Source organism: Rhinolophus sinicus, linkage group LG03 (genome assembly GCF_036562045.2).
Source record: "Rhinolophus sinicus isolate RSC01 linkage group LG03, ASM3656204v1, whole genome shotgun sequence".
Classification (NCBI taxonomy): Eukaryota; Metazoa; Chordata; class Mammalia; order Chiroptera; family Rhinolophidae; genus Rhinolophus; species Rhinolophus sinicus.
The window spans coordinates 102,672,128-102,797,854 of record NC_133753.1 but is presented as its reverse complement, the minus strand read 5'-3'; the positions used below and the strand labels follow the sequence as shown (position 1 = coordinate 102,797,854).

The window sequence follows — 125,727 nt, the reverse complement described above, 5'->3', positions numbered from 1 at the left end:
GTTCCCGCCAGAAAGTGTGAGGGGGGCCTCTGCCAGGACAGCCCTCGGGAGAGGAAGCAGGAGGGAGGGCCCTACAGCCCGGCCAAAAATCCAGCCCCAGCCAAGGCCTGAGTGGCCAGGACCCCGCCCCTCCAGCTGGGCCCCGGGCCCAGTGTGGGGACACAGGCCAGCTGTCCCGAGCCTCTGCCCCCACCCTGGCCCTCCAGACTTCCCCAACACCCCCAGACCTGGCCAGAGACAAGCCCTGCCCAAAGCTGGGGAAGTGGGGTGTTGGGCAGGTCTGGGGGCTGGGGCCCAGGGCCAATCAAAGCCTGCAGAAGTTGAGGGGCTGCAGGCAGAATGGCCTAGAAGGTAAATTCATATTGCTGTTGTCCCCTGGGGCATCTGGGAGCTGGAAGGGGGACCCTGACACACTACATGGCTCCATTCTGCAGACGCTAAGGTTACAGCCTCTGGCTTGCAGCTGAGAGGGGGCTGTTGGGCAGGTCTGGGATCCATGTCTACAGAGGCCAAGGGGCTGCACCAGGGAGTTAAGACCATGTTGGTGTTGTTCCCTGGGGCATCTGGGGGACATGTGGGAGACCCTGACACACCACATGGGTTCTGTTTGCATGGACCAAGGTCAGTCTCACACTGGCGAGCAGGCCTGTGCATGCCACAGTGCCTGTTAAAGTTTAGGCTGGACCCCCCAGGTGCCCTGCAGGATAACAGGGGGCTGGGGAGCCCACTAAGACTATCAAGGTGGCCCAGTGCTTCTTTATCACTCAGCCCTCATCTGTGCCAACACTGAGCATTGCTGGCACCTAGACCAGACATGGGAGTCTCCCGACTGCTGGTTCTCTCCCTACCCCAGAACACCCAGGACCGACATTCCTCCAGTGGCCAGGAGGGGGCGGCTCTGCGCTGAAACAGCTGGGACCAACATTTCCAGAAGGACTCTGTCTGTTCCCGCCTAACTGGGCAGGATGAGGACCCTGGAGATTTTTGGGGGGTGGGGTGGGGGAGGAGAGTGTCATACCTCCCTGCTCAAGTGGGGAAGAAATTTGGGAGCCAGAGAGTAGGAGCGGGGAACTGGTACTTGCCCTCATCACAGCCTGGGAGGGGAGAAGTAGAGGCCATAAGTTCTGAGAGCTTTCCCCTGCAGTCAGATGGAAAACGAGGGGAGGATACAACCACAGCTCTGAGGGAAGGAGTTAAATGGCCTCTCCTCTAGCCAGGAGCTCCGTGGCAGTCCGAGGGGCTACCAGGGGCGGCCAGGAGTGGAGATGCCAAAGTCAGGAACTGGACTCTCTGAGGAATCAATTCTGGCTCTAAGACACTCTAAGGGGGTCACTGCTTCACACAGCTTCAGTCTCCTCATCTGTCAAATGGTGATAAACATTCTTGCCTAGGAGGGTTATTGCAAAGGTAAATAAAATGTGGTCATATATTTCTGTGCTGTGCCTGCCAGATCCAAAATGCTCTGTACTCATCTGGTGCTAGCACTAGTACCAGTGCTGCTGTTACTACCACTGCTTCTCCAGCACCACTCCTGTTTGTTGAGTAACTATTAGGTTTGGCTCTCTCCCGGGCTACCTTGGGACCCTGGACCATCCCTTCCTCTTCCTGCTCTCAGGTGGCAGGCGTTCCAGGAGTTTCGAAGGGGTGGACCTGCCAGGAGAATTGTAGGGCAGCTGTGCTTGCACAGCAAGTGTGCAGCTCTCACTTCTAGGGTGTGTTATTTGGGGGTGCGTTTGGCGTAGCTGATGGAGCTCATGAGCCCAAGCCGGCCCTTATTGAGGGGGTAGGAGCTGCTCAGGGCCACGGTCTGAAGCCCAGTGCTTAGGATGTGCCTGCTGCTAGGGAGGGGAGACCAGGGGCTGTATCTGTGTGTCTGCCCCCTCCAGGGAAGGGGGAAGGATGGGGTGCTGGGAGGACCTGGGCCCCACTCCTCTCAGGGCAATGACGTGGGCAGGAACCGGCTTTCAGACTTGCAAACCGCAGTCTGCTCAGAGTTTTTATTAATTCCAGGACAGAGAGAGAGGCTGGAGCCAGCAGGAGAGGGCTTGCTTCGGGGGGATCCAGGAGAGGTGTGGTGGGGTGCTTTCAGGGATAGACTTGAGGCTGCTGGGCCAGGCCTCTCTCTGCAGGAACTGGTTCCTGAGTCCCACCCCCGCCTATGCCCCCGCTTCTTCTTAGCATCCCATGCTCATTGCAGGAGCTCCACTAACTCATATATAGCAAGGCCTCAAAAGGGGGCCTGAGTCCAGAATCCAATGCATTAAACTGATTATCAAATGCAATATAACCCAACGCATTTAATACTTAATGTAAGGACTGGGTTAGAGTTACCAATCAACATTCATTCATTCATTCACTCATACATTCAAGAAACCCAACAGTGCTCAGCTGTTCTGTGTTACCTCTCTGCAGAGCTGTACAGATTAAATAAGGTCACAAATGTAGAACTTCCCACAGAGGGCTCACAGAATGCTGGGTGAGGCTGGCTTCACCATTATCATTGACAAGCCTCCCGCGCTGGGCATCCAGGGGAGTCACTGACAGGCCATCTCTGCCGTAAGCCCTCCCCCCACCCCCACCCCAAGCACACCTGTTGAGGAAGGACAGAGCCACCAGCCTCCACACAGCTCTAAGCATGTCATTGCTTTGCTCAGAAACCCTCAGTTGCCTTCTGGATAAAGTCCAGACTTCTGAAAATGGCCTTCAAGGCCTTGCTCTATCCAGCTTGACTGCTCTGTCATTCTCTCTTTCCTCCTGGCCGTCCTCCCTTCTGCCCAGGGCCGCTGCTCCCCGGGCCCCAGACTTGTCCTAGAGGGCTGTGCACTGGTCCTTTGCTGCTGAGGTGCCCTCGCCTCAGCTTCCATCCCTGCAGGTCTGTGGCTTCAGCAGGCTCCCCCCTAGATCTCTCTGATGCCAGCCCCCATAGGTTGAGCTTGGTGCTTCATCTTATCCTCCACTGCCCTGGGCATCGCTGGGGTCAGTTGGAGGATGGAACTATTTCTGTCTCTCTCATCGTCTAAGAGTATCAAATAAGCAGAGATGTGCTCTCATGGAGAAGGGTGCAGAGACTGCCGGCGTGGACAGATGTCCTGAATCCTGGGAGTGTGGTTTCTGTTTTCTCCCTTGACTCCACATGGTCGTTTTGTCCACTGAATGCAGGATGGAACCTTGGACCAGAGAGAGAGCACAGCGCGGGCTGCCTGGCTAGCCTGGGAAGAGCTTGACGTCAGCCAAACCTAGGGCCCTGCTGTGCTCCCTCCCAGTGCGGAAGTCTCTGCTGTCGGTCATTTATGCTTCTGTGTGAGTGGTGTGAGTGAGGGTCCCTCCAGCCAGTCCCACAAAGTCAAGATTACACTAATAGGAGGAACATGGATTTCTCATATGGACCCACGTAAGGTTTGGGACAGAAAAAATGCTGGCTGGATAGTGTAGCTTCAAGTGTCGACACCCCAGGAGAGAATCAGCAGCAAGGTAGAGTAAGGGACCCCTTTACGCCTCCCCCGACCCACCTGCCCTCATCTGTGAGACCCAGCTGCAGACATTAGAGCCAAAACCTTCTCCTCCGATTTAAAAATTCTTAGTAGCTATATAAAAGAAAAGAAAACATAAGTAAAAGTAATGTTAATAATAAGCTATGTTTAACCCAATACGTACTTCTAAAGTAGTATTATTTGAACATGTAATTGATGTGAAAATTATTAATGAGATACTTTGCATTCTTTTTTTGTACTAAGCCTTAAAACTGGTGTGTAAATTGCTCTTAGAGCATATCTCCATTTGGACTAGTTGTATTTCCAGCGTTCAGAAGCCACATGTGGCCAGGTGGTCACCGAAGTGGGCAGCACAGGTGGAGACCATGAAGGGACTGGTAAGGATGAGCCTGACTTAGGACAAGCGAGGAGCGAACATGAAATGGTGGCTTCTGCTGCTCCAAGTTTACAGGTAAGATCGGGCATGAGGATGAGGAAGAGGGCCAGGGAAGGAGGGACATCCTTGACGGCCAGAAGGGAAAGGCCTGGGTGCACCCATGACAGGCAGCCCCAGGGGAGAGGCCCTGCCCTCATGCTGGTGACCAAGCCAGAGAGGGTACCGCCTACTGAAGGGTACCAGGCAGCATCGGCCCAGAGCCAACACTTCAGCTGGAAAATGACAAAGGCCCTTTGCGGCTCGTCTCTCCCCAGAGGCAGCGGGGGACCCCTCTGACAGCAAGAAGCCAGGAAAGGAAGGGACCTGCCGTGGGGACAGATGTCAGACTTCATTAGAGGTAAAGGGTTTGCAGCTGAAAATAGATGGGACGCTGTTGGCCTGGGCCACTAGAGTCTCACTTCATCACACAGGATCAGCCCAGCCAGAGGGAAGAACAGGCTGTGCTCAGAGGGCGGTTGGGAAGTTGGGGAGGGGTCTGGAATTCCAGCACAGGCTGCCTCTGCATCCCTCAGGCTGGGGTGCCAGGAGCAGATTGGGGGTGCAGAGGGAGCCACTGGAGCCACGTGGTGACAGAGACGAACACTGATTAGCATGTGAGATTGCACAGATCACCTAATCATACCAGGTAATGGTGGCATCGACAGTAATTGACCCAGGGAAGCCCCGCTTTCCTTTTATGGAGACAGGGCTTTTCACAGCCTTCAAGATTGAAGGCTCATTTCTGTGAGTCTGGTATACAGCAAGTGCTCAAAGGTGGGATGGGGTGCATGACACCATCTCAGGCAACTGAAGCAGATGATTGAGGCTGGTGCAAGAGGGAAGGAAGCCCCTCCCACAAGTACCACCACCACTGCCATCCTGCGTCGCCCCAGCTCCTGAGCCACGCGTGTCTCTGATCCAGTGACCTCTGTACTGGATCTGCCCAGGCCCGGGTGTTTGCGTGTCTGAGTCATTTGTCAGTCTGGGTCCTTGGCAGTGAGAGCCTGGGGGGGTGGGGGCGGCGGGAGTGGAGGGTTGGGGTGGGGGGTGTCCCGGACGGGTCGTTCTGCCCCGTGCTGTTCCCCTGTCACCTCGCGGGCTGTCTGCTGTGGCCTAGGGGAACATTGTGAGCCGGGTGCTCTGTACACCCCTCCCAAGGGACTTGGGATGAGGAGTCCAGAACATGCCTCTCATTTGACACTTGACAGTTTACAAAGCACATCTCCATTTGCGATCGCAGATATTATTATCCCAGTTTATAAACACAGGGTTAGGAGCCCTGTCTACAAACTCTGGCTGCCAGAAAGAGCACTCTCGGTATCTCCTTTAGATCTATTTAATCTTAACTCTGAGCCCCTGTCACATGGGCAGGCAGCAGTAAATTCCATCCCAGTTACTGGGTCTCTGACTCTACCCTCCACCCAACCAAAATCTGTCTCGAGAGCATGGGGCCTGGAGACCGAAGGGCCCTGACGGCCTTGCTGGAACCTCTGTGCTTTTGTGTACCCTGAGACTGTGCTGAGGCTGGGGAGCCTGAACCCGGGCCGTCTCCGGGAATGCTTGCAAGGAGTGACTGGCTCATGGGACCCACAGGAGACTCTCGCATCCCCAGGGTGGGACATCTTCCCTCAGGGCCTCTTGCCCCTCTAGGGTAGTCACTCAAGGGAAAAAGACTTCAAATTGCTTTGGCTTGCAGCCTGGTGAGTTGCAGGAGGGCAGGATACAGGATGGACACACACAGGGATTCATTACTTAATAAACCATCCTGCTACCCAGGTGTGGAGATGGAGTCTTTTGGAAACACACAACTGGCCCAAGGTCACCCCAAGGCACTGTGATCTGGAGCTGAGGCTTCTGGGATATCTCACTCGGCCAGCCACACTGCTTTCTGACGGGGCGATGGCCCCAGCTTTGGGGTACACTCAACACCTGGAGACCAGGGCCTTGTGTTCCCTGGGCTGTGTATCCCAAGTGTTCCCTGGCTGGCTGTGGGAGCTGATGGGCAGAGCCGTGCATGCTCCACCCCCAGCCTCCGTGCTCCCTCTGCATGGCTCACAGCAGTGCTCCCTCCTGCCCTCCCTTATCGCCTTGCCTCCCCCAGCCTGCCGTGCCCAGGAGCCCTTCCAAGAGCCTGAACCAGGAACACTGTTGGGCGGGAGCCCTCTTCCTCCATGGTTCTGTCGGTCTCCATCCCTACACCACGTTTGGCCACTCCATGCCCTGAACAGACCCCCTCCACCCATGCCCGGAACCCTCAGCTGGCCTGATCCCTGTGGCGCCGGGCGGGTCCCGCAGGGCGGGCAGGGCAGCTGCCAGGATACAGGGTGGGAGGCAGTCCAGACTGGGCTGGGGGCTCTTACTAGACCTGGGTTATCTACTCCCTCATTCATTCTGCTCTCCACATTCCTGAACTGACTTTTCTGGCTGGGCAGCATGCCATGGGAGGGGCGACAGACAGGACACTAGCACCTGCAGTCCTGAGAAAAGGGGAGGCAATCAGGAAGGCTTCCTGGAGGAGATGATGCCAGAGCTGAATCCTGTTTTCTTCTCTCAAAGGAAGATGTGTACCGGATGGTGTTTGCAAAAGCAGGAAAGCTGCAGGCAGCCCTGACCAAAGCTGGCCTTTGCCCTTCTGCCCACCCACAGGCTGCCTGCCTGCTGGGGGAGCTCCCAAAAGCACAGATCCCAGCTATCCCCGCCCTGCTTAAAGCCTGCCAGTAACTGACTCTGGGAGGATGCTGGCCCTTCCTGCTCAGCCTTTCACGTGCTACCAGCACTTTTCAAATTGCAGGCTGTGACCCATTTGTGGGGTGTGAAATTGATTTAGTGGGTGAGGAACGGTATTTTAAAAGAAGGGAATAGAATAGCACAGAAAAGATGCAAGTGTGATACATGTGACCAAATCCACCTTGTATCTTGAACCTTTTGTCTGAGTTACATGTATTTGCATGTGAGTACTGGATTATGATGATTTTTTTTTTTTTTTTGCATGTCGCAATCAGCAAGTCTGAAAGACACTGCTGCAATGACTGTTTACAAATTGTTCTTGCCCTTTCCACTGGGGGCTGTCGTCCTGCTCACGGAAAGGAGGCTTGCTCTAGTGTTGGCACCCACAGTGTGGCTGAGTGAATGCATGAGTGAACAAATGGATGTGGAGGAGGGAGACCCCTTTGCTACACACCTCCCTGACCTCCTTCTTTCGCTTGGCCACACACTGTGCTCCTGCCAAGCTGATAAGAACTGGGGTGTTGGCACCCAAGCTTGGGTCAACATTGTTCTGGAGGGGAGTATATGCCTGCTCCTAGCCCTAAAACCCTCCAGATTCCCCCAGGGGTCCCCTGAGAGGACATCTTGGGGGAGCTCAGTGATTTCAGGATGTGCTCCTCAGAACCCCAAGGACGGAGGTGGGGCTGCTGGCTGGGCAGTGCTCCAGGCCCCACCCTGCTACTGCCAAAGCAGACCTGGTTCTGTGCCGTTTATATAGTGGGGCTCTGAGCAGCATTTCATTTGAAGAAAGTCTTCTGGGCCTTGAAAACTCATGAAAACCACCGTTCTGCTGGGATGTCAGACCTCAGTTCCTTGACCTGCCCAATCACTGTGTGACACTGGGTAACTTCTCTCCTCTCTGGGCTTGGAGCCCCCTCTGAACAGTGGGGGTACAGACTGGAGCAGTGGTTCTTACCCCCGGCTGTGCATTGGAACCCTGGGGGTTGCTCAGGCCCACTGTCAAGGCTGTGCCCCAGACTGGGGTCTCAGGGGCAGGGCCCAGGTGTTGGTATTTCTATAGTGCTCCAGGGGTTTCCAATGCATAGCAGAGTTTGGAAAACACGGCTAGATGGCCCATCTCTGCAAGGGACCCTCTCACAGGGGACTCAGGCTATCGGGACAGTGGTGCTCAGAGTTCAACTAGCATCATGCTCGTCATCAATGGTTCTCAACGTGTGGTCCCTGGACCAGCAGCATCCGCTCCATATGAGAACAGACTTGTTAGAAATGAAGATTCTCAGGCCCTACCCGGATCTTTTGACTCAGAAACTCTGAGGTGGGACCAGTGTGACCTAGGCTTTAACAAGCCTACAAGGTGATGCTGGTACACGTTTGTGGGGGCGGAGCCCCAGAGAGTAGTTTCCAGGCTCTCGGCCTCACATAGACAGGTGCTGGCTCAGGTAGTAAATGGCCAACTGTGATTGCATGGCCATCAGCTGTGGCTAGTTGGCCGTCAGCTGTAACCAGTGAGCCATTGGCCACAATATAACTGCTGTGGCTAAGGAAGAAAAAAAGAAGAGAAGAATGGGGCTAGCAAGAAGATGGCGGCTGGGCTGGCAAGTGTGGATGGCGGTTTGCGGACAGTGTGTATCCAGCCTCCAGTGAGAGTATAGTGCCGCCAGAGAGAATAAAGTGGTATGACTCCCCTACCTATGGCTCCGTGGGTGTTCCTTTTTGGCCTCACCATATCCTGCGTTCTTGTATGGGGAGCGGGAGCAGAGACCCAGCCCCCGACAAATGGCGCAGCGAGCAGGGTCTCCAGCACGACACATGGCGTAGTCGGCAGGATATGGTGCCAGCCAAAGCTCTCCAAAGGACGGTGGAGCAGTTTGTGCATGTGAACACCCAGTCTGAGGAAGACCAGGAGGAGCAGCTGGGAGAGCTGGACCCCGTGGAGGGTGGGAGGGCGTGGGGTTCTCCCACCAGCACAGGAAAAGCCATGCAGCTGCTGGAGATGGAGCCCGTGGAGAGGTGGAAAGATGTGGACGGTTCCCCAACCAGCACAGGGAGAAAGCGAAGGTCGTTGCAGCCCTGTGGGCCGGGAAGTTCCTGCTCAGGCAGCCCGGATGCAGGACTTATAGTCCCAGGAGGTAACGCTTGCTGAGTCCTCCGTGGGAGATGAGGGTGAGGTCAAGGTCATCCCTCACCCCAGGACAGCCCTGGTGAATGACTATGGACTATGGGGAATTGCCTTCCATCCCTAATTTAATTGACTACCATATTCCTCAGTGTGAAGGTCACCTGTGTCCCCCAACCACAGCGTCTTCTTCTGGAAAAAAGGCGGAGCCAGCAAAGGTTCCTGGTGGGTAGACTGGTTTTCTCAGGCTACCATAACAAAATTCTGCAGATGGGGTGACTTAAATAACGGGAATTTATTGTCTCACAGTTCTGGAAGCTGGAAGTCTGAGATCTAGGTTGGGCAGGGCTGGTTTCTCCTCTCTCCTTGGCTTGCTGATGGTACCTTCTCGCTGTGTCCTCACGTGGTCTTTCCTCCGTGTGTCTCTGTCCTAATGTCTTTCTAAAAGGACACCAATCATATTGGATTAGGCCCACCCTAAGGAGCTTTATTTTAATTTAATCACCTCTTTAAAGATCCTATCTCCAAATACATTCACATTCTGAGGAACTGAGGGTTACAGCCTCGTCATATGAATCAGCCCATAACAAAGGACTTGTGGGGGCCCGGGAGAGGGTTGCCTCCTTACTCCCAGGCCCCAAGTACGGTGAGGGAACATTCTGTAACTAAGCCCTCCAGCCACTCTGATTCTTTTCTTGGCTATCAACATGCTCATTGCAGCCTCTCCTGAAAGCAGACCCCCTATTCTTGCCTGAGCTCGAGGGGTGGGCCTGAGGAGGTGTGTGCATTTCCTGAAACAATATGCAAAATGTCCCGTATAGGAGAGAAGATCCCTCCTTTGCACCAACTTCTCTGAGGGGTCTTTCCTGGTCACATTGTGTTACCAGACGGTCTGAGCATCCAGGTGGGTATATGATTGTTCTCATCTACTTCTTTCAAAATATTCTTTTATTCACACTGAGCTGGCAACTCTTTACCCATCAGCCCAGACTAGTGAGACCACCGTCCCCCAGAACCATGTGTGTGAGAGTTCATGGGCATAGAAAAAAAAATCTGACAGTGCTAATCACAAACCAAGGGCATCAAACAGAAGTGCCAGGTGTGGTCAGTCCGGGAAGGCTTCTCGGAGGAGGTGAGATGTGGCTTTGGATTCCAGCCTGTATGGTCCTCCTACCACCTGCTCACCATGCTGGAAGCTTCCATGATAATAACTAGTTTAATCTCCAAACAAATGCAGAGGTACTGTTATTCCCCTGTATGAATCATATCTTTTTATTGTGTATTTTTGATGACTTAACATCTTGGGACCTTCTTGAAAGAGGAGGAGGCAGACCTGACCTAAGTTTGGCCCCCTCCCTTTGGACCGATGGAATCTCTATTTCCTCTTTCCAGGAGCTCTTTGGGGACTGGTGCTGTGTCTTGGCCCCTATGCAACCCCAACACCACCATAGCCTAGGACAGAACACATACCTGGGGGGTAGGAAAAAAGTGAATGAATGGATGTCCCCTGCTCTCTGCCCCCTTCTTTCCATCTCGCTCATTCCGCGTGCTCGTGTGTGTGTGTGTGTGTGTGTGTGTGTGTGTGTGTGTGTGTGTCTTTGTCTCTCTTTCTGGGTGTGTATCTCTTTTTCCCGTGTTCCTTCTGGCATCTTTCTCTGCCTCTCAGGGATCGACTCTTGCAAGGCCTGAGGCTCTCCAGCCCCCCAGGTTTGCATTAAGTTGTTTATCCTAAGCAGACCCAGCTGCCTGAACTCTTGTTCCAAGCCCCAGAGGAGGAAGTGCCACCAGCGCCCAGGAAGTCGGGCTGTTCCCAGAGAGAGTAGTAGAGCCCTGAAGGTACCCTAGCTGTGCCCGGGGAAACTAGTGGTACCCTAAGAAGTCCAGGAAGTCTGGCTGTGCCCAGGAGTACTGGTGGTGCCCTGAGAAACCCTGGCTGTGTCCGGGAAGACAGGTGGTACCCTAAGAAGTCCAGGAAGTCTGGCAGTGCCCAGGAGTACTGGTGGTGCCCTGAGAAACCCTGGCTGTGTCCGGGAAGACAGGTGGTACCCTAAGAAGTCCAGGAAGTCTGGCAGTGCCCAGGAGTACTGGTGGTGCCCTGAGAAACCCTGGCTGTGCCCAGAGAGCCTGGCTGTGTCCAGGATATTGCATTCACCCCCAGGCTCCTCGCACAGGTCCCCTCGCGGAAGACGCTTGTCGCGTAGATTGTGAGGCGAGAGCCTGTAGGGGTGGAGTGTGGGGGCGGAGCCCCAGAGAGTAGTTTCCAGGCTCTCGGCCTCACATAGACAGGTGCTGGCTCAGGTAGTAAATGGCCAACTGTGATTGCATGGCCATCAGCTGTGGCTAGTTGGCCGTCAGCTGTAACCAGTGAGCCATTGGCCACAATATAACTGCTGTGGCTACGACAAGGAGAGGGGAGAGAGAGAAGAATGGGGCTAGCAAGAAGATGGCGGCTGGGCTGGCAAGCGTGGATGGCGGTTTGCGGACAGTGTGTATCCAGCCTCCAGTGAGAGTATAGTGCCGCCAGAGAGAATAAAGTGGTATGACTCCCCTACCTATGGCTCCGTGGGTGTTCCTTTTTGGCCTCACCATATCCTGCGTTCTTGTATGGGGAGCGGGAGCAGAGACCCCGCAGGCCTCCCTGCATGACAGATGGCGCAGCGAGCAAGGTCTCCAGCACGACAACGTTCAAGCCTGAGAACCACTGGTTTAACCTTGACTACCATATTCCTCAGTGTGAAGGTCACCTGTGTCCCCCAACCACAGCGTCTTCTTCTGGAAAAAAGGCGGAGCCAGCAAAGGTTCCTGGTGGGTAGACTGGTTTTCTCAGGCTACCATAACAAAATTCTGCAGATGGGGTGACTTAAATAACGGGAATTTATTGTCTCACAGTTCTGGAAGCTGGAAGTCTGAGATCTAGGTTGGGCAGGGCTGGTTTCTCCTCTCTCCTTGGCTTGCTGATGGTACCTTCTCGCTGTGTCCTCACGTGGTCTTTCCTCCGTGTGTCTCTGTCCTAATGTCTTTCTAAAAGGACACCAATCATATTGGATTAGGCCCACCCTAAGGAGCTTTATTTTAATTTAATCACCTCTTTAAAGATCCTATCTCCAAATACATTCACATTCTGAGGAACTGAGGTTACAGCCTCGTCATATGAATCAGCCCATAACAAAGGACTTGTGGGGGCCCGGGAGAGGTTGCCTCCTTACTCCCAGGCCCCAAGTACGGTGAGGGAACATTCTGTAACTAAGCCCTCCAGCCACTCTGATTCTTTTCTTGGCTATCAACATGCTCATTGCAGCCTCTCCTGAAAGCAGACCCCCTATTCTTGCCTGAGCTCGAGGGGTGGGCCTGAGGAGGTGTGTGCATTTCCTGAAACAATATGCAAAATGTCCCGTATAGGAGAGAAGATCCCTCCTTTGCACCAACTTCTCTGAGGGGTCTTTCCTGGTCACATTGTGTTACCAGACGGTCTGAGCATCCAGGTGGGTATATGATTGTTCTCATCTACTTCTTTCAAAATATTCTTTTATTCACACTGAGCTGGCAACTCTTTACCCATCAGCCCAGACTAGTGAGACCACCGTCCCCAGAACCATGTGTGTGAGAGTTCATGGGCATAGAAAAAAAAATCTGACAGTGCTAATCACAAACCAAGGGCATCAAACAGAAGTGCCAGGTGTGGTCAGTCCGGGAAGGCTTCTCGGAGGAGGTGAGATGTGGCTTTGGATTCCAGCCTGTATGGTCCTCCTACCACCTGCTCACCATGCTGGAAGCTTCCATGATAATAACTAGTTTAATCTCCAAACAAATGCAGAGGTACTGTTATTCCCCTGTATGAATCATATCTTTTTATTGTGTATTTTTGATGACTTAACATCTTGGGACCTTCTTGAAAGAGGAGGAGGCAGACCTGACCTAAGTTTGGCCCCCTCCCTTTGGACCGATGGAATCTCTATTTCCTCTTTCCAGGAGCTCTTTGGGGACTGGTGCTGTGTCTTGGCCCCTATGCAACCCCAACACCACCATAGCCTAGGACAGAACACATACCTGGGGGGTAGGAAAAAAGTGAATGAATGGATGTCCCCTGCTCTCTGCCCCCTTCTTTCCATCTCGCTCATTCCGCGTGCTCGTGTGTGTGTGTGTGTGTGTGTGTGTGTGTGTGTGTGTGTGTCTTTGTCTCTCTTTCTGGGTGTGTATCTCTTTTTCCCGTGTTCCTTCTGGCATCTTTCTCTGCCTCTCAGGGATCGACTCTTGCAAGGCCTGAGGCTCTCCAGCCCCCCAGGTTTGCATTAAGTTGTTTATCCTAAGCAGACCCAGCTGCCTGAACTCTTGTTCCAAGCCCCAGAGGAGGAAGTGCCACCAGCGGGGTGGTCTCCATGTTCCCCAGCACGGGTTTTAGCTTTCAGCTCTGGGGGATATGCATCCCTCCTCTGCCTCATGCTCCACATTTGAAATCACCAGGGCAGGGAGGATGGCCCTCCTCCCACCCCCTGCTGATCACAGAGGAGGAGACTGAGGCCTGCCTGCGCTGGAGGTATCAGTGAGAGCTAGTGGGTCTGTGTGTGTCTCTGTGTCAGTCTGTCTCTGGTATGTGGCGTGTGTGTGTGCTGTCATACTGACTTCCATAATGATAACTGCTTACCCAACAGCTTACTCAACTCCATAAGAGCATTTTAAAGTGAGAACAACACACATGCTTTAAAGCGCCCAAACCTTAGGTGTGCAGCTTGAGGATATTTACAAGTCTATATGCCCATCTCCCCACTACCCACATCAGCACAAAGAACATTTCCAGCCCAGCAGGCTCCTCTGTGCCCCCTTCTCAGTCAGTGCACGCTAGGGAGAGCCACTCAGCTGACGTCTCCTACCACACATTAGTTTTGCTTGTTCTTGAACTCTGCTGTGGGTTAAATTGTGTCCTCCATAATACAGAGGGTGCCAAAAAACTGTATACACATTTTAAGAAAGGAAAACTGTATGAAAATTATAATACTCAATATATACCGATAACAAAAGATAAATACAAGTCACGTTTGACTTCTGCAATTACAAGAGGTGATCAAAGTAGTTACCATCAGCATCCAGACACTTCTGATTACAGCAAACCACTGCCTGAGCAATGTGACCAAAGTGTCCACTTGTATACATTTTTTTGGGACCCCCTAGTATATGTTCCAGTTCTAGTCCCTAGTACCTGTGAATATGGCCTTTTGGAAATACTATAGAGTTTTTGAAGCTATAATCAAATTAAGATGAGATTATATTGGATTAAAGTGGGTCCTAAAAACCATGACTGGTGTCCGTATAAAATGGCCATGGGAACACACAAGGACACAGAGACACCCAGAGAGAAGATGGTCATGTGAAGATGGAGGCAGAGATTAGAGTGAATCACCAATAAGCCAAGGAGCACCAAAGATGGTCAGCAACCACCAAAAGCTGAGAGGCAGAGAAAGATGCCAGAAGGAACACAGGGGGAGAAAGAGACACATACACACAGAAAGAGAGACAGACAGACAGACAGACACACACACACACACACACACACACACACACACACACAGACGCAGAATGAGAGAGATGGAAAGAAGGGGGCAGAGAGCAGGGGACATGGAAGAGGCATGGAAGGAGTCTTCTCTAGAGCTCTCAGAAGGAGCATAGCCCTTCCAGCACCTTGATTTTGGACTCTGGGTTCCAGAACTGTGAGAGAATACATTTCTTTTGTTTTAATACCAAGTTTCTGATGATTTGTTATGGCAGTGCCAGGAAACTAATGCAAACATCATATAAATGGAATCCCAATGTATATACTCTTTTGTGTCTGGTTTCTTTTGCTCATATTGTGTGTGTGGAATTTATTCATGTGTGTTATGTTTATTCTTTTTCATTACTGTGTGGTATTCCTTCTTAGAAATATACCACAATTTATTTACCTATTCTAATGTTAATGTACATTTGGGTTGTTTTCTTTTTTCCCCTTTTTTTGCTATTATGAATAATGGTGCTAGGAACATTTCTGCCTTTTTGTGAACAAATGTTCGCATTTATCATGGGTATAGAGCCAGGAATGGAATTGCTGGGTTTTATAGTAAGTGTTCATTTAACTTTTTGAGGAACTTCCAGGTAGTTTTTAAGGTGGTTGTACTATTTCACATTTCCACCAGCAGTGAATGAGAGCTCCAGTTACTCCACATCCTGTTAACACTTAGAATTGTCAGTCTTTAAATTTTAGCCACTCTGGTGGGTGTATTGGGGTATCTCATTGTGTTTTGACTTTTATTTCCCTGATGAGTAATGATGGTGACCACTTTTTCATACGCATTTTGGGCCTTTGGATATCTTTGTGTATGATGTATCTATTCGAGTCTTTTGTCCATTTTTGAAAATTGTGTTGATATTTTCCTATTGATTTGTAGCCATTCTTTATATATACTGATACAATTCTATGGTTGGTTTTATGCATTAGAAAAACCTTCTATTGCTTTGTGGCTTGCCTTTCTTTTAATGTTGTCTTTTGTTAAACAGAAATCCTTGATTCTAATGAAATAATGAAGTCAAATGTATCAATCTTTTCCTTAGTAGTTAGTGTTTTTTCCTGTCCTGTGGAAGACACCTTTGCCTACTAAAAGGTCATGAAGCTATTCTTCTAGAAGCTTTATAGTTTTACCTTTTACTTTTAGGTTTCTGATCTACTTTGATGCAAGAGAATTTAAAATCTCAGCAGAACCAGGCCTCAGCTTACCTGCCCAGCCCCTCCCCAAGCTTGCTGGGAACTCCTTCCCTCCAGAGTCACCAGCTGCACTGCCTTTTGTCACTGGTCTCAGCCCTTCTTCCCAGCCCTGGAATTAATAAAAGCTCTGAGCTGCCTGTGGTTTTCAGCCCGAGTGCTGGTTCCAATCTCTATCGTGTTTCAGGAAGCAAGTGGGGTCCTCTATCTCCTCTCCATGTGTGCTTCTTTTCACACCAAGTGTGGGACAAGCTCACCTATTCATACAACTCTGAGGGTCCCCAGACTGTGACAAGGAATCTCTAAGAAGCCCCCTCACCTGATTATTCCTACTCTTCCCTAAACCCACCCCACTGCCTGGGCCTCCCCAGTTTCTTCTCTGACTTATTCATAGATTTAAAGACTGGAGGAGCTCATCCCGTCCCAGGATGGCAAAAAGGTTCTATTACCAACGACGTTTGATTGGCAACAGCTGCCTAAAGTGGTGTTAGGAAGGATTCTGAGGCTACCCAGATTCAGCGGGCGCTGGGTAACATCTGCCTGGGAGCAACAGGTGGGCATCGTGCCCTACACGTTGTGCCTGTAATGCCTCTCATGTCTAAGTCCCTCATTAGGATTAATCCAAAGTAGAGTTTAACTGATGCACTCAAGGGGCTCAGCTATTAATTAATAGAGAAGGTTTGGAAGCTCAGGTAGCATCCATTTAACAGAGGGACTTATTAATTCAGCAAATATTGATTGAGCACCTACTGTATTTCAGTAGTGGTATATTTCAGCACTGGGCACAGAGGATACAATAGTGAATAAGACCTAGTCTAGTCTGTCCCTAGTTCTGCATGATTTCCTTGACTCCAATATTTAATATATAAAATCAATGAATCAGGGGCCTCATGTGATGGTCATTGCCATCTGCTGAGCCGGCTACTGCTGCCTCCTCCACCTCCAGCCCCCGTCCCTGGGGTGGGATTAGCATACAATTAAAACAAAACAGAACTTGGTGGGTAACTGGAGTTCCATAGTTGAAATGTTTCTCTCCAGATAACTTTCAGGAAAGGGGTTCACAAACGAGGTCAGTAAATAACAGGGTATGAAAAGCCGACCTGCTAATGAAGTAGACCAGGAAGCTCTGGAATTTCTGAAATGGGGCTGCTCGGGGGCTGCTCGGGCACCGTTCTGTGACACACCACTGTCCTGCCCTGCTGCCCACCTCTGAGCCAGCCTCTGGGCGCCCCACCCTTTCCCAGACATGTACAAACACAGAGACATGTACACAGACACACACTCTCACACACACACGGACACGCATACACATACACAGACAATACACACAGACACAGACATTTGCATAGTTTCTCTGTCTCTGTCTGCGTCCTCTCCCCCACAACAGAGTAGTGAAAAGCCAAGGTTCTGGACTCACATATCTCAGGTTCAAGTGCTCACTGTCCACTTTGAGCTATTTGACCTTGAGCAAGTTATCCTCCCTGAGACTTCGTTTTCCCTCTATTAGAGAGGGTTGTGGGGAGGCGTCAAGGAGCATGTTGCACATGTCAGTCACACGAGTAGAGTAGCTGCCTGACAGATGTCAGCTACGGCTCTTCGTGTAGCCCCACTCAGATCACTGCTCAGGGCAATGCCAACAACCTGGGGCACTTTGGAGGTGTGTGGCCGGCCTCGGGGCTCTGTACAGAATTCACCTCTGCACCCCCTATGCAGAGCTTGGCACTGAGCTGGGGGTATGGTACCGACGCAATTAAAGCCTGTTATGGAGGGAGGGTGGCAGGGAGGACCAGGTTTTGCTCTCAATCTTCTGGTTCTTTCCCCCTGGGAAAGCCCTAATTTGTTTCAGAGGCATAAAGGGGCAGCGCCTGAATGTTTGCTAGAACAGGTAAGCTGGGAGAAGGCCACTGTGGCCTCCACTGGACCAAAGGGGCCCAAGAGGTGAGTCCCAACCCTGCCACAAAGCCGCTGACCAGAGCTCAGCTGGGCCCCTGCTTCCTGCCCGGGCCCCATGTTCTGTGCTTTCATCATGTCCACCGCCCTGGCTGGGCCCCAGCCAAGCCTTCGCTCGCTGGCGAGGGCCAAGCCGGGGCCGTGCCAGGCTCAGTGGAGGCCCTTGGCCAAGAACAGCAGAGCTGTTCTCAGGAAAGCTGGGGGATTAAGCCGCAGGCCTGCGGGGACTCAGGTATCCACCTCCTGCCCCAGCCTGGGGATGAGCGGCGAGATAACCTCACAGTAGCCACAGGCTGTGAAACAAGAGGAGTGACATGAGCCACCCACCCGGGGACATGGGGACACAGTGCCACCTGGGCCAGCTCAATGGGGGGACCACCTCTGGGGAGGAGATGAAGCCGCATGCTTCCTGCTCCCTGCGCCGATTGGCCGAGGTCTCACAACCTGAAGCACCCTCTTCCCTAACCCAGGCCCAGCCCTGACCCCACCCCAGACTAAACCCTGGATGAAGCAGCCTAGCTCCGGTCCCTGATCCCAGGCTGAGCCCTGGGTCATGGTGTGACGGGTGGATTCCAGTTAGAGGGCCAGGACAGGAGCTGCCCTGGGCTCTCTGCATCTGTCCACCAAGGGGTGGGGGTACCCAGCTTTGCTCTTGTATGAGACCCGAGTGCCCTGGGCTCTGATTTCACTCCCCTGTCTGGAGTGTGTTTTCCCCATTCCTATCTTGTCTAGATCCAACCCGTCCTTCCAGACTTGCTTGCTTCTGGGAGCCTCCTCTGACCCTAGGGTGGGTTATGGGTTTCCCCCTGCTCCCCCCGCCCCTACTTCTCCCTCTGTTATGACACTGACCACACTGCAGTGCCACCATCTGCAGACACCTCTGTCTCCCTCAGGACCCCCAAGGCAGGGCCCCATCTTCCCTCTGCTCCCCAGCCTCCCTCTCTTGACCCTAATGGTCTTGCTGCCTTCTGGGCTGGGCCCAACACTAGAGCAGGTGGCTGCCTGACCTGGCCTGGTCCTCTGTCTGGGCTGCCTCTCGGCCCCTCCCTATGGGCCCAGGCTCGTGGGGGTGTCTGTAGGGACGCTGACTCAGATGTTATTTTGGGCTCCCCTTGGGCCCAGCAAGCTCTAGGCCCTCAGGCCTATTGAGACGGCTGGGCCGGATGTGACCGGCTCCAGGCGCTCGGCCTCCACAGGGCTGGGTGAGAGGCCGGCCAAGGCAAGCGCCGGCTGGGCAGGGGGCAGACAGGGAGGATGGGCCTGGCGGGTCAAGGGATTCAAGGGCTGACCAAGGCCCTGCCCATTCTGGCTTGGTTCTCAGCTCCAGGGGTCCCAGCTGAGGACCTGAGCTGGGGGCTGGTGCCCTCGGCACTGAGAGCTCGTTATCTGGTACATTTACAGTCCCGAATCCCTCAAATTAGAACACCAGTCAGAGGGCATAGCCTCAACATCCCCCACACAGACACACACCTGTGCTCCTATGGCAGGGGCCTGAGGCTGAGAGAGGGAGGGACAGGTTCAGATCACATGGAGAGGTCTTTTCCAGCCAGGGTCTGTGAGCCCCAGAAGATGGCCCTTCTTACAGCTGCCACCTCAGAAGCTGCTCAGCCAAAGGCCCAAGGCAGGTGTCCTGGGCTCCCTTCTGGGCTCTGTGCCCTGTGCCGTGTGGGTCCTGGGAAAGCGTGTCCCCTCAGTGGGCCTCAGTTTCCTTGCCTGTGAAAGGAGTTGTTTGGGTTCTACCACCCTTTGGACCTGGGGGCCGCAGAAGCCTGTGGGCCAGGACAACCGCAGGTCTGTTGCTCAGATGTGGGCTGCCGCACAGGGCAGGTGGTGCCTGACTCCTTGCCCTAAAATCATCCATCCTCACCCCCTGCCCCCGCTTCAGCCCAGAAATGTTTAAGGAAACATGAAAACCCTTAAGCCCTGTCTACCATGTCCAAATCAAAAGCAGAAAGGGCTGGAGTGTTGCTGTTAACTCCTGTAGAGCAGGCGATGGGCCTAGGTTGGGGGCTGCCCCCTCTGCAGGCTCCATCACCAGCAGGACTGGTTCAGGACTGGCTGGCAGGGTGCTTGGTGTCAGCCAATCTCATGCGTGAGCCCAGAGATACCAGACCCGCTGCCTAGGTGACACTCTCCTGCCACTCTGGTGGCCCCAGGGAAGTGTACCCATCCCAGCAATGTTTCAGAGCCACCTGAGGGCTGGGCTGGGTTCCCCACTTGAGAGGGAAGAATACAGACAGCATTCCCCACTGCCCCCCCTTGCTCTGTCACTCTCAGCACAAGGGCAGGAACAGGTAAGACTAGAGGGCCCTGGAGGAAGGAGAGGTTGGCAAAGTGATCAGAGGGGGCTTCTGTGGCTGGCTGCTGTGCTCAAAGCAGGAAGAAGAAGGGAAGCTTTTGGTGACAAGATGCCAGCAGGAATAAAGGCCGGGGTGTCCCTGCCATTGTGGGATGTAGGCATAGGGATACTGGTGGGTCTTTTTATCCTGTTGGTATGAGCTGCCTAGGCCAAGATCCAAAGTTTCTAACTGTGGACCTCTCAGAGTTGGGAAGGCCTTGGGGGAGCCCATTGTACGGAGGATAACACTGAGGCTCAGAGAGAAGGGTGGCTTGCCCAAAGCCACATGGGTGTGGCCAGTATGGGAACTGGCATCGATGTCTCTGTCTCCCAGACTCGAAGACAGTACTTGGCCAGCACGACCCAGGCCTCCGTGCTCTGCAAACTACCCCTCCCCCAACCCCCAAGATCCCAACTCCAGAGATATTCCCAGTAGGTCTCCCAGGCGGGTCGAAGGCAGGTGGTCGCTTCCCAGGGACCAGGCACCTCTGGACTGAGGACATGGTTGGCCTGAGCAGCTGAGTGTTCCAGCAGCTGCCCAAGTATGTGGACAGCAGTGTGGACAGCCGTTCTCACCACGTTCCCAGAGCACGCACCAAGGAAAACATGGAATGTTTCTTGGATGACACAGTCTCCATCCAAAGTCATGCATTCCTGTGGGAGGGCAGTGAGGAGGGGTCGCGGCTGTCTGCAGGGGCGGGGGCTCTGGGGCGGCACGCACAGTCGTTTGCAGACATGAGTCTGCACACAGCCAAGGGAGTCTGGGCTGGATGCACCAGTGGATGGCTGTGCCATGGGCATGCAGCTGTGTCCCTGCCCGTGCAGGCAGTTAGCAGACGCTGGCTTTGTGCACACAGCTGACGCCCTGCTTCTTCTGTCTCCTGCCTTGGGCACTCAGCAAGTACCAAACCCTGCCCTCCTAGTATGACTTTGCCCACATGGGTCCTTAGCCCTGAACACGCAGCCAGTGTAGCCCCTGCCCTTGCACACACCAACATTTCCCCTGTCCTGTGCCTTGCCCGGGCACCAGCTGGTATGTCCCCTGGCCTGTACTTAAATTGAGCATGTCTTCAATGTATTCTACACATAGGGTCATTTAAGTGAACCAACTTGGGCTCTACCACTGTTCGACTATGGCAGGATAGCTACGTCGCCCCAGCCCACAGCCTCAGTTTCCTCCCTTTAAGTGGGCCTGGTGATACCCTCCACATGACTGCTGTGATCCTGATGAAGGCCAATGGCCAGAACTTTGGTTCCTGGGCCCAGGGCTGGGTTTGGTTGGAATAACGCTGGAGGCCTGATCCTTTGGTGGGTGGAACCTCCGGCCTTGACTTGGGAGATTCTGCGTCTTCAACAGCCCAAGGTGGAAGTCAGGGACCCAGAGGCCACAGACGAGGCCTCTGCCCGAGAGAGCCCCCATCAAAGGGAAAGCAGGCTGGCAAGAGTGCTGAGTACTATGGCCGAGAAGCAGGTGTGGGGTGGGGGTTGTGGAGCTGAGGGCATCCCTTGTAGAGGCAGGAATGACTATGGAGGAGTGGATCTATGAGACGGATTTTAAAGGTTGAGTAGGAGTTTGCCAGGCATCATGTGTGCTAAGTCCCCAAAGTGGTAGGAAGTGTGGGACATACTCAGGGAAGTACAAGAGGTTGGGAAGGCTGAGCTTAAGCAGGGCCATGATGAGCCACTGACCTGGGGGCAGTGATGAAGGAGAGCCTGAGGAATTCAGGGAAAATTCTGGAGGAGGTTTGCCTTGGGAGAGGATGCCGAGTTGGGCAGGGTTCAGTGATGAAGTAGGCTCTCTGTGGGAGGTATGGACTGAGCAGTGGTGAGGGGTGGGAATGTGGGGAAGGATGAGGGGTGTAGACTGGCTGGTGGGGAGAGCCAGGCCAGGCCCTGGAAAGTCCTGATGCCTCTTTCCATCCAAGATGGCTGCCTTGTCCTGCCCGGTTCTTGGTGTCTCCGGCTGGTACGGGGGGAGCTGGGGTGTCCACCTCCCACTGTTTACATCGCTCACATACTTCTGGGCTTTTATCTCCAAGGGTCTGTCGTGAGTGCCCACCTTGCCAAGTGGTCCCATCACTGCTTGCCTCATAAATCAAGCCTGCCTCTCCCTATTGCCTCCCTGCTCCTGTCATACCTTCCCGGTACTGCCCACCCCTGAGTCCCACCCAGTTTGGGAGGCAGAGAGGGGCCCAGAGGCGAGTCTAGGGCCTACCCAGGAGCTTTTGGCTCTGCAGAGCAGATGTCCTGAGTGACCTGGTTCTCAGGAAGCACCCCCAAAGATCTCCAAATACTGTTCCAGTTGGCCTCTCTGCTTCCTGGCTCCTGGAGAGGTGGTAAAGCCTGCTGCTCCCTGCAAGGAGCTTACCTGGGGTGGGGTGAGGCACAGGCAGAGCCCAGAGGCCAGAAACTAGCCTACACCCTCTTAGAAACTCAAAGGCCTGTGTCTGCACTCCACAGTGGTTCACAACCACCATCACTTCTTGGCCTCGCTTCTCTTGTCTATACAATGGGTGCATTCACTCATTCATTCAACAAACACTTACAGTAGTCCCCCTTATCCTCGGTTTTGCTTTCTGTGGTTTCAGTTATTTGGGTCAACCATGGTCCAAAAATATTAAATGGAAAATTCCAGAATAAATAATCCATAAGTTTTAAAATGCACACCGTTTTGAGTAGTGTGATGAAATCTCAACCTGTCCTTCTCCATCCTGCCCAGGACATGAATCATTCCTTTATCCAGCGTCTCCACACTGTATATGCTCCCCATTCATTAGTCTTTTAGCAGCGGTCTCAGTTATTAGACCGGTTATCAGGGAAAGAGAGAGGCCACATTCATGTAACTTTTATTACAGTATACTACGATAATCGTTCTATTTTATTATTAGTTATTGTTGTTAATCTCTTACAGTGCCTAATTTATAAATTAAGCTTTATCATATGTATGCATAAGAAAAACCAGTATATGTAGGGTTTGGTACTATACATAGTTTTAGGCGTCTACTGAGAGTCTTGGAACGTACCCCATGGATAAGGGGGGACAACTGTACTGCATGCCAGGCCCCAGGCATGGAGATGCACCAAGCAGAACCTCAGCCCGAGTCCACAGTCTAGAGGGGATGATAGACGAGGACAGAGAAGTGTCCCAGAGTGTTTCATGGTCCAGGACAGATGGCGAGGGGTGCAGCAGGCGGAACGAGGTAGAGCAGTCAGTCCTCTCTGGAGAGAACGGGATTGTTTATAGCATACCTGGGGTCAGATGGGAGCATGGAGGGTGTGGTCCAGGCGGAGGTGAAGGCTCAGGGGTGAACATTTTGGGGACGTGACCATGGTTCACTCAGGTACGGAAGTACTGAGGATGAGGTATGGATGTTGAGTAATGAGGCTGGAGAAGTCAGTAGATCATGGGAATCAGGCCAGGAATCCAAGATGGATTGGATTCTTGCCCTGAGGCACTGGGGAGCCATGGAGGGTTTGAGACAGGGAGTGTCATCATCAGATCCCCATGTGAGCAGGTACCGTCTGACTGCCATGTGGAGAATGGGCTGGGGAAGGTGGAGAGCCTCGTTATGGGGCTGTGGGATCCTGGGGGCAGTTGGGGAAGTCAGAGGAAGTCCAAATCAGAGGTGCTGTCTAAGACTGGTTTCCGACTCAAAGGGTCGCACTGCCTGGCTGCCTGGCCAGCTTGGAGGACAGGCTGGCTCATCCCTGGGAAGAAGGTCTTCATTATAGCCCAAACAGCTTCCCATGACGGGACCCATCTAGGGTCCTGTACTAGCCCAGGCCACATGGGCTGATACTAGTGAGTCTCACAGCTGTCTGTTGTGCCACACTCGCTCGGCCACAGCCCTGATTCCATTGGTCTCCCCAGTGTGGAGGGATGCTCGGCCCCAGCCAGGTTTCTTTCCCAAGCCCCAGACCCACACGACCAGTAGGCTGCTGGATGCCTTGGCGGGGATTCTCTCAGGCACTCACTCACCGCATGTCTACTCTGTGCCCCTCGTCAGTGTCAGCCTCTCCTTCCGGGGCCCAAAGTCTAGTGAGGAGGGTATTGCAATGGAGGAATGGGGTGCTCCAAGGAGAGCATGAGGTTGTGGGACCCCAGAGTAGACACTGAGCCTGTCTTGGCAGTCAGAGAAGGCTTCCTGGAGTGTGTGTGGGGCAGCTTTCCAGCCGAGTCTTCGAGGACAAGAAGTTTCCTAGTTCAAAGGGTCACAGGGGGCATTGCAGTTAGGGTAACCACAGTTCAGAAAGCACAAAGCAAGAAACAGCAGGCTAGCCTTTGGGTGCGGTGCTTGAGAGCAGAGAGTAGCAAGAAACAAGGTGGGGAAGCCAATGGGGCCAGATGCAGGCATGAAGTGCCAGACGGAGGATTTTGAATGATTTCACGGAGACAAATAGGAGCCACAGGAGGTCCAAAACAGGAGGGCTGCTGCAGGATCAGATCTGCATCCTAGAATGACCCTTGAGGCACTGCCTCCTGTGTGCAGAGCACCACACCAGTAGTACTGAGGAAGGGACTGCCAGGGGCAGGAGGGGTCTGGACAGAGTCGAGGCAGCTTCACAGAGCAAATACCACTCAGTCTGGTTCACAGGAGAGAAGAGAAAGGATCTGTGGACAGTGGTGTCTGGTCCCATGAGCACACACTGGCTGAGTGGTCCACAAAGGCATTTGTTCTTGGAGAGCGACAGTGGACAGTTCGCATCCCCTGCTGTGCTTAGGCTGTGCCTCCATCCACATCCCACTCAGCTCTGCTTGCTCAAGGCCTCAGGGCCGTCTCCAAGAGGCCCTGCCCGAGGAGTCTCCCCTTCCCACCCGGAAGGTGGCTGTTTGCCCCTTAGCACCCGCTCAGGCCTTGTTTTCCCGCTGCGCCTTCTGGGAAGGCCTGGGCCCATTCCTCTGGTCTCTCACTTCCTGCTGCCCAGCATCAGGGGCATCGATCTGGGAGCTCAGCAGAACCCCCAGGCCACTCCCTCTCTGGGAGGACAGCAGGCCGGAGGTGTTTGTTCTCTTGAAAAGGCTCCCTCTAGAATCTTCCCCATGGTGGGCTCCTGAGAACTCAGGAGGGGGTGGGGCCAGAATGGAGGGGGCACAGGTGTTGCCTGCATCAAACAAACACACTGTCAACTGCATGCAACAGCTTTGAAGAATCTCAAACATAAAAGGTTACATACTCCAGGATTCTATTTACATCAAATTCAGAAACGGGCAGAACTAGTCCATGGTGAGAGAAGTCAGAAAAGTAGTCATCGTGGGTGGCAGAGCAGTGATGGGAAGGGGTGTCGGGGAACTTCTGGGGGACCTGGCTGAGTGCTACAGTTGATCTGGGTGCCGTCAGCACAAATGTGTTCAGTTTGTGAAAATACACATTTGATTTGATGAAAGTTCATATATGATTTGTGCATTTCTCTATATAAATATGTGATTAAAATTTCAAAACTTAGAGGTAGTATTTCCATATATGTATGCATATATGCAAATGTCTGTCTGTCTAGCTATCAGTGAATCATCATCATCCAGCTCTGTATATCTGTGTACTTGGGAGGGGCTGGCTAATGCTTTTTCTCGATGCACAGTTCGGTTCTCTGCTGGGGGGATGGGTGGAGGGAGGTATGGACTATGGAGTAGGGGCCCCTGCCCCCCACTCATCCTAGACAGAGACCCACAGACTTTCAGAGACCCAGGGAAAGGGAAGGGCTCTGAGGCCCCCTCCAGCTGCAAAGACAAATAGTGGTGCTGGCCCGAGGGGACGACTACATCCCCTTCTCAGTCCCTGTGAGCTGGCATATGGAGGCAGACCAGGCTGTAGGCCGTCAGGCCCAACCTGCACCCCTCTGAAGAAATATTTGTTGATCAACTGCTTGCTGAACTCATAGACTGCTGACCCCTCTGGTCAGGATGCGCAGAGGTAGGCTGGAGCACACACTATCTGGTCCTAGTTATCAAGGACCTTCTGGAAAAAGAGCAGTCAAGGTAGCCAGCATTGATTCAGGGACAAAGGAAGAGGGACAGACAGTTGGACATTTGCACACACATGGTCACAGATACATGTGGACGCCCCCCCCACACACACACCCACATACACCCCAGTCTTGGACCTGGGTGTCAGGCACCCAGAGGAACCATCAGGCCCCAGACATAAAGATGCACACTTATCCTGCTGTGGAGGGGGCTCTTCTCATCCTGGACTGGGAGTGCCTCGAGGGCAGGGCTGGTGCTTTGTGGGATGACCAAAGGGGTGAGACCCAGATACCCAGAGTGCTGCAGAAGACACCCAGGGGGGAGCTCAGACACACACGGGGAGAGGCAGACACACCCTCACTTGTTCTCTCCACAGCGTCTCAGTCTGGTGTGTCTTGGCTAGAAGGGGCTGGCTCCAAAGACCCACTGGAGAAACCGGAGAAGATTCTGGGAGGCAGGGGGTACAGATAGGGTCCCAGATATGAGATCCTAATCTGGGTCTCTCTGCTCCACTAGGCTGGCTCATGTGTCCCTGTTCACTTCACCCCAGCCACCCCTGAGGCTTTTACCACCCCCAACCCCTCAAGGGCCTGCTTTGCCTCCCACCCCCACCTTAAAAGGGCAGCAGCAACTTTGCCAGCAACCCCTGACCTCTCTCTGACCCCTCCACTGTCTTCCTCCTGCCTCCCACCCTCATCACATCCCCAGCCCTGACTTCATGTCTGCAGGGCCTGGGCGGCCTAGGCGAGGGAGAGATAAGGCTGGCATTGCACGCGGCTCCCTCCTGTGCACCGACGGGAAGGGTGGGCCAGGCTGCCAGCCTTGAGAGCGCCCATGAGTCACTAGGTGGGCAGGGCTGAGGCTGGTGTCCGGGAGGAAAAGCCATTTCCTGTGGATAAGGCCAGAGGCCCGCCGTTTTTGCATTACAGTTTGTGCATTTGGGGTTTTGTTTCGAGAGGTCCTTCCCCACTCCTATGTTACAAAGGTATTCTCCAAGTTTATTCGAGCACATTCAGTTTTTCTTTCACATTTAGGTCTGATTTTAATCCATCTGGAGTCATCTTTTTACGAGATATTAGGTAGGGATCCAGTTGTAATTTTTCTCCATAAAGCGAGCCCATTGCCTCAGCCTTATGAACAGCCCATCCTTCCCACGGACCTGTGATGTGTTAACTTGATCTGCTCCATGGCCCATTTGTCTGTTCTTGCCCTCCTACCATTTTGTTTCCCTTCCAGCGGCTTTGTAGGACATTAACATCGGGCAGGGCAAACTCTCCCTCTTGATTTTTTTTCACATTCACCTACCCATTCACGAATCTATATTCTTCTGTATATTTCAGAGGAAGTTTATCAAGTTCCTCAAAAATATCCAGCTGGAATTAGGGATTTAAGTTCAGTGAAGGACCCATGTTCACAGTGACAGACAAGAGGACAATATTTGTGATTTGTAAGCATCAGGAACTGCGATTTGGAATATATAAGGAATATCTGCAAAGCAAGGAGGAAAAGATAGCAGCCCCAGCAGAAAAACGGGTTCAGGGTATGAACTGACCATTTGCAGAGGAAACATACACAACTAGAGATCATAGGAAGAGAGACTCGAACTCACTTATAATCAGAGAAATGCAAATTAAAACAATAGTGAGATATTACTTACCATCCATCAGGCAGTCGGGCATTAGAGAGCTGGGTAATGCCAAATGCTGGCAGGCATGTGGGCAGAGGTGTCATCTACCAATGCTCCGTTAAATTAAGTGACATCTGCCTTAACACTCTGCTCTCCTAGCTTTCTCCTCAAAGCACTCCCACCCAGGCGCACAAGGGGACTTCCATGGCAGCATTGTTTGTGGTGGCAGGGAGAGGGGCCCCCTGGGTGGCCAGCACTAAGGTGTGGGTGCAAAATATGGCCATGCCCACCCTGGGACACCATGCAACCATTCCAAGAAACAAGCCTGGTAGAGATAAGTCTATGTTGTTAGACCTTAAAAGCAGAGCACTGAGGGGAAAAAGTATGAAAGAAATATGGTACCTATTCCAATTCTACTCATGTAAATAAAAAACCTCTATTTCCAAGACACGTCATCCTCCCAAGAGGAAACTCATACACAGTAAGCAGTCACCCATTGTCCATATTTTACAAGAACACACATGAATGAAAGGACATGCATTGGAACAGTTGCCTGTGGGGGGAGGAGAATGGGACCAAAAGGGACCACATAAGTAAAACGTCTGCACTCAAGGGTCAAAACAGATTTAAAAAATAAAATGTAAACTGGAGGTTCAGATTCCCTCTACTCCAGGCACTCAAGGAGCAGAGACCCTGGAAGAGAAAGACCCTGAGTCCCCAAGGGGAGCACCCCCCCCTTCACTCCTACCCCAGAACAGGGAAAGAGAACAGGCTGAAGGTGGTAAGGGGGCCTGGGAAGGCGATGGTAGGGAGGAAGCAGGCAGTGGGAGGTGGGAGCTGAGGGCATGGACGACAACACAAGTGGACCCCTTGTGGGGGAACAGTGTGGCAAGGTTGGGGGGGGGTCAGGTGGCAGAGGCAGGACCTGAGGGCTGTGTTAGGTCACACTCTCTGCTGGTCCCATCTCCAGGGCAGAGCACGGCCTCGTTTTCTGAGCCAGAAACCCAGACATGTGGTTTGCCAGAGGTCTTCTTTTTTTTTTTTTGGATTTGAGAATTTATTTATATGAAAAGTCTTACCAAAGTGTAAACATTCTGGGCCTTTGCACATGCTGCAGACTTAGTTGGAATGTTCCCTCCAAGCCCCCCTCCTGCTCCGTGTCCGTCTGATGAACTCCAGCCACTCTTCGAGGCACCTCCTTCAGGAAGATTTCATTGACTGATGTCCTTCCTCCCACCCAGGGGTGGTCATCCTTTCCTGGGGAGAGCCACAGCTCCTCACGGGGGCTTGACATACCCTCCATTCGTATGTCAACTTTCCCTCCACCCTACTTGGTGGTTGCCTTGCTCTTCTTTCCCAGTGCCCGGTACCCCATGGGGTTCAGCGAAAGTCAGGGGCATGCGTGACACGTGGATGTTTAGTTATACCTGCAGGGGCTCAGGCTGGGGCAGGGACTGTCTTCCCAGCACCAAATCATTGGGGTTTGAATTGAGGTGGTCTCCAGGCCCTTCCTCAGTTCTACTCAGCTATCCCAGGAGGCTGGAATAAGCTTATTCGTTGCTGCCAGAGATCTAGGGGTCTGGGCCTGTGCACTGGACATTCACTGTGTGTGGGCAGTCAAGACCTCAGACCACAGAAGGCAAAGAGGAGAGTGGGGGAATCAGGCTGCCATCTCAGGGGGCTTTGAGACAGGGCCCAGGTAGCTCTTTCTATCACAGCTGCCCTTCGTTGGCCAGAAAGATGGGGGCACCATGGGAAGCCTACCCGTCACCTCCCTGAGGCCAGATGGGGGTTGTTCATGGTGGGACTACTTTCAGACCCTCCACCGACCCAAGAAAACCCCTGGCAGCTTCACAGACCCTTTCTCTGAGCGGGGCATTCTTCCCAGACAAGGGGCCTGTCTGGGCCAGTCTGGAGGACCTGTTTGAGTCCCCAGTTGGGGAATGTGAGAGAGAAGGGAGAGAAGGGATTTTTTTAAAAAAAGCATGTACTTTAATTTTCTGTGCGACCAGCTTCCAAAGTCGCTGCTCCCCTCCTGGCTTGGCAGCACTGCCCGCCTCGTGCTGTTGACCTTGGCTGCGGGTTTGCGGGGGCTGGAGCTCTCACACCATAAATTCCTGTCTTCTAGGAATCCAGCCTGGGAAAGAAAGGAAACACGGAGGAGAATATTTGATTAACATTTTTCCAACGTGACCACATCACAGAGACGTGTGGCCGGAATTCTCACCCTCGACTGGGCGGGACGGGCTCGGCTCGTGCCCAGCTGTGGGGAGGGTGTGCTGGGCTGGGGGCCCTTCTGGCATGAAGGCAGACTGGTGTCTAGGCCGGCACTGGCCCTCAGGGTGGAGGGTTTTTGGCTGAGATCCAGGTTAGGTCAGACCCCTGGAATTCGAGTGCCTGGCAGAGCTCACCTTTGACATAAGTGACTCCAGGGGATACACCTTAAGCTTGGGGTGGACCCCAGGGGTCTGGGGCTCTGACCTTGTTTTAACCATCTGATCCCCACTCTGGGGACAAAGCCCTCTTTGACCCCAGATTGAATCTTGACCCTAACTCCAGACTCAGACCTCGCAGGAGTTCTGCAATGACCTCTGACCCAGCCCCAGGCCGATTCAAGGCTTTCCTTCATTACTGAGCTCTTACACAGAAATCCTTCATGACTCAGTCACTGTCCCCAAGCTCTGAGCCTTTATCGTGAGCCTGAGGCTAGTGCTATGTGACTGTCCCCAATCCTACATTGCCAAGCCTCTGGTGGTCTGCCCAGTCTCCTCTCCCCAACCCAACACAAGGAAGGCCACTTCAAGCAAGGTGCCCCCCCACACAACCAAGCCCCCCCCCCCCCCCACCGCCTGGCTTCCTTTCCCCTCCACCTGTTTAACATCTCAGTCCAGCCACCACCTTTGTTTCCAGGACTTCTCATTTTTTTTCTGTCCCCTCTCATTGGTATTTAAATATTGCATTGACAAACGGAAAAAAAAAGAAAACCCCTCCTTGAACCCCATTTCCACCTCTGGCTGCCCCCTGTCTCTCATCTCCCTGACACAGCCAAACTCTCCAAAAAGCTGTCTGCACCGTTGTTTCCACTCCTCACCTCCCTTTCGCTCCTCAACCCCATCCCGTCAGCCACTGCCTGCCCCCAACCACCCGAACGGCCCAAATGGCTCTCGCTGAGGTCAGTGACGACCCCATGGAGTCAGCCCAATGGGCATGTTGCAGTCTTTCACTTACCATCTCAGCAGCATTCAACAGGGGGCCACCCACTCCCAAGACCCAATCTTGCCAGGCTCCGAGGACCCTACTCTGTCCTCCTCAGTCCAGACTGGCAGTGTCATATCTGCCTAGCTCTGTCCCTTGGGCACCACAATCTCAGTAGTCTAAACCTAGACTCTTCCTTTTCCCCGCCAAACTGCTCACCCTGCAGTGCTCAAGGCCCAGTAAATCACACCATCCCTGTTGCTCAAACCTGGGTCACTTTCCATGCTGCCCTCTTCCTCCCCGTCCCAGATCCAGCCCATCACTGTGCTCCAGAGAGATTACCTCGTGAGTATCTCTCATCTTTGCCCACTTCTCTATTTCTGCCACATTGCCACCCCCATCACCACCCCAGCACTGTCTTGTTACCTCCGCCCAACCTCATGTACAGCCCCTCGCCACCTCACCGCGTCTCATCACCCCTAAAGCCACCATCACTCCACCCTCCTGCACACCATCCTACCCACCACCCATCACCACCACCCTCCCCAACCCTCCACCCCGCTGCACACCAGTCCAAGCTGCCATTACTTTTCATCCGGTTTAGTGGGCTAGTTTCCAAGTCGTCTAACCTCACCCACTCCTGCCCCCTTCTAATCCAGCTTGATCTTTAAAAAATGCCAATCTTATCACATCACTTGCCTAAAACCCACAATAACTTTCCACGACCTAGAGGACAACATAAGAAATCCTTTCCGTGCCCACAGGGCCCGTATTTTCTGGCTCCAGCCTCCTGCACTGATCTCGCAGTGGTCTTTCGTTCCAACTCCGCCCCAGCCATCCTGGATGCACCCGAGTGTACTGTGCTCCCCTCTCAGCCCGGGTTTGGCAACCCTCTTCCTGGAGCCCTCTCTGCCTTGTCTGTCTCCAGCCGGAACTCTCTCTGCCTGTCTCCCTGTAGTCATAACATCTACTCATCCACCGGCTTAGTGCAGACATCACCTTCCCCAGGAAGCCTTTTCTCACTCCCAGAGCAGGTCTGGGGTCCCCCACTGGGTTGCCATGGGACCTGAGGATCACAAATCACATGAGTCATGATTTCTTGGCTCTCTGATCTCAAGTCTGGAAGCCCCCCAGGAGCAGAGACCGTGGGGGTACCCACCACTGTTTTTCCTGTTTCAGGCACACCATAGTCACTCAAAACCATTTTTAGAATGAATGAGCATAGAGGGCCTGCTGTGAGCTCCAGGTGGGTGGGTCCCTGGCTTACTTCCCTTTGTGTTCCCAGGGACTAGGTGAGGACCAGGTACAGAGGACGGGAAGTGAGGGTTAGCTGAACTAATACATTGACAAAAAGCAGAAGTGGCAATGGGGATGGGGAGGAGGAGGGACTGCTCTCCCAAAGTGGCCTGATGGACGGAGTAGTGAGGGAGGGAGGGAGTCCAGACACCTGAGTATTTCCCTTTTGCAGAGACCAGAAGGTGAAATGGGAAAGTGAAACAGGCCTGGGGCTGTCTGGAGAGAGAAAGAGTGAGTTGGGGGGAGGCGCAGGGGCTGGGAACACCCAGTCAGGGAAGAGGTTTGCAACACCGTGGCGTGGAAAGGACCCTCATTTGACAAAGGGGCTCTGAGGTCCAGAGAGGGCTGGCGGCTTGTCCAGGGTCACACAGTGGCTAGTGGCAGAGCTGAACCCTGGTCCAGGATCCTGACTATGGGACCATGGTCAGCCCCCATATTGTACCTCCTCTGCCTTTGGCCTTCACTTCCTGTGCTCACATCATCATCTCTGAGAGCCCATCTGATTCTCTTGGAGCCTCTTTTCTCCTCCCCAACCTCCTCACACAACCCCCACCCCTCACCCCTCACCCCACCTTGGCCCTCCGGTGCTGGCGCTACCACTGGCCTCACAGTCTCCTGAACTCACTAACCTCTCAACCCACTCCGACCAGGCCTTGTCACCCTCGTCATGCACTTGGCCTTCAACCCCTCTGTAGCATTAGCTTCCGTTTCTCTTGGCGATCCTTCCCATCCCTGCTGCCACCGCTGTCCTGTACCAAGATTAATTCCACAATCATCCCTCTCATCATGTATAAGTTGATGTAGCACCTGTTAAAATGCAGGTAGGGAGGGCAGGGGTTGGAGGGTTTTTTTCTTAGAACAACACCAAATGATTCTATATTTCTTCTGGAAAAATATACAGGTGACAATAATTTTTTTAAAAATTCAGGGCAACAGGAGAAATGGAACAAGATCCTGCACATGTTGGTACTAAGAGCAGCATTTACTGTGCACCTACTGTGTGTCAGGCCCATGCTGAGTGCCTCACAGTCATTATCTCACCACATGCCTACTATACAGCCTTTTGTGAAGGTGTCACTGGGGAGTCTCTACCGCCACCTCCACCTCATATTTCTATGTGAAGGAACTTCAGCTAGAGGACATTCCTGTCCTCTCTCTACTGTTGTTTCTCTTCCCCCAGGACACCTGTATTTTCTGCTGTGCTGTTGTAACTTCAGGGATGGAGGAAAGACCTGAGGTGTCTGGTACTACCTGTGATTGGGGTCCAAGTCTATTTAAGTCAGGGATGAAAGGCAAGGATGCCCTTTGTTTCTTGGCTTGTTACTTTTTATTTCTTTTTCCTGCCTTATTGCAATGGTCAGGGCCCCTACTGCAATACTGAATACAGTGGAGGCAGTGGACAGAAATCCACAGTAATAAGGTTGATGTTTATCTCTGTCTGACTGATTCCTATAACTCTCTCTCAGTTTGTCCTGAACTTGCGAGTAAGATGTCTTTTATAGGTCTCCTAATACTCCATTTTATAGATGAGGAACTGTGAGGTAATTTGACCAAGGTCACACATTTATTAAATGGCAAAGTTCCCATATAAATCCCGGTCAGTTTGACTTCAAAGGCCATAATCTTAACTACTATGCTATAAAGCCTTCAATAAAACATGTTCTAAAGGAACAATAATTTAACAGTGTGGTACTGGAGTAAGATCAGAAATATGCACCATTGGAATAGATACAAAGGAGCAATTATGTATAAGAACCAATTATATGTAAAAGTGCAACACATGGTAAAGCAAGTATTATAAAATGAATTGAATAGTTAGCAATTTGGGGTGGGAGGAAATTGGCTAACACTTTATATTTAATGCTAAAATTATCTCCAGACAGATGACAGAGTTAAAACTTATATAAATAAGTAATAAAATTCTACAGTAGCTAGTAGGAAATACTGCAGTCTTTCTTACCCTCTGGAAAAGCATTTATAAGTTTTCCCTAACTTTCTTAACTTTTCTTAAACTTCCTGAGGTGTTTATAAGTTTCCAAACAATGGAAGAAACCACAAAGAAAAAGATGAATCTTTTTGCCTATAGGGTAGAGGGTGGAGGGGCAAGGGGCAAGAGGGGCATTTTCCTAGGAGTGTCTATGAGAGACGAAGCCGCAGTGACCAGCAGTGTAAATGATCTTTGAAGACTGAGAAAGAGATACCGACACACTGCTGCCACGTTGCCGTTGCCCAGAATGCCCTGGCAGCCCTTGGATGCTCACACAGGCCACACCCCCAGGACACATTCACATCCTTAGTTGTGCACTAGATCCCTGGTTTGCATGCACACACCCTTGCATTGCCACAGGTATATCTTCCCTTAGCTTCACTCACCACACTGGTCTCCCACAAAAGTGCTCCCTTGGAGAGTTGCTGCGATGTCTGCACATGTGTAGGCACGTGCACACCCACTGGGACGATGAAGCCAGTGGCTGGGCACAGGCCAGGGCCCTATCTGTCTGCATAGCCTGGGCCACTCTGGGTGAACCTTGCGTCCCAGGCATGGCAGCGGAGGGCCCTGCCAGGCCCCACCAGTTGGTGAGGCCTGAGACCCACCCAGACTGGCCCAGGAGGAGCCTGGGGCCCAGCCCATCCACTGCTCTGCTCCAGGTCCTGCTGCCCCCCCTATACTCCCACCCTGGACCCCTCTCCACTCCAAGAGGTACCACATATCTGCACCTGTTCTGAACCCTGTCTGCTGGCTCTGAAGGATGGGGCGCGGGGGTTCCAGGCAAGGACACAGGGTCCTGTCATCTTCTTCACCTGCAGATTCAGCTCTGTTCCCCAAACCCACCTGTGCAGGCTGAGGAGGCTCCACCACCTTCTCAGGGGTCTCCAGGTAGAGTGCTGACCTCCATCTCTGCTCTCTGGGTCTGCTCCTGCCCACCAAGTCCACGCTGCCCTCCACCCTCTGCAGCTGGTCCAGCTCCAACCCCCAATGTCTGCCCGAGTTTGCTCCCCACACCCAGAATGTCCCTCTAGAACTTGAGTTCTGACCCACGCTCTGTCTGGATCTTGGCTGAGCCCTCATCCCGTCTCCAGGCCAGACCCCTGCCTCCCGGCACAGGGCAGGCCAGCAGTCAGTTTTCGCCAAATGGGTCAATTCCTCCACAATCTCCTCAGACAGTCTAGTGAACTCATTGACCCATCCCCTCTGCCTCATCCTTAGCGGTGGGCTGCTTTGGGCCAGGAGCCTAGAACTTGCTCGATGCGTCGTTGTTCCTGGCCCCATCCCGCCATGCACATATGCACTCCATTTGCTTCTCCCTTCCTCAGGGAGGGTGTATCCGTTCTAATTCAGGGAACCTCCTGCTAGACACACAGATCAGGACCGGAGAACCACAAGTTACCCTGGACATCAATCACCCTTTCTGTTGTCTGGAGGTTTTCTAGGTTTTTCTAGGTGTTGGGCTGTAGCCACTCCGTTCCATTTGCCAGCCCAGGGCCTCCAACAGGAACCCTCCCATATGAGGCCACCTCGTGCCCTCTGAGTGTGTGTATTTCCCTCTCAGGACTTGACTTAGGGTTTTGGGCTGCTCCAAGCCCCCTGCACAGGTGGCCTCTCTGAGCAGAGGCAGGTATACCAATGCTTCAGGCACACTGAGTACCCCGCCCTCACCCCTGCTCAGTCAGTCCTCGCTTCCCTCGTCTGTCATCCTGCAACCTTGTTGTTCGAAACAAATGAAGCGATGAGGCAGAGGGGTAATCTTGTGGGTCAATGTTGCTGTGAAACTTACAAAGGGTGTTAAGGCCAGTGGGACCCCTTTCTCCAGATGACCCTCTGAGGGCCTCCCAGCCTCACTCTTTGATGACCCGGAAAGAAAGCCAGGCCTCCCTGCCTCTGGGCTTGAAGAGCAGCTGAGCCCTCAGTCCCAGCCCCTATCCAGCCGCACCCCCAATAGGACAGAGAGCTCTGGGGAGCAGCCCAATGTTGGGGTGACACCTCTACTCGCCAGTGGTATCCCTAACATCTGGCTGGGTTATGTGTCCCCAAACTGGATGGTTAGTGCACTTCCTCACCCACATGCCCCTCTGACCAAGGACAAGCCTACAAGTGGGGTTCAGGCTTTTTCTGGGCTTCAAATTACTGGCTTTTCCAGGAGCTTATCCCAAAACTGATTTCACGAGCCTTTGCTCTGGCACTCAACTGGACAAGTAGCCAACGCTTGGGCACCCAGCCTCCTTGCTGCTCAACTTGAAGTCTTTGTGGAGGGAAGAACATGTTTTTAAAACACACAAAAAACTCATCCTGTCTGAACTGAACACTTTCTCCTGCTTGTTCAACACCACCATTTACATTCCTGGGCCAGTCAGCGGCCAAGATATTTATAGCATTACCCTGGCACTCCATCTTGCCTAATTGGCGCGGCCTGACGGGGCCCCCATCCGTCATGGTAAGTGGGCCTTTCACCAGCCTCTGGCGGGCTCTCAGCCGACCCGGACGTTCCCAGGCCTGGGGGAGGCTGTCCCCCGCCTAGCCTACGCCCCATACCCCTCACTCAGACCGTCTGTACCGTCCAGCCTGAGGCGACTGAGGATTCCTGACAGCATCTCCCCAGACATTCCCAGGCCTCCACGCTGCCTTCAAGCTTCTTGTCGCCCGTCACTCTATCCTTCTAACTTACAAAGGTGGCCTTGTCACTCCATTGCCTAATAACTTCATGGGTTCCCTTCCCTGCAGGATGGAGCCTCAATTCTTTCATCAGCCCCCCAGATACCATCCCCACTGACCCCATGACATCTCTGTCCAGCTCTCTCTCTCCACTCTGCTCAGTGAGCCATACACCATTTCCCACAGCATCCTTCTCTCTCCCTGGCATACTTCCCACCTGCTGTCAGCCTGCTTACCTCTGCTCATCCCCTGGGATCTGCCTTAGCTGCCCTCTCCGCTGTGAAGCTTGTTCATGCCCTTTTCCCTCCCCAGCTCCCAGCAGGTCTGGGGTCTCCCCTCGACCACGCCCCCAGGAAGTCCTGAGGTCCCTCGCCTGCAGCGTCCAGCACACTCATCACATTCGATTGTCCTTGCTCCACCTTGAACTCTCCAGGGCCAAGAGCAGGGCTTCCTGCTCCCGGTGGCTACAGGACAATCCTCAGAACTGCTGAGAAATCCATCTATTACTTTGTCCCTTGGGTCCTAAAGACTCAATGGTTTTGTTCCCAAAATACCATATTTCATCAATTCCCCAAAAGCACTGGTTTCACATTTTCACATCTTTGAAATTGGGATGACATGTCATAGTTTAATTATCATGGTTTTAACCTTTCCTAATGGGCCATAAATCAACGGTGCATCTTTCGTTTCATGACCTCGAAGACTTGATAGAGCAGAGTAATAGCATTGATTACAGTGTGTCACTGAAACCACGTAGTGGCTGGAGGTCAGACCTCTGATTTGACTGACTTGGGTCCTGAACCTGGCTCGGCTATATTCTGGCTGTGACACTGGGTGACTAATCTTAGCTTCTGAACCTCGGTTTCCACAACTGGAAAATGGGGAGCACTGATACTACCTACCTCATTGGGTGGTTGAGATGATTATATGCAAAATGAGAGAGAATTGGAAATGCTCAATACACTATAATAGCTGCTGCTATTATTTCAGTGGTTACTTCATTCAACAGAGACTTGAGTGCCAATAGGGAGCAGAGTGGTGAGCAAGGCAGACATGGCTCTGCCCTCACAGGTCTTGCAGCTTGGTTACAGAGACAAGGAGTAAACATATAATTATAAATTAAGGTAAATTCCTATAAAGGAGATAAACAAGGGGCTTTAAGGGAATGGCCTGGAGGAAACCCAGTTTGGGGTGGCCAAGAAAGTGAGATACCAGCCGAAACCTGAAAGACAAGAATGCATCAACTAGGTGAAGAACTGCAGGGAAAAGATTCCAGGCAGATGGAACAGCATGTGCAAATGCACAGATGCAGAGAGAAGGATAGTGCTTGGACAGTGGAGGGAGGTGAGGTAGCCAGGTCAGGAGGGACCTCATAGCCATTGAGGGTTGTCAATTTTGCTCCAAATGCAATAGGAAACCGTTGGGGGGAGGGGCAGTTTAAGCAGGAGAAGGGAACCTGATTTCCATTTTAAGCCAGTTCCTCTAGCTCTGTGGGGGACTGGGCGGAGCGGGCAGAGGGGAGGCAGGGAGGAAGCTGCTGTCCAGGGGAGAGCGGGTGTTGACTTGGACACCGTGGTGGCAGCAGGAACAGAGGGAAGTGCATTTGGGATTTATTTTGGAGGTAGAATTGACAAGTCTTGGCAATGCATCGATGTGGGTGGTGAGGGGAGGGATGATCCAAGGATGCCTCCCAGTTTTCTGGCCTGAGCAACTGGGTGGACGATGGTGCCATTTCCTGAGACTGGGAAGACACAGGGAGGAGCAGGTTGGGGAGGAAATCAAGAGTTTACTCTTGGACATGTTAAGCTTGAGCTGTTATTTGTCTTGCCTGGCTAACTGCTGACAGAGCTCCACGGGCCTCAGAGCTGCAGGGAGACCAGAAACCACCCTGCCCATGTGTGGCCCTATTTGGTGTTTCAAAGCACTGAAATTGCTGAAGCATCCTTTATCCTGCCTTTGCAGTGCCAGAGGCCAAGGGATCTTCCCGGTCCTTAGCGGGGGAAGAACTGATTTGCCCCAACCTCTTCATTCTACAGCAAAGAAGGACTGCGACCTGGTCCATAGGCTCAGTGGGGAGGCATCCACGCCTCTGCTGGGATGGCCCCATCCACTGAGCTCCAGGATCTGACCTGACCTTTTTCTGTACCCCAGTCTAGTCCCTATCTGCACATCTTAGACCCTTTCTGCAAAATTCTTTAGAACCACACAGACTCTAGTTCAAATTCCACCTCTTTCATCCATATCTACTAGTTATGAGCTGGGTGGCCTGGGGTAAGTGTTCTGTATCTGTGAAATGGGGGTGATGACATCTACGTTCCCTCAGGAGCACTGTGAGCATTCACTGAGCTAATGCTTGTAGGAGCTTCACACCAAGGCTGCTGGAAGCAAGTGCACAAGTTGCTGTTCTTCTTTATTATTACCCGACACCTCTCTCAAGCCCACTGTAATGCCCCAAGTGTGAAATCCCTAAGCTGGGACCCCCAGGGCCTTCCCTTCTTTTCCTGCTTTCCCCTCTGTGGCACCTCAACAAAGCTTTGATGGTGTCAATCAATGGGAAGGGGGGCACTGAGTCACCCCCTGTTGGCACGTGGTGGCCTCTGGAGTCTGCAGGCAGAGTTGGCCTAGTCTGGTGACTGGGGCGGGAACTGGCAAGGGGCCGGGGAAGGGGAGACAATGGGCCCTTGTCTTTACTGAGCTTTCTCCTTCCAAGACACTCCAGCCCCTAGACAAATATGACCTCATTTCTCCTCAAGCCTCCAGGACCAGGGCAGAAACAGGCCTGGAGTTGGACCCACCCACCCCATTTCGCAGAGTGGAAAAACAAGTCACCAGGGGGAAAGAAGACAAGAGGGCACTGAGGCTCTGACCCTAGTACCAGGCCTGAATTCACGTCCTTCTGAGCACGATACTGGACAAACCTCTGGGTCAGACTGGCTGTGACTGGATCTCAGCCCTGCCACTCACAGCTGTCTACCCTGAGCAACTCAATTAGCTTATCTGAGCCTCAGTTTTCGCATCTGACCAGGGGACTGGCAGACCCTCCCTGGCAGGATGGTGGTGTCCTTGGACACCATTGACTAGACAAGGGCTCAGACCAGCTTGCTCAAAGCCCAAGTGCCCCCAACCCCGACCTGAGGGGGGCGATCTTCAAGGGCAGACAGGTTTGCTTGGTGATGGGGATTAAGACCTGCTTAACCCAAGCCCCCAGGGACCACAAACGCACCCACCCCCACCCCCAGCCAGGAGTCCTGCAACAGGAAGGTGTGGTAGGGACCTGGCATATCCTTCTGACCAGTTTCTAAAGGACATTTTCGGGCACTGGCCTTGTTGGCTCTCACACCCCTGCCATGGCAGCACTACTTCCTATGCTGCTATCCCCCCATCCCACCCAGAGAGTCTTCTCCCAGCCTCGTCTCTATCTCCAGGCCCACCTGGGAACACCCCTGTACCCCACCTAAAGGAGATCACGGTAATCCACGGAGACATGTGAGCCTCAGGTGAGAGCAGAGACCTCTGGGCCAGCATAGGGTAGGCTGGGGTTGATACTTAGGAAGGTAGCTTTGTTGTTAATGGCAATAAGCATTCTCAAAGTTCACTTAGAACGACCTCCAACTCACAGACAGAGAAAATAAGGCCCCAAGACAGACAGGCCAGGTCCAGAACCTGGCCTCTGGGCATCACGTCAGGGGTTCTCAGAGCCAACCTTACCTACACAGCTGGTGTCAATGGCTGGCCTTGGGCATGTTGAACCCAGGGACCCAGGTGAGAGAGGCGGATGAGTGGGGTTGGAACCCTCCTGGAGGTGGCCCAGGCTCTGGCCCTTCCCTTGGCCCCAGTTTCCACCACGGCTGCATTCCCAGTGAGATAAACAAGGGATCAGTGGGAGCAAAATGAATGAAGTAACGGGGAAGATATGAGTGACCGCGCCCAGCCCCCGACCCGCCCGCCCACTGCCCGACAAGGAGGGCTTTGGAAGAAGCCAGGCCCCCACCAGCCTCAGCCAGTGCCAGGCACCTAGGGAGCTCAGCTCAGGCCAGGCCTCAGCTGATCCCCAGGCTCAGGATGCAAGCCCCTCTCAGAGCCCCTGGACCTTCCCCGGGCTGTCCCTGAGCCCCCAATCCCCTTCCTGGCCTCCTCAGCCCCCAGCCCTCACTGAGCTGGGATTATTTCAAATCTGGAGCCTGGGTGATCTGGGGGAATGCCTCACTTCCATATGCAAACTCACTGAGCCTTCCCCTCCCTCCCCCAGCTGTCTGGAGCAGCAGGGGTTTAACACCCTGGCTCAGCTGGGTCTGGGGCTTGGCCCAACAGAGCCCATCCACATTTCTGGGTACCCACTGAGCCTCTGCCTGCGAATGGTAGAAAAGCTCTTTATTCCCAAGACCTCACCAACCGCCGTGCCAACTCCTTGCCCTTCAGCCTTTGGCCATCCTGACCTCTCTAGTGGAGCCCTGGAACTCTGGAGGCATCTCTGGGGCCAGATGGGAAGCTGGCGCTGCTGACTCAGCTTGGACACCAACAAAGCTGGACACCAACGCAGGCACCTTCCCTGCTGAGAGGGAGACAAAGAGCAAGTGTCAGCTGTCAGCTGGACAGGACTCCACCCTCCGGCTAAGGCCGGCTTCCTGCTGCAGGGATCCAGTGCCTGAGCCCTGACCAGGACCACCAAAGCGCAGGCCCTACCCCTCCTTGCCGTGGGAAGCAGAGGTAGAGGCAAACAAGCCTTCTGCCTTCTGGGAAACACGCAGAGTACCCACCTGTACCCTCAGCCAGAAGCCTGGCTCATTTGGGGTGGGGTCCCCCAGGGCCTGCCCACCTGGTTCACCCTGGGCATCAGCTGTCTTCTGCACATGGCCTCCAAACTGCCACAGGTCCTAAGCAGGTTGTCTCTCTCCTCCCTAAGACTTCTCTGCCACCAAGCCAGCCAGAGCCATGGCGCTACAGGCCTGGAATCTGCATTTTATTAACGACAACTCCTCAGGTGATCCAGACCACACCTGAAGAGAAGCTGCTCGGTCCCTCCCTCAGTTACCCATTCCTCCTAGTTTCCAGAACGCTCCCTGCTGCCTGCTGAGCTTTACCTACCCCCTGGCTCCCTGGTCCTCGGGCCCCCATTTTCCAGCGGCCTTCCTGCCACCTCACCCCACTCACCCTCTGCTCTGACCATTGAAAACCACCTCCCCTCAGTCTGGAATGTTTGTTCAATGGCCTCCTTTCTACCCAAGACATCTCTGCTCAGCTCATGGACCAGCTCCAATGTGACTCCGAGAGCCTTCCCTGATTCCTGCCTTGTCCATGCTTTCCCTTCGTTCTGACATTTCTTCTAGTTGCATTCATCACCCTGTACCCAACTCGCCTCCCCTCCTGGCTGCAGCTGTGTCTCACCCCTGAGCACAGCCCAGCCAAGGACTGCTGGGAAAGCAGGGCCCAGCAGTCTTGCGGAGACACACATGCCCAGTCTCAGATATCTTGGGGCTGCCGAAGTCCTGTTATCTATTCTGCTCTCTCCTCACCATTTTTCAAAGACAGCGGAGACCCAGGTAGGGAGTCAACTTGCCCAGGGTTACTCAGCTGAGGTGGTGGCGCTGGCCCAGGAACTGACTGACCTGTGATCACTCTGCCCCGGTGGCCTCACTGACCGGTACCATAGTCTTGGACAGAGGTTCGAACACAGGCTCGCCCAGTCCCCAGGCCCCAGATGGACCCTGGCGGGACACGCTGCAAGAAGAAAAAGAAAAATTCTGAAATCAAGGGTTTGCCCAGAACTGAGGCCCAGAGCCAGGAGTCTAACACCACCGGCCAGAATGAGAGGGTGGAACATAGGGAGCCCAGAACGGCCCTGAATATGGGCACACTGCGAACACGGTGGTGAGACTCCTCAGCTCTTGCTCAAACTGGGGCCCTGGGCCCCTCTAGCTAGGAGTCCATCTGCCCCAGGGGTCACTGGTTCCCAAAGCCGCTACCCTGAGAGTTGCCAGGCAGGGCCTGGATCTCAGAGTTGATGCTAAACACACCCGATCGTAGCAGACAGATGTGGGAGGCGCCCCAAAGAGGCCAGCACTGTTTGAGCAGAGCAGCGATGAGGTGACCCCTGACTCCCTGCCAGGAAGCCACTTAGCAGCAGCCTTTGGCGTACCGGAGACACCCAATCTGTCAGCACAGGCCACGTGATGGGCTAGTGTCCAGCCATGGCCTCGAGGGGAGACACCAGAGGGGGGCCAGATGCTGCTCAGGACCCTGGCTTAGAGGCAGGAGGGGCTGAGGTCACCATCCTGAAGGAGCCACCTCGCTTGATGGCAAGCTCCAGGTCATCAAAGCTGGCTTTAACCACGTTCCACCTGCAATCCCAGGCTGCCACCTCTTCTGCATCCTCTGTGTCCGGTAGGTTTGCCCTGAGCACCAATGTCAAGGTTCCAGTCCTGTGCTTCAGCCACTTACCAACTTCCCTCACTGCTGACCTTCATTTTCCTTCTGCATAAAATGGACTAAAAACAAACGATGATGACCGAGTAATGCATATGAGGTGCTCATGGGAGCAGGGCAGGAGGAGGGAGAAGTTGGGGTGTTTGTCCCCAACTCTCTTCAAGCCAGGTCACAGCTGTCCCTCATGGGTCCCAGCTCCTTGCGGGGGCGGGGGGCTGCAGTGAGAGGCCTTATTGCATGGTTCCAGCTCTTGCTACTCCCTGGTAACACCTTCCCTTCCTGTTACAGACCCCACCTCAGGATCTGCTGACCAGAGGCAAATGATGCTTGCCCCCAGCGCTCCCCACCCCCACAAAGCTGGGAAATGGGTCCTTTAGCCTGAGACCCTCCCCAAATCCACAGGTCTAGGCTCCTGCCTCAATTTACCCACCAGGACAAAAGTCCAGGCTGAACATCCAGTTCCTCAGCCCAGGCCTCCCCTCCCCAATGCCCCCCCCAGGAAGTCAGGTGTGTCTCCAGTGACTGGCCTGCCCCTGCCCCGCAGCAATGTGCATCACTGTGTGGGCCCAATGGACCACTCCCTGCAGCTACCCCACCTCCACTCCAAGCACTGCATCTAAGCCTTGTCTGATGTGTCTCACTCCCTAGATAGCACTCTAGGCCTTTCACAGCCTCACCCTGGCATGCCTCAAAGCGTGCCTGGTGAATGTGGGCTCAGCTCCACACCTCTTCAGTTTCCCAAAGGCTCCGTATGCTTATATCTGGTCCAACAGTCTGGGGAGGCAAATGGGTGGTCACAGAGGCCTTGAATGCCAAGCTGAGGGGCTCAAGTTTTAGCCTGAAAGGAGTAGCTCCACTTTATATATTCTAGATGTAGGTTCTTTATCATATTTATGTATTGCAAGTATCTTCTCCTGGCATATGGCTTGCCTTTTCACTTTCCTAATGGTGTCTTTTCCTTCTTTTCTATCTTTTTATATTGAAGACAATTAAATGCACAGTATACAGTGTAATCTTTGTTTTGAAAAAAATGCATACATTACAAACTTGTAACTGATAAACAAATATGTCCTGGAGATTTAATGCACAGTGTAGTAAATATAGACAACAATATTGTATTATAATCATGAATCTTGCTAAGAATCTAGACCTTAATTATTCCAACCACAAAAAAGAAATAATTATGATGTAATGGGGGTGCTAACTATTCATATAATAACAATCATATTACAATATATAAATGAATCAAATCAACATATACACCTTAAATTTACATAATGTTATAGTCATATATATTTTGGTGAAAAAAAGTTTGAAAAGAAAAGAAAACTGCATACACTAATGTAACCCTCATACCTCTCAGGACACAGAGCATTTCCATCTCTCCAGAAAGTTTGTTTCCTTTAGTGGCGTCTTGATGAGCAGAAGTTTAATTTTTATGAAATGATATAATTTTTCTTTCATGGTTAGTGCTTTTTGTGTCATGTTTTTTAATATAAATTTTTGCCTACCCCCAATCATAAAGATGTTCTTCTACAATTTCTTCACAGTTTTAGCTTTCGTATTTAAATTTCTGAATCGATCTTGGACTAATTTTTGTGTGTGGTGTGAGGTAGGGATCAAGGTTCATTTTTTTCCAACATACATATACCCAGGTGCTTCAGCAGCATTTATACAAGAGATCTTCCTTTTATCATGGAATTGCATCCATGCATTTGTCATAAATTGAGTGACCACATAGGCAATGTCTGTTTGTAGATGCTATTCTGTTCTATTTGGATTCCTTTCTAACAGCAATGCCCAAGTTTCTCCCTGCCTAAAAAACCCCAACCCTTCCTTAACTCCGCACACTCCCCTCCACTCTCCTCTACTTTAAAGCAAAGTTATTTTAAGAGTTCATTGTTTCCACTCCTTGTCTCCCATTTTCTCCACAATTCCCTCCAGTACGGTTTCTGTCACTCCTATTCCACAAAAACAGCTCCCTCCACGTTCCCAATGAACTTTTTGTGGTAAATCCAATGGTTCCTTTTTATTCTTCCCTTTATTCCAGGTTGCCACACCATTTGACATTAGTTTCAACTTCCCACTCCATGAATCCCTTTTCCCTTCTCTTCTGTGACCCATACTCTTCATTTTCTGCCTATCTCTCCAGCTACTCCCAATCTCTCACGAGTCTCCCTTTTCCATCACATAAAGTTGGAGTTCCTTGAGCCTCAGTCCCAAGTCTTCCTCTCTCTCACGCCCCACACCCTGCTCTGGGGAGCTCATCCTCTCCCACAACTTCAGTTACCATCCATGGTGAGGGTTATCAACTGAGCTGGGAGCTTTAGGAAATTCCAATGCCAAGCAGAATCCTCAGATTCTAATGGTCTAGGGGTGGGGCCCAGGCATCAGTATCTTTTTGGACTTTCCAGTTTTTGTTCTGATATGCATTGTTGAGAACCACTGGGAGACATGCTGGTGACTCCCAAATCCCTCACCCCAGTGTGTCTGTCCCCACACTCTGTCCCCCAGCACCACAAACTCAGCATCTCCAAGTTCACCTTCCTCTCCTTTCTAAACCCAGCAGCGTATACTTGACCTAGAATCATGGGGATTATTTTTGGTTCCTCAACCTCCCTCACCTCAGACATCTTCATGTCTGGTCAAATACCTTGTAAATTCCTTCTGAGACAATCCACTTTTCTCTGCCCTACTGTCCAGTACTACAAGCTGGGCATCAGGGACATGGGGGTGAGCAAGGCAGACTTCACTGCTGCCTTCATGGGACTTACAATTCAGCAAAAGCTGAGTGAGTGTGGGAGTGAGTGAACGAATGATCGTGTATTTACTCTCCTGGCCAGGGTCCTGGACATCACCCCGTGCCTTCCTAGTTGCGTGCTGTAATTTGTATGTTTGTTTGTTTTTTACTTTGTTGAGGTTCAATTGACGTACATTAACAACAATTCTCTAAAAGTACAATTTTACATGTTTTGACATATGTACAAATCATTTTGACTTTGAGGAAGAGCCAGAAGTCACACGTTGCCAGATCTGGTGAATAAGGTGGATGAGGACACACCGTAATGTTTTTATTGGACAGAAATTGCCGTACCAGAAGCGATGTGTGACACGAAGTGTTGTCATGATGGAGAATGACGTATAGCACACTTTAAAACACGCCTTCTCTCAACCGTAGCTCACACCTGACTGACTGCACTGAGCAAGTTGAAACTTGTCACACACCATTACTAAGGTTCAACAAGCTGCTTCCCATATTGAAGATCCCTGCCTTTCTGTCGGATGGCACTCGGCGGCAGCATTCACCATACTTTGTGATCACAACGGAAAGGCTCCGTGTCACACGTCACTTCTGGTACAGCAATTTCTGTCAAATAAAAACATTACGGTGTGTCCTCATCCATCTTATTCACTGCATCTGGCACCATGTGATTTTTGGCTCTTCCCCAAAGTCAAAATGACCATGAAAGGTACACGTTTTGAATCGATTCAGGACATCAAAGCCGCCATGACAGCGTAACTAAAGACATTCACGAAAGAGGACTTCCAGAACTGCTTCAGAAAGTGGCAAGAACGATGGGACAAGTGTGTTCAAAGAGAGGGGGAGTATTTTGAGGGGGATTAATGACAATGTGCCTTTTACTGTAAAAAATTTTTTTAAATTTAAACATTTAACATATTTTTTTATCATACCTCGTGTGTGTATGTATATGTGTGTGTGTGTAAACTCATCATCACTTTTAAGGTAATGAACACATCCATCCATCACCCCCCCAAAATTTCTTCCTATCACTAAGATCCCTTTCTCCAGCATCCTATGGTGTCCCCCAAACAAGTCACTATAGATTCATTTGCATTTTCTAGGATTTTATGTACTCTTTTTTTCTGGTGGGTAAGGGTCTGGCTTCTGTCATTCAAAATGGTTATTTTGAGATGCACCCATGTTGTAGCATGGATCAATAGATCATGCTTTTGTATCACTAAGTTGTACTCCAACTGTACAATATCCCCAAATTGCTTATCCATTCACCCACTGATGGACACTGGGTTGTTTTCAGTTTGGGGCTCTCACAAATAATGGTGCTATTAATATTCATGCATCATTTTTTGTATGGGTAGACACTTTCATTTCTCTTGGGAAAAACCTAGAAGCAGCATGCCTGTGCCATGTGGTCATGTATGTTTAGCATTTCAAGGAACTGCCACACTGTTTTCCAAAGTGGTTGCCCCATTTTCATACTCCACCAGCTGTGACCGAGAGTTCCAGTTTTTGATTGTTTTTAGTTCTAAAATTTCTTCATATTTTCTAGATACAAGTACTTTGTTGGACATGTGTTTTACAAAGATTCCAGTCTGTGACTTGCCTTTATCATTCTCTTAATAGTGTCTTACAAGAGCTAAAGTTTTTCATTTTAATGAAGTTCAGTTTGTTGATTTTTCTTTTGTTGTTTGTGCTTTTTGTATTGTATTTAGAAGTATTTGCCAAATCCAAGATAATTTAGATTCCCCCCCCCCATGTTTTATTTTAGAAGGTTCATAGTTTTAACTATTACAGGTAGGTCTGTTATCTGTTTTGAATTATTTGTGTGTGTGGTGTGAGGGAGGGTGACTTCCACCAGTCTTACTCCTCCAACCCACTGTCCTCACTAAAGGATGGTTTTTGCCAACATGTAAACCTTACCATGTCACTCCCGGGCTTAAACTGTCACCCTCAAGGCAAACCCCAACCTCCCTAGCTCAGCTTTGAAGACGCCTCAGCTCACAGCTGGCCCCAGTCAACCTCCAGCCTTCATTTCCCTGTTCCATGAACACAAGCCGTTTCTCAAACATGTTTCCCAAACATCTTTTCCGTCTGGTTTTTGCACATGCTGTTCCTTTTGCCTGGAATTACCATCCCCTCTGCCACCATAAGCTTCTAGTGTTTCTTGTGGGTCCTTCAGGAATTCACTAAGATATTGCTCCCTCTTCCAGGAGCCTTGGACAGAGGCAGATGGTGCCTCTGAGACCTCATGTTCTGCTGACCACTGGAATCATAATTATCTAGTTACTTTCCTGTTTTCCTCTCATTGAACTCCCTTGGGGCAAGGGCAGTTGTCTCTTCCTCCAGGACCTCAGTTAAAATACTTAACAACCTGTATCACCTCTCCAGGACATATCAGCTGAAAATCAGCCTGGCCTTTATCTGTGTCCTCAGTGGCACAGGGGAGGCTTGGCCTGGCTGTGCAGGGAACGGCCCTGGCCATTTACCCCTGCACATCTTTCCCTCCATGTGGACATTTTACATCCAGGACACACTGACCTCATGTCTGTTCCCTTCAAGGTGGAGGTGGCAGGGGTCATCCTTGGGAAAAGGAGGGGCTGGGCTGGAGAGGGAAGCGGAAGCTGAGGTTTTAGCAATGCAGATTCTGGAAGTTGAGAATAAATGGGCCTGGGACCACTGGATGGGGTGAAATCAGGGCACAGAGGGACAGCCCCCCAATCAAGGTCTGTGGTGCCCCCCAGGAGCTGCCGCGTGAGGCCACAGCCCCCTGGGCAGCTACAGGGCTTTTGCACGGTCCTCCCTGCTCTGGCCAAGTGAGGGGGTGAACCTCAGGTCACCCCGCGCCTCTCGCTGCTTTCTCAAACAGCCGCCTACCACAGGGGACCTGGGAAGCCAAGTCAATAACACGAAACCATAAAACATCGAAGGCGTTGAACGTTTGGACAGAGGAGCAGACGCGGCAAATGGGGCCTTTTCCCAGGCAGCTCGTGTGGAACAAGCAAAACAGATTTATGAGCGTCTGGTTGAAAAGGAGTTGTGGGGCGGGTGGGGTGAGTGGCGGTGGCTGGTCTGAGACGGAGACGTCTCCAGTGCACAGGAAAGATGATAAATGGAAATTAATTGCACAGTCCCCAGGACCGTGATTTAAAATGCGTGAAATGTTATCTCTTTCTTTAGTGTGGTTTGTTACGGTGTCCTTTGGAGAAACATAAATGCATTTCTCTGCACTTTTATGGGCTCTTCCAAGACCTTCAACCCCCCAATCCTCTGTTCTCCTAAAGGGGACAATCAGAGATGGATGTTGGCCTCTATGTTTGTATGGGGCTGGGTAGGCTGTGAGCCCATGCTTGGCTGGGGCAGTGGACTCCCAGATCTAGCCACATGGCCTGCCTTGGAGTCACGGGGCACGTCTAATTCTTGCTATAGACTCTGGACAGACCTTAAGGCTGCAAGCATGCATACATATAAACACGTGCACACTCGAGCTCTCCTGAGTGCCAGGCTTTGCAGTAGGGAGGAGCGAGGGGCTTGGCTCTCTAGAACCTTCCCCACTTCCACCCTCTCTTAGGGATCAGCTCATTCGTGGAAACAGGGTTTTCTGATCCACTGGGGACTTCCCACCCTCCCTGTACCTTTCAGCACAGTCCAGGAAGATGCTGTGGCAGCTCCTCAGATGCCTTTGCTGGTGTGGAATAAGTGGAAGCTTCTTAGGGTCTGAGGCAGCCTTGGGAGGTGGGAGGTGCCGAGATTGTCCAGGCCTGGTCAGCAGGCTCTGAGGGTCCCCAGGTGAGCCCCCTGACCACCCAGATCAGTGGAGATGGATTAGCCAGGGTCAGAAGGCTCAGGAGACAGCTGCTCCCTAAGGGGCTCTATGTCCTTGGAGTGACCCTTCTCCCTCCCCAGGACACCCCTGAGCCACCCCTGCCTCGGTCACAACCATGACACCCATCAGCTCCTCAGCCAGCCCCAGAGGGCCCAGGCTCCAGATTTCTGGGCCTGTTGTTAGGGGAAGCCCCAAGGCCTCAGGAGTACGAAGGCTGCAGCTCTCAGGAAGGGAGACCCTGGGAATTCAGCCCCGTGGGGGCAGGAATCCTAGGCAGGTGGTCCCTGGAATTGATGCCTCCAAGGAATTTACAAAACTTTTAGGCCTGCCTTTGGGAGCCCCAAGTGGTAGTCATCTGACAGCCAGTGTCAGCCTCTAGAGCTCCAGTCCCGAGGGACAGGGGTGTGCTTGGGAAGAGTTATACAGCATTGCCCAGCTGTCAGCACACCATAAAATGTGAGCAAAATCAACAAAACCCCTGCCATCTTGCACACTGCCTGGCTCCACAGCCCGGGTGCGTCTTCCCCTGTGCTGCTTCTCCCTGCCCCAGAAATCTTCAATCCCCTCCAGCCATGGTCTCCCACGGCCACCCCAGCCAGTGCCACACAGCTACATGAGCACTCCAGCCCCTAATTTCTAGAGATAAGGGGCACCAACCTTTGCCATCAAATAATTCAGGCCCTGAGTCTGCAGCCAGAACCCAGTACGGTCCTTCCAGATGCCCAAAGCATGAGACTGGTACCAACACAGCCTCCCTTTTACCCAAAAAGAAACTGAGACCCAGGAAGGTGAATGACTTAGCCAACCATGGTCACATCTATGAAGGAAAGAGCCAGCCTGGAAGCCTGGCCTGGAGGTCTGGAGGCATCCATGTGCTTAGGTCCCCAGCGTCTGTCTCTTCAGCAGAGACAAGGCAACAACTGGCAGGTTGTGATGTGTGCGTGTGTGTGTGTGCCCCCCAACCCCCAACATGCGCGCACACACACACACACACACGCACACAAAGTATGCCCACAGAGGTACACACAGGCACCCACAAGCATGTACACACAGGCATGGCACTCACACACACACGTATACATACACACATGCTCGTGCACACGTGCAGGTACACACACCTGTGCACACACATGCACATGAACACATGCAGCTACACACAAACACATACACATGCACACAAGCACACATGTATACACACGTCGGCACGTGTGCACACGGCACACACATGCATGCATGTAAACACACATGAGCACTCACACATGCGCACACATGCACACCAGGGACACACCCCCAGCATGCCTCAGGAAAAGCGCAGGTCCCACCCTGCTCCCAGCCGAGCCCTCACTCGCTCCCCGGTGGGTGATGAGCCCTCCCATCGCTGCCGGTCAATGAATGATGGATGAGGCTCCCAGGGGCCCAGGGCCCGGGGAAGGAGAGAGGTCTCAGCAGGATGGCATGCAGGCCTCCTCCAGACTGGGGCGTCACCCGGAATAAAATCATGAGGCAAACATGAGTGAGGCTGTAAACATAGGCAGACAATAGGGGAGACAAGCCCTGGGGCTCCATAATGAGCGTCCGGCCGGGCCAGAGCTTAGGGCCTACTTGGCTCAGGGCGGCTGAGGGGACGGCAGGCGGGGGCTGCTCTGGGCTTGGCTGGGACGGCCGTCTCGGGCCGCGGCTGGCCAGTCCAGCTCTGAGTTGGCTGGAAGGCCTGGCCTCCACACAATAAACAACAGAGAAAGATAAATCGCAAATGTGTCTGGAACTGGTGGGGAGTTGGGAGAGGTACGCAGGGGTCACCAGGGGACCTGTTTCCTTCCTTGGCTGCTCTGCTGCCCCCCTGAGAGGAGGGCCCGGCACTCCAGGGGGCTCAGTTCTGGAGCCCAGGACTGCTGGGGGTCAGGGGTGGTGGAACCAGAGACAAGATGTATTGAACATGCGAAGCCAAAGAGGGCCTTTGAGATGAATTTCCACCTGGAAAATTCCAAAGGCGGGCAAGGGCTCTGTGTTGAGTGGAAGGTCTGGGGAGGCGGGAGGCCTCAGGCCAGGCCAGTGAGCCATCAGGGAGCCTACAGAGCCATCGGGCATTCGCTGCTCTGGGCCCCCCAGTCAGGGATACAGGCCAAGCAGCACGTGTTTTCCCCTTTTCTAGAAGAGGAAACAAAGGCTTTCTCGTCCTGACTCCTCCCTGTGTCCTCCCACCCGATCTCAGAATCTCCCTCTCCCCAGGTGACCTCACACCCGGCAATGCCACTCTTCCCACCCTACATCTGATGCAAACATACTCCCCAGGCTGCATTCTGGACACCTCCACCTGCACGGCCCCTGGGCACCTTGCAGGTACAGGCCCTCATCATCGCTCACCTGCTGTGGACCCCACCTCAACTGCCCCAGCCAGAGACCAGGGAGCTGGGCCTGAGTCCCCAATCCTTCCCCTTTCACAAGCCTATCAATTTCTCCTTCCCAAGTGGCCCCAACTTGTCTCTCCCATCCACCCACCACCACAGGGCTGCTCAGGCTTTTGTTTCCTGTGACCCAGAGGGACTCATGAGAAACATGCATCTGACCTTCTTGCTCCCCTCCCTGGTTCTCCATAATCTTCAGGACAAAGCCCAGTCTTGGGGTGCCATAGGACCCACCAGGACCTCTCACTCTTCATCCATTATTTTCCCTCCTCTATCACTTGACACCTACCCGTAGGACCTTTGTTAGGGCCTTGAATTCACCATGCTTCCTCCACCAGCAAGTGTTTCTAGAATGTTCTTGCAACTAACTCCCTTCCCTAGTCTGAACAGAAGTCATACATGGTCCTACCCTGGGAAGCTGGTATGAAGGAGGAGACATGGACCTGCCCTAAAAAGTAAGTTAGTCTGAGGGGTAAGACATCACCATGTTCTGGAAAGGGTCTGAGGGGGGAGGCACAGCCCTGCCCCAGGAAGTCTAGTCTGAGGGGGGTACAAGGCCCTGCTCTGAGAATCCATAGTCAGAGGTGGGAAGTGTCAATTAGCTCTGGTTGCTGTGACCTGAATAGAGATGTGACCCTTCTCTTACAAGTCCCCATTCATCAATGCCTCCCCTGGGAAGGTCAATGGGTGTGGGCCTGGCCCCAAGGCACCTTCAGCTCTGGGGAGGGCCTGCCAGCACAGGACACAAGACGCATCCGCCTGCAGGAAGCTGGTGCCCAGGCAATGCCAGAGGGATGCCAGGCACAGGGCCAGTCCCAATGACAGGGCATACCCTGTACTGGCCCTGCTGGGCTGCCGAGGAGGACAGAGGGCAGGGGCCCGTGGAGGCTTCTGGGTAGGAAGGGTAGGTAGGCAGCCATGTGCAGCCCACTCAGGCAGCCCACCCCCCAGGGCAGAGACCACTCTGCTGCCCCCACATTCCCACACGGCCACATTGGCATGCTTCTAGGGACTGCAGAGCCCCAACTCTCTGGTTCTTTGAGGAAAGGTCCCAAGTGACCCACACCGAACCAGAAGCTCCCCAAAAAAGGAAGGGGTAAAGAATAACCATCTATGAAGCACCCACCTCATTGCTTATAAAACCCGAGGGGAAAATGTTGTCATAGGCTCAGAGAGGGTAAGTGGCTTACCCAGAATACACAGATAGGAAGTGGGAGAGCTTAAATTCAAACCCAAGCTGTCCCATGCAGCAGGCTGCCTTAAAACAGGCCTTTCCAGGGCCAGGGGCCAGGGCTCCCCCATCAGACACCAATAGCCCATACTTCTCCTTGCCTCCCAGGTCCTATCAGCTGCCCCCAAACCCTGTGGTTTTGAGCATGGCTGCCCATGTCTGTCCTGCTTGAGAATATTGTCCAATCTTCAAAGAACACCTCAACAGTATTGAATGAATGAATGAATGAATGAATGTATTCCTGTGCTTCTCTGAGCCAGACCCTGTGCTGGGCACCGAGACCACAGACAGAAGGAAGCAAGGTTGATGCCTGCCTTTAGATTTCATTTTAGAGGGGAAGATAGGCTAAGACCCCAATCAGTGCCCCGGGAATAACAATCAATGTGCCACCCAGGAGCCACCCAGGAGCCAGTGGTCTGTGCTCCAGACCAGACATGGGGAATCAGGGGGACGTTTCATGGACAGGGTGGTGTTTTAGCCAAATCTTGCAGGAAGGACTTTCCAAGCCTGGTGCTGAGGAGGTGCCGCTGAATAGCCCACTTTTCAAGGGCCACAAGTGTTTTACCTGGAGGGTGGGTGAGATGCACAGGGAGACCGAGGCCCAGAAAGCATGGATGACTTAGGACACCAGGGGTCTTGACTACCTGGCTAAGGAGGTGGAACTTTCTCTGCAGTCAACAGGGAGCCTGGGAAGGTATAAAGCTCAGGGTGACGCGGCCACCCTGACTACTGGTGGAGCTGGACAAGCAAGGGGGCCTGGGGAGCGGAGGGCTCTGGCAGGGCTGGTGCAATGATTCCAGTGAGGGATGGAGAGGTCTGTGTTAGAGCAACGACTACGTGGGCCTCATTAGAAGCTGTTAGGTCTCCCACAGGGAGTGAGGCTTGGGCCGTTTCGCTCACTGAGACAAGGCGCTCAGAGGAGGACCAAGGGAGGCAGGCTGAGGAAGGGTGCCGGGGACCATCCAGGGCACATGGCTGGTCTCAGCTTTCCTCCTTCTACCTGGAAATTCCATCCTAAAATGCTCAGTTGCTGTCTGGGCCCCGGTTCTCCTCTCCCACCGCAGATAGGTTTCCTATATAGGCGGGTGGTAGGTAGCTCCTTTGTCTGGGAAGCCCAGATGGCAGATTGGAGCCCAACCTTGACCAGAGGCAGACATGGAGGCCTCATGTCTCCTGTTCAATGGTCTATGTGTCCACAGACAGAGCCCAGCCTGCCTGCTCGGACCCCATGACTGGCCGTGGTGGGCCATAGGGCCAGGGCTTGCTTGTGGATGGTGCTGTGGGCATCCAGGCCCACTGGCATGAGGAGCTGTGCCAGGGCTACGCAGTGAGACGGTGGTGGCCCCAGGAGCTTGGGCGTTCTGGCCGCCCACAAGGCATTAGGCAGGAGGCCCTGGCAGGGAGCAGGCTGGGCTGTGGGTGGCAGGGAGCCCTGGCCCGCAGGCAGCTGGCTGTGACAGCAGCTGCTCATCTTGCTTTCCACTCCTCCCCAGATCATCGTCCAGCTCATCACTTTCCCCACAGGTCCTGGTCTAGTGGATGGAGACTGGGGGCTATAGTGTGTGCCTCCCAAGGGGTCATCAGGCAGGCTTGGCATCTAACCTCAGCTCTGCTCTAGCTAAGCACCTTGGGCAGGTTACTTAACCTCTCTGAGCCTCAGTTTCTCCACTGTGAAACAAAGATACTAACATGGTATGGTGTCTGGTGTCTAGTGGGGACTCATAAAGGGCAGCTCTAGTGAAGATGGGGTAGGCAGTGACCCCACATAAGTGCTGCACAGGAAAGAGGGTCTGCCGAGAGATCTGTGGCCAGAAATCCTAATATCGTTACGTCACTCTCTTGACTGTTGTTTCGTTGAGGCCTCCTCTGAAGTATGGCCCCTCATACTGAAACAAGAAGAACAAGCGGGGAGGAAAGTCCAGAACTCAAGACACCCTTGACCACCAGTCTTCATGATGTTGGACAGTTTTGCTAATCAGAAAGACACTGCCAGCCCAGGGCAGCAGGAGGAGGGAGCCCAGTCACAGCTCAGATTCTGCCCTTTCCTGCCCTTTCTCTGGCTTTGGTTGTCCTTTGAACGAGGTGGATGTGCTACTGGGCTCCAAGGACCCTTTCAGCACTTGGCTTTCAAGATCCAGATTCTTCGTACCCACAGGCCAGACATCTGCCCTCTTTGACCCCATGCCATGCCCCCTCCAGTCTGGGGCACTTCCTTACTCAGATACCCTTGACTGGGATGTTCGTCTTCCCTGGTGTTCCAAGCCCCCCTGGTTCCCTAACACCCACCCCAACCCAGCCTTTCCAGGGTCCTGCCCCTGAGCAACCCCAGTGCTTCCTGCCGAGTCTCACAGCCAGGCCTGTACTGTACACTTCTTCACAGCTCAGCTCTGCTGCCCAATCTTCTCCCTTCCCTGGCCCAGGCCATGGGCTCCAGGGCAGGAGCTGGGCCTCAATACCCCTGTGTGCCCCTCGCAGTCTGGCCACGTGCTCCCAAATCAGCAGGAACTTAGAAAAGAAAGCAGGAAGCTCATGGCTTGGCTCCCAATCCCTGCTCTGTCACTTCTGACTGGGTGATCTCAGGCAGTTGTCCCCGCTGACCCCCCCCCTGCCCGCTCTGCGTCCCCCTCTGTAAAGTGGGGCTTCACCATCCCTGCACGCCTAGTGCACAGGTAGGAATTTGAATTAAGTGCTGTCCGTGGATGATCTCAGTTAATCCTCACAGCAGTCTTAAGAGGCAGAGTCTACTGTTTACCTCGTTTGTAGATGAGGAAACAGATGCTGAGCAGAAACAGTAAGTGACTTCCTTAAGGTCCCGTAGCTGGTAAAACGTGGAGGCCAGAAATGTCCCTAGGCAGGCTGACAGGGGCACCCTGCTGTGCAGCTCGCCCTCTGAGGAGCGGAGGCTGTGGACACACTTTGCACTTTGTTTAGCTCTCCATGGAGAAAGGGCGGGTTACTCTTGCCATTTTAAAATGAGAAAGGAGGTCTAGAGAGAGGCAGTGACGTTTGGAGACCATACTGAGTCCATGGCACAGCCAGAGCTCTGACTCCCACTTCAGGCTCTTTCCCCGCCCCGGAATCTCCTGATTTCTTTGAGATCACATGTGATGACAGGCTCCTCAGCTTCAGAGCACATGAACGAGGTGGGCCTGAGCGTGGGCTGCCCACTGACTCTCAGGCATTGGTTGCATGGACGCCAAGTCAGTCAGCCCAGACCTCCACCACTGAGTCACCACCACCAGGCAAGGCAAGAGTTCCAGCACACAGGCAGACACAAGCCACGAGACAGCCAGAACCTGCCGTCTGGCCACACCCCACATCCAGGGGTGCCTCTCCAACCAGACACATGCCTGGTTAGTAAGAAATGTCTAGTGAAGTCAGGGGTTCAATCTGGGAGCTAAGGGGGTGGCAGTGGTGATGATGATAGAGATGGTGAAGTCGATGGAGGTGAGGCTGGCAATGAGGATGGAGGTGAAGGTGGTGGGAGGAGGTGAGGGTGGAGGGAAGAGGTGAGGTTGGAGGTGAGGATGGAGGAAGTTATAGGGACGACTGAGATGGCAGTGAGAGATGGTGGTAGTGATGCTAGAGCCACTGAAGATGGTAGGGATGGGAGTGCCGGTGCTGGTAGGAGTGGTAGGAAGGATGAAGGCGAGGACGGAGGAAATGATGGCGACAATGCAGATATTGGTGGCAGCAATGGTGGTGTTGATAGGGATGGTGCTGTGGCCGGTGCAACTGGAGGCTACAGTAACGATGAGAATAACAGTCAGAGGAGAGATGCTGAGGGTTACTCTTGACCCAGACCCCTCCAATGAACATTGAAACTCCTTCCGCCGTGACTTCATTTCAGTCTCAGAAGCCCCCTCTGGTCAGTCAGTGTCACTGATGAGCATTTAGCTTCAGAAAGGACACTGGACAGGAAGGGGACCCAGTTGCCTCCTGGCATTAACCAATGTTAGTGAAGCATCAGGCATGACTCAGGCAGCTAACAGTGTAGGGGTTTCCAACTCAGTGAGATGCCCAGTGTCTGGGGTGCCAGAGAGTCAGGATGCGGCCGGGGGACAGACCATCCTGTTCCCAGAAGGAAGCAAGGCCATGTTGGACAGCAATGGCTCTACTGGGTGGGCACTGAGCAGCGCTGAGCCCCTGGGGCCATCAAGGCATGGAGGCAGGGCACAGCAGGGTGTCTGCTGAGAATGACACTGAGAAGGTGCGAGTGACACTGGAAAGGTGGAAGGGGGACGTTGAGTGCCAGTGCTAGGCTAAGCTTTTAGCCTTGAGGGAGCTGTCAGAGTGGGAGTGGTGAGGTCAATGGAGGTGTCTAAGGCAGGGGGCTTGGTGGTCTTGCTAGCAGCAAGGGTGGGGCAATGGTGGCAAGAGGTTCCAGGAATTGTCCGAGCATGCATTCTGAGGCAGCCACCGGGAATCCTAGCATCTTTGGCAAAAGGTCACAAATTCCTCTTCTATTGTTGACATCAACACATGAACACTGCAGGCCCGCCATGACCAATGTTCAAGCTTTTCCATTACCCACAGGCCAACTGCCCGACCCCCACCCCACGCACAGTCCCCGGCGCACCCACTTCTGGCCTCTGCCAGGACCCCAGCAAGGGGCTGGCCTGGAAGAGCCTGGCCGGGGTGCGGGCCAGCCTCCCTAGCGTGCTGCCCAGGCAGTGGGTCTTGCCAGGTGTCAGACTCAATTTCCCGACCTTCTTGCTCAGAGAACTAAACATCTTGTCCATTCACCCAAGCCAGGTCCTCCCAGGCTGCCTCGTTGGCAGTAAAAAGACCTGGGGGGTTGGGGGGGACAGTCAGACTCACCAGGCAAGGCAGGGTGGGGGCAGACTGCAGAAATGTCATTCTTCCAATTTGTCACCCACTTCTCAGCAGGCCACTGGCCAAAGGGAAGGCAATGCTGCCAGAGGGAATGACCAGGAGGGGGCAACTGCAGGCAAAGTGTCTGGAGATGGTGGGGGGGCCACTGGACTAGGGAGTCCGGAGATCTAGGTTGAAGCCCCTGACTCACCCTGTCTTGTGCGCAAGACCAGGGCCCGGCTCTCCACTGGCAAATAAGGTGGGGTGAGTAACAGGCCTTTTGAAGTCCATCCCACCTTCCATTAGTCAGCAAACTTCCCTCCACAGCCAACTCGTATCCCTTGTACAACTTTGTACTCATTGCTTTTTAAAAAGATAATAGTTGTATTGTGATATAATTCACATACAATAAAATTCACCCTTTTAAAGTGTACAATTCAATACTTTTTAATATATTCACAGTCGTAGAATCATCTCCACAGTCGATTTTAGAACACTTCATCACCCCAAAAAGAAACTCCGTACCCATTAGCTATCATTCCTCCTCACAGCTCCCATCCTCTGGGCCCCACTCCCACCCCTACCAGCTCTAGGCAGCTGCTAATCTACCCACGGTCTCTACAGACTTGCCTATTCTGGACACTTCATGTAACTGTTGCTTCTTTGAGAGGGAGGGCACTGGGCAAACCAAATCTCTCTTTTGTCCCCAAACCAGTGCCTCTCTGCGGCCCCATCCTGCCCCAGGCCCCCGGCTCCAGGCTGCCAGGGCTTCGGGTCACAGACTCTTCCTCCCCTCCAACCAGCACCAAGTCCCCTCTCTCTCTCTTTCCCTCTCAGTGACTCCTGTCCTCTTCCTCCCCCAACATCTACCAGCAGATCCCCCTCTTGCACAGTCCACTGTGACAATGTCCACTTTTCACCGCCCCTTTGGACTGTTCTAAAGCAAAAACCTGAGTACGTCACCCTGACCCAGCACAACATCTTCCACGGGTCTCTGTTACCCTCAAGGGTAAGGCCAAACTTCTGCCCCAGGCATTTCAGTTTGGATCCCCTGAACACAGTGCCTCAGCAAAGGCATGCATTTGGGAGATGATTCCAAGAGGCAGGAGGGAGGAGCAGGGACGACATTAAGGCCACCTACGGATGCACTCAAGGTCTGCTGCCGGCAGCACGGAACAATTGCCCTGGAACCTCTGGGGACTATACAGAATGCCTGTCCAAGCATCAGGGGACCGGCTTCCCTCACTCATCAGTTGAGGTCACTGCCTGGAGAGTTAACCCACTCCACATCCTGGATGTGCTTGCTGTCAGGCTGAGAGGACCCCCGGCCTGAAGACTCTGAGACAGGGACAGGTGCTATCATTGATGCCGTTGCAGCCCCCCACTCAGATTCCCCCTGGTGGTCTGTGTACCCACACAACTGTGAGCCGTGGACGTCGGCTGCCCATGGCCCAGCTGCCCCTTCTCCAAAGAACAGCCCTCAGCTAATGAGAGATAGCAGCCTGAAAATTGAGCAGCCTACAGTCAATGGCCAACTGAAATGGAGGCCCCTTTGCCCCAAGGAGGGTCAACGCTGTGCTGCCATTTATGCTCTAAAACCTTCCTTGTGATCAGGAAAGAGCACACTTTTGCTGAGGCCACATCCTGCTTCCTTCCCTCAAAAAATAATGCTACCCAGTTCTTGACTCCAGCTGTACTTCTGGGGAACTCAAACGGAGAGCCAGGCACATGGTGGAGAGGCAGGGCTCTTGGTGTCGAAGGGCTGCCCACCAGCAGCAGTGACAATCTGAGGGGGGCACTACACCAGATTTGGAGCCCCAACCACAGAGGCCCAAAATACCTCTGTTGTCTCATCTCCCATCTCATTCCTCCCAAACTCCAACCAAATGCAGTAGTTGATTGGGGTTAAGAATGAAATGTGACCTTAGAGAAACACTGTGCCCACCCCATGCCATGATTGTCTGGACCACAAACCCCACAAGGTCCATGAGGACAAGAACTTGGCTGTGTGTAGGCCTGTGGGCTAGATTTAGAAGTGCTGCCTGGAGGACCAGCATCCCTGGGGGGAGTCTGGTTGGGGGTGACCGAGTGATGCTGGAAGATCTGATTTGAGGAGAGCAGAGCGTCCCAAATGCAGGTTTCAGCCTTGAGCATGGCCCATGAGAGATAGCAGTGTGCTCATACATGACATGCAGAGTCCAGCATGGGTGAGTGGGTGGCCCAGGGAACTCAGGGCCTGATGCAGAGGCCAGGGAAGGGTGACTGGCTGGGTGGACAGCTGAGATAGGGACTCTGTCATATAGGCCCTAAGTGCCACAATCAGGGTAAGTGGTGAAGCCTGCTCTGAGGGAATGAGCCCAGCACTCAGATATCAAAAATGCGGTCAGACCCAGAGCCAGGGTAACTTGAGGTGGATCTCCAGATGGACAGTCTGGAACTGCTTAAATCTCCCCTGCTTCAGGGAGGGCCCAGCTAACTCTAGAGCTTGGGGTAGAACTGAGCCTACTGGTGAGAGAGCAAGAGGCTTTAGATACAGTGAAAGAAGATTTCAGAGCAGGACGCAGGTGACCCAACTCTACATACTGAGCAGATCTGAATAAATGTTTACTAGACTGGTCAGCTCTCATGTAGTCATTTGGAAACTTCTGAGCAGCAGCTATGGGGAAAGCCCACGCTGGGTAATTTAGGGTCCTGGCCATGTGTCTGGCATCCCTTCTGGAATTGCCTGGACATTGGCTTCCTGCAGGTACATGCAGGCTTGTGCCACAGCAAAGCACCCCAGAGCTGAAGGTGACTTGGGACCCAGGATCATGCCCACTGACCCTCTTGGGGAGGCCTGGTGAATGGGGCTCTTTAGGGGGCAGACACATCTTCCCTTGGGTCATAGCTCCCAGGGAAGGGTCACAAGTCTCCCCTCTGACTGGAGCTTCTCAGGGCATGGCAGGGCCTCCTCAGACTAGACTTTCCAGAGTATGATTGTGTCTGCTTCATCAGACTAACTTACTTTTCAGAGAAGACTCATATCTCTCTCTCTTCAGCCCTTTTCTAAAGCATGGCTATGTCTTCCCTCTCAGGTCAAGGCCATGTGTCTTCGCTCATGCCAGTCTCCTACAAGTTCTACTCACTGTGTGCCCTTCTCTCTTTCCTCATCTGTAAAGTAGGGGAAGTCATATCAGCTTCACAAAGTTTCTATGAATGGAAGGATATGGAAGGAGAATAACATAACATTACAATATTCAATGTCCAGTCAAAAATTACTATATCCATACAATGGAACATTATTTGGCAACAAAGAGAAATAAAGTAATGATATGAGATACAACATGGATGAATCCTGAAAACATATTAAGTACCAAAGAATCACATATCACAACCATGATTCCATTTATATAAAATATCCAGAATAGACAAATCTATACAGACAGAAAGTAGATTAGTAGTTGCCTAGGTCTCGGAGCCATAAGTGGTGAGAATTAGGGAATAAGGGCTGACAGGATCAGGTCTTCCTTTGGGGGCAATAAAAATATTGTAAAATTAATTTTGGTGATGGGTACATAACTCTGTGAATATGCTGAAAATCATTAAAGTTTGTACTTAAATGGGTGAGTTATATGATATGAGAATTATATCTCAATAAAACTGTAAAGAAAAAAACTTAGTACACATGCAAAAAAGGAAAATATGGTCCATAACCAAGAAAAAAAATCAATGAAATAGATCAAGAAATGACAAAGATAATCAAATTAGCTGACAAGACTTAAAACAGCTATTACAAGTGTGTTCAAGATTGTAAAGAAAAAAGTAAACATAATGAGAAGAGAAATTGCATACATAAAAGAGAACCCAATGGAACTTTTAGAGCAGAAAATATGTTTGAAATGAAAGATTCATTGGATGAGCTTAACTGCAGATTAGAGGGGGGAAAAACAAGATAAAAAAATTTAGCAGAGCCCTGAAGACCTATAAATATAATTAGAGTACCAGAGGGTGAAGAAATAAGGGTTGAATTGTTTTCAAATTTCCAATTTGATGAAAACCATAAACCCAAAGATCCAAGAAGCTCAAAGATTCCCAAGAAGAGTAAATACAAAGAAAACTACATTAAAGCACATCATAATCAAGTTGTTGAAAACCAATGATAAAGAGAAAATCTTAAAAGCAGCCAGAGGGGAAAAATGACACATACAGAGGGTGCCAAAAAAATGTATACACATTTTAAGAAAGGAAAGAGCTGTATTAAAATTGTAATACTCAATATATACTGAGAACAAAAGATGAACACAAGTCATGTGTATACATTTTTTTCGGCACCCCAGTATATAGAAGGAATAAAGATAAGAATGACTGCTGACTTCTTGTCAGAAACAATGAAATCTGGAGGACAATAAAATTACATCTTTAGAGTGCTAACAGACTCAACCTAAAATTCTTTTTTTTTTTTTAGTTACAGAAATATTTATTTTAAAATTAGTACTTTATTTTTTTTAAAGGAGTTATTTAGATGAAAAGCTCCAAGGTGCACTACTTCAGGTAGGTGTTCTAGAATTCTTTATTCAATGAAAATAGGCTTCCAAAAATTTTCCAGAAAATTTTCAGGCTGAAGGAAGAAGATATGTACAAGACAATGAAGAGGAACAGAAATGGCAAATATGTCGACTAATATAAAACATATTTTATTTCATTTTAATACTTCAAAACAATAATTGACTTTTAAAGAAAAAATACCACTGCATGGTGAGGTTTATCACCTACATAGAAGTAAAATGTGGGACTGCACAAAGGATGGAAGGGAGGAAGTGGAAGGTACTATTTTAAGGTTCTTATATTATTCATGAAATGTTAAATATATTTTAAATGTAGATTGTGATAAGTTAAAGACTCAAAGAATAAATTCTAGGGCAATCACACAGAACAAGAGCGAGAACTAGCTGATATAACAAAAGTAATAAAAATGAATGATAAAACCAAAATAAAAAACCTCAATCCTAAGGAAGAAAGGGAAAGAGGCAAAAATGAAAAAAGCTAAGGGAACAAACAGAAAATAAATAGTAAGATGGTAGAATCAAACCCAAATATAAGCTGCATCTAGCCACATGGAGTAAATAGGGATAGGATTTGCCCTTCCACCTTAACAAGTAGAGAACCAAACAACAGATATGACAGCAGTTGTCCGACATGGGCGAGAGGCCATACTGAAATATCCCTAAGGGAAGACAAACAAGGTGAACTCTAAAATCTGGAAAATTTTCCAGATTTTAGGAAAATAACATATTTCTAAATAACCTATGGGTCAAAGGGAAAAAATACCTCGGAAATTAGAATGAAAATAAATGAAGAAAGCCTATGGGATTTACAGAACACCACAAAGAATATATGCATAATAAAAGTCCCAGAAGGAAAAGAGAGAAGGGGACAGAAAGAGTGTTTAAAGAAATAATAGCTGAAAACGTCTCAAATCTGGAGAGAGATTTGGACATCTAAGCACATGAAGCTCAAAAGTACCCAAACAGGCTCAATCCAAAAAGATTTCAATGAAACACATTATAATCAAACTATCATAAATCAAGTACCAAGAGAGAATTTTGACAGCTGCAAGAGAAAGATGACTCATCACGTACAAGAAACCCCTATAAGGCTATCACTGGATTTCTAAGCAGAAACCTCCCAGGCCAGGAGACAGTGGGATGATATATTGAAAATGCTGAAAGAAAAACACTGCCAACCAAGAACATTTTACTAAGCAAAGCTGTCCTTTAGAAATGGAAGAAAGATAAAGACTTTCCCAGATAAACAAAACCTGAAGGAGTTCATCATCACTAGACAAGACTTATAAGAAATTCTAAAAGGAATTATTCAAACTGAAACAGAAGGGTGTTTAATAACATGAAAACATATGAAAGTATAAAACCCAATGGTACAGATAAGTAGATAGCCATATTTAGAACACTCTAATGGTGATGTGTAAAATGCTTTTAAGTCTAGTATGAAGATTAAAAGACAAAAGATGTACAGATAACTATAGCTACAATAATTTGTTAATGGATACACATAAGATTTGGAAGGGAGAGTAAAAGGGTAGTTTTTTGTATGAAATAAAATTTAAGTTGCTGTCAACTTCAAATAGACTGTTATAACTATAAGATGTTTTTATGTAAGCCTCATAGTAACCACAAAGCAAAAACTTCTAGTAGATACACAATAGATAAAGAGAAAGGAATCAAAGAATACCACTACAGAAAATCACCAAATCACAAAGGAAGACAGCAAGAGAGAGAAAAAAGGAACAAATGAACTACAAAACAGCCAGAAAGCAATTACAAAATGGCAACAGTAAGTCCTTACTTATTACTAATTACTTTAAATGTAAATGGATTAATTTCTCCATTCAAAACACATAGAGTAGATGAATGGAGTTTTTTTCGTTTTTGTTTGTTTGTTTGTTTTTAAGAACCATCTATATAAGAGGCTTACTTCAGCTTTGAGAACACACATAGGCTGAAAGTGAAGGGATGGATAAAAATATTTCATACAAATGGAAACCAAAAGAGAGCAGGAGTAGCTATATTTATATCAGACAAAATAGACTTTAAGTCAAAAACTGTTATAAGAGGGCCGGCCCGGTGGCTCAGGTGGTTGGAACTCCATGCTCCTAACTCCAAAGGCTGCCAGTTCAATTCACATATGGGCCAGTGGGTTCTCAACCACAAGGTTGTCGGTTCAACTCCTCAAGTCCCGCAAGGGATGGTGGGCTCTGCCCCCTGCAACTAAGATTGAACATGGCACTTTGAGCTGAGCTGCCGCTGAGCTCCCAGATGACTCAGTTGGTTGGAGCGCGTCCTCTCAACCACAAGGTTGCTGGTTTGACTCCTGCAAAGGATGGTGGGCTGTGCCCCCTACAACTAGCAACAGCAACTGGACCTGGAGCTGAGCTGCGCCCTCCACAACTAAGACTGAAAGGACAACAACTTGAAGCCGAAAGGCACCCTCCACAGCTAAGATTGAAGGGACAAAAACTTGACTTGGAAAAAAGTCCTGGAAGTACACACTGTTCCTTAATACAGTCCTGTTTCCCGTCCCCAATAAAATCTAAAACAAAAAACAAACAAAAAAAAAACTCTAATAAGAGATAAAGGAAGGTCATTACATAGGGATAAAGGGATCAATTAAGAGGATATAATAATTGTAAATGTACATGCATTTAATATCAGAGCACCTAAGTATATAAAGCAAATATTAAGAGATTGGAAGGGAGAAATATATAGCGATACAATAATAGTAGGGGAATTCAATATCCCATTTTCAACAATGGACAGAACATCCATACAGAAAATCAATAAGGGAACATTGGACTTGAACTACAGTTTAGATGAAATGGCCCTAACAGACATATACAGAACATTTCATCCAACAGCAGTGAATATACATTCTTCTCAAGTACACAGGGAATATTTTCACAGATAGATCACAAAACAGGCCTTTACAAATTTAAGAAGATAGAAATCATAGCAAGTATCTTTTCTAACCACAATGATACAAGACTAGATCAATAAGAGGAGGTAAACTAGAAAATTCACAAATATGTAGAAATTTGACAACCAATGGGTTAAAAAGAAATTAAAAGAGAAATTTTTTAAATCTTGAGATAAACAAAAAAGGAAACGCAACATACCCAAACTTATGTGATGAAGCAAAAGCAGTTCTAAGAGGGAAGTTTATACCAATAAATGCCTACACTAAAACAAAACAAAGATCTCAAATAAACAACTAACTTTATACTTCAAGGACTACAAAAAGGAGAACAAACTAAGCCCAAAATAAACAGAAAGAAGGAAACAACAAAGATCAGAGCAGAAAGAAAAGAAATAGAGACTAGAGGAACAATAGAGAGATCAATGAAATTTGATATTTTTAAAAGATAAACAAAATTGACAAACCATTTGATAGATTAAGAAAGGAAAAGACTCAAATAAATTAAATCAGGAATGAAAGATGAAATATTACAACTGATACCACAGAAACACAAAGGATCTTAAGAGAACACAATGAACAATTATATGTAAACAAATAGTATAACCTAGTAGAAATGGATACATTTCTAGGAACATACAACTTACCAAAACTGAATCATAAATAAATAGAAAATCTGAACATACCAATAACAAGTAAGAAGGTTGAATGAGTAATAAAATATCTCCCAACAAAGTAAAGCCCAAGACCAGAGTGCTTCGCTGGTGAATTCTACCAACATCTAAAGAAGAATTAATACCAATCATTTTAAATTTGTTTCAAAAACTGAAGAGGAGAGAATGCTTCAAAACTCATTTTACAAGTCCAGCATTACCCTGATACAAAAGTCAGACAAGGAAACTACAAAAAAAGAAAATTACAGACCAATATCCTTGATGATGTAAAAATCCTCAACAAAATACGAGCAAACCAAATTCAACAGCACATCAAGAGGATCATACACTATGATCAAGTGGGGTTTATCCCTGAGATGCACGGATTGTTCAATGTATGCAAATCAATAAATGTGATATATAAACAGATTAAGGATAAAAATCATATAATCATCTTAATACACGCAGAGAAAGCATTTAACAAAATTCAACATCATTTCATGATTAAAAACTCAATAAATTATGCAGACAAGGAATGTACAGCCATATCATGCAGGCCATATATGAACAGCCCTCAGCTAACATAGTACTCAATGATGAAAACCTGAAAGTTTTCCCCCTAAGATCAGGAAAAAGACATGGATGCCCACTCTCACCATGTCTGTTCAACATGATACTAGAAGTCTGAGCCAGAGCCATTAAGTAAGAAAAAGGAATAAAAAGCATCCGAACCAGAAATGAAGAAGTAATACTGTCTCTGTTTACAGATGACATTATCAAATATATAGAAAAAATGTTAAAACTAATAAACAAATTCAATAAACTTTCAAGATACAAAATCAATATACAAAAATCAGTTGTGTTTCCACACACTAACATCATACTACCTGAAAAAGAATTTGAGAAAAACAAGCCCATTCATAATAGCATCAATAAAGAATAAAATACTTAGGAAAAAATGTAACCAAGGATGTGAAAGATCTGTACATTAAAAACTATAGAATACTGATGACAGAATTGGAAGAGACACAAATAAATGGAAAGATATCCCAGGTTCATGGACTGGGAAACTGAAATTGTTAAAATGTCCATTCTACCCAAAGCTATCTACAGATTTAATGCAATCCCAATCAAACTTCCAATGACATTTTTCACAGAAATAGAAAAAAATAGTCTACAATTTATATGGAACCACAAAAAAAGCCAAACAGATAATGTAATCTTGAGCAAGAAGAGCTGCAGGCATCATACTTTCTAATTTCAAATTATACTACAAAGCTGTAGTAATCAAAACAGTATGGTACTGCATAAAAACAAACACACAGACCAATGATATAAAATTGAAAAGCCAGAAATAAGTCCATGCAATATGGATAATTAATCTTTGACAAAGGTGCCAAGATAGTTTCTTTAATAAATAATGTTTTTAAAACTGGATATCCACATACAAAAGAATGTAATTGGACCTTTATCTTACACTGTACACAAAAATCAACTTCAAATGTTTTAAAGACTTAAAATCATAAATCTCCAAGAAGAAAATATATAGGAAAAGCTTCTTGACCTTGGTCTTGGCAATGTATTTTGGATTTGGTAACAAAAACAAAAATAAACAAGTGGAACCACATCAAACTAAAAAGTTTCCACACAGAAAAGGAAACAACAAAATGAAAAGGCAATCTACAGAATGGGAGAAAATCAACCTATGGAATGGGAGCAAACAATATATCTGATAAGGGATTAATATCCAAACTATGTAAGGAACTCAAATAGCTGAATAACAAAAACCAAATAACCCAATTTAAAAATGAGCAAAGGACCTGAATAAACATATTTCCAAAGAAGAAATACAAATAGTCAACAGGTATATGAAAAGATATTCAACATCACCAATCATCAGGGAAACGCAAATCAAAACTAAAATGTGATGTCAATTACACTTGTTAGGATGGCTATTATCAAAAATTCAAAAGATAACAATTGTTGGAACAAATTTGGAGCAAAAGGAACCCTATACAATGTTAATGGGAATGTAAATTGGTACAACCACTATGGAAAACAGTATAGAAGTTGCTAAAAACAAAAATTAAAAATAGAACTACCATATGACAAGCAATCTCACTTGTGGGTATATATCTGAAGGAAATAAAATCACTATCACAAAGAGATATCTGCACTCCCATGTTTATTGCAGCATTTTTCAAAGCCAACATGGAAACCATGGAAGTGTCTGTCAATGGACAAATAAAGAAAGAAAATGTGGCATATATCTAATAGAATATTATTCAACATTAAAGAGGATGGAAACCCTGCCATTTGCAACAACATGGATGAACCTAGAGGACATTATGCTAAGTGAAATAAGCCAGATACAGAAAGAAAAATATTGACATGTCTCATTTATATACGAATCTAAAAAAGTCAAACTCACAGTAACTGAGAGTAGATTGGCGGTTACCAGGGTCTGGGGGATTAGTGAATTGGGGAGATGTTGGTTATAAAATTTCAGTTATAAAATGAGTAAGGTATGAAGACATACACAGAATGGTAACTATAATGTATTGCATACTTGAAATTTGCTAAGAGTAGATCTCAAAAGCTCTCACCTCAGAAAAAATAGGTAACTATGATGTGATACACACACACACACGTGTGTGTGTGTGTGTGTGTGTGTGTGTTAATTAGCTTGATTGTGGTAAATATTTCACAAAGTATACATATACCAAAACATTACACTGTACACTTTGAATATATACAATTTTTAGTTGTCAATTATATCTCAATAAAGCTAGGGGAAAAATAAGCACTAATATCAATCTTTCAAAAACTCTTCAAAAAAAGAGGGAACATTTTCCAACTCATTCTCTGTGGCCCTGATACCAAAACCAGGCTAAGACAATGTAAGAAAGGAATACTAAAGACCAATAATCATTAGGAATAAAGGCACAAAAATTCTCAATAAAATACTAGAAAATGAATCCACTAACATATAAAAAGGATAATATAGTATGACCAGGCGGGATTTATCCTAGAAATGCAAGGTCAATTCAACATTCAAAAATCAAATAAGTTAATATACAATATTAATAGAACAAAGGGCAAAACAACATGATCATTATAACAAATTTAGAAAAAACATTTGACAAAATCTAATACCCTTTTAATAATAAACACACTCAATAAACTAGGGATAAAAGGAAGATTTTTCAATATGATAAAGGACATTTATGAAAAGCAAACTGCTAACATCACATGCAATGGTGAAAGACTAAAAGCTTTCCCTCTGAGATCCAGAGTAATACAAAGATATCCACTCACACCACTTATATTTAACATTGTATTGGACATTCTAGCCAGGGCAATTAGGCAAGAAAAAGAAATAAACGCATCCACATTGGAAAGGATGAAGTATAATGATCTCTATGTGCAAATGACAGCATCTTATACATAGAAAATCCTAAGAAACGCACACTCACACACAACTACTAGAACAAATAAACAAATTCAGCAAGATTGTAGAATACAAGAGAAATATATGAAAATCAATTGAGTTTATATACATTAGAAATAAACAGTTTAAAAATGAAATAAACAGAACAATTCCTCTCACCATATACAAAAATTAACTCTAAGGATCATAGACCTAAATGTAAGAGCTGAAGCAGTAAAATTCTTAGAAAAAAATACAGATGTAAATTTTTGTGACCTTGGACTAGGCAGTGGTTCCTTAGATAAGATGTTAAAAGCATAAGCAAAACAATAAAAAATAAGTAAATTGAATTCATAAAAATTTTAAACTTTTGTATTTCAAAGCACCATCAACAAAGTGAAAAGACAACCCACAGAATGGGAAAAGATATTTACAAATCATTTATCTGATAAGGGACTAATTTCCAAAGTATATAAAAAACTCTTACAACATAACAATAAAAAGATAAATAACCCACTTTTTAAATGTGAAAAGTATTTTAACAGACATTTCTCCAGAGAAGAGATGTATACAAATGGCCAATAAGCACATGAAAAGATGTTCAACATTATTAGTCACTAAGAAAATGAAAATCAAAACCACACTATGATGGCTATAATAAAAAGAAAGACAATAAAAGGAGTGTTGACAAGAATGTGGAGAAATTGAAACTTTCATACATTGTTGGCAGAAATATAAAATGGTGCAGCCACTTTGGAAAACAGTTTGGCAGTATCTCAAAATTTAAACATAGAGTTGCCAAAGGAGCAATTTCACTCTTATGTATATACCCAAGAGAAATGAAAAAGTATGTTCACACAAAAATTTGTACACAAATGTTTATAGCAACATTGGCTACTATGGAGTAGCCAAAAAATGGAAACAATCCTCATACCCATCACTGATGAGTGGATAAATATAGTATGGTATATCCATACAATGGAATAATATTCAACTATAAAATTTAATGAAGTACTTATAAATGCTACAACATGGAAGAACCTTTAAAACACTATGTTAAGTGAAAGAAGCCAGCCACAAAAGGTCACATATATGATTCCATTTATATGAAATGTCAGAATAAGCAAATCCATAGAGACAGCAAGTGGTTGCCAGCAGCTTGGGGCCGAGGTGGGGAGAATAAGGAATGTCTGCTAATGAGCATGGGAGTTTTTTTGGGGGGGGAGATGAAAATTTATGAAGTTATATGACAGTTTCACAACTTTGTGAATATACTAAAAATCATTAAATTGTTTACTTAAAAAATGAATTTTATGGTATGTGAATTATATAGCAATAAAAAAAGAAGTAGATAATCTGAGTGAATCTAAATCTACTAAAATTTATATTTTATAGTAAAAACTTTCCAACAAGGAAAAATTCCAGGCCCAGATGTCTTCACTAGTAAATTCTACCAAATAATTAAGGATGAGGTAATACCAATCCCCAAAAACTTTTAGAAGACATAGAAGGGAATACTTCCCAACTAATTTTATGAGCCCAGTGTTACTCTGATACCAAAACCAGACAAAGACATTACAAGGGGGAAAAAAATCCTAAGAAATATAGACAAGGGATCAGCACACCATGGCCTGTGAGCCAAAGCCAACCTGCAATCTGTTTATGTAAATAATGTTTTATTAAAACACAGCCACACCCATTTGTTTAAATATTGTCTATTGCCGCTTTCACGCCACAGTGGCAATGTTGAGTAGTTATGGCACAGATTATGTGGTCTGCAAAGCTTCAAAGATTTACTGCCTGACTCTTTACAGAAAAAGTTTGCTAATCCCTGCTATAGACTAATAGCTCTCAATAAGATGCAAAAATTATTTAGAAAGATTAGAAAATCAATCAAGATCATCAAAAACATCAAGATCAAGTGGAATTTATCCCAGAAATGCAATGTTCATTTACAAAAAAAAGTCAACATAATGTAACATATTAAAAGAATAAAGGTTAAAAATGACATAGTCATCTCAATAGTTGCACACACAAAAAAGCATTTTATAAAATTCAACATCCATTCATGATAAAAATACTTCTCAGCAAACTAAAAATAGAAGGGAAAGTTTCCCATCCAGGAAATGTAGGAAGTTTGAAAGTCACCACTCTGTCCTAACAACAAGTAACAGGCTGAACGAGCTGAAAAATCAACAACTCTTCTTAGATCCACCAGAGAAGTTAGGTCACAGGGAAAACTCCTGCACTCAAAGCTGCAGACACATCAACATCATTAGTCACAGAGAATTAGATAGAGAATTAGAACTTACCAGAATAGAAACTCATGAGCAGAAACCAGAAAGAACCAGTGCCAGGATAGGCAAACCTGAACTATAATTAACAATTGCTGGATGCTCAGTGTGGACAAGTGTAAGATAAAAACTGCAGACGGATCCAGTTAAAAGGTGACCCCCCCAACACACACACACACACACACACACACACACACACACACACACACTTTTGTGAGTTTTACCTCCTGGAGCTCTACCACGTCCTCACAGTGAATATCAGAAAAATGCCCTCATGCTTCCTGCAGTGAGGAGGATAAGACGAACCATTATGAAATATGCCAGAGCATTCTCTTCTTCTGAAAAAAGCCTTCCCTCAAGAGAAACTTTCTAACCAGAGCCTAACTTTGCTGGGATTTTATCAGAACCTAACTGATTTGGAGGAAGAAAAATACCCAATTCTAGCCCACTCTAGCCATCCTGTCCCACCTAAGGGGGAAAAATAACTGAAAAGCACTTGCAAAATTCACAGTCCAGAGGTATAGTTTCACTACAGACTGAGACCTAATCGTAGGACTATAGAATGCTTACACACACACACACACACACACACACACACACACACACACACACGCACGCATGCACTTTACCACTACATCACTAAAGATCTATTTACAGCCATTTTTTTCACTCAGTACATCATGTCCAGCTATCAAGAAGAAAATGGCAAGGCACATTAAAAGGCAAAAGAACACAATCTGAAGAGACAGAGGAAGCATCAGAACCAGACATGGCAGGGATATTGAAATTATCACACAACTATGGTTAATATGCTAAGGGCTCTATGGATAAAGTAGACAGCATGCAAGGACAGACAGGCAATGTGAGCAGAGAGATGGAAATTCTTACAAAGAAATGCTAGAGATTAAAAAGCATTGTAACAGAAACAAAGAATGCCTTTGTTGCGCTTATAGTAGACTGGACACAGCTGAGGAAAGAATTTTTGAGCTTGAGGATATCTCCATAGAAACCTTCAAAACTGAAAAGCAAAGAGAAATAGGACTGGGGAAAAAGAAAGAACAGAATATCCAAGGACTGTAGGACAGCTACAAAAGGTGTAATAAATACATAATAGTAATGCAAAAAGAAGAAGAGAGAGAAGGAAATAGAAGAAATATTTGAAACAATAATAACTGAGAATTTCACCAAATCAATGTCAGATACCAAACCACAGATCTAAGAAGATCAGAGAATACCATGCAGAATGCATGCCAAAAACCTACATTGTGGCATTTCATATTCAAACTATAGAAAATCAAAGATTTAAAAAAAAATCCTAAAAGAAGCCAGGGGTAAAAAAACACCTCACCTATAGAAGATCAAAGATGAGAATTCATCTGGCTTTTACTCAAAATCTATGTAAGCAAGAAGAGAGTGGAGGGGGAAAAATTAAAGTGTTAAGAGAAAAAGTGTAAAGTGAAAAAAACCATCTAACCTAGAATTCTGTACCATATGAGATTATCCTTAAAAAGTGTAGGAGAAATAAAGACTTTCTCAGACAAACAAAAATTGAGGGAATTTATTTCCAGTAGATCTGTTTAGCAATAAATCTTTTTAAAAAAGTTCCTTAGAGAGAAGGAAAACTATGTGGGTCAGAAACCCAGATCCATATAAAGAAAAGAAGAGCATTGGAGAAGGAACAGTAAATGTAAAATAAAAACTTTTATTTTTCTTCTTCTCAATTGAGCTAACAAATAATAGTTTGTTCAAATTAACAACAGCAACAATGTATTGGATAATGTATTCTTACGAGGACTGACAATTAAGTTCACGAACTCATCCTGGAAAAGGTGCTACATACTTCATTGCTGAATAGCACTATGGTCACCTTCGAAGTACTCTCCTTCAGAAGCTGTGCACCGATGCCAGCATCTAGTCCACCCTTCAAAGCAATTTTGGAATTCTTTTTCTGGAATGACCATCAGAGCCATCATTGGATTACCTTTAGTGTCCTGAATGTCATCAAAATGTCTTCCTTTCAATATTTCCTTTACCTTCAGATAAAGAAAGAAGTCATTGGGTGAGTATCAGGTGAGTAGGGAGGGTGTTCCAATACAGTTATTTGTTTACTGGCTAAAAACTCCCTCACAGACAGTGCTGTGTGAGCTGGTGCATTGTCGTGATGCAAGAGCCAGAATTGTTGGTGAAAAGTTCAGGTCATCTTTTTCACACAGTCTTTTCAGCACTTTCAAATAGTGAACTTGCTTAACTTGTTGTCCAGTTGGTACAACTTCGTAATGAATAAATCCTCTGATATCAAAAAAGGTTAGCAATATCATTGCAACAAACTTAATTGTCTGACCTCATATACATATACATATGCTCATATACATATGCTTATTTATAAGTGAAATGAATGATAACAAAATACAAAAGACAAGAGGAAGAAATTAAGATTATTTAGCTATTATAAGGTACTTGAACTACCTGTGAAGTGGTATATGGTAGTGTTATTTGAAAGTGGACTTGGATTAGTTTTAAATATATGTTGCAAACTCTAGGGAAACCGTAAAAAACAAGTAAAAATAAAAAAAAGATAGAGAGATCCAAGGTGGTAGAGTAGATAAACAGTGTGCCTGCTTCCTTCCATGAACACATTAAAATTACAACTAAATTATAGAACAATCAACAACCCAGAGAACCATATGAAGTCTAGCTGAACAGAAGTTTTATAACTAAGGATATAAAGAAGAAGCCATGTCAAGACTGATAGGAGGGGCAGAGACATGAAGCAGGCTGGCATCATACTTCAGTGTGGCAGTTGAGAATCAGGAGGGATATCTCAGCTGCGGAGTTCCCCCCTGGAGGAGCAAAAAAATACCAGCCCCACACCAGGCTCCCCAGCCCAGAGTCCTGGTGCCAGAAAGAGGAGCCCCTACTGGCTGTGAAAAACACTGGGGATTCTGACCGTCCAGGTGGGAAGGAAGGCTGTAGGAAATCCAGATATTCTCTTAAAAGGCCTGTACATAGACTCACTCACTCACAAGCACTCATCCTGGGCTCCAGCAGAGGGATGATGACTTGGGGGGTATCAGAGGCATACAGGGGGCAGACTGAGGTGTGTCATATAAGGCAAAGGCTAGAGGACAGTTGCCATTTTCCCAGTGTGGGATACTTCTCCCATGCAGCCAGCAGCCAGACGCCATCTTTCCTTTGTTAAACCCTCCCCCTACACAACCAAATCTGAATCTGAATTGGTCTGGTGAGCTCCACTGGGACCCTGCCATACCCAACTCCCCCAACACCAGAGGCACTTTCTTGGCAGCAAACAACCAACCCCATCCTCATTGCACTCTTTCTTAGAAAACTATCAGAGTCCATGTGCCCCAGGAGGGCGGCAGCTGGCCTCGGTGTGCTCTGAGATTTTTTGCTGAGTAGCTCCAGGCTCAGCACTGGCACCAAAACAGAATCTACATTAACCTAGTGAACATAACTTTTCCCACTCTAGTGACTCACTAAGACCCTGCCTTACCCAACTTGTGTACCACATGAGGTTTTATCAGTAGCTGACCTAAAGGAAGATGGCAGATGGCAGCAGGCCTCAGGGTGTCCTGGCTTTTTGCAGAGCTACCACAGGCCCAGTACTGGTGACAGCTGTCCTCAGTTCGCAGCACGGCCTCTCTCATATGCCTCCAAGTTTAGCACAAACAGCAAACAACCACAAATTGCTTTGTAGTTCTTACCAGGTAGTCCCTGGTCAGTGACAGGCAGTGGGTGACCTGGGCCTGCACCAGAACCCCTCCCAAGAGGCCTCAGAACTAACATACTTGGAGGTTGGCTTCAGACCACAGCAGAGCACCACTCAATTAGCCCCTCAAGTGGCACACATAAAGGATGGTCTCAACAGGCACCAAAACCTACTGGGGCAGATCCCACTTAGTGGGATAAGCCCCCCACACAGCATCCCATAGGCTGTGGATATATCCAAACCCCACAGTCAATCAGCATGAGACATGCCAATAGCAATTAAGGCTCAACTATAACAGGAGGGCATACACAACCCACACAAGGGACACTCCTGGAGCAGCTGGAGCAGGTGACCAGGGAGACTGTGCCAGGACCCCCACAGGGCACCTATTATAAACTGTCACCCAGCCAAGACTGGGAGACATAGCTGATCTATCTAATACATAAAAACAAACACAGAGAGACAGCCAAAATGAGGAAACAAAGACACGTGCCCCAAATGAAAGAACATGAGGAAAGTCCAGGAAAACAACGGAATGAAATGAAGGCAAGCAACCTACAAGATACAGAGTTCAAAACAATAACTATAAGGAGACTCAAGGGACTTAGTGAGAACTTCAACAAAGAGATAGCAAGCATGAAAAAGGACATAGAAACCATAGAAAAGAACCAGTCAGAAGTGAAGAATACAATAACTGAAATAAAGAATGCAGCAGAATAATCCCCAGCAGACTAGATGAAGCAGAGTATCAAATCAGAGATTTGGAAGACAAGGTAGCATTATATATGGAATATTGCTCGGTCATGGAAGGGAATGCCACCTCCTCTTTATCCATTCTTCCATTGACAGACACCCAGGCTGCCTCCACATCTTGGCCATTGTAAACAATGCTGCAATGAACATATAGATGCACATGTCCCCTCGAAGTAGTGTTTTGGGTTTCTTTGGATAAATACCCAGAAGTGGGATTACTGGGGCCTTCTTTGTCTCTTGTAATAGCCTTTGTTTTAAAGTCTATTTTGTCTGGTATAAATATTGCTACCTCAGCTCCTTTTTTTTTTCTTTTTTTCATTTCCATTTTCATGAAATTTCTTCTTCCATCATTTTACTTTCCATCTCCTTATGTCTTTTAATCAGAAGTTAGTCTCTTGAAGGCAGCCATATGTACAGGTTTTGTTCTATTATCCATTCAGCCCTCCTTTTGTCTTTTGATTGGAGCACTTAATCCATTTATGTTGAAAGTAATTGTTGATAGATATGTAGCTATTGCCATTTTATTATTCATAATTTTGATCTTTTTTTTTTTTTCATCTTAAAGAAGTTCCTCTAACATTCCTTGTAATACTGGTATTGTCTGGGAAGCTCTTTATCTGTCCTTTGATTTTAAATGATAGCCTTGCTATCATATCATTATATATGGAATATTGCTCGGTCATGGAAGGGAATGGGTTCTTGCCAGCAGCATGGATGGACCTGGAGGGTATTGTGCTGAGTATGTCAGACAGAGAAAGATAGACACAATGTGATTTCGCTTATATGTGGAATCTAAACAAAATAAACAAACAAAACAGAAACAAACTCATAGATGTAGAAAACATTTTGATGGTTGCCAGATGGGAGGGGGTGTTGGGGGTGTGGATGAAAAAACAGGAAGGCATTAAGAAGTACAAATTGGTTGTTACAAAGTAGTCATGGGGATGTAGGATATACCATAAGGAATATGGTCAATAATATTGTAATAACTATGTATGGTGTCAGATGGGTACTAGATTTGTTGGGGTGACAGATGGGAGGGAGTTGGGGGATAGAGTAAAAAAGGTAAAGGGATTAAGAAGTATAAATTGGTAGTTACAAAATAGTCATGGGTATATAAAGTAAAGCATAGGGAATACAGTCAATGAAATGGTAATAACTACGTATAATGCCAGGTGGGTACTAGACTAGTCAGGGGGAACACTTCTTAAATTACAAAAATGTCTAACCACTATGCTGTACACCTGAAATTAATATAAAATAATATTGAATGTCAAATGTAATTGAAAAATTTTAAAAGGGAGGGAAAGGTGAAGGGGAATAAGAGGTCCAAATTTCCAAATATAAAATAAATAAGTCACGGGAATGTAATCTACAGCATGGGGAATATAGTCAATAATATCATAATAGCATAGTATGATGGCAGATGGTTGCTGGACTTACCATGGTGATCACTTCTTTAGGTACATAAGTGTTGAATAACTATGGTGTACCCTGAAACTAATACAATATTGTACATTAGTTATATTTTAATTAAAATCTTTAAAAAAAGAAAAAAGTATATCTGATTTCTTAAGAAAGGAGAGAATATAGAATAATAGAAATGTTCTATTAAAATCATAGAAGACAGAAAAAGAGAGACAAAATAGGAAAAAAGAACAAAGGCAACAAGTGAAAAACAAATATCATAGATATTAACCCAATTATATCAATAATCACTTTGAACGTCAATGGTCTAAAGCAGCAATTAAAAGACAGAGATTGTCAGAGTAGATCAAAAAACAAGACCCAACTACTGTGCCTGTTGTCTACAAGAAACCCACTTTAAACATGAACACACACATAGATAAAATGTAAATGGATGAAGAAAGGTATATTATGCTAACACTAAGCAGAAGTAAGCAAGAGTAGTTACATGAATTTCAGAGAGAGCAGACTTCAAAGCAAGGAAAGTTATTAGAGATTAAAAAGGGCATTACATAATGATAAAGGGTTAAATCTCCAAGAAGACATAACAATCCTTAATGTGTATGTGCCTAACAACAGAGTGTCAAAATATGTGAAGTAAAATCTGATAGAACTGCAGGAAAAATATATGAATCCACTATTTGGAGATTCCAACATCCCTCTATCAGAAATAGACAGATCCAGCAGGCAAAAAATCAGAGAGGCCATAGCTGAACTCAACAACACCATCAATCAACTGGATATAATGGACTTTTATAGACCACTTCATCCAACAATGGCAGAATGCACAAATTCTTCTTAAGCTCATATGGAACATTCACCAAAATAGACTACATTCTTGGCCATAAACACACCTTAGCAAATTTAAAAGAATACAAATCATACAATGTCTGCTCTGAGATCACAGTGGAATTAAACTAGAAATTAATAACAGAAAGATGGCTGGAAAATCCCAAAATACCTGGACATTAAACAACACACTTCTAAATTACACGTGTCAAAGAAGAAATCTCAAGACAAATTTAAAAATATTTTAAACAAAATGAAATGAAAACATATCAAAATTTGTGGGATGCAGTGAAAGCAGTGCTTATAGGGAAATTTATAGCATTGAATACATTTTTAAAAAAGAAAGATCTGAAATCAACCAACTAAGCTTCCACCTTAGGACACTAGAAAGAAGAGCAAATTAAATCCAAAGTAAGCAGAAGAAAAGAAATAATAAAATTAAAAGTATAAATCAATGAAATTGAGAATAGGAAGTAGAGAAATTTAATGAAACCAAAAGATGGTTCTTTGAAAACATCAGTAAAATTGATAAGCCTGTAGCCAGGCTAACTAAGAAAAAGAGAGAGGACTCAAATTACTAGTATCAAAAAAGAAATAGAAGACAGTTGTATAGATCCTATACACATAAAAATGATAATAAATGAACATTATGAATAACTCTATGCCCACAAAAATTTGATAGCCTAGAGGAAATGGATCATTTCTTGAAAGACACAATCTGCCAAAATTCACACACTAAATTTTGTCTAAACAAATAGACAATCTGAATAGTCTTATACCTATTAAAGAAGTTGAATAAAAAGCTAATGACCAAAATCAAAATGGTGGCGTGAGGTGAGCCACTGTAAAGCTCCCCTGGAATTTACAACTAACCGAACAACAATAACTCCACAAAGGACTCCCTGCACAGCACACAGGCAAGACGAAGAAGCCACTACTGAATTCACCTAAAGGTGAGCGAACCGCGAGAGCGGTGGGAAGAGAGAAGGGAGAAGTGCAGAGACGGAGCCGAGCAGGCGCAGGACACAGACCTAGCTCAGTGCTCCTAGCTCGCTGCTTCCCGAAACTACCGCAGCTGCGGGAGAGGGAAGAACTCGGACTGCTAGGGCTCCGCCTGGGCTCCACAGGGCTGAGGGGGCAGCATGTAACACGGCTGAACCCAACGCTCATGGCAGAGACTTCAGAGCAAAGACTGAGGGAAGAAGGCTGAAAACGGTGGTTTAAGCCCTCACTGCCGAGCAGAGAACGGAGCCTTAGGCACTGAGACCAGCCGTCCCCTCCCTACCCTCCCAGAGCTCGCCCTGCCCCCACCTGCCTGGTACTAGAAGCAGAACAGTAGTAGTGTCAGAGCAAAAGAACATACTATTTGCTGTTCTGAGAACTGTGGACCGCAGACACAGATTCGCAGCCCAACTAGTTCTGGCAGAGGCGAGGGAGCTGTGGAAGCAGGACCGGCTGTGGTGGTGGTCGCCGCCATTGCTCTGGGCCACCTGTCACAACTCACCCCGCCCTTAACCCCACCTATCTGGGCGGATCCCTGCAGGAGTAAACAGAACTGCTGAAACATACCGGCTCTGAATCTGGTGCAGGAAGAGCTTTGGAACTTCAAAAGCTCTCCGCATACCCACATGGACACTGCGCCCTGTGACCCAGGTGAACTATTAACAGGAAAAGCCCGTCCCCCAGGGAATCCCCCCATTGTGTGAGAAGCTGGAATAGTGCAGGGAAATCATAGCACTACCATGTGAGAGAGAAAAAAAAGGCTGCAGTCGGAGACAAAATAAAACATTCTACCAACAAGTACTGGAAAACAAAAGAAAGACCTCTTCCTATCAACCTGTTGCAGAAGCCACGCCTGTAGATGTCTAGGAAGAGAAATAATAAATCAGTAATTGCCATGAATAACCAAGGCAACAAGACAGCTCAGAAAGAAAGTGAAAAGTCTCCAGAAAAGGAACTTAAAGATATGGAAATATGTGACTTAAATGACAGAGAATTCAAGATTGCAGTTCTGAAAAAAACTCAACGAGATGCAAGAAAACACAGAGAGGCAGTTTAATGAACTCAGAAACACAATCAAAGAACAACATGAGCATTATATGAAAGAGATTGAAATTTTAAAAAAGAACCAAATAGAATTTCTGGAGATTAAGAACTCAATAGAAGAAATTAAGAATGAAATAACCAGCTTAGGTAGCTCAGTGACATCAAAGATAGAAACCTGGAAATTACACGGATGGAAGAAGAAAGAGACTTGAGACTTAAAAGAAATGAAAGAACTCTACGAGAACTTTCTGACTCCATCAAAAAGAGCAATATAAGAATAATGGGCATACCAGAAGGAGAAGAAAGAGAGAAGGGAACAGAGAATATATTCAAACAAATTGTCGATGAGAACTTCCCAAACTTGTGGACAGAACTGGACCCTCGAATCCAAGAAGCAAATAGAACACCTAATTACCTCAATCCCAACAGGCCTTCTCCAAGGCACATTGTATTGAAGCTGTCTAAAATCAACGACAAAGAAAGAATCCTCAAGGCAGCCAGGGAAAAGAAGACGGTAACCTACAAAGGAAAGCCCATTAGATTATCATCAGATTTTTCAGCAGAAACTCTACAAGCCAGGAGGGAGTGGAACCAAATATTCAAACTATTGAAAGAGAGAAATTATGAGCCAAGAATAATATATCCAGCAAAGATATCCTTTAGATATGAAGGAGGAATAAAGACCTTTCCAGACATACAGAAGCTGAGGGAATTTTCTAATACACGACCTGCACTACAAGAAATACTAAAGGAGGCTATTCGACCACCATCAGGAGGGACAATTTGTGGCACCCAAAACATAAAAAGGGAGGAGTAAAGCCCTGAACCGGAATACGGGAATGGAGAAAGTAAGTGTGCTGAAGAAAATGGAATACTCTAAATATCATACTTTCTTTTACATAAACTTAAGGGTAACCACTCAAAAGAATACAGAACTGAAATACACACTGTAATAAAAAAAGAAACAGAGGGAAACATCATAGAATACCACCACACAGATATAATAGACAACAACAAAAAGGCAAAGAAACAATGGAGACACCGCCTTACCAGAAAACTAAAGATAGAATGACAGGAAATCCTCACATATCAATGATCACCCTAAATGTAAATGGACTGATCTCACCAATAAAAAGGCACAGAGTAGCAGATTGGATCAGAAAACTAAACCCAACCATATGCTGTCTCCAAGAGACACATCTCAGCTACAAGGACAAGCATAGACTCAAAGTGAAAGGGTGGAAATTGACACTCCAAGCAAATGGTACCCAGAGAAAATCAGGTGTAGCCATAATGATATCAGATGAAACAGACTTCAGGGTGAAAAAGATAACAAGAGACAAAGATGGACATTTCATAATGGTAAAGAGGACTATACAACAAGAAGACATAACAGTCATCAATATTTATGCCCCCAATCAGGGAGCACCAAAATATACCAAGCAACTACTAACAGAACTAAAGGGAGAAATTGACCAAAACACAATTATACTAGGGGACTTAAATACATCATTGACAGCTATGGGTAGATCATCCAAACAGAAAATAAATAGCGAAACAGCAGCTCTAAATGACACATTAGATTAAATGGAGATAACTGACATTTATAGAGCACTTCATCCTAAAACATCAGACTATACATTCTTTTCTAGTGTACATGGAACATTCTCAAGGATAGACCATATATTGGGACATAAAATCAGCCTCAGCAAATTTAAGAAGATTGAAATCATACCAAGCATATTCTCTGATCACAAGGCTTTGAAATTGGATATCAACTGCAAAAAAAAAGCAGGAAAAACACAAATACATGGAGATTAAACAACATACTTTTAAAGAACGACTGGGTCAAAGAAGAAATTAGAGGAGAGATGAAAAGATATGTAGAATCAAATGACAGTGAAAATACATCCTACCAAAATTTTTGGGATGCAGCGAAAGCAGTTTTAAGAGGAAATTTTATATCATTACAGGCCTATCTCAAGAAACAAGAAAAATCCCAAATAAATAACCTCATGTTATACCTTAAAGAACTAGACAAAGAAGAACAAGTGAAACCTAAGTTCAGCAGAAGAAAGGAAATAACAAAATCAGAGCAGAACTAAATGAAATAGAGAACAAAAAGACAATAGAAAAAATTAATGTGACAACTGGTTCTTTGAAAAGATTAACAAAATTGACAAACCCTTGGCTAGACTCACTAAGATAAAAAGAGAAGACACTAATTAACAAAATCAGAAACGTAAAAGGGGAAGTTATCACGGACACCACAGAAATACAAAGGATCATCCAAGAATACTATGAAGGACTATATGCCACCAAATTCAATAACCTAGAAGAAATGGACAAGTTCTTAGAAACATATAGCCTGCCAAGGTTGAACCATGAAGAACTGGAAAATCTAAACAGACCGATCACCAGTAACGAAATTGAATCAGTCATCCAAAACCTTCCCAAAAGCAAAAGTCCGGGACCAGATGGCTTCACTAGTGAATTCTACCAAACCTTCAAAGAGGACCTAATACCAATCCTGATCAAACTCTTTCAAAAAATTGAAGAAGAGACAGTACTCCCTAACTCATTTTATGAGGCCAAAACCTGGTACCAAAACCTGGTAAGGACAACACAAAAAAAGAAAGTACAAACCAATATCTCTGATGAATACAGATGCAAAAATCCTAAACAAAATTCTAGCAAATCGAGTACAACAATGCATTAAAAAGATTATTCATCACAACTGAGTGGGGTTCATCCCCAGGGCACAAGGATGGTTCAACATCTGCAAATCCATCAATGTGCTACATCACATAAACAAAATAAAGAACAAAAATCATATGATTATATCAATTGATGCAGAAAAAGCATTTGACAAGATACAACATCCATTTATGATTAAAACACTTAATAAAATAGGTATAGAAGGAAAATACCTTAACATAATAAAGGCCATATATGACAAACGCTCAGCTAATCTCATAATTAATGGTGAAAAACTGAAGCCCTTTGCTCTACGTTCAGGAACACGACAGGGCTGTCCCCTATCACCTCTGCTTTTCAACATAGTGTTGGAAGTCCTTGCCAGAGCAATCAGGCAAGAGAAAGAAATAAAAGGCATCCAAATTGGGAATGAAGAAGTTAAATTATCACTCTTTGCAGATGACATGATGCTATATATAGAAAACCCTAAAGACTCCACCAAAAAGTTATTAGAAACAATCAACGAATACGGTAAAGTTGCTAGCTACAAAAGCAACGTAAAAAGTCCATTGCCTTCCTATTTACTAACAATGAAATCTCAGAGAAAGAAATACAAAAAACAATTCGTTTTGCAATTGCAGCAAAAAGAATAAAATACTTAGCAATAAACTTAACCAAGGACGTGAAAGTCCAATATGCTGAAAATTATAAGACATGTTTGAAAGAAATTGAAGAAGACACAAAGAAATGGAAAGACATTCCGTGCTAATGGATTGGAAGATTTAACATAGTTAAAATGGCCATATTACCCAAAGCAATATACAGATTTAATGCAATCCCCATCAAAATCCCAATGGCATTTTTTAAAGAAATAGAACAAAAAATCATCTGATTTGTTTGGAACCACAAAAGACCCCGAATAGCCAAAGCAATCTTAAGAAAAAAGAACAGTAATGGATGTATCACACTTCCTGACTTTGGCTTGTACTACAGGGCTACAATAATCAAAACAGCATGGTATTGGCAGAAAAACAGACACATAGACCAATGGAATAGAATTGAGAACCCAGAGATAAAACCACCTAAATATGGACAGATAATTTTTGACATAGAAGCTAAAAACATACAATGGAGGAAAGACAGCCTCTTCAATAAATGGTGCTGGGATAACTGGATGGCCCCGTGCAAAAGAATGAAACTGGACTGCTATCTGTCACCATGTACCAAAATTAATTCAAAATGGATCAAAGACTTAAGCATAAGACCTGACACAATAAACTGCATAGAAGAAAACATAGGTACTAAACTTATGGACCTTGGGTTCAAAGAGCATTTTATGAATTTGACTCCAAAGGCAATGGAAGTAAAAGCTAAAATAAACGAATGGGACTATATGAAACTTAAAAGTTTCTGCACAGCAAAAGAAACCATCGACAAAATAAAGAGGCAACCAACTGAATGGGAGAAGATTTTTGCAAACAGTGCCTCCGATAAGGGTGTAATATCCAAAATATACAAGGAACTCATGCAACTCAACAACAAAGAAACAAACAACCCAATTGAAAAATGGGCAGAGGACTTGAAGAGACATTTCTTCAAAGAGGACGTACAAATGGCAAATAGACATATGAAAAATGCTCAACATCACTAATCATCAGAGAAATGCCAATAAAAACCACAATGAGATATCACCTCACCCCAGTTAGAATGGCTATTATCAACAAGACAAATAGTAACAAGTGTTGGAGAGGCTGTGGAGAAAAAGGAACCCTCATACACTGTTGGTGGGAATGCAGACTGGTGCAGCCGTTATGGAAGGCAGTATGGAGTTTCCTCAAAAAATTACAGATAGAATTACCATATGACCCAGCAATCCTTCTCATGGGTATCTACCCAAAAAATCTGAAAACATTTATATATAAAGACACATGTGCTCCAATGTTCATTGCAGCTTTGTTTACGGTGGCCAAGATATGGAAACAACCAAAATGTCCTTCGATAGATGAATGGATAAAGAAGTTGTGGTATATATACACAATGGAATACTATTCGGCAGTAAGAAAAGATGATATAGGAACATTTGTGACAACATGGATGGATCTTGAGAGTATAATGCTAAGCGAAATAAGTCAGACAGAAAAAGCAGAGAACCATATGATTTCACTGATATGTGGTATATAAACCAAAAACAACAAAAGAACAAGACAAACAAATGAGAAACAAAAACTCATAGACACAGACAATAGTTTAGTGGTTACCAGAGGATAAGGGGGGAGGGGGGTGGGAGATGAGGGTAAAGGGGATCAAATATATGGTGATGGAAAGAGAACTGACTCTGGGTGGTGAACACACAATGGGATTTATAGATGATGTAATACAGAATTGTACATCTGAAATCCATGTAATTTTACTAACAATTGTCTTCCCCATAAATTAAAAAAAAAAAAAAAAGAGCTAATGACCTTCCCAAACAGAAAGCATGAGACCCAGATGGGTTCACTGGAAATTTCCAGCTATGAATTCAATTTCTTCAACAGATATGGGACTATTCAGGTTATGTATTTAATCACTTTGGTATTTTGTGGTTATTGAGGAATTGATCCTGTGCTCCGTTAGAATGTCTCACATCACTATCACATAATTGCTTGGGACTGTGGCATGAGAGGTTACAGAGAAGAGAAGAGAAGAGAAGAGAAGAGAAGAGAAGAGAAGAGAAGAGAAGAGAAGAGAAGAGAAGAGAAGAGAAGAGAAGAGAAGAGAAGAGAAGAGAAGAAGAAAAAAGAAGGGAAGGGAAGGGAAGGGAAGGGAAGGGAAGGGAAGGGAAGGGAAGGGAAGGGAAGGGAAGGGAAGGGAAGGGAAGGGAAGGGGAGGGGAGGGGAGGGGAGGGAAGGGAAGAGAAAAGATTTCTGTTCTCTCTCTGAGCATTAGGAGGTCCCGTCCCTGTTCCTTGGGCCAGAACTAGATTTCTCCTGGACGTCTCACTGTCCATGCTAGTGTCACCTCTTGGTTTCAGGCTATATTGTGCTGAGACTGAAGGATACTGGAGGGAAAAAAATTAGTATACTCAGCACTGGATCAGTGGTACTCCAAATTTTTGTCTTCTTTTTCAATGTTCCTGCTAATATTGAGTTTTCAGTGTCCTCAGTTAGCTGTTCCATGTATTCTGTCCAGGTTTTACAACTATATTCAGCAAGAGAGATAGGGTGGGGTGCACTTACTCCATTTTATCCAGAAGCCGAACCTAAAGATTTCTTTGGGCATACGAATGCTGAAAGAATTAATCACCAGCATATCTTCACCTCAAAAAAGTTAAAGGAAGTCCTTCAGACCAAAAACAAACAAACAAACAAAAAAAAACAGAAAAGATACCAGAGGGAAATATGGATGTACATAAAGGAATGGAGAGTATCAGAAATGGTAAGTATGTGGGTAAACATAAAAGACTTTTTTCTTTTTAAATCTTTTCAAAAAATAATTGACTACTTAAAGCAAAAATAATGACAATGCACAGTGGCATTCATAACATGCAGAAGCAAAATATATGACAACAAAAGCACAAAGTCCTGGAAGGGAAAAATAGAAGTACAATGTTGTAAGGTTTTTATACTATGGTTTAAGTGATACAATGTTACTAGAAGGTAGACTAATAAGTTAAAGATGTATACTATAAGCCATAAAGCAATCACTAAATAGTAAAAAATTAAATTATGCCTAATAAACTAATGAATAAGATAAAATAGAATTATAAAATATGTTTAATTAATTTTTTGAAGGCCAAAAGTAGGGAAAAGGGAACAAAGAACAGATGGATGAAATAGAAAATTAATATCAAGATGGCAGATTTAAATCCTATCATATAAATGATTACATAAAATGTAAATGGTCTATAGGAGGGATGGCAAACTATGGCCTGTAGTCCAAACCATGACTACAGCATGTTTTTACATGGCCCTCAATCTAAGAATGGTTTTTACATCTCCAAATTGCTGTTTTCAAAAAAAAGGAGAGAAGAAAGAGTAGGTGGCAAAGACCATATGAGGCAAACAAAGCCTAAAATATTTATCATGTTTCCCCAAAAATAAGACCTAACCAGAAAATAAGCCATAGCATGATTTTTCAGGAGGACATGCCCTGAACATAAGCCTTAATACATCTTTTGGAGCAAAACTTAATATAAGACCTGGTCTTATTTTCAGGGAAACATGGTATTAACTTGTCCTTTACAAAGGACATTTTTCAACTGCTAGTCTAAATGCCCCAATTAAAATTAAAAAGCAGAGGTTTTCATATTAGATAAAAGAGCAAGATCCAACCATGCTACATAAACCAAAATAGTAAAAGAATAAGATATATATATATATAATATATATATATATGATAGTAGAAAATATATCTATATCTATGTCTCTGCCTCCAGTTCCTGGCACAAAGATCCTAAAACCCTTGTAATTTACTAAATGATAAGAGCATTAGAAGCATCTTTTGTTTTGATATTTGGTCTTTGAACCCAGTTTTTTGTTTTGTTTTCTTTTGTTTTTAACTGTAAAGGAAATTTATTGCTTCTGATTCACTTAACTGAAGAATTCAAAGGTATGTGAACTTCAGGCATTGAATTAAGGTTAAGGCTCTGGTTCCATTTCTCTTGGTGTTATTTTTTTTTATTATTATTAGTTTCAGGTGTACAAAATGATGTAATAGTTAGACATTTATACCCCTCACAAAGTGATAACCTCCTCCCCCAATCTATTACCCCTCTGACACCGTATATAGCTGTTACAGTTCCACTGACTGTATTCCTTATGCTGTACTCCACATCCTGTGACCTTTGACCTCCTGCCACAGAGTTCCTAAATCCCTTGGAATTTCCTCAGTGGTATCATTGTCTTTGTTCTAATGAGATGACTCTTTGTTGGGCTTTGGAAGGGGGCTTTGACCAAGCTATGATTAGAAATTTTCAGCCCCACCCCACCCCTATTCTCCAGAGAGGGGAAAGGGGCTGGAAAAGAAGTTAATGTTGAGTTGCCTACGTGATGAAGCCTCCATAAAAATTTCAGTAGTACGGGGTTCAGAGAGCTTCTGGGTTAGTAAACATATGGAGGTGATGAGAGAATGGCACTCCTGGAGGGAGAATATATAATAATAATTATTATTATATATGTAATATATATCATTATATATAACATACAGAGGGTGCCAAAAGTGTATACATATTTTAAGAAAGGAAAAAACTATTAAAATTGTAATACTCAGCATATACTGATAACAAAAGATGAATACAAGTCATGTTTGACTTCTGATTACAAGAGGTGCTCAAAGTGGTTACCATCAGTGTAATTTTACTACAGTTATTTCCTTTCTTAAAATGTGTATACATTTTTTTGGCACCCTCTGTATATATATATACCGGGGTGCCAAAAATAATGTATACACATTTTAAGAGATGGTATCTATGTATTACTTTTCGAAGTTGAGTTGAATAACATAGCGATGTGTAGTATGATGTTCATTCAAAAGATGGCGTTAATCGAATGCTAGCATCCTTCACTGTACTATAATTTTAATACAGTTTTTCCTTGCTTAAAATATATGTATATATATATTCACAGGATGTAAAGTACAGCATAGGGAATATAGTCAACAGTTTTGTAATAGCTATGTACGATGTCAGAGGGGTAGTAGGCTTGGTGGGGTGTAAATGTCTAATCATTATGCTGTTTTGTACACCTGAAACTAATAATTAAACAAATTAAAAATATAAATAAATAAAGCAGTATTTAGAGGGTAATTTATAGTATTGATTGCTTATATTAGAAAGGAAGAAAGGTCTCACATCAATTATTTAAACTTACACATTGAGAAACAAGATTTTAAAAGAGAAAAAAATTAATTAGGGAAAAAGCATCACCAAATTTTTACAAATCCTTCCAGAAAACTGAAGAGGAGAGAGTACTTCCCAACTTACTCTATGAAGCCAGCATTATCCTGATACCAAAATCAGCCAAAGTCATTTACAAAAAAGAAAACTACAGACCAATATCCCTCATGAGTAATCTGCAAACATTCTTAACAATCTTGTAGTAAATAAAATTGAGCAATATATAAAAAAATGATACACATCATGATCAAATGAGGTTTATCCCAGGAGTGCAAGGTTTAACATTTGAAAATCAATCAATGTAATTCATTATATTAACAGACTAAAAGCAAAACAACAATAAAAAACAAAACCTAGGTGATAATCTCAGTGGATGCAGAAAAACTTTTGAGAAAATCTAACATTCATTACTAAAAACACTAAGAATACAAAGAAACTTCATAAACTTGACAGGGAATTCATGTTTTCCACCTAAGATCAGGAACAAGGCAAGACTCTCCATCCTCACCACTGGTATTCAGTGTAGTATTGGAATGTCTAGCCAGTGCAATAGAACAATGAAGAAAAATAAAAGGCACCTAGATTGAAAAGAAAAATCTAAAACTGTCTATTAGCAGACAACTTAATCATGTATGCAGAAAATCCTATGGAATCTACAAGGAAAAAAAGCTATATACTAAAAGAAAACCTTTGGAGGGACAGCCTGGTGGCTCAGGCAGTTGGAGCTCCGTGCTGCTAACTCCGAAGGCTGCCATTTCTATTCCCACGTGGGCCAGTGGGCTCTCAACCACAAGGTTGCCGGTTCAACTCCTCAAGTCCCACAAGGGATGGTGGGCTCTACCCCTGCAACTAAGTTTGAACACGGCACCTTGAGCTGAGCTGCCTCCTGGCTCCCGGATGGCTCAGTTGGTTGGAGTGCAGGCTCTCTACCACAAGGTTGCCAGTTTGATTCCTCAACTCCCACAAGGGATGGTGGGCTGCGCCCCCTGCAACTAGCAATGGCAACTGGACCTGGAGCTGAGCTGCGCCCTCCACAACTAAGACTGAAAGGACAACATGAAGCTGAATGGCACCCTCCACAACTAAGATTGAAAGGACAACAACTTGACTTGAAAAAAAAAGTCCTGGAAGTACACACTGTTCCCCAATAAAGTCCTGTTCCCCTTCCCCAATAAAATCTTAAATAGAAAAAAAAAAGAAAAGAAAACCTTTAGAACTACTAAACGTTAACAAGAATATATGTGCTTATCAAGATTGCAGGATACAAGATAACTATGTAAAAATCAATTATATCTTGGATATTTGCCAGAATGGTGGATTAGGTAAATGCTATGCCTACTGAATCCCAGGATCACACCAAAATTACAAATAAATTATAGAAAAATAAATCTCAAGAATCATTCGAAGACAAGCTGAATAGAAATCCTATAACTAAGGATATAAAGAAGAGGCAACATTGAGACTGGTAGGAGGGATGGAGATTCAAAACGGGCTGATCCTAAATGCACAAATAGTGTTTGAACATTGGAAGGGACACCTTGGTAGCAGAGGTTCCTCCATGAAGAGGGAGGGGTCCCAGTCCCATGCTGGGCTCCCCAGCCCAGGAGTCCTATGCCAGGAAGAGGAGTTCCTACAACAGCTGGCAGTGAAAATCAGCAAGTACTCTGCCCATCCTGATGAGATGGAAGGCAGCTGGAAAGCCAAAAACCCTCTTATAGAACCCACACACAGACTCATTCACTTGCAAACACTCACCTGGTCTCTGGTGAAGCAATTCATCAGGGAAAGACTGAGTTTTGTGGCTTCTGGGTGAGGGCTAGAGGGATAGAAACCATTGTTGTCCCTGTGTGGAGCCTGACACACATGTAGCCTACAGGGGGACACCATTTTTCTGTGTTGAATCCACCCCCAAAGGGCCAAGTCTGGAACTGTATTGGTCTAGTGGAATCCATGTGTGCATACTGCCTTGGTGACACCCTGGGTCCCTGACCCCGCACAGCTGGCGCTGCAGTGCCCAGGATACTCTTGACTGCTGGGCTACTGGGCCTGCCCCATAGGCAGCAGAAGACTTTCTGCAGCAGCAGATGGCCCGCAGCAGATGGGAAACATTTGGTGGTGGGAGGTGACCCAAGACCTGCACTACAGCATCTCTTGGGCAGCTCTTGGGGACCTGTGGGCCTGAGGTAGGCAGTGGCTGGCTGTGGTATTCTCAGGGCATTTTTGTGGGGTGGTTGTGGGCCCAGCAACAGTGCAGGATCCAAGACTGCACTGACTTTGTAGAAACAATTGCCCACACCCCTTAGCTCCCTGGAACTCCCATCCACCCACAGGGAGCTACATTGTGAGGGGCCCTCTTGGTGCCTAGGTGTCCAGTCCCACCCCACAAGCTTCAGAAGCTTTATTCAGTAGTGGACAGCCCACAACAGCCTGGGGAGCTTTTGGTGGTGGACAGTAACCCAAAACTTGTGGCGCAGCCACTCTTGAGCAGCTCTCAGGAATTTGCGAGCCCAAGGCAAGCAGTGGCTGGCTGCAGGGCTCTAAGGGCTTTTCATGAAGTGGCAACAGGCCAGGTACTGCCCCAAGGTGAGCAGTAGCTGACTGTGGTGTTCTCAGAGTGCTGTACGAAGTGGTCACAGGCCAGGCACTGGTGCAAGAAATGAATCTGCATCAACTTTGTAAAAGCCACCAGTCAGGTCTCGTGACTCCCTATGACTCTGTACTGCCCAGCTAATGCTGCATTACCGAGGGTAGTCTAACCCACACACCTAAGGAGTCTCTTTCAGTGGCTGAGCCTTACAGGCAGCCAGAGGGTGGCAATAGGCCTAGGAGATCTGGGCTTTTGCTAAGATGCTTCAGGCACAATGCTGGTGGCAGCCAGCCTCAGTTCACAACAAGCCCACCCCCACATGCCTCCAGGTCCAGTACAGGCAGCAGTCACCACATATAGCTTTGTGGCTCCTACCAGGTATCCACAGGCTGGTAACAGGCAAGACTGAAATTGGCCTGCATGGGAGCCCTACCCAAGAGATACCAGAAACAACACACCCAGAGGTCCCCTTCAGACCACACCAGAGCATTACCTGGTTAGCCCCACAGCAACACACCCAAAGAGGGTCTCAACAGGAATAAGAGCCTACAGCAGTGAAGCCTGCTCTGAGGTTTCAGTCCCCCCACACACACACACACAGCAGCTCATACACTGTGGGTGTAGCCAGTCCAAACAGTCAGCCAGCCTTGGAGTCAACCCCACTCACAGATGCATCAAAAGCAATCAAGGCTCAACTACAACATAGAGAGATCACACATAACACACTCAAGGGACACTTCTGGAACACATGCACAGGAGATTAGGGATACTGAACCATTGGGCCACACAGAACACATACTACATAAGGCCACCCAGCAAAGACTGAGAGACAGAGGAAATCTACCTAATACATAGAAGCAAACACAGAGAGACAGCCAGAATGAGGTAACAAAGAAATATGTTCCAAATAAAAGAACAGGAGAAATCTCCAGAAATAGAACTAAATGAAATGGAGGAAACCAACATACAAGAGAGAGTTTAAAAGAGTGTTTATAAGAATAATTAAGGAACTTAGTGAAAATTTCAACAAAGAGATAGCAAACATAAAGAAGGTCATAGAAACCATAAAAAGGAATCAGTCAGAAATAAAGACTATAGTAACTGAAATGAAGAATACACTGGAAGGAATCAACAGCAGATTAGATGAAGCAGGGGATCAAATCAGCGCTTTAGAAAACAAGGTAGCAGAATACACCCAATTGGAACAACAACAACAAAAAAGAATAATAATGATGATGATGATGATTTAAGGGGCCTGTGAGACAACATCAAGTATGACAACATTCACATCAGAAAGAGAAGAAAGGGAGCAAGAGATCAAGAGCCTATTTGAAGAAATAATGACTGAAAACTTACCTAACCTGGTAAAGGAAATAGACATACAAGCCCAGAAAGTGCAGAGAGTCCCAAACAAGATAAACCCAAACAGGCCCACATCAAGACACATCATAATTAAAATGGCAAAGGTTAAAGACAAAGAGAGAATCCTAAAAGCAGCAAAAGAAAGACTAGTTACCTACAAGGGAGCTCCCATAAGACTATCAGCTGATTTCTCAACAGAAACTTTGCAGGCCACAAGGGAGTGGCAGGAAATATTCAAAGTAATGGAAAACGAAGGCCTACAACCAAGATTACTCTACCCAGCAAGGCTATCATTTAAAATTAAAGGAGAGACAAAGAGCTTCCCAGATAAGAAAAAGCTCAGGAATTCATTACCACCAAGCCAGTATTACCAGAACTGTTAAAAGGACTCCTTTAAGCAGGAGAAAACAAAGATAAAAAATATTAATAATTAAAATAATAATTAAGATAAAAAATAATTAATAATTAATAACTATGCACCTATCAAAAATCAGTTTAACTGTATATGGATTAAATGCTCCAATCAAAAGACATAGGGAAGCTGAATGGATAAGAAAACAAGAGCCATTCATATGCTGTCTACAAGAGACCCACCTCAGATCAAAAGACAAACACAGACTGAAAGTAAAGGGATGGAAAAGATATTTCACACAAATGGAAACAAGAAAAAAGCTGGGGTAGCAATACTTATATTGGACAAAACAGATTTTAAAATGAAAACTGTAATGAGAGGCAAAGAAGAGCATTACATAATAACAAAGGGATCAATCCAAGAGGACATCACCCTAGTAAAAATTTATGCATGCAACATAGGAGCACCTAAATATATAAAGTAAATATTGACCAACATAAAAGCAGATATTAATAATAACACAATCATAGTAGGGGACTTTAACACCCCACTGATACCAATGGACAGATCTTCCAGACAGAAAATCAACATGGAAACAGCAGCCTTAAATGACACACTAGACCAGATGAATTTAATTGATATTTTTAGAACATTTTACCTCAAAGCAGCAGAATATACATTCTTTTTAAGTGCACATGGAACATTTTCAAGATAGACTACATGTTAGGCCACACAAAAAAAGTCTCAATAAATTTAAGAAGATTGAAATCTTATCAAGTGTCTTCTCTGATCACAATGGTATAAACTAAAATTTTTTTTAAAAACCCTGAAACACACACAAACACATGGAGACTACATAACATGCTACTAAATAGTGAATGGGTCAACAGTGACATCAAGGAAGAAATCAAAAGATACTCTGAGACAAATGAAACTAAAAACACAATGACCCCAAATCTATGGGACACAGCAAAAGCTGTGGAAATTCATAGCAATGCAGGCCTACCTAAAGAAACAAGAAAAATCTCAAATAAACACTCTAACTTTACACCAAAGGAAACTGGAAAAATAACAGCAAACAAAGCCAAAAGTAAGTACAAGGAAGGAAATAATAAAGATCAGAGCAGAAATAAATGAAATAGAGTCTAAAAAAATACAAAAGATCAATGAAACCAAGAGCTGGTTTTTTGAAGATAAACAAAATAGACAAATCTTTAACCAGATTCATCAAGAAAAAAAGATAGAGGACCTAAACAAATAAAACCAGAAATAAAAGAGGAGAAGTAACAATTGACACCACAAAAAATTTAAAGAAAATACTATAAGCAACTAGACATCAACAAATTGGATAATCTGGATGAAATGGATAAATTCCTAGAAACATACAATCTTCCAAGGCTAAATCAAGAGAAACAGAAAATCTGAACTGACCAATTACCACCAACAAAATTGAATCAGTAATCAACAAGTTTACAACAAACAAAAATCCTGGACCATATGGCTTCACAGGTGAATTTTACCAAACATTAAAAAAATAAATTTAGGGCTGGCCCAGTGGCTCAGGTGGTTGGAGCACCACGCTCCTAATGGTGAGGTCACCGGTTCGATTCCCATGGGCCAGTGAGCTGTGCCCTCTACAGCTAAGATTTGAACAACGGATCTCCCTAGAGTTGGGCTGCCTTAAGCAGCTGGAGGTCGGCGTGAGCTGCCAGGGACTGCTGTGTTCCCATGGGCTGGCTGACTGGCGACCAACTGTCTCAGCTTGGAGGAACACAAGACTCATAATACCAGCATGAGCCAGGGAGCTGTGTCCTACACAACTAGGCTGAGAAACAATGGCTTGAACCGGAGTAGGGGGGAGGCAGAAGAAGCGAGGAAAATATTAACACCTATTCTTCTCAAGCTATCCCAAAAACTTCAGGGGGGAGGGGGAGCTCCCCAGTTCATTCTACAAGGCCACCATTACCCTGATTCCAAAACCAGACAAATACATTATTAAAAAAAGAAAATTACAGACACCATACCTGACGAACATAGGTATAGGTGCAAAAATCCTAAATGAATTATTAGCAAACTGAATTCAGCAATACATTAAAAAGATCATACACCACGATCAAGTGGGATTAATTCCTGGTATACAAGGTTGGTTCAATATCCACTAATCAATTAATTTGATACACCACATAAACAAAATGAAAAATAAAAATCATATGATCATATCAATACATGCAGAAAAAGCGTTTGACAAAATCCAGCAACAATTTATGATAAAAACTCTTAGCAAAGTGGGAATAAAGGGAACATACTACAACATGATAGAGGTCATATATGACAAACCCATAGCTAACATCATACTCAATGGTGAAAAGCTAAAAGCATTTTCCTTAAGATCAGGAACAAGACAAGGATGTCCACTTTCACAACTTTTATTTAACATTGTATTGGAAGTCTTAGCCATAGCAATCAGACAAAATAAAATAAAATGCATATAAATTGGAAAGGAAGAAGTAAACTCATTATTTGCAGATGATATGATATATATATATAGATAGATAGATAGATAGATAGATAGATAGATAGATAACCCCAGAGATTACACCAAAAAACTATTAGAACTGATAAATGAATTCAGTAAAGTAGCAGGATACTAAATTAATATTCAGAAATTGGTTACATTTTTATACACCGATAACAAACTATCAGAAAGAGAAATTAAGAAAACAATCCCATTTACAATTGCATTAAAAATATAATAAATACCTAGGAATAAATTTAATCAAGAAGGTAAAAGACATGTACTCAGAAAATTAAAAAACATTGAAGAAAAAAATGAGGGAGATACAAATAAATGGAAGCATATACCGTGCTCATGGATAGGAAGAATTAAGGTAGTTAAAATTTTTATACTACCAAAGCAATCTATAGATTCAATGCAATCCCTATCAAAATACCAATGGAATTTTTCACAGAACTAGCACATATAATCTTAATATTTACATGTGGGCAGCCGGGTGGCTCAGGTGGTTGGAGCGCTGTGCTCCTACTAACACCGAGGTCACTGGTTCGATTCCCACCAGGGCCAGTGAGCTGCGCCCTCTACAGCTAGATTGAGAACAATGGCTCAACCTAGAGCTGAGCTGCCGTGAGCTGCCATGAGCAGCTGGCAGCCAGTGTGAGCAGCCGGCGAGAGATGCCGTGAGCTGCTGTGAGCGACTGGCCAGAAGCCAGTGACTGACTGGCTCAGATGCGAAGGGGGCAAAGCTCACACTAATGCCAACATGGGCCAGTGAGCTGCATCCTCCACAACTAGACTGAGAACAATGGCTTGATTCGGAGTTGCAGGGGAAGGGGGAGTGGGGAAGGGGAAAAAAACAAATAAAATAAAATAAAATCTATATGGAACCACAAAAGACCCTGAATAACCATGGGAATCTTGAGAAAGAAGAATACAATTGGAGGTATCATGCTACCCAATCTCAAACTGTGCTACAAGACTATAGTAATCAAAACAGCATGGTACAGGCATAAAAACAGACACAGATCAGTGGAACACAATAGAGAGCCCAGAAATAAACCCACACCTACATGTCACTTAATCTATGACAAAGGAGGCAAGAATATAGTATGGGGTAAAGATAGTTGTATTCAATAAATGGTGTTGGGGAAACCTGGACAGATACATGCAAAAAAATGAAACTGGACCACCTTCTTATTCCATATACAAGAATAAACTCAAAATGGATTAAAGACTTACAGGCCCATATTCCTGGTGAACATAGATGCAAAAATCCTAAAAGAATTATTAGCAAACCAAATTCAGCAGAACATTAAAAAGATCATACACCATGATCAAGTGGGATTAATTCCTGGTGTACAAACTTGGTTCAATATTCACAAATCAATTAACGTGATACACTACATAAACAAAATGTAAGGCTCAAAACCATAAAACTCCTAGAAGAAAACATAAGCAGTAAACTATCTTAGTGATATTTTTTCTATCTATCTCTTTGGGTAAAGGAAACAAAAGAAAAAATAAATAAATGCAACTACATCAAGCTAGAAAGTGTTTGCACAGCAAAGGAAACCACCAACAAAATGAAAACATGGCCTACTGAACAGGAGAAGATACTCACTAATGATACATCTGATAAGGGGTTAATATAAAAAATTTATAAAGAACTCATGCAACTTAACACCAAAAACAAACAATCCAATTTAAAAATGGGCAAAGGGCCTGAATGTACATTTCCCCCAAGAGGACATACACATGGCCCATAGACGTATGAAAAGATGCTCAACATTACTAATCATCAGATAAATGCAAATTAAAACCACAATGAGATAGCACCTCCCCCCTGTCAGAATGGCTATCATCAATAATTCAACAAACAGCAAGTGTTGGCAAGGATGTGGAGAAGAGGGAACCCTCATGCACTGTTGGTGAGATTGCAAATTGGTGCAGCCACTACGGAAAATGGTTTGGAGTTTCCTCAGTAAAATTTATGAACCAGGGAGTGACCGATTAGCTCAGTTTTATGAACCAGCAATTCCACTTCTGGGTATTTACCCAAAGAAACCCAAAACACTATTTCAAAAAAATATATGCACCCTTATGTTCATTGCAGCCAAGATATGGAAGCAACCCATGTGTTCATTAATAGACAATTGGATAAAGAAGATGTGCTACATATATACAATGGAATATTGCTAGGCCATTAAAAAAGAATGAACTCTTACATTTGCAACAACATAGTTGGACCTAGAGGGTATTATGCTAACTGAAATAAGTCAGACTGAGAAAGACAAATACCATATGATCTCATTTATTAGTGGAATCTAAAGAACAAAATAAACAAACAAACAAAAAAACAGAAACAAACTCATAGATACAGAGAACAAACTGATAGTTGCCAAAGGGGAAGGGGGATAGGGAGCTGGGTGAAAAAGATGAAGAGATTAAGGAATACAAACTGGTAGTTACAAAATAGTCACAGGGATGTGAAGTACAGCATAGAGAATATAGTCAATAATGTTGCAACAACTATGTATAGCGCCAGATGGGTACTAGATTAATCAGAGGGATCACTGCATAAATTATCTAAATATCTAACCACTATGCTGTACACATGAAATAATGTAAAATAATATTGAATTTCAACTGTAACTGAAAAATAAATAAATAAATATCTGGGTCTTAGAAAATACAAAGGGGGAAAAAAGAATAAACACCAAATATATTTCTTATTATAAAGCACAATATCACACAGGTATATGAAAAGATGCTCAAAATCATTGGTCATTTAGGGAAATGCTATTTAAAACTACACTGAGATACTACTACGTACCCCTCAGAAAGGCTAAAATTTTAAAGGCTGATTATATGAAGTGTTGGCAAAGATAAAGAACAACTAGAACTCTCATGCACTGCTAGTGGGAATGTGACATGGTACAACCATTTTGAAAAGAGTTTGGCAATTTCTTAAAAAGTCAAACATATACCTACCAGATGACCCAACCATTTGATTAATATTACATATTAAAGGTGCATAACACATAAAAACATCTAGTCAATGCCAATGCATGGCATTTTTCTATGCATTATTGTAACATCATCACATTTATTTGAATATTTTATGTAGGAAGCACTAGTTATAATGATGCCTATGTAAATTGCAATTGGTAATAAAATAAAAATATTTTTATTTTCATTGTGATATGATTTTTCTTTCCAATTAAAAATATAAGTATAAACATATTTTAATTTTTAAAACAAAGGCATACTACTGATATAGAACCAAATTAAGATACAGGAGCTAGTCCTATAACAGGTAAGAGAAAAAAGCTATATATTTCATGATATATTGCAAATTGGCTACAGTAGACCAAAAAACAAAAAAACCTGCTTCTTTTGTGTAAAATATTTTTAATAATAAAGTGAGTAATATTAAGAAATAAGAACATTTCTACCTGATCATTAGCTGACCACTAAACTAACATAACAGACTTCAGTAGCCTGAAGTAGATGAATGCAGAATTTACAGAATTAGTTCAGAAAAGTCACTAAATAAGAACCTGATTTTCAGAGTTACATTTTATAATATTCAATATGTCCAGTTTTCCACACAAAAATATTGAAACATATGTAAAGTAGATCCCAAATAACTATAGACCATGTAGGGAGGAGGGGGAGAGCAATCAATAGAAATTGTCCTAGATAAAGCCCATACATTGGATTTTCTAGACAGACTTTTATTTTTTATGTCTGATCTTTTTGATTTGTTACTCTTACAAAATCTCATTTTTTTACTGGACTCAGACTTAGAGATAGAAACTCTCAGAGAGGACAGCCTACACCTCTTGGCAATCTGTTCCTGGTGTTTTTCTTTGGCTTCCTTCATTCTCTTGGCCAAAAGCTTAGCATATTCTGTGGCCTCTTTCTTATTGTTTTTAGCACGCTGTTTCTTCAGAACAATATGATGACATTTGTGTTGCAGGATGCATGGAGTAACAAGATGCTGAATCTTGGGTGCTTTGGTCTAGGTTTCTTACCTTCTTTGTTTAGAGGCTTTCTCACAACATATTGGCAAACATCATCTTCTTTAGAGACATTGAAAAGTTTGTAGATTCTGCTAGCTCTTTTGGGCCCCAGGCAAAAAGGCACAGCAGTATCAGTGAGACCAGGAATATCTTTCTCCCCATTTTTTTTTACAATGATCAAGTTGAGAACACTCAGATTGGCATCCGCAATGCAACCCCAAACATATTTGCACTTTCTTTCTTCAGTCCTCCTTGGTCTATAACAGGAATGCTCCTTACTCAGGAGCAGGTGGACATGGCCATGGGTCAAGACACCCTGCTTCATGGGGAAACCTAACAAGGTCCACCACTGATTCCCACCATTCATTCCCACCACTGATTCGAACCACATAACCCTTCCATTTTTCACCCAGAGTGTCAGCAGCAACTTATTTGGCCATATGCTTTTCATAAAATGTACGAAGTTTGCACTCGTTGTCCACTTCAATGCATTTCTGGCAGCCAGAGACTGAGAAAGAGATATTCAATTTCATCTTGAAGAAGCCAACAGCCTCTGAGGTGCCACAAAAAAAAGCTAGACAGACTTTAAATCAGCTATTTTAAATATGTTCAAAGAGCTAAAGGAAACACATATAAAACTAGCATGAGAATAGTGTCTCACCAAATACAGAATATCAATAAAGTGATCTAAATCATAAAAATGAACCAAATAGAAATTCTGGAGTTAAAAAGTACAATAACTGAAATGAATATTTCATTAGAGGGGCTTCACAGATTCAAGTAGGCAGAAGAAAGAATCAGGATTTGAAGATAGGTCAATTGATATTATCTTGATAGAGGAACAGAAAAAAAAATGAGGAAAAATTAATAGAGCCTCAAAGATTTCTGGGATACCATAAAACACACCAATATATGTGTAATGGGAGTCCCAGAAGGAGAAGGGAGAGAGAAAAGGGAAGAAATAGTATTTGAAGAAATTTTGGCCAAAATTTCTCAAATTTGATGATAACATTAATCTACATATCCAAGAAGTTCAATGAAGTCCAACTAGGAAAAATTCAAAGAGATTCATACCTAGACACATCGTAATCAAACTGGCAAAGACAGAGAGAATTTTGAAGGAAGTAAGAGAGGAGCAACTCATCACATACAGGAGATCCTCAATAAGGTTAATGGTTGAGTTCTTATCAGAAACCATGGAGGCCAGAAGCAGTAGGATGACATATTCAAAATGTTGAAAGAAAAAACTGTCAACCAAGAATTCTATATCTGGCAAAACTACCTTTCAAAAAAGAAGAAATTGGGCGGCCGGATGGCTCAGTGGGTTAGAGCGGAGTTCTGAACAACAGTGTTGCCAGTTCAATTCCCACATGGGTCAGTGAGCTGCACCCTCCACAACTAGATTGAAGGACAACAACTTAGAGCTGATGGGCCCTGGAGAAACACACTGTTCCCCAATAAAATTTTTTTAAAAAGGAGAAATTAAGACATTCTCAGATAAACACAAACTGAGTTTTTAGGTAATATGTAAGTACATATGACCTAAGTTTGTTACTAGCAGACCTGCCCTACAAAAATGCTAAAGGGATTCCTTCAGGATTAAATGAAATAACACTAGCCAGTAACTATAATACAATCCACATGAAGAATAAAGAACACCAGGAAAGGTAACAATATAGTTAAATATAAAAGTATAAATTGTATTTTTATTTGTAACTCTGTTTTCTATCTGATTTAAAAGAAAACTGTCCAAAGCAATAATTATAAATCTATGTTCATGGGCACACAATGGATAAAGATATAGTCTGAACAAGAACATCATGGGTGGGGGTAATGAAGCTACATAAGAGCAAATTTTTTGTATCCTATTGAAATTAAGTTGGTACTAATTCAAACTAGATTGTTATAAATTAAAATATTACTTGTAATCTCCAGGACAACCCTAAATAACTTTAAAATTTTACATAGTAAAAGAAACAACAAATAATTAAAATGGCACACACCACAAAAAAATAATCTATAAAACACAAAAGAAAGCAGTAACAGAGGAACTTAGAAACAAAAAGACATACAACATATAGAAAACAAATAGCAAAATGGCAGAAGCAAGTCCTTCCTTATCAGTAAATATATTAAATAAATGAATTAAACTCTCTTATTAAAAGGTATAAATCAGCAGAATAAATTTTTTAAAATAAATATAAAGTAAAAGGATGAAAAAAGATATTTCATGCAAACAGTAATCAAAAAAGAAATGGAATGCCTACACTAATATCAGACAAAATACACTTTAAGGAGAACAATTGTTACTAAAGACAATGAGGGACATTACATAATGATAAAAGGTTCAATTCATCAAGAAGTAATAACAATTATAAGCACATGTGACCTAACAACAGAACCCCAAAGAACAGAAAGCAAAACTTGTAGGAATTGAAGGGGAAAATAAACAATCCAAAAATAATGTTTAGATACTTCAATATCCCACTTTTAATAATGAAAAGCACAAGTAGGCAGAAGATCATCAGAAAATAGAATATATACCAACTAAACTTAACAAACATCTAAAGAACATTCTACCTAACAACAGGAGGATATATATTCTTTTCAAGTGCACATGGAATATTCTCTAGGCTAAATCACATATTAGGCCATAAAACAAGTCTCAATAAATTTTTAAAAATTAAAATTATGCAAAGTATGTTTTCTGACCACAATGAAATGAAACCAGAAATTAATAACAAAAAGAATTTTGGGAAATTTACAAATATGTGGAAATTAAACAATACACTCTTTAAAAACATGTGGATCAAAAAGAAGTTACAAGGGGAATTAGAAAATATTTTAGATTAATGAAAACAAAAACACAACATACTAAAACTTATGTGATGGAACAAAAGCAGTGACCAGAGTGAAATTTATAGCTGTAAATGCTCGAATTAAAAGGAGAAAAATCTTAAGTCAATAACGCAATGCCCTACATTAAGTAGATAGAAAAAAAAAATGAACAAACTAAACACAAAGAAAGTAGAAAGAAAAAAGTAATAAAGAGTAGCATGGATATAAATAAAACAAAGAGTAGAAAACCAATAGAGAAAATCGACAAATCAAAAGTTGTTTCTTTGAAAGTTCAACAAAATTGACAAACTTTTCACCAGACTGATGAAAAAAGGAAAGAAGACTCAAATTACTGAACTCAAGAATAAAAAAAGCGATGTTAGTATAGACCTTACAGAAATAAAGAGGATTCTAAGGGAATACAATGAACAATGGTATACCAACAAATTAGATAACCTAGATGAAATGGAAAAATTCCTAGAAATGCAAAAACTCCAAAACTTACTGGAAAAGAAAAAGTTAATCTGAAAAAGCCTATAACAAGAAATTGAATTAGTAATCAAAAAAATTTCAACAAAGAAAACCCCAGGGCAAAATGGCTATACTTTTGAACTTTACCAAATGTTTAAAAAATAATTAACACCAATCTTTCTTAAACTCATCCCAAAAAGAGGAGGAGAGAACACTTCCTAAATCATTCTATGAAGCCAGTATTAACCAGATACCAACATCAGACAAATATGTCACAAGGGGGAAAAAATTACAGACCAATCTTTTTTATGAAAATAGGTGGAAAATCCTCAATAAAGTATTAGAAAACTGAATCTAGCAGTATACAAAAATGATTATACACTATGACCAAGTGAGATTTATCCCAGGAATGCAAGTTTGGTTTAATATAAAAAAATCAATTAATGAAATGGTCTATATTAACAAAATAAAGGAGAAAAACACATGATAATTTTAACAAATGAAGAAAAAGCACTTAACAAAATCCAACACCCTTTCCTGATGAAAACACCCAACAAACTAGAAACAGAGGGCAATTTTCTCAATCCAATGAAGCCCCCCTATGAAAAACCAGAGCTAATATTATATTTAACTGTGAAAGACTGAAAATGTGCTTCCCTAAGATCAGGAACAAGACAAGAATATCAGTTCTCATCACTTGTATTCAACACTGTACTAGAAGTTCTAGCCAAGACAATAAGTCAAGAAAAAGATACAAAAATATCCAGATTAGAAAAGAAGAAGTAAAACTATATCTATCTGCCAATGATATACACAGAAAGAAAACCTCAGTTTATCAAACTTACAGGATACAAAATCAATATACAAAAACCAGTTGTTTTTCTATGCCCTAGCAATGAACAACCTCAAAACGAAATTAAGGAAACAATTCCATTTACAACAACATCAAAAAGAATAAAATACTTAGGAATAAATTTAACAAAAGAACCACAAAACTTGCACTGAAACTAGTAAACATTTTTGAAAGAAACTAAAGAATATTTAAATGAATAGGAAAACATACCATATTTGTCAATGGAAGACTTAATGTTGTTAAAATGGCAATAATTCCCAAATTGCTCTGCACATTCAATTCATTCCCTCTCAGAATTTCAATTGCCTTTTTTGCAGTTGGACAAGTTGATCCTAAAATTCAAATGGAAATGCAATGAACCTCAAATAGCCAAAACAACCTTGAAAAAGATGAACAAATTTGGAGGACTCACACTTCCTGATTTCAAAACTTACTAGAAAGCTACAGTAGTCAAGACCTGTGGTACTGCCACAGGGATAGACAGAGATAACAATGGAATAGATTTGAGAGTCCAGAAATAAATCCATATAATCTACAGCCAGTTGATTTTCAACTAGAGTGTCAAGACCATTTACTGGAGAAAGAATAAATGTCATCAACAAATAGTGCTGGAACAACTGGATAACCACAAAAAAGTGAAGTTGAACCTTTATATCACATGATATACCTTTACTACACACCATAATTCCAAATGGATAAAAAACCTAAATGTAAGAACTAAAACTATAAAACTCAGGAGGAAATATAGGGATAAATTTGCATGACCTTGGATTATATAATGGTTTCTTATATATGACACCAAAAGCTCAAGCACCCAAAGAAAAGACATAAATTGAACTTCATAAAAATTTAAAACTTTTGTGCATCAAAGGACAATATCAATAAAATAAAAAAAAGACAACCCATTGAAAGGGAGTGTAATTGCTGGTTCATAGAGTAATTTTATGCTTAGCTTTTTGAAGAACTGTCAAACTGTTTTTCATAGAGGTTGCATTTTACGTTTTTACCAGCAATGTATGAAGGCTCCAATTTCTCCACATCCTAAACAACACTTGCTATTGTCCCTCTCGTTGAGTATAGTCATCTTAGTGGGTAAAAAGTTGTATTTCATTGTGGTTTTCTTTACATTTCCCTAATGACTAATGATGTAGAGTATCTTTTCATGTGTTTATTGGGCATTTGTATATCTTTTTTGGAGAAATAGCTATTCAAATTATTGGCCCACTTCAAAAATTGGGTTATTTGTTGTTGTTGTATTAAGTTGTAAGAGCTAAAACTATAAAACTCTTAGATAAAAATAAAAGTAAATCTTGAAGACTTGGATTTAGCATTGTTTCCTAGATATGACACCAAAGGTGCAAGCAACAAAAGAAAAAGTAGATAAATTGAATTTCATCTGAATTTAAAACTTCTGTACATCAAAGGGCACTATTGGGAAAGTTAAGAAACAACCCACAGAATGGAAGAAAATATTTTAAAATCATACTTCTGGTAAGGATGTAATATCCAGAATGTATAAAGAATAAACTGATGGTTACCAGAAAGGAGAGGGGTTGGGGTCGGGTAGAAAAGGGGAAGGAGATTAAGAAGTACAAGCTTCCAGTTATAAAGTAAATCATGGGGATGTAATTTAAACCATAGGGAATAATACAAAAAAAAAAAAGGACTCTTACAACTCAAAAACAAAAAGACTTGAATAAACACTTCTCTAAATAAAATATATAAATGGCCAAAAATCACATGAAAAAATGTTTAACATTACTAGTCATGAGGAAAATATAAATCCAAACTGCAATGACACCATTTCACACCCACAAGGATGGCTATACTCAAAAAATGGAAAATAAGTTTTGATGAGGGTGTGGAGAAATTGGAACCCTCATATACTGCTGGTGGGAATGTCACAGTGGAAAAGCAGTGCAGCAATTTCTCAACAATTAAACATAGAATTACCCTATAACCTAGCAATTCCATTATTAGACATACATCCAAGAGAACTGAAAACACGTTCACACAGAAACTTGCACACCAATGTTCATAGCAGCAGTATTCACAAAAGATGGAAACAGGCCAAGTGTCCATCAACTGATGAATAAAACAAACAAACAGTGATATATTCATACAATGGGATATTCAGTCATTTAAAAGAATGAAGTTTTGGTACTTTCTACAGTGTGGATGAACCTTGAAAACATTATGCTAGGGGAAAGAAGCTAGACACAAAAGACCGCATAGTGTGTGATTCCATTAATATTAAATATCCAAAATAGCCAAATCCATGGGGACAGAAAGTAGATTAATAATTGCCAGGGGTTGGAAAATGAGAGGATGAGGAATGACAGCTTAAGACGTGTTAGGTTTCTTTTTGGAGTAATGAAAATGAAAGTAGATAGTGGTAATGCTTACACAATATTCTGAATGTACTAAATGCCACTGAATTTTACATTTTAAAATGATTAAGATGGTAAATTTTTATGTTTTTCTTATTGATGACAATAAACTTGTCATCAATAAGAAAATACATAGACAGGTCCCAGACTTGAAAGAAATATTTTCAAAACATACCTGGCAAAGGACATGTATCCAGAATATGTAAATAACTCCTACAAATCAGTATTAAAAAAAATAATTCAGTCAAAAATCAGGAAAAGCACCTAAACATTAGACACTTCTCAAATGAAGTTTTATAAATGATAATAAGTTCAATATCATTAGTCTGCAGGAAAATGCAAATTAAAATCACACTGAGGTACCACTACATATCTATAAGAATTACTAGATTAAAAGGGATTTTTACTCTAAAGTCTGAAATTTAAAAGACTAACAATACCAAATATTGGTGAGAATGTGGAGCAATAATCTTCTTAATTGTTGGAGGGAATGGAAAAACATACAATCACTGCGAGAAAAGTTTTTAGCGTGTTTTGTTTGGTTAAACATACACTTTCCTTATCACCCCAGCTGTTTCACTCCTAGTTAATTATCCTAGAGGACATTCTGAAATGATGGAAATCTTCTCTACCTTGAGTGGTGTTATGAACTGAATGTGTCCCTCCAGTCATATATTGAAGCCCTAACCACCGCTGTGATGGTATTTGGAGGTGGGGCCTTTGGGAGGTGATTAAGTTTAGGTGACATCATGAGGTTTGGGGTCTCCGTATGGGCTTAGCACCCTTACAAGAAGAGGAAGAGACCCCAGAGAGAGCTAGCACTCTCTCTCAATCTCTCCTCTCCTCCCCCTCCGCCTCCCGCTGTGTGAGAATACAGCAAAAATATAGTCATATGCAAGACAGAAGGCGCGCTCTCACCAGGAATTGAATCTGCCAGCACCGTGATCTTGAACTGCCCCACTTCCCGAATGTGAGAAATAAATGTCTGTTGTTTAAGCTGTCCAGTCTGTGGTATTTTGTTATGGCAGCCCAGCTTACTGAGACAATTGGGCTGTGTGTAACACAAGTGCATGCATTTGTTAAAATACATCAAATTATATACTTAATTTTTGTGCATTTTCTATATTAAATTTTATCTTAAAGAAACATAAAGAATATTGAACTCCAATTAGTAGGTTTGCCTGTTACAGTAGTATGGGTTACCAACTCTGAAACTATTTTTCTTATATTCTACACTTGAGCAAATGAGTAAAACATGAGAGCTAGGTTTCTCATTGTTGAAGAGGAACATATATACGGTACTCCCCCTTATCCACAGGAGATATGTTCCAAGACCCCCAGTGGATGCCTGAAACCAGGGAGAGTACTGAATCCTATATACACTACATACATAGGGTTTTTCCTATCCATGCCTTTTCACTTAAAGGAAGCACATATCTAAAAGGCCAGCATGACGACTCTTGCGCTTGGGGCCATTATTAAGTGAAATAAGCGTGACTTGAACACAGCTTTATGATACCACGACAGTTGATCTGATAGCCAATGGCTACTAAATGGTTAACGGGCAGGTAGCATATACAGGGAGAATACACTGGACAAAGGGACGATTCACGCCCCAGGAGGGACAGAGCGGAATGGCATGAGATTTCATCACACTATTTAGAATGGCACACAGTTTAAAATTACACCTTTTTTGTTTCTTAAATTTTACATTTAATATTTTCAGAACACAATTGACCGTGGTTAACTGAAACCATGGAAAGCAAACCTGCAAATAAGGAGTGGGGGGGACTGCTGTACATGGAACGGAGTCTAGAAATGAACTAGGTTGTTGGATTAAAATCAAATGTGTCAATACGAAGTTTTTTGTTTTTGTTTTTTATTGGGGAAGGGAAACAGGACTTTATTGGGGAACAGTGTGTACTTCCAGGACTTTTTTCCAAGTCAAGTTGTTGTCCTTTCAATCTTAGTTTTTGTGGAGGGTCCTGTTCAGCTTCAAGTTGTTGTCCTTTCGGTCTTAGTTGTGGAGGGCGCAGCTCAGCTCCAGGTCCAGTTCCCTTTGCTAGTTGCAGGGGGCGCAGCCCACCATCCCTTGCGGTAGTTGAACCGGCAACCTTGTGGTTGAGAGGAAGGGCTCCAATAACTGAGCCATCCGGGAGCTCAGCAGCAGCTCAGCTCAAGGTGCTGTGTTCAATCTTAGTTGCAGGGGGCGCTGCCCACCATCTCTTGCTGGACTTGAGGAATCGAATTGGCAACCTTGTGGTTGAGAGCCCACTGACCCATGTGGGAATCGAACCGGCAGCCTTTGGAGTTAGGAGCATGGAGCTCCAACTGCCTGAGCCACCGGGCCGGCCCTCAATACAAAGTTTTTAGTGTGTGTCTGTGTGTGTGTGTGTGTGTGTGTGTGTGTGTGTGAGAGAGAGAGAGAGAGAGAGAGAGAGAGAGAGAGAGAGAGAGAGAAGAGGGAGATTATATGATAAAGCAAATGGGGCAAGATGTAAGCAAATAGTGAATCTGGGTTTTAATAAATTACAGGGGAGTTCCTTGTAATATTCCTGCAGCTTTTCTGTAAGTTCAAATTATTCCTAAGTTACTTTTTCTTTGCAACAGGTTTGCCGCCAGACCACAAGTGTGCAAAGCACCACTAAATCTAAGCCAAAATGGGAAAAGGCTCTACATCGTCATCACTGGACACACAGATTCCGATACGTCTACCACTCCCAGTCATCTGACCTACAAATGTGCTGGGATCGACAAAAGAACCATTAAAATTTTTGAGAAGGAGGCTGCTGAGATGGGAAAGGGCTCCTTCAAGTATACCTGGGCCTTGGATAAACTGAAAGCTGAACGTGAGCGTGGGATCACCACCGATATCTCTGTGTGGAAATTCTAGGCCAGCAAGTATTATGTGACCATCACTGATGCCCCAGGACACAGAGACTTTACCAAACCATGGTTACGGGCACCTCTCAGGCTGACCGTGCTGTCCCGATTGTTGCTGCTGGGGTTGGTGAATGTGAAGCAAGTGAGCCATCCGAGAGCTCAGTGGCAGCCCTTCTGTGTGTCCAGAATGGGAGCCCTTCTGTGTCTCCAGAATGTAAGCCCTTCTGGCTTACACAAGGGGTGTGAAACAACTAATTGTTGGTGTTAACAAAATGGATCCACTGAGCCTCCCTATAGCCAGAAGAGATACGAGGAAATCATTAAGAAAGTCAGGATCTGCATTAAGGAAATTGACTACCACCCCGACATAGCAGCATATGTGACAATTTCTGGTTGGAATGGTGACAACATGCTGGAGCCAAGTGCTGACATGCCTGGGTTCAAGGGATGGAAAGTCACCCGTAAAGATGGCAGTGCCAGGGGAAGCACACTGCTTGAAGCTCTGGATTGCATCCTGCCACCAACTCATCCAACTGACAAGCCTTTGTGCCTGCCCCTCCAGGATGTCTACAAAGTTGGTGGTGTTGGTCCTGTCCCAGGGGGCTGAGTGGAGACTGGTATTGTCTGACCAGCTTGGTGGTCACCTTTGCTCCAGGCAACGTTACAACTGAAGTAAAGCCTGTTGAAATGGACCATTGAGGCTCTGAGTGAAGCTCTTCCTGGGGACAAAGTGGGCTTCAAGGTCAAGAATGTGTCTGTCAAAGATATTTGTCATAGCAATGTGGCTGGTGACAGCAAAAATGACCCACCAGTGAAGGCAGCTGGCTCACAGCTCAGGTGAGTGTCCTGAACCACCCAGGCCAAATCAGCGCTGACATGCACCTGTGCGCGGTTGTCACACAGCTCACATGCCTGCAAATTGGCAGCAGAGGTGATTGATGATCATTCTGGGGAAAAGTTGGAAGATGGCCCCAAGTTTCTGAAATCTGGTGATGCAGCCCTCCTGGATATGGTTCCTGGCAAGCCCATGTATGTTGAGAGCTTCTTTGATGACCCTCCTCTGGGCAGTTTTGCTGTTTGTGACATGGGACAGGCAGCTGCTGTGGGTGGACAAGAAGGCAGCAGGAGCTGGCAAGGTCACCACGTCTGCCCAGAAAGCTCAGAAGGCTAAATGGATATTAGCCCCAATACCTGCCACCCCCGTCTTAATCAGTGGTGGGAGAACGGTCTCAGAACTGTTTGTCTCAGTTGGTCATTTAAGTGTAATAGTAAAAGACTAGTTAATGATTACAGTGCATCATAAAACCTTCAGAAGGAAAGGAGAATGTTTTGTGGACCATTTGTTGTTTTGTGTGGCAGTTTTTAAGTTATTAGTTTTAAAAATCAGTACTTTTTAATAGATACCACTTGACCAAAAACCTGTCACAGAATTTTGAGACCCATTAAAACAAAGTTTAATGAGAAAAAACTTTTATATATTAAAATTTTCCCCAAAAGTGAAAACATTACCATGAATTGGTAAAGGCAGCTTGCAGAGAGTGGCGGAGCTTTTAAGACTCACCCACCAAGGATGCTTAAGAAAGGAAATCCACTCCATACACACAGACTTGTGAGCATCCACACGCAGACTATATTATCCCTTCCAAAATCAAGGAGAAATGCCATGTGGATTTTCCTATTTGGAAAAGGCAGCCTGGCACAGAGTAAAGAAGCCAGGCCAAGAGCCAATATACCTGGGCCCGCGTTCCAACTTGCCGCAGCTGTGGAAGATGGCCCCTGTCCTCTGGACCCCACCATCCTGTCCACACCACGAGGTGGCCAGAATCTCCAGCCACTCTGTTTTCACCACTCTGGATGGTCCCAAAGCCCGAATGGTGCTCGCCAGTGGCTCAAAGATCCGCTGCAGCCCCCTTGAGGGTTTCCACTTTCCAAGAATTAGTCTCTCCACTTACTCAGGCCATCTCTTGGAACACCAGCCTCTCAGCACTTTCCCTGCCTTGTCCTGGGGCCAGCCTCAAGCTCGTGATTTTCCAGGCCAAGGCATCTCCTCACTCTTGGGGCCTCTAACTCACCCTGCTGCAGTCTGAGGACGACCCTCGGTCCCAGCCCACAGATATGCAGCAGCAGCAACAGGGGCTCTGCCCTTGCTAGACTCTCTGACCGGCGCAGTGGTGGTCACAGAGAATCACGTGACCTCAGGACCCAGTGCCATTGATGCTCACGGCGCTACAACTCAGGTAAGACGGGACTCACCTGCTGGCCCTTCACCTGCTGCCCACACCAGCTGTCTACCCTGGAGTCTTAGAGACTTTCTCTGCAGGCTCCAGCCTCCCCAGAGCCGAGAGAACATTCCTCTGTTCATTTAACACATTTTTATTGAGTGTTCTGACTCAGAGTGAGCACACACAGACGCAGAGAGCTTACATTCCAAACAGACAGGAATGTGTAATTGTGTGTGGGGAGAAGTGCTCTGAAGGAGAGGAAGTAGGGGATTCTCGCATTTCCTAGACTAAAAGTGGAGAAAGAAGTTTTAGTCACAAAGAAATGCAAAGGAAATGCAAAGGTCCTGAGGCCATGTCAAGTTCAAAAAATGGAAGGAGGTCAGTGTGACCAGTTAGCAGGGGCCAGATGTGCAGGAAGGCCAGAGGTGCAAATATGAGTACATTTGCATTTGAATGGTGCCCTGACTACAGAGTAGAGGGTGCACCCAGGGCAGTGGGTGCACCACTTAGAAGCTATTGCAGACAGGTAGGTGATGTAGCATGACGCTCTGATGGGTGAGTCCTCCCCACAGCTCTTCCAGAAAGTGGGGTCTGAAGTTGCCAGCCTGCCTTGGGACACACCGGGGACCATCCATCTCAGCCATGGCTGCCTCTGCCCAGCCAGCTCACAGGAGAGGCTTACGGCTCAGTCTCCCTGCCAAGCACTCCTGTTCTGTGACCTGTTCCGAATGTCACTCTTTTTAAAACAACAACAACAACAACTTTGTTAAGATACAATTCACATATCATTCAACTCACCTTTCAAAGTATATAATTCAACGGTTTTTAGTACACTCAAAGATATGTGTAACCATCAGCACTGTCCACTTTACAACATTTTTATCACCTCAAAAAGAAACCCCACTCTTTTACTATCATCCCTTGCCCCCTCCCTGCCCCCACCAGCCCCAAGCAGCCACCAGTCTACTTCCATCCCTGTACGAATGGCCCTCTCTTTGCCTCCCTGTATCTGGGGGCCACCTCCTACCTCCGAGGCTATTATGGCCACCAGCAGGGTTAGACTCCAGGGCCACCATCAAGCCTGCTTTGCCCTCAGATGCCAGTTGTGTCCTCCTGCCTGACTCCTGGGACAGCCCCTGCAGCTGGCAGCTCCTCTTGCCAGCGCTACCCAGCCCCTCCTTTTCATGTGGAAACTGGAAGTCTGTTCCTCTACCTGCCACACGAGCCAGCTTTCAGGAGCAGTTTCCCCAAGCCCCAAGGTCAGACCCCTCGGGCCTCAATTTAGGGCTCACCTCTGCCCCGTCCCCTGCCCCAGGACACATGCCAGCTGCCCAACCAAAGCCTGTGCTTCATCCCCGCCTCTCTCAAGGGTGGGACGCAGAGGGCCCTCCGTTCTCCACGTCCCCCTCATCCCCAGGGTCTACCCTGACTTTCCTAGAGGCCTCTAGGGGGCACTTCCCATCTCACGAACACTAGGGGAGGCCACCCAGCAGATGGAAAGGGCATCCATGGTTGTCAGCCCAGCATCTCCTCCCTTTCTTTTAGTAGCAGAACCCCTCTTCTATGGAGACTCCATCTTGTCTGGTTTGAAGGGGCTGATCCTTCCCTGTTCCCCCCACAGAGGTAGGCATGTGGCTCAGGCCTGAATGAAACACAAAGAGAAAGAGAGACAGACCCAGGAAGTGGGTAATGCTGTGCTGGATTGTGTGCTAACAGAGGGTCCTTTGGGGATAGGAGACACGGTAGTGATTGGATCAGGGTTGGGCATATGACCCCTGAGGACAATCAGTCTTCTCTAAGATTTGATATTTGGCAGCTGAAAAGAAGAGGGTCTCTCTTCCTCTTGTACTGGAAATTTTAAGGATAGTGCCTGGGGCCACCAGACGCCAGCCTTCCCAACTCACGGAGAAAGCTTGTCTGAGAGAGACACAAACATATTGGGAGCAGGGCCAAAAACTGGAGAGAGAAACCCAATGACATCATTTCTTCCTCAAGACCAACCACACCCTTGAACTTCTCAGCTCCCCGGGTCAATAATTTCCTTTTTTGCTTAAGTCATTTGAGTTGAGTTTCAGTCACTTGTAACCAACATTTGCTGAGTGGCAGACGGGGCAAGGATTCTGGCATCAGTGGGAAGTTGGGTTAGGTGGACGTAAAGGCCCCTTCTGGACAGGAGACTAGACTGTTGATGTTGCCCAGGGTGCCAGCTTCAGCATGTCCTCTCCTTGCTCTGCTCTCTCCAGAGCCAGCACATGCGCCCCAGCTTCAATGACTATCAATGCACTGCTGACTTGGGGAGCAGACATTACGTGGCATCTCCCACCCTACAGATGCCGGCGCTCACTCTGTGTCCCTTCCAACATCCAACTCCTGGCCCTCTTTGGGAGGACCACTTTTGGGCTACTGGAACAGGATTCCCTTCACTTGCCGAGAGCCAGAATGCCAGGAATTTTTTCATTCTCACTTCTGGAGTCCCCAACCACTGACGGACACCTGCAGGAACAGTCATACTCAGGAATGTCCAACTTGCTCACCTTGGGCCAGGAAGCAGCATGAGCACTCCAGAGTCCCCTTAAGGTCAGGCTCCTAGGTCTTGTGCCTGAGATCACACTTTTGCTTGACTCCCCTGTGTTGTCCTATGTGCCCACTCCCTTTTCAGTCTCTCCTGGAAGTGTATCATTTGCACAGAATAAGTCATTTGCACAAAAACGTGCATCTTGGGGTTTGTTTCTAGGAAACCCTACCTCAGACAACTCCCAAAATTGAAGCTTCGGTCTACAAAGCTTCAGTAGGACACTTAAGTTCACAAACTTATCCTAGAAAAAGTGCTCCCTACCTCATTGCTGAATATCACTATGGTCACCCTTAAAGTACTCCCCTTGGGAAGCTATGCACCCCTGTCAGCACCTAGTCCACCCTTCAAAGCAATTTTGGAACTCTTTTTCTGGAATGGCCATCAGAGCTGTTGTCGTATTACCCTTGATGTCCTGAATGTCAACAAAATGTCTTCCTTTCAATATTTCCTTTATCTTCAGGTAACCAAAGAAGTCATTGGGGGCCAGATCGGGGGAGTAGGGAGGGTGTTCCAATACAGTTATTTGTTTACTGGCTAAAAACTCCCTCAGAGACAGTGCTGTGTGAGCTGGTGCATTGTCGTGATGCAAGAGCCATGAATTGTTGGAGAAAAGTTCAGGTTGTCTAACTTTTTCACTCAGCCTTTTCAGCACTTCCAAATAGTAAACTTGGTTAACTGTTTGTCCAGTTGGTACAAATTCATAATGAATGATCCCTCTGATATCAAAAAAGGGTTAGCAACATCGTTGCAACAAGTTAGCGAACTTAATTGTCAGAACTTGTAGACTTCTCCTTCAAATCTCAACCTGTTTATACAATCTCTTCTAGATGTGTCCAGCTGGCCAGCCCACCTCAAACTCCATAAGCCCCACGCTGAGACCGTCCTTTTCTTTGTCAAGCCTACTCCTGCTCCCTACCCACCCTGTCTTCTAACCCCAAACGTGAGGGTCGTGCTCAACCACCACCACCTCCCTCCATCCATAGTCTCCAGCCAGTCACCAGTTCCCCTAGATTCTATCTCTTTATTACCTCGTGACTTTCTCTCTCTCTACCTGCTTTGCTTACTTTGAGTACCACCCCATTTCACTACAACAGCTCAAGTCCAAATATCTAACCACGTTATTTCTCTGTGTAATCCCCCTCCACAGCTACCCATTGTCTTAAAGGTAACAAAATCCTAGGTTCAGTGTTTGAGGTCCTCTCGGGTCTCTCTGATGCCTGCCCTGGACAAAGCTTTTGTCTGGGCACAGGGAACATGGAGGGGACGCAGACGCAGACCCAGCCCAGCCTGGGGCTGTCGCTCAGGAAGACACCCTCCCCTCGCCCCACCCTCTCTCCCCGCCCAATGCACCAGGCAGTCTTTCTCCTTCATTTTCAAAAACAAACTTTCATAATTCAATTATTTAGAATTTACTGGCACTCTGTTTCACAGTCTGAGCATTGTGCTTTTTACCACTGGGTGTTTATATTTTGACGGTTTCTAGTTGGGCTTTGGGCACTCCAATGTTTCGACTGTTTTCCTCTTTCAATGATCAGATGTGTCCTCTTGTGTCCTCTAGTTGTGTCTCCTTGGACCTTCTTTCAGAGCCTTCGTGTCTGGCATCTGGCTTCCTGGGTAACAACATCTTCAAGAGACTATCTGGATGTCTTTAGACTGGGACCAGGGCCGGAAATCGCTGCACGTGGTCACCACTGCCACCTCCCCCCACCAGCACGCCCGTGGGCCATCTGGGCCCCAGCAGGCCAGTGCACAGGCCTCTCTCACACGGGGTCCAGCAGAGCCACTCACTGGGCCCCTGCCTAGGACCAGGCCCTGCCAGCTCAGCCACCCTGGCTCAGTTAGAAGCAGGTCTTTCCCACAGGAAACCTACTTCAAACTAGAAACAGAAAGAAGCAACATGACCAAGTGCTTTTTATAGTTTACAAAGTGCTTTCATATTCATGAATCCATCATTTGTGACCCGTAGGAAGTATGGGAGGTGGGCGTGATTATAACCATCTCCATTTGTAGATGAGGAACTTGGGGCTCAGAGAGAGAAAGCTTGCTGCCTCTACATCTCAGCTAGGCCATGGTAGTGGAGCCTGGACTCAAACCCAAACTTTTGGCCTCCAATGCCATGCTAGTTCTGAAAGAAACAGACCTGTGAATAGAAGCAGGTGTGCATGGTGAGTGCCAAATGGCACAGAGCGCAACACTAACAGCTTCCACGGGGTCTACAATGGTCCAGGGAGCTTCCTGGGTGGAAGGGCCAGAGTTGGACCACAGCATTAATTCTCTGCGTCCCTTCCCATGTCTCCTTTCATGGGGCCTCCTCCCACCACACGCAGGCGGTCCCTGTCACTTTTTCCATTTTACCACCAGGAAACTGAGACTCAGAGATGCACGACTTGGCCAAGGTCACTCAGGCAGTACGGGAAGAGCCAGGGCGGGAACACAGTGCGCCCAGAGAAGCCAGGCCCTCTCAGCCCCATGTGGGTGACAGTCTGCTGGGGAGAGGGCAGGGCATGAGGAGGAGCAGTGGAGATCGGGGCAGGGCAGAAGGCCACGGAGACGGACTTTACAGACAAGGGCCATGAGCAGGCGTCAGCATGGCAGAGTGGGAGTACGGCTATCGCTCCACTTCCAGAAATGGCTTGGTGGGCCCTGCCTGTAGCCTCCCCCGTGAACAGGCAGGACAGACATATGGATGGGGAGTGTGGTTTTGGAGAGACCATCAGAGCCGGCTCCCATCCATCTCAGAGGAAGTGGCCTCTAGGTTCCCTGCAGGGAGCGAGTCCCCAGCCCCTTGGCCATTCTCTTCTGCTTCATTCTGCCTTGTTCTGCCTTTTGTTGGCCTCCGCAGATGCTGGGGGACGGAAAAAAGGAAGATTTGTTTCCAATTTGGTTTCAAGAGGCTGGAGCAAGACCTCTGTTTTTCCGAAGCAAAGCAGAGACAGTCTGCATTAGGGCAGGGAGCGTGAAATCCAACCTAAGCAGTTCCGTGTGTTGCTGGGATGGGGGCTGGTCCTTCCTACCACCATCTCACATTCTGGCCCTTTCTCTGGACCAGAGGGAAGCCTACACTCTGCCAAGTTCCCCTGGTCCCCAAAGTGGCAACAGAATGGCCCAGGGCAGTCCATGGGGATACCAGGTGCCAATCCCACAGCACTTGACATCTTTAGAGCCAGTTGGAGCCAGCTTGGGCTTGTCACACTCACCCCTCCTGCTTTAGGAAGCCTTCCCTGACTCCTGCCACCCACAGGATTTCACAACACAGCCTCACCATGTCCTCAGCTCCAGGCAACACCATTGTTAGATTATGCTTGGTGAAACACTGCATTGCACTTGTCACAGTACAGGGTTTTACATCAGTCTTCTTCTATTGCATTTTTTTATCATATATCATTCATTCTTTCAATTATTTATCCAACAAACAGTTATTATGTGGTTATTTGGGGATAGCCCTAAGGCTATGGGGATGCTAGGAACAAGGAAATGGTTTAGACACAGGCTTGCCCTCAGTTGCTTACCAGCTGATGAAAAGACCAGACACGTAAAGAGATGCTTGAAATTAAAAAGAGCAAGTGTTGATGCAACAGAGAGAAGGGACCCAAGGGTTGGAGAAGGCTTCCCAGAAGAGGTGATTTTTGAGCTGGGTCTGAAGGAGGAGCAAGAATTCCCCAGTGTAGACAGAGAGGGTCAAAAGTACCACTGTGGAGCTGGAGTAGCAAAAGCATGACGGGAGGGAGTGGCAGAGAGGTAGTCTGGGAAAAGTGGGGTAGGAACAATGCAAATGTTTGTTGAGCATCTCTTCTACTGTCAGGTACTGCCCTTCACTGGTATTAATGTAGTTAACAATCACAAATATCTGATGAGGTAGTTAGATGGGTGCTATTGCTGTTACCTCCATTTTACAGATAAGGAGATAGAAGCACAGAGAGGTAAAGCAACTTGCCTAAGATCACACAGCTAGCACGTAGCAGAGCTAGATGTTGGCCTCAGGAAATCTAGCTCCAGAGCCCATTTTCTTAACCATGATAAGGTATGTCTCTCTGGAATGTACTACTACATTTCTTCCAGAGGGCTGTGGATACATTATAGCATGAATAAATTAGCTTTCCAATCTCAAATAATCAATACCATCTTCTCCCCACAAAAATGTCCCACCAATCTTGTTAACTTATTGTATCCTTATGAATCATTGTTCCCAAATGAAAGCACGAGCCTCTCCCATTAGGGTCTGCCTCTCAGAGTTCCCTACTGAGACCTCTGTTTGTGACCCATCAGGAGATGGCCCCAGGCCCCAGCAGTACTTGCTAAAGGGAAGGGCTGACTAAGGCCTCACCACAAGTCACCTGAGCTGCCAAAAGCCCAGAGGCCAGCCAAGTGGTGAGCCTGAGTGTGAAATTTTCCAACTCGCCTCCCCAGCCAGCTCAGCCCTGAGTCCAGTCACCCCAGAAAAGATGAGCTCACACAGGGGCTACCCTGTGCCTCATGCGCTCTGAACTGCAACCAATGCTGGGGTCCCTTCCAAATCCCTAACTCGAAAAACCTGTCCATGAGCCCTGGCTACAGAGAGCGTCCGCCATGCACGATTGGTGCTAAGGAATGGCGCCCAAGGCTGGCTCAGCTGCAGCCCAGGCTGAAAAGCAGAGCATCGAGTGTGGCCTCTCCGCTGAGGCAGACACAGCCAGAGTCAGCTTTGGGGATCACGTCTGGAGCCACAGGCCAAGTTGATTAGCAAAGGCAAGGCTGGAGGTTGGAAGCCCAGCAAGGACTGCTGAAAAGAGATGCTAAGGTCTGAACAGGGGCTGAGGCCATGGGTCTAGAGAGGAGGGGAGGCTCTCCAAGACATTGAAGAGGTTCTGTGGACAGTACCTGGGTTCTCCAGATTGGTTATGGGGGTAGGGGAAGGAAATGGACAAAATGAAGGAAGGGGGTCTAAGACCTGGGTGGCTGGAGGAAAAATGGAGTAGTCCCTGCAGAGGGGAGAGGTCAGCTGAGGGGGGATGGAGATGGAAGTTGGGAAAATGTGGATTGTGAGGGACCTGGGCCACCAAGGCAGAGATGTCCACCAAGCAGTTGGCCGTTAGCCCACTCTGTGAAGGAAGCAGGGCTGTGCAGAGCCTTGGGCTCCATATTCACTGGGTTGAGGGTGAAGGATTTGGAAAGAGACGAGAAGGCCAAAGTGGACAGCTAACTCCAATGAAAAAGGGGGCCCAGAAGGGTCTTGGAGAGAGGCTCCATCTGGGGCTTAAGAAGAGTCAATGGGGCGGCAAATGAGAGTTCTATAGGGTAGAGAGAAGCCAACAGGGTAAAGCCATAGAATTCTTGGGAGGTATGGATTCAAGAAGCAAAGACCAAACCAGAGTTCAGTCTGAGTAAACACAGACTGAGCAGAGAGCAAGGCATCCCCCAAGAGTCAAATGCCCTAGAGAATCTTCTCCCAAACATAAGCCAAAGTGGGAAAAGTCCATACATCATATCTACCAAATGACACATGCAAGAAAGTTCATAGCAGCTCTACTTATAATAACCCCAATCTAGAAACTACCCAAGTGTCCGTCCATCAATTGATGAATGGATAAACAAATCATGGTATAGCCATACAGTGAAATTGTTTCAGTAATTTAAAAGAGGAATGAACCTCAGCTACATGCAATAATATGGATGAATCCTAAAAACATTAGGCTGAGCAAAAGTGACCAGATTCAGAGAAGTATCCACTGCTTAATTCCATGTATAAGAAGTTCTAGCAGGTAAAACTGATCTGAACTTATAAAGGTCATAATAATTGTTGTCTAGACGGGGTATGAAGGAACCTTCTGAGGAACTGAAAACATTTTTTGTCTTCATCTGAGTGGCAGCTGCATGAATGCATGCATATGCAAAATTCATCAAGCTTAAGTTTTACACATTTTGCTGTGTGTAAATTTTATCTCAATAAAAATATAAAGTAAAGAAAAGAGAAAGACCAATGATATCATGGAGTAGGGCACTTAAATTATCAGTCTCTACTCTGAAACAGCCATAAGCTGGCAAAGATTGACTTAATCAGCTTTTTGTGTGATTCTAGAATAGAATCTAAAATGTACAGCAACCAGGAATATGCTTAATGAAGAAAAAAAGGAAAACTGAATTTCAGTAGGAGAACATTGCGGTATTTTTGCCCACCTGATTCTCATTCCTCCTTCCTTAGCATAGTGGTAACTATGGGGATGTGACCTGAATTGCTGATGTGGTCTGCTGGTGCCAGGAGGCTAATACAGACCTTATTCTTTAAAATACTATAATTGTATGTTTTGACCTGTCTGGTGGTTCCCTGAGGTAAGGCTCAGAGGCTGATTTCTTTTTTCAAGCCCTTCTCCCCATCTTTCCCCCACCAGGCTGGAGAGGCCTTCCAGATAGCAGCAGTATCTGTGGAAAGATTTAAAGCCATATACACCCCATGCACTTCTGGGGCAAAGGATGGAAGATGGGACAAGTAACCTACAGAACCCAAAACCGTGGGATGAAGGAGACAGAGAAGGAAGATTATTGGGGAAATAGAGACTCTGATGGACCACTGTACATACTGGGGAAAATAAAGTGCAATGTGCATGCCCAGGATGGAATTCATACTCAGAAAAGACCTGAGATGTTCCTTGGCTTCACCTCTAGTGACTCTGTGGGCTCCACACAAGTAGAATGTGAAGACTAAGGCAGAGATGTAGGCAGCATGGCTGAACACTGAAGGAGTGCTCCAAGTCAGAACCAAGCTACAAAGACTGAAAAAGTACTTTTAGTTTTTCTTTTTGGCTCCAGGTATTTAAGGAAATCTCTCTCAGGTCAGTGGCTGGACATTGAGATACTGAAACAAAGACTTCAGAGATCACCCAGAGTAGCAATACAATCTTTGGGAAAGTCACTAAACAAATGGACATCAAAATCAATAAAAGAAAACCCTGGGGAAGAGAGACAAACTGATTTTTAGAGTTGCTACATTATAATATTCAAAATTCCCGGTTTTCAACAAAAAAAGACAAAGACTCAGGAGAATATAGCCATTCACAGGAAAAGAAAATCATTTGAAACCATCCCTGAGGAAATCCAGACAATACACTTACTAGATAAAGATTTTAGATATGTTGCTTTAAATATGCTCAAAGGGCTGAAGGAAACTATGAACAAAGAACTGAGGAAATCAGGAAAACAATACATTAACAAGGTAAGAACATGAAAAAATAGATAGAAATTGTAAAGAAAAAGAAACCAAACAGAAATTCTGGAGCTGAAAAAGTACTATAGCTGAAGTGAAAAATGCACTGGAGGGTTTCAGCAACAGATTTGAACAGGCAGAAATAAAAACTGGCAAATTTGAAGGTAGGACAATTGAAATTATACAAACTGAGGAACAGAAAGAAAAAAGAATGAAGAAAAGTGAACAGGGCCTAAAAGACCTGTGGGACACCATCAAGCAGATCAACATATGCATTACGGGAGTTCTGGAAGGAGAAGAGAGAGAGAAAGGGCTGAAAGAATATTTGAAATATAATGGTCAAAAACTTCCCAAATTTGATGAAAGCCATGAATCTATGCATCTAAGAAACTCGAAAAACACCTAGTAAGATAAACTGAAAAAAAAAAATGACACCAAGACAAATTATAACTAACTGTCAAAAGACAAAGATTCTTGAAAGAATCTTGAAAGCAGTGAGAGGTAGAGCAGGGATCTACAATAAGATTAACAGTTGATATCTTATCACAAACCATGGAGGTCATAAAGGAGAGGGACATGTATTTAAAATGCTGAAGAAACAAACAAATAAAAAGAACCTATCAACCAAGAATTTTATACCCAGCAAAATTATCCTTCAAAATTAAGGTAAAATTAAGGCATTCCCAGATAAATAAAACCCAAAAATGTTCATTGCTACCAGACATGCCCTATGGGAAATGTTAGAAGAGTTTTTCAGGTTTAAATGAAAGCATATTAGGTATAAATTTGAAGCCATATGAAGAAATAAAGAACTTCCGTAAATACAACTACATAGGAAAATATAAAAAAGCCAATTTTCTATAATTTTGGATAATTCCTCTTTTTATTGCCCATATGATTTAAAAAACAAAGCATTTTAAACTTATATATCTATGCTGATGGGCACACAATGCATAGAGATGTAATTTGTGACAGTAATATAAAGGTGGGGGGACAGAACTGTATAAGAGCAGAGATTTTGTATGCTATCAAAGCCACATTGGTATCAATTAAAACCAAACTCTTATAAATTCAGGATGTTAATTGTAAACCCCATGGTAACCACTAAGAAAATATATTTAAAATATACATAGAAGGAAATGAGAATGGAACTGAAACAGTTCACTACCAAAAAAAAAAAAATCAATTGAATACAAAACAAAGCAGTAACGGAGGAAATGAGGAACAAAAACAGATATAAGACATACAGCAAAATAATAGCAAAATGACAGAAGTAAGTTATTCCTTTGTTGTTGTTTTCAGGTGTACAAAGTTATGTAATAGACATTTACACCCCTTACAAAGTGATAAATCCCTCCAATCTACTACCCCTCTGACATCATATATAACTGTTACAATACCATTGACTATATTCCTTATGCTGTACTTTACATCCCTTGGTGGTGGAAAACAAAGTATATATATATATATATATATATATATATATATATATATTTATATTTATATTTATATTTATATTTATATTTATATTTATATTTATATTTATATTTATATTTATATTTATATTTATATATATGGCCAAAAAACTGTATACACATTTTAAGAAAGGAAAAAGTACATTAAAATTATAATACAATGAATGACACTAGCATCCATTTGATTAACGCCATCTTTTGAGCAAGCATCATACTACATACTGCTACCATAATTTAATTCCACTTTGAAAAGTAATTCATAGATAACATCTCTTAAAATGTGTACATTTTTTGGGCACCCCTGGTATATATATCTAGATGTAGATATAGATATTTAATTATAGTTGACATTCAATATTATTCTACTTCAGCTTCAGGTGTATGAACAGTGGTCAGGCATCTACACAGTCTATGAAGAGATCCCTCTGATAAGTCCAGTGCCTGTCTGGCATCCTACATAATCTTTACATTATGGATTATATTCCCCATACTGTATTTCATATCCCTATGACTATATTGTGACTACCAATTTGTACTTTCTAATCTCTTCACTTTCTCCCCCATCCCTGACCCCCTCCCATCTAGCAACCATCAGTTTTTTCTCTATATCTCTGAGTCTATTTCTGTTTTGTTTGTTTGTTTATTCTGTTTTTTAGATTCCACATACAAGTGAGATCACTATGATATTTGTGAAGTAAGTCATTCCTTATCAGTAATTGCTTTAAATGTAAATAGATTAAACTCCTTAATCAAAAAGTAGAGATTAGCAAAATAGATTTAAAAAAATAATTCAACTGTATACTGCCTACAAGAGACTCATTTTAGACACAAGAACACAAATAGGTTAACAGTAAAAGGAAGGAAAAAATATTTTCCATATAAACTGTAACCAAAATAGCTGTGATGTTTACACTAATTTGAAAGAAAATAAACTTTAAGTCAAAATCTGTTACAACAGACAGATAAGGACATTATATATGAATAAAAGGGTAATTCATCAAGAAGATATAACAATTTTAAATATTTATTCACAAAACAAAGAAACTCGAAATATACAAATCAAATATCGATAGAATTGAAAAAAAAGAAATAAACAGTTCTACAATAAAGTTGGAGACTTCAATACTCCACTTTCAATAATGGATAAAACATCTAGACAGAGGATTAATAAAGAAAAAGAGGACGTGAACAACATTATAAAACAATTAGACCTAACAGACCTACATAGAACACCCCAGTAAACAACAGCAGAATACACATTCTTCTCTAGGGTACATGGAACATTCTCCAGGATAGACCATATGTTGGGCCACAAAACAAGTTCCAATAAATTTTAAAAGATTGAAATCATATTTTCTCTGACCACAATGGAATGAAGCTAGAAATCAATAACAGAAGGAAAACTGGAAAATTCACAAATATGTGGAAATTAAACAACAAAATCTTAAATAACCAATGGTCTAAGAAAGAAATCACAAGGCAAATTAGAAAATACTTAGAGACAAACTAAATGAAAACACAACACACAAAAACGTATGGGACATAGCAAAAGCGATGCTCAGTGAAAAATTTATAACAATAAATGCCTACATTTAAAAAGAAGGAAGATCTCAAATCAATACTCCAACTCTGTACCTTAGGGAACTAGAAAAAGAAGAGCTAACCAAACCCCAAGCTAGCAGAAGGAAGGAAATAATCAGGATTAGAGCGGAGATAATGAAGTAGAGGATAGAAAAAACAATAAAGAGAATCAACAAAACCAAAAAGTTGTGTTTTGAAAACATCAATAAAATTGACAAATGTTTAGCTACATTGACTAAGAAAAAGAGTAGAGAAGACTCAGATAACTAAAATCAGAAAATTAAAGAATGAACATTACTACTAACTATATAAATAAAAAGGATTATAAGAAAATACTATGAACAACTGTATGCCAACAAATTAGGTAACCCAGCTAAAACTGATGAATTACTAGAGACACGTAAGCAAACAACTGACTCAAGAAAAATAGAAAATCTGAATAGACCTATAGTAAGTACGGCAATTGAATCAGTAATCAAAAACCTCCCAACAAAGAAGAGCCCAGGACCAGTCGACTTTGCTGGTGAATTCTACCAAACATTTAAGGAAGAATTAAAACCAATCCTTCTCATATTTTCAAAAAATTGAAATTTTCTTCTCTCCAAAAAATTGAAGAGGAGAGAACACTTGCTAACTCATTCTATGAAGCCAGAATTACATTGATATCAAAGCCAGAGAAAGACACTACAAGAAAACTATAAAGTAATATCCCTTATGGATATAGATGCGAACATCCTCAATAAAATACTACCAAACTGAATTCAGCAGCACATTAAAATAATTATTCACCATGACCAAATGTGATTTCTCCTCAGAATGTTTCAACATGTGAAAATCAAGCAATGTAAAATACTACATTAACAGAATGAAGGGGGGAGACATGATTATTTCAATTGATGCAGAAAGAGCATTTGACAAAATTTAATATTCTTTCATGATAAAAAATATTAAGTCAATAAACTAGGAATAGAAGATAACTTCCTCAACAAGATAAGGGTCATATAGGTATGTAAAACTCACAGCTAACATTATATTCAATGGTGGAAAGCTGAAAGCTTTTCCCCTCTGCTCAGGAACAAGACAAGGATGCCCACTTTTGCCACTTCTATTCAACATAGTACTAGAAGTTCAAGCCAGAACAATTAGTCAGGAAAATGAAATAAAAGATATCCAAATTGGAAAGGAAGGAGTAAAACTAACTTGGGTCACAGATAATATGGTCTTATATGGAGAAAATACTAAAGAATTCACATACACATACACACGCACA

The 125,727-nt window shown here is 45.4% G+C and overlaps 1 long non-coding RNA gene and 1 pseudogene across 1 annotated transcript; both read right to left on the bottom strand.

Moving 5' to 3' along the window:
- Positions 1-29,385: 29,385 nt before the first annotated feature.
- Positions 29,386-42,200, bottom strand: LOC141570386 (uncharacterized). Its single transcript, XR_012494388.1, has 4 exons — positions 42,102-42,200; positions 40,932-41,047; positions 40,204-40,343; positions 29,386-29,490 (listed from the first exon to the last, which is right to left on the bottom strand). It is a non-coding gene; the product is annotated as an uncharacterized LOC141570386 (long non-coding RNA).
- A 14,315-nt stretch (positions 42,201-56,515) lies between these two features.
- LOC109459976 (small ribosomal subunit protein eS6) lies at positions 56,516-100,604 on the bottom strand (annotated as a pseudogene).
- Between the last annotated feature and the right edge of the window lie 25,123 nt (positions 100,605-125,727).